Genomic DNA, 109,154 nt, shown 5'->3' on the forward strand with positions numbered 1-109,154 from the left:
GGGCAAACTATCAAATGCAGCATGAAAGTCAGTGTATATTGCATCAAGTTGGGTACCTGCCTCAAAAGATCTGAAAATATTGGTAACAAAAGACATGAGATTAGTAGAAGTAGACCTACCAGGCATAAACCCATGCTGTTTAGGGCTAATAGCGGAACTACAACTATGAAGTATGGTTGGAAAGATACATAGCTCAAAAGTTTTGGCTGTGGCACATGTTTGAGTTATCCCACGATAATTAGAAACCATGCTACGGCATCCCTTTTTGTGTACCGGAAAAAGCCAACAGGATTTCCAAAGAGCAGGAAAGACCCCGAGAGAAAGTGAAAGGTTGAAAATTTTAGCAAGGTGTGGAGCAAGCACGTCCTTACAGTTTATTAAAACTGAGGCAGGAATGCCATCTGGACCAGGAGTAAAAGAACGTTTCAACCCAAATAACACCTGTACAACTGTTTCAGAGCTAACCGAAATATCGGAGAGATTAATTAAGTTCTCTGGCGTGTAGAGTAGCCCACCCTCAATAAGGTTAGGGTCACTAACCGGTGGCTCAAACATTTGGGAAAAATGTGCAGAGAATAGCTCACAGATCTCAACAGGCGTAGAGGCAGTTCGAGAATCAAGTACCATTTCATTAGGTAACGTATTGCACCCTCTTCGAATCCTAACAAATTGCCAGAAGGATGCTGGATCAGAACGGAAACGCGATTGCAGTCTACTCGAATAGGCCTCAAAACGAGCCCTGTTGTATAGTCGATGCGCAGAGGCAGCGTACTTAAATAAACGAAAGTTGTATGCAGATCGGTTCAGACGATACCTACTAAGATATTTCATTCTATCCTTTTTCAGGTTGCGAAGAGTACGATTGGACCAGGGAGGATTAGGAGGGGAACGAAAAATAGGTGTACATGAAAGGAGTGCAGAGGTTAACAAAGCATTAAACGATTGGACAGCCTCGTCGACCGATGTACATTGAAAAAAAAAAGACCAGTCGGCACGAGATAGAATAGAATTAAGTTTACGATAGTCTGTAAGACGAAAATTATAACGAACACTCAATGAATTAGGAGCAGAAGGCAATTCATTCCTAACCCTACTAGCCCTAAATAAAGAAGACGGTAACGCAATTTCCAGAGCAGGATGATGGGCATCCTGGGGCAGGAGCAGTGACGAAGCAGGATACACAGAAGAACAAGCAGCAGCAGCAGAGTTAGAGAGCACTAGGTCCAGATAATGATTTGAATGGTTATACACCCCGTTCAGCTGATAGAGCTCATGCAAATTTAACACATCCAAAAAGCAGGAACTGGATGAATTCAAAGAGATATGAGGCACATAATGTCTCGTAGGTAAAGATGAATCTGACCTTACTGCGGCTGCAGGCGACCACCCTAACGCCGGTTGATTGAAGTCGCCAAGAAGGATAAGATGATCATTCGGTTTCATATGCATGTATGCATCGCTGATGAAAGCAGAAAGGGATTCGAAATAGTTGCGGTCGCTGCTCAAATACGGTGGCACATAAACAATCCCCACATAAAGACGAAACTTAGGAAAAGAAACACGAATACATAAAGCTTCAAGCGTAGGTTGATTCATGTTAAGTGCCACAGACGGATAACGACTGGAACATGCAAGCAGCACACCACCCCCACGCGATCGTTCATTGTTTAACCTGCTGCGATCGCAACGGTATATATTGTAAGAATCACTATCCAGGACCATATTGGATGGAATCGATTCATTTAACCAGGTTTCAGTAAGGGCAAGCATTTCAAACCCTGATTCATTCGCAGAAAGGCGCAATTCATTATATTTGGTGCGAAGGCCTCGAACATTTTGGTAATAGATCACGAAGGGGACTATTAATTGTGAGCTATCCGTTTGGCAAACGGGCTGATCTGTGGTGAGCGATTCGTATTGCTGAGATTGTTCTGTGATTGAAGCCCCACCCCCGGTGATAACTGAGGGGGTGTGGGAGGAAACTCCGGTTGGATAGCCTCTAGGATCTCGGTCATCTGGGATAGTGATTGATTCCCGCGCTGTGGGGATGGCGATCGATGATCCAAAAAATGATCCGGATGAGCGGTGCTTTTTGGCGCAGCTGAAGAGCAATTTGCACTGCTTGAACGATGCGAAGTAAGCGCAGAAGGGTCAAATCGGGCCCTTTCATGTATACGTTGCTTTGGTAGGCCACGATCAACAAACTCACGAACAGTAAGTGAAACTGACCAAATAGTAGATTGAAGCGCCAGATCCTTAAGTGATTTAGGAATACTCACTTTAAACGATATAAAGGACATCAAATCAAGGTTTGCACCCTGTCGTGAGACGGTAAACATCTATGTTGTCGGTTGGCAGCACAGCTTTAAGCCACACACGCATATCATCAGCGGAGACATGCGATTTGATGTTCGTGAAGTATAACCATACTTTTTCTGCTATGCCAGTGTTCGTGGTATCATGGTTCAAAACAGGATCAGAAGATGATTTTGTATTTGTTCGGCAGTGCCCAGCACTAATATCACTAGTCACCTTAGTACGATGAGTGTAATGGTTGCAGCTATCAGAAGTGTAGGGCTTGCGCGATACAATTTATTTTATTCAACGTGACAATTGCGATGAGTGAATTACACGTGAACTGTATTGGTCGGCGGTCGAAAGATAAGAGAGCGACGATCGGCGCATCCGATCGCTCGCAAGCTCGAGGACCACGATCGGCGCATCCGATCGCTCCTATTCGTGTCCTATCCTTCGTGTCCTATCCTTCGTATCCTATACTTCGTGTCCTATACTTCATATTACATCGCTACCTACCTACACTAACTTAATCTTACCACAGTGTGACGCTCGAAAGTGGTGAATTCGGAAACGCAGCCAGGAGCGCAACACCACCAGTGGTGCCGAACACCACACGATCCCCCTCCAGTGACGTAGTCACGCTTTTATATCTGCCGTCAAACGCTTATTGCGGACTAGGCGGTCTTATTCTTAGCGAAAACGAACATGTCTTTTCGTTACGGGGGACCTTTCCAGCGGCTTGGTTGCCTTAGTATGAGCTTCGCACTCAAAAGCGGGTTTGAGTCGATCAATAGAAATTGATTCATTCCTATCCTTCATTTGAATGACAAAAAATTTTCTGAATCTTCGAACAACGGTATATGGACCGTCATAGGGAGCTTGAAGTCCTGTTTTGACCTTATCAACCCTGACAAATACTTGTCTACAATTTTCTAGGGCTTTAGGTATGTAGTTGTTCGTATTATTGTTATCTTTAGGGCTCGATGGCTCTACGGGTTTGAATGCTTTCTTTAAATTAACGATTAAGTCAGATGTATCATCATCGATTTTGTCGCTAGATGGTACAAAAACTTCTGCAGGCAATCGGAGACTTTGACCGTAGACCATTTCTGCTGGGCAACCTCTGATTTCATCTTTATAAGAAAGACGAATGCCGAGAAGTATTAATGGTAACCGAACTGTCCATCGTGGTGAGTTCCCACTAGCTTTTAAGGCTTCCTTTAGCCGACGGTGGAAACGTTCCACCATACCGTTGGCTTGTGGATGATAGGCAGTGGTTGCAATATGGTGTGTGCCCAATAGTTTGGTCAACTCTTCGAATAATCTTGAAGTGAATTGTCTTCCTCTATCTGTCGTAATTCTTAACGGACAACCAAACCTAGACACATACTGTTCCACGAAAGTTTTGGCAACAGTAGCCGCAGAGATGTTAGTTAGAGGATAACACTCTGGCCATCTGGTGAAACGATCTACTACTGTTAATAAATATATTTTGTCCTCAGATGGAGGTAAGGGTCCAACAATGTCCATATGAATATGGTCAAACCTTCCCTTTGGAAGTGAAAAAGATTCCAAAGGTGATTTTGTGTGCCTAACTACTTTAGCTCTTTGGCAAGCAGAACATGCGCGAGTCCAATTAGCTACATCTTTATTTATGGCTGGCCAAAAATATCGATCAGTCATCATTTTCCTAGATGCTTTTATGCCAGGATGGGAGGCATTGTGCACACCATCGTATGTTTCCTTACGTAAGGATTTCGGGACGTACAGTCTATTTTTCCCCGTTGAGACCTCAAAATACAATTCTGTGTTGTTTAGCAAAAGCTTATCAAGTTTATAAGCAGAGTTTTTATTTTTTTATTCTCCAATAATGTTTTCAATTGTTCATCAGTACGTTGACATTCAGAGAAAATTTTGTAATCCAAGTTACTAATTGAATCCGTTTCTGCCACACGCGAGAGAGTATCTGCAACTATGTTGCTGTCTCCTTTGATGTATCGAATGTTGCTTGAGAACTGAGAAATGAAATCTAAATGACGATTTTGTCGAGGTGATTTCTCGGGTTTTGACGTCAGCGCTGTGGTGAGCGGTTTATGGTCAGTATATATAATAAATGACCTGCCTTCTAAAAAATGTCTAAAATGCTTGATGCTCAGCACGATTGCCAATAATTCTCTATCGAACGTAGAGTATCTTTGTTCGGTTGGGGTGATTACTCTAGAGAAGAATGCTAGTGGGTGGCAACTTCCTTCAAAATGCTGTTCCAGCACCGCTCCCACGGCGAAATTAGATGCGTCCGTGGTTAAAGAATAAACTGCATCGGACCTTGGGTGTGACAGTATCGTAGCTTTTGCTAGGTCTGACTTGACCTGAAGGGCCGCTTTGTCGCACTCCTCCGACCAGTCGAATGTCTTTAATTTCTGCTTGGTATGCTGTGCTATCAACTTGTACAAGGGTCTCAACGTATTTGAAACGCTCGGTAAGAAACGGTGATAATAGTAGTTGACCATTCCCACAAATCGCTGTAGTTGTTTAACCGATTTTGGCGTTGGGAATGTTTTTATCGCTTCTACCTTATCTGCGCATGGGATAATTCCATTAGCTGAAATTGTGTGGCTTAAGAAATTAATGGTAGATACACCTAGCACACACTTGGACGGTTTAATTTTTAAATCGTATTCTGCCAGCCGATTGAACACTATGCGCAAGTGCTCAAGGTGCGTTTCCTTCGTCGGACTGGCAATTAGGATATCGTCAATGTAGACGAATACGAAACTGAGGTCATTGAATAAACTGTTCATGAACCTCTGGAATGTTTCACCAGCATTTTTTAAACCAAAAGGCATTCGTAAAAATTCGAACATGCCGAAAGGGGTAGTAATGGCCGTCTTATGTATGTCCTCTTCTGCTACTGGGATCATATGATATGCTCGTACTATGTCAAGCTTTGAAAAAAAATTGCAACCCTGCAGTTGCATGGTAAAGTCCTGGATGTGAGGGATAGGATACCGATCTGGTGTCGTAATGACATTAAGCCTTCGATAATCCCCACATGGTCTCCAGTCGTTGTCACCCTTCGGCACCATATGCAAGGGTGATGACCCTGGTGATGATGATGGGCGACAAATTCCTAAGTTTACCATTTGCTGAAATTCCACATGCGCGATTTTTCGCTTTTGCGGGTCAAGGCGACGTGGCTTCGCAAAAGGCAAAGGGCCTTTGGTTTCAATATAATGAAACACATTATGACATACTGGCTTTCTGTAGTCCGGTGGTTCTACCAAAGATGGAAACTGGTGTAGAACTCGTCCGAAGTCTCCTGCTTCAAGTACAAAATGTTTAGGGGTAGGAGTATCCACAAGTGCCAATGATCCTATGATCGCTAAATTAGTGGTCGAATCAATTATCTTACGCCCTTTGATATCCACTAGTATTCCGGTTTTGTATAAAAAATCCGCTCCTATTATAGGACGATTTACGGATGCTATGATAAAAATATGGGTAAAAACTCTTTTGAAACCTAAACTTACTTGAATCAGCTTCGTGCCATACGTCACTATGGTACTTCCGTTGGCTGCTTGCAAAACTAAGTCTGTAGGTTTATAAGCTTTACCAGCTAAATGAAATGGAATGACGGATACATCAGCCCCTGTGTCCACTAAAAAGGTAAATGATGTCATCATATCATTTACGAACAAACGAGGAGAAGTGCTAAATGCTCTAGGGAGATCCGCCAACTCCCGTGAGCTTCTTAGTTTTTTTCTTCCTCTGAGTGTTTGACTCGTGTTGTGGAAAAATTACAGGGCTTAACACACTTGGTTGCTCCGTTACCGTATCTGTAATGATACCAACAAAATGGTTTCCTATCACGAGATGGACTTTGGAAATTTCTTCGTTCTCTAGAGAAGCTGCGTCTATGATCACGATGTTGTCGTTGGGAAAGATTTGACATCTTCTTGATCATGTCGCGTAGTTCGCTTATTTCACGCCGGATTTCATCAGACGCTGAATCGCATGTAACTCTAGCACGAGTATTCACTTCGGATAGTCCACTAGATTGTGTGCATTCCCACAACCTGTCTGCTATCCGCAATTGCTCAGCGTGATCTTTTGTATCAACTGCAACTAACTCAATCGATTTAGGCAGTCTTGACTTCCACAATTTCCTCACAAGAGTTACGGAAAGATTGGTAGAATCCCCAGCTATCTGTAGCATGTATCGATAGAAATCTGATGGAGTTCTATCTCCTATCTCAACATGATATAACAATTTTGACAGTCGTGTTTCCTCACTACTTGTCAACCGTTTTAAAATTTCTCCCTTTAAGTGAGAGTATGGTTTTACCGGGTCAGGACTTTTCACAATGTCCAGCACCTTAGCTAATACTTCCTTGGACATTGCAGCGATCAAATATGTGTATTGCGTGCGCTCCCGTGAAATTTTTGAAAGCTCAAATTCCGCTTCTGCTTGAGCGAACCAAACCTCTGGAACGTCCTCCCAAAAAGTTGGTAACTTCGTAGATATACGCTCTACCCCCAGGGGAGGATCGCCCGGTGCCGACACCTTTGTCGTTCCTGCCGAACTTGAACTCTCCTCACCTGTTCCTTCGGCACCAGCTTTCAAAGACATCACTCTGTGGTTTACAAAACCAATACAAAGAAATCTTACTTGTTTTCTAATTCACTACACGCACTTAAATTTTTAAACGTACCAAGGATAAAAATGACCTATAATACTGATCGCAAAATTCAGTTCAATAAATACAAGGTTTATAACGAAGAAAATGTGAAAAAAATACTGCGCTAAATTGTATACGATAAAAATGCACTAATGAAATTGCACGTATTTTCTCGTAAAACTCGTAAAACAACGTTGCACTTAATGAAATATTTACTTATAAACGCACCGAAAAAGAAAACAAACACGCGTCGTATAAAACGCATAAAAACACACTGAGTTTCCGGCACAAGTATCACCGAATGAAAAATAATAATAATAATAATAATAAGGAACGGGCTCACCGGTTGTCGATCGATGATCACTGGATACGAGGCCGCTTTCAACACCGCGTGGCTCCGAAAACGCGATGGCGCTACTACTTCCAAAACGCGATGGCGCTACTGCTTCCAAAATGCGATGGCGCTACTGCTTCCAACACCGCGTGGCTCCGAAAACGCGATGGCGCTACTGCTTCCAACACCGCGTGGCTCCAAAAACGCGATGGCGTTACTGCTTCCAAAACCGCGTGGCTCCAAAAACGCGATGGCGTTACTGCTTCCAAAACCGCGTGGCTCCAAATACACGATGGCACTACTGCTTCCGCGGTGGTGTTTCTGGTTACAAACAGCGACAGTGATGCTCCTTACGGGAAATCGAGTGGCTTCCTCTCTACCCCTTGGTCGTGTGGTTTCCGTGCTTACTCGGACACGTTGTCGAACTTGTAGCTCTTGCAGATGAAAAACACGATGACAATGGGCTCTCCGTGATCACAGTATCAAACGTGATATATGTGATCGTTCTGCTTATCTCGTGACCACAACGCACGGTGGTGGCACTTTGTATCTACTGATGTCAAATGCTGTACGGCTCCGGGAACTATGATGCTGGCCGAAAACCCCAGGGTACTCCTTCAACACAGCGATGACGTGGGCCCGAGAAAAAAAGTACTCTTACGGGACGTCGTGGCTCCGAAGACGGAGGGGCTTTAGCAGGGCAATCACGGTGAATAGTAGTCGATCGACCGAACAATCGTGGTTGTGTAATATTATCCTACTGGATACGGCGAAACCACAAATCGCGTCGCACAATTTCTCCTTCACTCCAAAATGCGCTTCAAGCACACGGGATAGCGATGTACCGGGATAATGGATTACGTCGGCGGCAAATACTTAACCGATGACGGCGACGGAGAATGTTCTCCTGGGCGATTGATCACGTCAGCAATTTTTCACGTTCCGCAATTTTGATCACGTCGGGGTCACCAATGTAGGGCTTGCGCGATACAATTTATTTTATTCAACGTGACAATTGCGATGAGTGAATTACACGTGAACTGTATTGGTCGGCGGTCGAAAGATAAGAGAGCGACGATCGGCGCATCCGATCGCTCGCAAGCTCGAGGACCACGATCGGCGCATCCGACCGCTCCTATTCGTGTCCTATCCTTCGTGTCCTATCCTTCGTATCCTATACTTCGTGTCCTATACTTCATATTACATCGCTACCTACCTACACTAACTTAATCTTACCACAGTGTGACGCTCGAAAGTGGTGAATTCGGAAACGCAGCCAGGAGCGCAACACCACCAGTGGTGCCGAACACCACAGAAGCTTCCACAGTGTTGGTATCGTTCGCTGCTTGTTGGATATCTGCAGTGAGCTCCATTGAGTTGGTAAATGTACGGCGAGTGGATGCTGTTTTAGTCGTTCTGGTATTAGTGGCGTTGAGTGACGATGCATTAGTGGACGTGTGCGTTCGCGATGCGTGAGAAACAGACGGCTTAGCTAATATGGGTGTTAGCTTATCAGCGAGAGCGAGGATCTCAGCAAGCAAATCGCTCTCGATAGCCGATCTAAGAGAAGAGAGAGATGAGTCCCGACAGACAAAGAGAACGAAATTTTCAGGCGAGGGGTAGGTAGAAACACGCGGTGGGGGTCCGGCCCAAGCACGGATCCGAAGTCCGTTGTTTTGGGCTGAGAATTAAAAATGGCGGATGGAGCGCTACCACGGAGAGAATGCGCTCTCTTGCTTGCCTTTAAAATACACGAGGCGCTCTCGCTGTAAAGAACGCTCGCTCGCGCTGTTTCATAGTATTTTCCTCATACCCCTTCCTTCCCGTTTCTTTCGGCTTGCGCTGCGCTGAACTGGTACCCCCTCCCACTTAGTCCAGCGCAGCGCAATTCGCTGGAATCGACACCCCCTCCTGCTCGTTTCTTTCGTAGCGCGCTGTGCGCTTTCCTTCATTCGGACTTGGTACACATGAATCAAAACAAAAACTTGAACACATCAAACTTGGTTTATATTTTATCACTTTTATTGCAAATAAAGGGGCATTTTCACACATAGCTTCACACAATCTTGCCACAAAATCACACAAATTCTTAATATAAAAAAATCGTCGTATTTCAAAGAGCCGTCAAACTGCGTGGATCCCGTTGTTGATGTTCGATACAGCAAAAATAAACATTGAAATAAAGCAGCGCATATCACACATTTAAGATAAATGGTGAAAGAAAAGCGCAGCTTCATTTCAATGTGCACAACACTTCAACACTTAGCGAAACTTCGATCGCCCGGGACTTAGGCTAACACGCGCGCAGCCTTTCACGGTGAACGCTTGAGCTGAACTGACGATTTCGTGTGGTGGCAAGAAGGGGAGCGCACAGAGGAACACTCGCTGCACTAGTGCGAGCGAGACACCGATACCCGCATGCCGCTGCGAGAAAACCAAACTGAGCGCGCAGGCTGAAAGTGAACGCACACATTCACACATGTGTAATTGTGTGAGTGCAAAAACTGTGTAGAAACCAAAACACGCTCGCGCCTCCGAGCAATTCCGCGAATTTCCAACCGTCTCCCCATGCTTCTACATGCCCCTCGCCTGAAAGTCGCACACTTTTTCATTCTCATTGCTAGTAGGGGTCAATCGTGGTGAGAATATCTGCTTTCACCAACTCGAGTAGGGCTGCTATCTCACTTGTGAGAAGTGAGTTTGTGCCATTGCGAAACTCGTTACAATTTTTGCACAACCACAACAATTGATTATTCCGCCCAAGCTCACGAGTAGAATCACGGGACAAACCCGTGCAATGGGTATGATGCTTGGAACCACACACACCGGCGCAGGACACCGAATTTGCACTATCGGTGGGTGCATTGCAGGTTGAGCACTGCATAACGAATGACACAGCACAAACTGACGAGTGACAGGAGCAGGAACGAAGCCAAACAATATCTCGGCAAAACTGACGAAATAACAGGAGACTAGGTGCAAGAACTCAAGTGCAACTTGATAACAATCGAAGGCACGCACTAGCCAGTACAAGCAACTCAGCAGCACCAATGTTGCAAATGTTGAAAATCAGGCAGTAACACGGCAAAACAGCATCAAAAATCAGGAGCACAAGGAAGGCACAACCACTCGGTTTGACAGTCGATCTCTCTCTAATATTGCCTTCAATATCTTAATTTATAATGGGAAGGGGTATGAGATGGGACACATTATCATCAGGTGGCTCATTTGCAACTTTAAATATTTAAAAAAATCATTATATCCAATGCCATGTGATTTCGAATCGGTTTGTGTAAACAAAAAGTCTAAGTAACCATTGCCCTCATCATCCGCGGTCTAGCAATGGTGCTTGGAACAAGTCCTTTCGCAGCAACGCGCGTTGCTAAGAGAGCTCTGCTCTCACCGCTTTCTTTCTCTCTCGCTGAATGTTTACTCTCACGTCATTGCGGCGATTTTCGATTTTATATACAGTCTGTTCCTGAGTTACACGGTTCTCGACTTACGCGGATTCGGAGATACGCGGTTTTCTAAATTTGACAGATTAAATGTCAAATCAATACAATTTGCTTCAAGATCGGTATAAATTGCATTTTTGCTAACAAATTGAAACCGCTTAAAAGCCAGAAATGGGGGCCTTCACGATTCTAGTTAGTTTTTGTATGGAGTTTGACAGTTGGAGGCTGAAATCATGTAAACAATCCATACAAAACCACACAAAAAACCAGCCTGCGATTTTCAGTCTAGAAAATTTTAGCCTAAAAGCTAGAATTAGATTCGAGTACCTGCTCGAAAACACGGGTTTGTTTACATTTATCCCAAGGTGCATTAAAGAAATCAGGTGATCGAATCTGGAATCAAAGTGTATGTAGTCCAGGTGGTCTCATAGCATTTTTTATAACCAAATTTGAATATCACTTTTTAACAGAACGAGTGAAAACTTTTGCTCCAACGAGCTTTCTGGAGGCTTGACGAATACTCAAAACACTCTTACAATCTTCATTCAGAAGCAGTAGCGATAAAAATCTGCCTTCTAAATTCATACACCTTGGGATAAACCCACCTGTATATTATACTCACTTAGATAGCTGCTCGAAAACTGCTATACAATGCAAACAGCTGACAGGCTGAAATTTCAGCCTACGAGCTTCAAACGGAAAGGACCCCAATATTATAATTTTCTGCACGAATCATAATAAATAAATGATAAAGTGTATAAAAGTACAACATTAAATCTAAAACTCGGAGTATTCAATAGAATTTTAGTCAAAAAACGTGAAATTCGACTTACGTGGATTCGTTGGGAACGCAGAAACCGCGTAACTCGGGAACAGACTGTATAGTGAGAAGTGATTTGGGAAATGGTTATATGACTTTTTGGTTTGTATTACGAAAAAATCTGTGATTTTCGGTAGGATAAATGAAAAATCGGTAGTTTTAAGGGGCTCATCTGTGAATCGGTAGGCATATCCCTACCAGCATTAAACGGCTTTGAAGGCATTCAGAAGGCATTTAAGGTCTTAGTCGCCTTAGAAGGCGAATAAAGATTTCAACCGAAACTTTCACGGTTGTAACGGGTTCTCTTTGAAATTTTTCAACATTTTGATTCAACGAGAACAGATAGCTTGCCGCCATCTTAGCTTGTTTATATACTGGTTTTGCACCCTTACTATTGTAACTGCCAAATAGAGCAGTGACAATGCTTTTGGCTCCGAACCGAGAAAGTGTGTGTTCAAATCCTGATTTTTATAATCTATTTTCTGTGTTTTTCTTCTTCTTCTTCTTATTAGGTTTGATGGAATAATATTCTCCAATGTTTTCCGTCATACGGAGCCATAATAAGAGTTTTGACCATCTGTTTATAGGAGGGGGATTCAAGGTCCATTCTCCTTTTCTGTGTTCTCTTCTTTGGTTTACAGATTATGGTTGATTTCTTGTGGCTTTTGATTTTTCCGTTAATTATATTTGTATTTTTTCCTTGTATCGGTTTGGTTTATGCATAAATATTATTTGTTTGTTCGTTTATTCATGTATTCATTTTAATTGTTTTGCAGAGTTTTTGTTTTGTAGTTCAGTTTTTTTTTTATTTATTTTTTTTTATTTTTATGATGAAAACATTTTTGTACTTGTGTACAAGAAAAAACGTGGTTTTGTTTTTGTGATTATTATTTTACTTAATCTTTTTTTGTGCTTTTTTGCTTTTTTTATCTACAATTGGGTTGTTATGCCGTTTGGACTGTTTGATCGGAGTTGAATTTGAGCAAGTTTAAAAAATATATCTGTATATATATATATATATATATATATATATATATATATATATATATATATATATATATATATATATATATATATATATATATATATATATATGTAAATATATATATAAAATGTGTTTTGTTTGGAAGAATATTTTCGCGATAGATCGAAACTGGAAGTTGAAATATTTATGGTAATTGATGTGGATTTCCGAGCAGGGTCTTTTTTGCATCTTGTTTCATTAAGCTAGTTAATGGAAGGATGTATTTGGATTTCCCTGGCTTCGTTTGGGTTTTTTTTATTTATTTATAAGATGCCTGATATAAAGTATAGAAGCTGTTTTTTTTGTTTTATTTATTTATTTTGCTTCGGGAGTGATCGTTTTCCTTTTACTATGTTTTTTCTTTAATTGATAATTAACAGTAATTGTATAGGTACGTACATGGATAAATATCTTTTAAATGTTTACGGCGGTATAAATTCCAAAAAAGATATAAAAATATAATATATGAACTTAAAACAACTATGTTGTGCACATATGTGATACCAAAATAAACAAAAAACATGGGGGGGTTCTGTGTTGTTTACTGAATTTTTGGGAAATAAATAATAGATAGATAAAATAATAAATTATGAGTTAAATTAAATAATAGTATGTATAAGTATAATGTTGTAGTGTATTTTTTCCGTTGTTACTATAGTGTTATGTGGTTTTTTGTTATGAATTGTAATATTTGTTTACATGTGTTCCCACTTTTTTCTAACCAATTGTTTTTCAGATTTTGTATGGTTATATCTCTTTCACGTTTGTAATTTTGGCATTCGAAAATTTTATGTCTTCCTGTTTTAGGGGTCTGGCATATTTCGCACGTACCGTCATCTGTTATTTTCATTTTGTGTAGCCAAAATTCAGATAGGTCATGTCCTGCTAAAATCTTGTTTATTATTTTTATCTCATTTCCTTTTAAATTAATTCCTTTGTGCCACAATTCTAGTCTAAATTCTTTTTGGAATTCTAAGATTTTTTTCCCCTTTTCTCTTGATACGTTTATGAACCATTTTTGAGTGTTTTTTCCATTTCGTTTCTAAATGTTTGGATAGCGTCTGAATATCTTATTTTATTCTGTATTGTGCTTGTTGAGAGAGTTCCCTTTTTCGCTAGGTCATCGGCTTTGTCATTTCCATCAATTCCCACATGTGATGGGATCCAAAAAATGTCTGCTTGTATTTTAGCTGCTATTTTTAGTATGTTGTACAAGATTTGTTCTATTTTGTTTTCTATTAGTGCGTTCTGAAGAATGTTACATGATGTTAGACTGTCGGTATATATAATGGGATTTTCTATTTCATTTTCTTCTGCTATTTGTAAGGCTTTCTCTATACCGATTAGTTCAGTTGTAGTTATGGATGTAGTATTTTTTAAGTTGTAGCTGTAGTAGTGTTGATGTTGTTTGTTTTTAATGTAGATACCTATACCCGCTTTTTCTCCTGCAATACTTCCATCTGTGAAAATTTGAGGTCTATTTTTGTCGTTTTTGTTAATGTTTTCTAAAGTGATTTGTTTGATGGTTTGAGCGTTTTTGTTGTTTTTAGATCCTATATCTAGTGTGAGACTTGTGTTTATTTTTATTTGTGTTGTTAAGTCATTATTCTTGGCTGTATACATATTTTTTAGTATATGTATGTCTTTATCGTATGTTTGTTCTTGAAATGTTTTTTTTTTGTATTGTGTTCTGTGTTGTTTGTTTAATTGTTGTCTGATTGGTCTGGAGAATACTATATCTTTGGCTAGTTCTTTCCTTACGATAAAATGGCTTCTGATATGGAACGGAATTTCCGATGCTATGGCGTGTAAGGTGTTGAGTGGGGTAGTTTTTGTGCATCCTGTCGCCTTCCTTATTGCTTGGTTTATTAGGGTGTTAATGGTTTTTATGCTGTTTTTTCCTGCTGTTTGATATGTATGAAGCTCCTGTTTCTAATATATTTCTAATTGTTGCCCGGTATATTTTTAGGATGTTTTCTGGACCTAAGTTGTTTTGCTTAAAGCTTATTATTTTTAAGAAATTTAATATAATATATTGTGAGTGTTATTTCCAAAAATCATGAATTTTGTTTTATTTATGTTTATGACTTGATATAATTTTTCAATTTCCTTAGTGAAGGAGTTTAGGCTTTTTTGTAAGTTATTTTTGAGTTCGTTTTCGTTTTTTCCACTGCTAAGGATTACAAAATCATCTGCATATTGGATTATGATATTTTCCTGGGTGTCGTTTATGATTGTGTGTATGTCTTTGGTGTAGATGTTAAAAAGTGATGGGGACATGACGTCTCCTTGAGGTAATCCGTCAGTCACTAACATGTATTGTATTTTTTTGTTGCTTTCTATTTGTAGATTTCTATTTCTGAGAAATGAGTATACCCATATGGTAATTTGTAGTGGTATGTTTACTGCTATCATTTTTTCAATTAGAATTTTGTTGTTACTTTGTTGTATGCTTTTTCTAAGTCTATAAATATTGCACCGCAATTTCTATCCTGTCTTTGGTTGTGTTTGATATGGTTGTTAAAAAGGTTTATACATTGGTTTATCGTTTTTTTATTTCTGAAGCCCAGGGAGTTTTCAGGTAATATATTTTTGGTTTCTATGATTTTTTTTTAAATTTGAATAATACTGCAGAATTTAAAATTTTTATGAGGGTTGGTAATTGTTGTAACATTACGTGTGTTCAACTTAACTCCTTTATTGCGACTGACCTTACACGTATACTTAATTATAACCTATCCTAAACTAATACTACTACTAGTACGCACTAGTACTAATACTAACGTATTGTCTACTTATTCACTAATACATCCATAATACACTTACAGTAATAATGCTATTGATCTGTAATTATTGGGGTTGTTCACGTCTTTATTCGGTTTAGGTATTGCTATTATTTTAATTGATTTTAAATCTTTGCTTATTTTTCCTTTTTTCCACATGTTATTTCCATCTTGTATTATTTTCTCTTATGCTTCTTCATTTATGTGTTTCAGCATTTGGTATGTAATTTTGTCGTTTCCGGGTGCCGTATTTTTTTTCTGTTTAAGGATTTTTTCCCACAAATCTTTATTGATTAGTTCATTATCCATGGGAAAAGTTGGGTCTATATGTAGTCTAAATTTAGAATTTTTGTTTTTAGTAAAATTAAGGTTCATAAATATTTTTGCTTGTTTTTCTTCATTGTGTATCAAGTTTGATTCCTTATTTTGGGTGTTGTTGTTGCTTATTCTTCCCAGTAAATCCCATAATTCTTTAGTATTTGAGTTAGAGTTAATATTTGCTATGTTTTTTTCTGTTTGTTTTATTTTGGCTCGTTTGATTTTTACTTTGAGTGTTGCTATTTTTTTTCTTAAATCGATTGCGTGTGTAATATTTCTAGTGGTTTTAAAAATTTGTCTGGCTTCATTTCTATCCTGTAGTGCCTGTCTTAGTGTACTGTTCCACCATGATTTTAAACGAAATTTTATTTTTTGTTTGCTGTTTGATATTATTTTGTTGATATTTTTCGTGAGTTGTTTTATGTTCTTAATATCTTTTCCTTTCAACGTTTTGATGTTTCTATTACTTTGTTAATATTGATTATAGTATTTTTGATAGTTCCGAGGTCCGGTTGATAGGATAGGATAGGTTTTGTTTTTGTATTTCTATTGTTATTATTTTGTGGTTGCTGGCTCCGATATGTTTTTCCAATATTTCTTTTTTAGTGGTTGGGTAGATGTCTTTTGAAATAAAGGTCAAGTCTATTGCGGTTTGTCGTTTGTTGTGGTCGGTGGGAGTGCAAGTGTAAGTATTATTTTTAAGAATTATAAGATTTGAATTATCTATTTCGTCTAAGATAACTTGTCCTTTTTGGTCGATTTTATCGTCTCCGCAAAAAGTGTGGTGTGCATTAAAGTCTCCAGTGATTATAATTTTTTTATAGTTTCTAGTGTTATGTATTATTTTTGTTATTGTATGTTGAATTATTTGTTTAGTGGTCTTAGGTGCTATGGAAATTGAGACTATAACCACTGACAAACCGACGTGACACTTCGAACAAAATGAGCTTCAAAAGTTGTCTCCTTATTTCAAATGAAAATACGTTAAACACTAGCGCCATCTCTATAATGATTCGCTTACCACACTGACACAGAGAAGAAACTGCTAAATCCCCTTTTTGTTTTTCTTCGCAAATTCCAATGCGTATTGTTTTATGTACTTCTCACATCTTTTGCATTGATTTGGAAACTTATAAAATGATTTTCCTGGGTGTTTTGTCCAATAATTCTCACAAAATCTTACCTCACACTTCCTTCGCAATTTGTATTTAGAAAAGTTGTTTACATCGAAGCAGCAGTGAACAGAGCTTACTTTGACAGAAGTGATCGCCTCACTGGTAAATGACAGTACTTTCGTGTGGGACACTTTTGTAACGCCAGTGTCACGTCGGTTTGTCGGTGCTATAACTAAGTTTCCTTCATGTAGTAGTATGGCTGTTGTTTGAATTCCGTCTGTTTCGTCTGTTAGGCTTATTTGTTTGTATTTAATTTGTTTTTTGACTAGGATGCAACTCCCACCATATCCGTCATCCCTGTCTGATCGTATTATATTGTATTGTAATATCCTGGAGATTTGACCCCTGATAAGACCATAGTGCTCAATATGCCGGATCAGAATATGACCATCACCGTGACAACTGTGCGATAATCTGAATGTCAAAATAAAGATCATTCGTTTACGGATCGTTGTACTGACAACATCTTCAGCCTTCTGTTAATTCTTCTGCCTTGCTATTTTGTGCCTTTTATAAGTTCAACGTTTAGTTCAAATTAGTACAATTCGAGGTTTTACATCTCAGAAGTGGGATACGTCTTATCGCCTGCACCTGTTTTTCTATCCAATCCAGCACGGCACAAGATTGTGTATCGAAGAGTTTGTTTGTTTGTGTGTGAGATGACGCTACCATCTGCCATTGCAATGCGCAAAAACGAGAAGCTTCTGTGTGTGCTTGCCGGTATAGGCAGCAAATTCGATGTTTAGGCAACTTTGCCTCATGGCTAGACCAGATTACGCCAGATTCACCAGCCGCAACGATCTCGATCCCTGCAACCGCATAAACACCAGCCATCCAGCATTTGCATTTTGTGTGGCCGCCATCTTGTTCATGTTGCACGACAATGGCGGCGCCGCCATTTAGTATGAATACGGCCGCTGGCTATTCTTTCATCATCGCTCATACTTGGAATACTGGAAAAACTTCGCGCATCACTTCTGTTATTGCATGTGCACCGCATGCCGTGTTGTCATCGCCTCCGATTTATCGTGTGTATTGCCTTCCGCCACTTTATGGATTGACCCCGCTACCACCCTCTACCGCCGCGTCATGTTCGAGTGCTGTGGCATCAGTTGTAGCATGCTGAGCTGTTGAACAACAATCATCGTGGTGTCGTTCAGTATTCAGGTTCATTCTGATCGTCATTGTCCTTATGCTTGGCTGTAACTTCTGTAAACGTCAGCAAGACTTCTGGAGGAGATGCCGATCAGCGGCAGCAGTACTTACACCCACTATGAGATTGATTCAACCGCACGCATCACATGACGACATCATTCAGGATCAGTTCTTTTCGATATCAGCATCGTCCTCATGCTTGGCTGTAACTTCCGTAAACTTCAGTAAGACTTCCGGAGGAGATGTTGGTCAGAAAAGCAGTTGTGATTGAAATTGACACCCACCTTGAAATTGACCCAACTTTACGCATCATATGACGACATCATTCCGGATCAACACCTTTCGATATCATCATCGTCCTTATGCTTGGCTGTAACTTCCGTAAACTTCAGCAAGACTTCCGGAGGAGATGTTGGTCAGAAAAGCAGTTGTGATTGAAAGTATGTGAGTTATTCTCATGCCAGCTCTGTTCAATAAGTATTGAAGATTTCTACAGTAAGCCGCTCAAATTGAGGTCAATTTGTTTGTCAGGATAGCCGAGCTGTAATATCCTGGAGATTTGACCCCTGATAAGACCATAGTGCCCAATATGCCGGATCAGAATATGACCATCTCCGTGACAACTGTGCGATAATCTGAATGTCAAAATAAAGATCATTCGTTTACGGATCGTTGTACTGACATCACCTTCAGCCTTCTGTTAATTCTTCTGCCTTGCGATTTTGTGCCTTTTATAAGTTCAACGTTTAGTTCAAATTAGTAAAATTCGAGGTTTTACAGTATCCTGTTATGGTAATTTTTTTATCTCTTTTAAGCCAAGTTTCTTGTAGACATGCTACGTGAAACTTTTCCTCATGTAGTATATGTTTTAGTTCTTCTCTGTTTCTTCTCAGGCTTTGTATGTTGGTTTGGATTATTTTTAAATTATCCATATGAGTAATTATATGTTTTCAGTGTATTGTTTTTGTGGGGATATATCATGTTCACCAATTTCTAGATTTTGTACTTCTGTGTCACTGAAATAAATTTCATTTACACTTAAGTTTGTATTGTTGTTCTGATTTTCGATTGTTTCTAGTTGTTCTGTTTCTTTTTGTTCAATTTCGTTATTAATATTTGTTTCCTGAGTATCTCCGTTGGAGTTTTTATTATTTTCATCTTCTTCGCTTGTCATTTCTAAATTTCTTTTTTGTGTTACGTTTGTGTTTCCTGTTACTATTGTTGAATATTTTTTGTTTGTGTATTTGCGTGGTACTAATGGAATTGTTTCGCGTCTAATTTGTCTTGCTTCCCTCATGGTGATACGTTTCTCTGTCTGTATTTTTTTAATTTCCACTTTATCCTTCCATATAGGACACTCTTTGTCTAAGGCCGAATGGTTTTCTCCGCGTTCACTACATTTAAGTGGGTTATTGCAAATTGCGTGATAATTTTCTCCACATTTTGCGCATTCTCCCTAGAGCAATTATTTTTTGTGTGGCCAAAACGCATACATGTCATGTATCTCATCGGATTGGGTACAAAAAGTTCTACCCTTTCCGTGAAATATCCTATCTCTATATTTCTGGGCAGCACTGTAGTTTTGAAAGTGATGATGGCGGTACGTGTGTTATATGTTTCCCCATTTTGTCCCTTTCGCTTCATGATGTAAACATCGGTGACTTTTTGGGGTCGAAGACCTTCTAAAAGTTTTTAGGGGGTCGATTTAGTTCGGATTAATCTTGTCCCTAATTTTATGTCGCGAACGCGTTGGGTTTTGTGAGTAGGTAATAATGAATTTTATTTTACACTATCTTAGGAGCGGTTGCGCACATTCGTTCGAGAGGGGTTCGCGTTGAGGAATTTTACGATCGCGGAGCGAAGGAAGAAGTCTGTTCGCTTTCGAGGTTGGGTTGCAAGAGAGAGAGAATGTGCTCGCTGACAGCAGGAAGTGTAGCGCTGGACACGCGGCGCACGTCACTTTGACACATTCGTGTGCCTGGTGAGTGCGCTCCACGGAGATCCGTGTCTTTGTCCCTGGATGTCACGATCGCTCACGATTCTAACGCCAGATGGTGGTCTGGTCGCTACAGTACTCCCCTCCTAGAGCGGTGTCACCGGTAACGTAGAGGTATGATGACCTTCCGCTGAGACCTGGTGACGCCGGTCGATACCGTATGGTCGTTGCGGCGTAGGATGGAGGGTGGTGGGGCGTCGACGGTGGCTCGGTCGTTTTGTCTCGATGTCGTCGGGTGCGATGGTGGTGCGGGTGTCATCTGATTACGCACTGGTTGTTCGCGCGACGTCGGTTTGGAGGCTGCGGTGGCGTCTCTGCGGTCCGCATTTGCCTGGGCGTCCGGTAACGGCAGAGTTTCCGAGTGGTCGGTTATTGGCGGCAGCAGGTTTGTCGCTAGCCCTTCCCACGAGCATTGCGGGGCCGGGGTGGTTTCCTCGTCTGCGCCATACGCTGGTTTTAAGCGGTCGATCGAAACCAGCGTTGGCTGTCCACGTAGGAGTATCTGAAAAGACTTAGGATTGCGTGTAAGAACCTTATATGGACCGTGGTAAGGTATAGTTAGTGCAGGTCGGACGGTGTCGTCGCGTATGAACACGTGAGTACACTTGTTCAGATCGGAATGCACGAACGGTGTGCGGTTGGTATGCCAAGCGGTGCTCTGTGGTCGAATGCTGCTCATCGTCTCCTTTAACGTTTTGGCGAAGTCGGATTGGTCAGCGAGGACATTTTTTGGTTTCGCGATGAAGAATTCTGCCGGGATGGTCAACGTCGTTCCGTACACAAGTTCGGCTGGCGAGGCGTTGATGTCATTTTTGAACGTGGTTCGTAGCCCAAGCAGTATTAGCGGTAGGTGTTCGCTCCATCTAGCGGTGTCTTTGCAGGTGATTGCTGCTTTAAGAGTGCGGTGCCACCTCTCGATTATTCCATTTGCCTGCGGGTGATAGGCTGTCGTACGGATGTGTTTCGTTCCTAGGGCTTTCGTCAACTCTTTGAACAAGGAGGATTCGAATTGTCTCCCTTGGTCCGTTGTTACGTGCGCCGGAACTCCGAATACAGAATTCCCGACCCTCTAACTGGTATCGGAAGTATCGTATGGCGAGATAGATGGCGGTAAGTTCTCGGTCATAGGTCGAGTACTTTTGCTGTGCCTTTTCGAGACGTTTCGAGAAGAAGCCTAGCGGTTGCAGGTCTTCGTTGGTGCGTTGGTGAAGTACGGCTCCGGCTGCGAAATCTGAAGCGTCGGTCCATAGAGAAAGTTCGGCGTTCTTCACGGGATGTGCCAATAACGTTGCGCGTTTCAGTTGCTCTTTGCATTGGGCGAATGCTTCGGAAGCTTCTAGCGACCAGGTTAATGGCGTTCTGTCCTTCTTTTTGTTACCTGGAGTCATCTCGAGAAGTACACCTTGCGTTTCCAGGGCGTGCGGCAGAAAACGTCGGTAGTAGTTTATCATGGCGAGGAACTTCTTCAACTCCATAATCGTCGTTGGCTGTGGCAGCTCGCTGATGGCTTGGACTCGATCGGGGAGAGGACGAATACCAGAAGCGTTGACCAGCTGGCTCAGAAAGGAAATCTCGTTCCGGTAGAACTCGCACTTGGCTGGATTGATGGCTAGTTGGTGCTTCTCCAGTCGTTCGAAAAGTTGGCGTAAGTGTTCGTGGTGTTCTGCCTCGGACGTTAATGCTACGATCATATCGTCGATATACGGGAAAACAAACTCGAGCCCTCGTAGTACATCATGGATAAGGCGTTGGAATGTCTGCGCTGCGTTCCTCAATCCGAAAGGCATGGTAGTGAACTCGTAAAGTCCAAAGGGTGTCGTGATGGCTGTCTTCGCTATATCATCTGGATGAATTGGTATCTGGTGGTATGCTTTGTGCAAATCGACCTTGGAAAATATGATCTTGCCTTGCAAATGCATCGTGAAGTCCTGTAAAAACGGTAGTGGATAACGGTCGGGTACGGTTTTTGCATTTAGGGCACGGTAATCACCTCAAGGGCGCCAGGTGTCGTCGGCCTTTTTTGTCATATGTAGCGGGCTGGCCCAGCTGCTATTCGAGGGGCGGCATACTCCGAGCTGGACGAGTGATTCGAACTCTTTGCGGGCAGCTGCGTACTTTTCGGGTGGTAATCGGCGAGGTCTTGCGAATGTTGGTTGCCCCGTCGTTTCGATTCGGTGCGTCACTTCGGACTGCAGTAAGGTGCCAGGAGTGGATAGTGCAGTTAACCCGGGAAATTCCTTTAGGAGAGTGGAGGTGGAATCACATACATTTACGGTTGGTTCCGACGGGGTTTGGCTCGGCACTCCGGTAGAACGTACGTTCGTTAAGGCGTCTACAAGACATTTTTTGCGCAAGTCCACGAGCAGATGGAAATGTTGGAGAAAATCGGCTCCAATAATCGCTGTCCCCACGTCTGCGATGATGAAGTTCCAAAGGAAAGATCGGCGAAGTCCCAAATCGAGAGTATAGAGCGACTCTCCGTAAACCTGGATTGGTGTAGAATTAGCGGCGAACAGCTTCATGGTGGAGGGTTTACTCGGGACGGAACTGTTGTGGTATATCACTTTTAGTGTACAATTGAAAAAGGGGTGTTTTGTTGGAACTATAACTTTTATTTATACTCTCTATAATTTTCTCTATAATTGGACAGAGTTAAGTCTAACCCCTTATGAAGTCTAACTTTTATCTGACTATCCTAAATCCTATCCCGCTATTTATACTAAAATTTCCCTATCTAATCCTAGCTTAATTCATTTACTTCCTATGTATCCTTAATTCCGTCTTATGCCTAATTTCCTATGCTACCTATTCTATCCTTATCTTTTCGTATTAGCTATCCTATTCTAACCTATACTAACACGCTTCTACCAATCACAACTATTCCTATTGTTGGGATGAATTTTCGCTAACCGCCTTTGAAACGGTTCTGAAACTATATTTCAAACATATTATAACACGATCACATTTGATTTCACCTTTTCACTTACTTTTCTCGTCCCTTCACTAATCTGAGTTTTAACGCTTACTTAATATTAATTAATTAATATCCGTGTTACGCTTATGGCTTTGTATTTGCTCCTTACTCCTCGCTGGTTGGATTGCTTCTCCCGTTTCGCTGCGATTCTCTTGACGTTCGCCCTGTATGACTTTCGTCTCGTCAGGGGTGTTCAAACGCCAAGGGTGTCGAACGGTTTCGTCGCAACATCTACAAAGATAGCTTACTATAATTTCTGCTATATAGCTTACTATAATTATATTCATTACGCCTCTGTGTATGCGCCACACCTCCCCCCTTTAGAAATGAAAATCGTATAGCATAGATTTTCATCGTTTGACTAACCTATTTTTATGTACAGTACTTTCCTTTTTGCTGTATTTGCTCACGATTGTACAATTTGGGTTTTGTATTTTAGAAACAATATATGGACCTAAATATAAAGGATCTAGTTTTCTCCTGTTTTCGTTCTTTAAGTACATCTCATCTCCTGGTTCAATTATTAGCGGGTTGATGCTGCAGTATGGAGCGGTCTGTCTTTTTTCTTTTTGCTCAATTAATTTCTTTCGCGCTACTTCGTTTGATTTCTGTAGTTTGTACTTTAATTCATTGTAATAAAGTTCGTGATTATACACAGGTTCTATTTTGCCTGTCACTATGTCTTGTGGGAGATTTGCTTTTCTCCCAAATAATAGTTCAAATGGCGTATAGCCAGTATCTGTATGTGCAGTGGTGTTGTAAGTAAACTCATAGAATTTGACCCAGTTATCCCAATCATCGCCATGCTCGTTGGTAAATGCTCTCAAATATTCGTTTAAAGTTCTATGGTTCCGTTCTAAAGCGCCTATTGTTTGTGGGTGATAAGCAGTCGCAAACGTCTGTTTGATCCCCAGTGCTTCTGCTACTTTTTTCAACATTTCGTTGTTGTATTCTAGACCTTGATCCGACCGCATTTCTGCAAATTTACCGTATGTTAAAATGACATTCTCTATGAGAGCTCTTGCTATTGTGTTGGCCTCTTTATTTCTTGTTGGTATCAAGATTACATATTTTGTGAGGTCACATTGTACAGTAACAGCGTACTTGTTCTGCTTAGCTGTTTTTGGAAGAGGGCCCACTGTATCTATTGAAATTATTTCGAACGGCCTTAAGGGTGTCGTTGTTACTACTGGCTTCTCTATTGTGTGTCGTGTTATTTTGTTTATCTTACACATTTCGCAGTTTTTAACGAAGCCTTTTATATCTTCTTTCATGTTTTTCCATTTATATTTGTCTCTTATTTTTAGATAGAGGCGATATTGCCCAACATGTCCTCCCGAAGGTAGCATGTGATAATTGTGTAGAATTTCTTCTATTTCTTTTCTTGCTGTTATCCACTTAGGTGGTACAAATCCAATAATCTCGCAACCGAAAATGGTTCTATCTACGATTTCCTTAATGGTTTGAGGCGAGTATTGAGTGAAAATTTCGTCTTCCATGGAGATAGCTAATTTGTCTCTATTAAGCTTTTTTGCATAAGTACATAATCTTAGAAGAGCAGCCTCGAATGCCTGACTTCCATTCTGGTTTAATCTGATTATTGTACTTTCTAGTTCCTTGTTGTAGTTGTTGTTAAAAAGTGTTATTTTAATTGAATCTTTATTTATTTTTGACTGAATTTTTAATAATTTATTAACCTCTGATGGGTTCTCTGTGTTCCAAAATGCTGGTTTGCCTATCTTCTCGTTTGTGTCGTTTTGTGTTACAGGATTTGTTTCCTCTCTATTAGCACTAGTCATTGCCCTAGTCTTTACTACTAAAGCTTGATTGTTGTTGGCCTCATTAGTGCATTCTTGCAATGATTTCAGACGATCAGAGGTTGTTACTATTCTTGTCTTGTTGTCGAGGGATTACTGAAACGTCTGCACCGGTATCGATTAAGAATTTGATGTTAGTTTTTGGATCGGTTATTACGAGACGATAGCTATGGGTCGAAAGTACGTGTATCTGTTGAGGTTGGCCTCTGGTTAAGCATCAATCGGAAGCAGTGGCCGAGTTACTACCCTGCCGCCGGTTGTTGAAGGAGCAGGGGGCACGACAGTTCCGCGTCGCTTGCCCGTATTGCGTGTGGTAATAGCAGTGTCCGCTGGGTGTTACCGCATCCTGGTTCAGTTGACGTTGCCGGGTACGTGAGCGTGGTCGCGCGCGTTCTCATTCGTTGAGCTTGCTCAGTACGGCGTCCAAGCGCTGTCCTAATTCCGTTACGTGCCGAGAAAGACGTTCGAAGTCCTCGTTGCGTACTTCGTGGATGGTTTGGTACGGGCCCGTTCGGTGGTATAACGCGAACGAATCCATAACAGAGTCTGCTACTTTAGCTCGATCGTTGGTATCCGTGTTAGTGGCAATAACGGCGGACTGGACGTATGGCGGGAGACGGCCGATCCACAAATCTACCAGCATAGAGTCCGTCATTGCTCCATTTGCGGCGCGGCGCATCTCCGCTAATAGCTGCGATGGTTTTCGGTCCCCGAGGTTCATTTCGGCAAGCAGATGATGCAAGCGGCTTCGTTGCGACTCTTCAAAGTGTTCAATTATTACACGCTTTGCTACCTCGTAACGGTCCGTAGCGTACTGTCGAATGTTCTCCAACAGGGGGCGAAGCTCAGGAAGGACACGAAGCGGTATACGCGTTCTAAGAATGTTAAAACGGCGAATATGTTGGTTCGTGGTGATATTCCACGCATCGAACCAGTTTTCCAATGCGAAGAAAAAGGTTTGAATGTCAGTGGTGTCCATCTCCGGTGGTTTCAGCTGCATGGCATTCAAAGTGTCAATCTGCGATTCGGGCGGCATGATCATGGCGTCGCAGGCGGACGGCCCTGGTACGCGCGGGGTATTCGGGACGGGCGGTGTTGGTACGTGAGGCGATTTGGATCCACTCGCGGCTGGATCGGCATCCGGGGTTACGCCATCGGGAGTCGATACGTTGCGGACCGGCGGACTGTGCAACATCCTTACGACTAAGGTTAGTTAAAAAAGGGTGGATTTTACCTTAGTGGCGGGGCGCAAGTAAGTCCAGCTGAGGTTGGCTAGGTCAATCCTTCGGCGAAGAAAAATCCGAACACGCGGTCGATCGTGTTAGGATTAGTCGCTTGTTGGCTGCGTTCGTCGATGACGCCGGTGGTGCGAGAAACGAGGGGCGATGATCTTCGGTGGCGTTCGGTCGTGTCGGCGAGAAGAGAAGTGTGTCGGCGAGTGTCGGCGATAGCTGCGTGCGTCTTCGGTACACGGTCGAAAAATTTCACGAAAGTAGCTCGAGCAAAATTCTGACGCAATCCGCTCGGCGTGGGCCTGCGCACATTCACACACACACACACACACGGTGCACACACAAAAACCGCGTGGGTGGAGCGCGCTCGGCGGTACGTGTGAGGTTATGATCGGCGGGTGCGCAAACACGTACGGGTACCAAAATGCTCGGCGGGTGTGCGACACGGCGCGGGGTGTGTCAGCAAAATGTTCGGCGGTCGCTCAGCACCGAGAGGAATCTTTTCCGCTAGGATCGGTCGCTCCGTCGGGGAAAAAATGTTTGTGAACAGTGTTCCTCACTGTCGGCCACCTTCGGTGTCGATTTGCACTCACGTCCCGACAGACAAAGAGAGCGAAATTTACAGGCGAGGGGCATGTAGAAACAGGGGGAAGGGGTTCGGTCGAAGTTGTATTGTCCGCCATAGTCGAGCGGAAGCGATTTTTTTCCGAATTGAGAGTGAGCGCGCGCAGCGCTCTCTCGCATGCCTTCAAATTACACGGGGCGCTCTCGCGATACAAAACAGCTGATCAGCTGATACCCCCTCCCTCCCGTTTTTTTCCTCTCGCGCTGCGCTGGATGCGCGGATCAGCTGTTCTTGCTCTCTCGTGTTTCTTTCGGTTTGCGCTGCGCTGTTGCCGCACTTGCGCGCTGCGCTGTTGCCGCACTTTGCAATATTTCTTTTCCGTGGTGTGCGTGAAAGATCGCTGAACTACATTTGTGTGTGTATCATCGCTTACGCCGGTTTATTTCGACTGTCAATTCACATTTGTTTGCATTTCGGTACCGATAACATCGTAAAGTGCGTAGATCCTGAAAAAAATAGTTAAAAGTTTGTGTTAAAATATAAGCAAGTGATTTGTAAGTTAATATGTGAAATACAAAAGTGTGGTCACCTTTTATTATTTGTATTTGTCATTCGTAATTTCAGTCCGCATTCGTTGCAGTTTGTTTGTTTCGACGAGTTAAGCAATCGAGCTTGTGAAGAAAAAGGAACAATGTGAGTTATGTGACATGTAAAAACAACTATTATTAGTAAGCATAAGATGAAGTGGATTTTAATTTACCTTTTCAAATTGCAGATGTCGACGCCGGCTAAACACGCGCGCCTTATGGCAACGGAGACTGAACAAGGTGCGCAAAGTGCAATCCATTTAATGTCGGCCTTGGATATCCTTGCCACGCAAGCAACGCTCAGGTCCCATGTGCCTAATACGGCTATGAATGATCTACCACCGTTGGAACAGGTTGCAGTGCTGCACGTGCAAGATGCGTCCGCGCCTAGTTCGAGTGTTGCTTCGTGTAGCAAAGATCAAATCCACATTCCATCGGCCGCGAAATTGACACATGGCCCCGGTAAAGCAATTCGACTGTTAAACACGTCGGAACATATTCCTACGCATGCTATTACCCGTCGTCCAGGAAAAAAGAACTACCGGGCCGATATTGAGGCAAATAGTGGTACGACGGAACAATATCCGACCTCGACTGGTGAAGCAGAGGGTGCAGTTACAACAGGGCCTACCACATCCTGCCTTTCTGGTCCTGGTTCCTGGATGATGCAATGTGTTGAACCGTTGATGTCTCCAGTATCATACACAGCAGTATCGTCAAACATAGAAGAATATTCTTTCGCAGAAAGTTTTCCTGACGCCACGATGATTTGTGTACAGCCGACCGCGTCGACAGTTTTAAATTGCAATCCACAACCATCCTCGTCCAAAGCACCTGAGCAAAGTTTACCGGATATTGCCACGCTGGCATCTAGCCTTCCTCGTGGCACGATTTTAAGGTGTTTAAATCCGTCCACGTCGACAGCTTCAACATTAGGCGCATCTGTAGGGGATTCCTCGTTGCATCCAACGTCGAGCGGTTCTACAAGTGTGTTGTCAAATCCGTTGAAAAAAACTCCGTGTCCGGTGATGATATTATCGGATGAGATTTTGCCGCCGAATTCCGCATTGTTTTCAAACATAGAGTCCCGAGAAGCCATAGAAACAAATCAAGTTACTTCACATAACCACATGCACCAGATTTATGACAGTGATTCAGTAAACCAGACCTCCAAAGGACATACATGTTGCGAGGAGTGTCGTGTTGAAAAAAAAAAGAAAAAGCCCAAAGTGATCAAGCTTTCGTGATGATAACCGAAATTTTTAATATCGTGAAACCAATGCAAAAAATTCGACTAAATGCATTTTCTCTTCATTTAGAGAAAATAAGAAATTTGGAAATGTTGGAACAAATGGAAGAAAAATTACAATCAGACCCAACATATTTCTATGCAATAGTGCAACGCATTGATGCTGAAATTAATTCTCAATATGCCAGACATAGATTGCACTATGCAATAGACATACTTTTCGATAAAAAGTTTTTTGCGAAATTCAGCTGGTCTGGAAGGATTAATGTTGTTGCTAAGTTACAGTTTAGCAGATATGTAAATATTGTGCGTTTGTTTCAGGCTGTGGCAACAAACCATATTGGTGTCGAAGTAGAATTGGAATATGTTGAGAAAATAATTCAACAAAAACTCAAACATGCTAGTGAAAGAAGCGAATATGAGGAATCAAAATTAACAACACCTCATTACCGTCCTCGCGAATGAACTTTTTTTTTTGATAAAACGAACTGTGATGTATATAGTATATTAGAATTACAATTAGTACAATAAGCTGCAATGAATGAAAAGAACTGTGATGTACATATTGTAATAGAATTACAATTAGTATGATAAGGTGCAACAAATAAAACGAACTGTGATGTATATAGTATATTAGAATTCCAATAAGTACAATAAGCTGCAATGAATGAAAAGAACTGTGATGTACATATTATAATAGAATTACAATTAGTATGATAAGGTGCAACAAATAAAACGAACTGTGATGTAAATAAAAACATATCTTTTTAAAATTTTAATTGTTTTTGTCCGCGCAGGACTTTGCGCCAAAATATAATTTAAATATCTTTTAAATCATTTCATCCAAATGATAAAAAGGCTGTATGCTACATATTTCTTCTTTGAAACGAGAAGGAACATAAGATTTTCCCCGGTAGGATAAGTTTTATTAAAGTGAATTAGCTCTAGAAAGACTGTGCACCTCTGATAGAGGCTGGTTTACTTGATTGACCACATGAATTATAATAAACGGATACATGTTACTTTCTAGAAATAAATTTATCTGAAAACAATATTTTAATACATTTATTCTTATCACAATGCGTTTGAAAAAATTCTTGCATTTTCTTATGAGATACATAGAAAACAAATAAATACAACACAAGTTATGGGTTTATTCACCGTTGCATAATATACCATTTTAATTTATTGATATGTTTTATAATAAAGTATGAAGCATAGGTACTAATACTATTTTGCTATCACTAACATTAATTGCTACCATTTTAAATTTTATATCTGATGTTAAAAATACCATTTCTTCTGTGGAAAGATCGCACACATTCACTTCATATATATCTATCATCCACTTAGAGGAGTGGTATGTGGTAGTTTCATCTATTTCACTAAAAGCTTTTCCGCTTATGTAAATAACTGATCCTTCCACTTTGGCACTGCAATATTGAACAATATAATCATCGTGAGTTAAAAACCAATTTTTTTGTTTACTGGGATATAAAGTAATAATCGAGCTGACGTGCACAACTACCCCATTACTTTTTGATTCAATGTAAGGAAACGGTGAATTCTCACTGCTTGATGAACGTGTTGGAATCTGTTCTGAAATCCTGTTTGCTGTCTGTACTAAAACTTTATGGCCACTTCGTAGGGTTTTACCGATATCCTGTAATTTAGCTTCATAGCGATAAGAAGAAAATTTAACAAGAGGTCCAAATTTTTGCACATCTTCGTAAACATGCAATAAATTATGCACATTGCTGGTGACACGATGTTGCCCGTAAATTGTTGCATACTGTGCAACAAACTGTTTAAGCATCAAATGTGCAGCTGGCCAATGCTCTCTGTAGCATTCGAAAGAGAATAGTCTAATCGCACAAAAGTATAGCATGAAATGTTCATACTGTTCTTTAGTTAACACCTCTTTCAACACTATGAAACTGGCATAGTTCAAAAACATATTAAATTCACTGGCTTTCCAAAAACCAGTATCTTCAATACTTCGCAATTTGCGGTGAAATTCTAAAGGAATTTCCACCTTGTCAAGAATGTTATTGATTCTATTTAATGTATCTTGACTCCATTTAGGGCCTCCACCTAACTTGCCGGATTTCCAACCAGTAATTGACGTTCGTGTTACTCCAAAGTCAATCAGGTGCAACAGATCAGCAATAATTACATTCTTTATGATATCGAAGTGGAGAAGACGTATAAGTGGCGTTGTTTCCCTGTGATGTTCACCGTACTTGGAGTTCTCAAAATCATTGTGCGTTCTCGGCGGTGCGTCTATGTCGAGAAAACACATCACTTTTGCAGTTTTGTCAAATTTACCTTCAACGGTACATTTCTGGCATCCATTTTTGTGATTGAAGTAGGCTACTCCTAATAGTAAAAGAAAAAAAATAGATACAATAAGCACATGTTAATATTTAGTAATACCAAAATTATAAAATAATAAAATGTCATGATTTGTACATGTTTAGCGCAACCTACCTTTTATAAATGCTCGCGCAGGTGAGTCAGCGATGATAGCCCAAACGCGTATTGTTATCAGTTTATTGGCTATTTGAATGCCTTTCTCCATCAATTCGTTGAGTTCATTTACTAAAGGGTCAAGGTATTCCTTTAGGTTTGCAGGTTTTGATTGCCCCAAAAAATTTCCAACCATTAATACTGGAACCTCGGGTAACTCTTCAATGCTCATTAGTATTGGCCAAAACTGCTTACGAGAGCTTTTGTGTAACGGCAGGCCATCCATAGAGAAATTTAATGAAAATTTGTTTACTCTTGGCTGGACATTTCCAAATTGTTTCAACAGAGCTGCTTTTATTCCTGGATACCAAAATTCTCCTCCAGCTATTTGCTGTATTTCTTTTCCACATTGCTTCGTTCTTAGCAGTGTTCGCGCATCTTTGGGTAACTTGTAACTGGTTGTATCCCGTAATATTTCTAACAATCCGTTGAGAGCCGAATGCGTTTGGTATGTTTTCAATGCCCAATTTCGGAGTCGTTCCGCCATCGCCTCACTATTATTTGGTGCCGTTTGCTGTGAATTATCGGAGGCTGTCTCTGCTATGTTTTCGGTGTCATCTATGATTTCATAATTTTCTACATTGTCACACTCGTCAAAATTGATCCAATCACTAATGTATTCTGCTTCGACGATCCGTTCTTCTTCAATTGTCTGTTCTTCTGGGCAGCCGATAAATTCTTGATATTCACTTGATAACGGCATGTTTGAAGCACTAGGGATCTCTTCATCTGAAGATGCCAGATTTATGCTATGTAGGTCAGATGTGCTAGATTCGCCCAAGGATTCGGCATCGTATCGGTTGTTGATTTTTTTTATGATTTTATACATCGAACCTGTTTCCCGCATCTTTTTGTCTGAACTTGTTTCACGCATCCTTTTTTCCGCACTTGTTCCACGTTTTTCACAATTCTCAATTTCACGATTCTCAGTTTCACGATTCTCCATTGTTTTAATATTGGTAACACACAATTTACGTAAGTTCACAAAATGGTGTATTTGTCTGACAAATCACTATTCAACTATATAACAGACTTTTGAAGGAATGCGACTGTTAAAGTCCTTATGAGGTGACTGCCCGAATGCAATTGACAGAATAACAGTATGTGTTTATTTTTATAAGCACGATAAAGGTAACAAAATGACTCGCCAATACTTTGAGTAGTAGGTAATAGGTAGATTTATTTTTAAAGATCAGGTAAGGATACACAAATATCCAACCATCGCAAGGGGCACGGTGTTTTTATTATAGGTAAATATTTTAAAACAATGCTTGTATACTTTTAATAACAGGTATAACCGGGGTACAAGTTACACCATTTTAACAAAAACATGCAATGGTCGAGCCACTAGAAACACACCTGAAATATTTTTTGAAGTTGCAAGGTGCAACAAATAAAAAACAACTATGCACGATTCCACACTTATTTTCTTACCTGTAGTTCACAAACACTGCACATTTACAACGTTTTTGCGCACTCTTTAAAACACTTCACACCTTTCATAATTAATTGGAGAACTTTACAACGTTTTAAAAACAATAATTTCACGCAGACGCTAGTCGATTAAAAGCAGCAAATTTTACAAGTGTCAACTTGCCTGCGTCGCTAAAAATATACTCACGGTAGTTAGAGTGAGAAGCCTACGGGTGCTTTGATCATAAGTTGTAAAAGCGAGACAGGGCAACGCGCAAGCAGCCGGCGAGAAAACCAAACTGAGCGCGCTGGCTGAAAGTGAACGCACACATTCACACATGTGTGATTGTGTGAGTGCAAAAACTGTGTAGCAAGCAAAACACGCTCTCGCCTCCGAGCAATTCCGCGTATTTCCAGCCGTCTCCCCCTGCTTCTACATGCCCCTCGCCTGAAAGACGCACACTTTTACATTCTCTTTGCTAGTAGGGGTGGGTTCGGGGTTTGTGCACGGGGGTTTTTTTCGCTGGCCGAGCTTGCGTGGTGCCTCCTTCGTGGTCGGCCGCTCTTCGATGATGGGGGGAAACGTTGCTGTCGGTCCGGACCGAGGAACAATGGAAACACGTTTTTTCCGGCTGGATACGGTGTTCGTCAGGTTACCACTCACTCACTCGCGCACGCTATCACGTCGGGGTCACCAGTTTTAGGGGGTCGATTTAGTTCGGATTAATCTTGTCCCTAATTTTATGTCGCGAACGCGTTGGGTTTCGTGAGTAGGTAATAATGAATTTTATTTTACACTATCTTAGGAGCGGTTGCGCACATTCGTTCGAGAGGGGTTCGCGTTGAGGAATTTTACGATCGCGGAGCGAAGGAAGAAGTCTGTTCGCTTTCGAGGTTGGGTTGCAAGAGAGAGAGAATGTGCTCGCTGACAGCAGGAAGTGTAGCGCTGGACACGCGGCGCACGTCACTTTGACACATTCGTGTGCCTGGTGAGTGCGCTCCACGGAGATCTGTGTCTTTGTCCCTGGATGTCACGATCGCTCACGATTCTAACGCCAGATGGCGGTCTGGTCGCTACAAGTTCTTCTTCCGATAAAAACTTGCAGGCGTCACATCTGATGATTCCTTTAGTGCTGTTTAGAGTTTTATGTTCATATATGTTCACTTTGATATTATCAGTACCGTGGTTAAGGTTGAGCTTTTTTAATTTATTTGCTTCGGTTTGGTTTTTTAGGCGCATAAGAATTTTACCATCCCGTAGCATTGTTGTTTGTAATGGCTTCCCTCCCAACGCCATCTCGGTTGCTTTCGCAAATAGAAAAGGATTGTATTTTGCCAGGCTTTTACCCTTGGTATCACTTTCAATCATCATAAATACCTCTTCAGTCCTGGACGATTCGTCGAAGTTGAGGTTGATTCGCTCCCCTCTTATTTTCCTTTTTTTCCTCGAGTTCCTATTCGGCGGTTCTCCCAATATTCTGAAGTAGGACCCGAAAGTCCTGCTTCCTCCCGGGTCCACGACCCCCATCTTTTTCTTTGCACTTAACTACTTTTTTTTCTTGTACTAAGCAAAAAAAGTTAAACACTTCGTATTATTTTTCGTAATTTTTATTTTATTGCTCCGATTGAAAAAAACGGTTTGGAAATGTGTATATGCTTTAAATCGTATGCGCTGCTTGACGGTTTGACTTGGAGTGTTCTATGTTTTTAAAATTAATTTTTTCTTGCTATAATCAATATAAATAAAAATTATGTGAAGTAAAATTAAAATAGTACCTTTAAAAAACATAATATTTACAGTATGTTCACCCTTCATTATCAGGATGGGAGAAATATGTATCTCATTTCTCCTTTTATTAGAGTTATCGAAATGAGTTTGATATAATAACACCTTTCAACGGGTTGGTCTTTAACAATGAAATAATGCAGACCATCTTTAATAAAGTGAAATAGCTCAGAGCTTAACGCAAGAGAACATAACACGTAAATCGTGCTATCGAATCTCACGCTCATATCTGGGAACACTACAACAGTGCAGTGCTGAAGACGCTTGTAAGGTTTTCTTTTGACAGTTGCAATTTCAAATTTCAAATTAAAAGCGAAATTTTTCATTGACATATTTCAAAGGCATTTCATTACTGCTAAATGCACTGCTGATCGCCTTCAATTCGCCGGCGATTACAAGGCGATTAGAAGGCATTTAACGGAAATTTGCGGGTAGGGATCAAACATCGGTAGGAATACAGATGAATCGGTATTTCTGGTCACTGGCTGTCACGGTCGCCATGTGGTAGGTTCGGCCGCGCTTCTCAAACCGTTTCGGTGTGTTAATGCGCGGAGCGCAGTGAAAGGGTGTGGAACGAGGAAGGGGATCGTACGGAACGCGACACCAAAATGTATACACATTCGTCACGTATCGGTTACGTCAACCCGTTCACACTTACGCTAAGTTCGAAAAGAAGCACTTGCTACGTCAGCGGAATCGCGGACTGAATCGACCTTGCGCGTCGAGTTGATGACTGAGGCGGAATCGGACACAGTGGGAGAAGTTTGGTGGAACTAGTGCAAATGTGCATTTTACTTCGATGAGGGTAATGCTGATCGGTCAACTGACTGAACTGCTGATAACCGAAAGTGGTTATCAAATTGGGCAGAGCATTCGTTGCTTTTTGTAAGCAACAGTTTTTCTTGGTTCACTAAATGTGGCATTATTTTTTTCTCAGCCTTTATATCCTGTCAATATGATTGATTACTTGTTTCAATTTTCTTCTTCTTTGATTTGATGCTATATTTCCTTTTCTTTGCATTAATCAGCTCAGTTGCATGACTGTCTTTACAATTCATCTCATTATTTCTTTCTATGCTATCTAGCAGTTGGTTTAAGTTTCATGTTTTTAAATGCCCATAGTTCCGAGTGAAATATTTCACTTGCGTTATTTGCATATGCGTTTCACCGATAAACGAAACGATTGACAGGTGCTGTTTTTGTGTGTATTGGTAGGGAATTAGATCGCGGGAATAAGCTTCCATAATGATATTCATCTTGTAACCGACCACGAAGGAGAAACGGCTCTCGACAGCGCGCGTTATAATAAAGATTTGTAAAATTGTGAAAGCGTGTTCTGGTTTTCATAAAAATGTAACACAACATAGGGATTTGCGCGATCATAAATTGGTGCCGTGACCAGGATTGCTGCGGAAATTTAATTACATAACTTTTGTGCCTGTTTGTCCGTTTATTTGGTGCTCCGTCCCTTCTCAATACTGTCTTTCTGTGAACATTTGTGACACTACTTTCTCCTTCGTGATTTGTGAACATTCTTTTCGGTTAAATCGTGGACCTTACACATCGTTATTTCGCTAGTTGCTGATTCGCGTGTTTTGGTTTAAAGTGTTTGTGCGCCCGTGTTTTGTCCTGCTATTTCTGTACGTTTGCTGCGTAGCAATTGCGACAGTTTTTCGGCCACACCTTTTTTGGACACCATTTTCAAAAATCAGGACTAAGATTTTGTGCGTTACGTTTTCCATGAGTGTTTGATTTATTCGTCGTGTAAATCGTCTTCTACGTTAGGATACGATTCTTTGAACATTTACGCGTTCGTGTTGTAACCCCGTCCCGCGTTCCGCGGCTCGCGTCCGATATTTCCGTATTCTACACGTTAGTTTAAGTGTCGAGTGGTTTCGCGCGCAAAATCGTCATCTTAGTTCATCGTCCTCAGCGCATCAAAAATGGCCAACATGGAGCTCCTGCTTTCCCGCCGCTTAACCCTGGAAGAGAAATTGAACCGAGCATTTGTTTTCGTGTCGAACTACGTTCCTGCTAGAGACTGCTCCAAAGTACCGTTTCGGATTGCGGAACTTGAGAATCTGGCGGCCGAATTCGACAATGTTCAGCAGCATATTGAAAACTTGGCAACATCAGAGTTACGTGGAGAAGAAGGCCAAGTTCGAGCTGTCATTGAAGAGAAGCTGTACGTCACGAGAGCATCGTTAAGTGCGCTTTTGCCGCACGCGTCCTCCGCTACTTCATCTGCCAGCAGCGTGGCAGTGTCCGGCATAAAACTGCCTACCATTGCCCTACCGGAGTTTAGTGGAGACGACATGCATTGGGCTGCTTTTCGTGACACGTTCGAAGCGCTTATACACAACAATTCCGAAGTAATGGAAATTCAAAAATTCCATTCTCTTCGCGCTGCATTAAAGGGTGAAGCTGCGAAGCTCATTGAATCGGTTCCATTATGCGCAGGAAATTATCAGATAGCTTGGAAGTCTTTGGTAGATCGCTACGCTAATGACTATCTGCAAAAGAAGAGACACCTGCAGTCAATATTTTGTATGGCTCGTGTAACAAGGGAATCTAATGTGGCCCTGCATAAGCTCGTGGACGATTTTGATCGTCATGTAAAAATGCTGCAGCAACTCGGCGAGAAAACGGAGCATTGGAGTACCATGCTAGAGTATGTGCTGTGCACCAAGCTGCCAGAAGAGACCCTAAAAACGTGGGAAGATCATGCCTCCACATTAGAAACGCCTGACTACAATACTTTGATCGAGTTCCTGCAACGAAAAATGAAAATACTTGAGTCAATCTCCATGAACCATCAATCGAGCAGAGAGCCTACCTACCCACAGATGAGACGAACGCCAACGCATCTTTCTTCTTGCTCGTCTGTTGCGAGTACTACGAGAAAATGCCCACACTGCCAACATGACCATCTGCTGGGAAACTGTTACAAGTTTATCCGCCTTCCGCTGTCTGAACGTATGCAGATAGTCCATACGAAGAGGGTATGTAACAATTGTTTAAAGGTACAGTATCGGACATTAAGATAGGACCCTGGTTTTTTGAACGCACCGAGCACTTGTTTTACCACGTTACTTGTGTTTGTGTGTGTGTATGTGTGTGTGTGTGTGTGTCTGTATGTGTGTGTGTGTGTGTCTGTATGTGTGTGTGTGTGTGTGTGTGTGTGTGTGTCTGTATGTGTGTGTGTGTGTGTGTGTGTGTGTGTGTGTGTGTGTGTGTGTGTGTGTGTGTGTGTGTGTGTGTGTGTGTGTGTGTGTGTATGTGTGTGTGTGTGTGTGTGTGTGTGTGTGTGTGTCTGTATGTGTGTGTGTGTGTGTGTGTGTGTGTGTGTGTGTGTGTGTGTGTGTGTGTGTGTGTGTGTGTGTGTGTGTGTGTGTGTGTGTGTGTGTGTGTGTGTGAGTGTATGTGTGTGTGTATTTGTGTGTGTGTGTGTGTGTGTGTGTGTGTGTGTGTGTGTGTGTGTGTGTGTGTGTGTGTGTGTGTGTGAGTGTGTGTAGTAGAAAGAGAGTGTGCTTTTTAATGTGTATTTGCAAGTGCGCGGGTTTGTGTCTGAAAAACGTAGCTTGCCATTATGTCATATTGCGTTGAAAGAATTCTGATTATGTGTGTTATCATGTGAAACAGCGTGCGTTTGCACTTGGATAAAAGCTAAAGTTTGCATCGACAGCAGCGCTTGTTCCTCGGACGAAAACGCAGGTGTGCTGGTTGATGAATGTGCATGCGCAGCGATGCAAAATGGACACGCGCACAATAGCAATGATCTCGGCATTCCCTCACAGGTGTTTCTCCAGTGCACACCATTGAAAGGCCTGCGTGCATCTCTGCGTTGAACGTTGTGTGCGCATGGAAAACTTGGTGCGTGCATTGAGCTGGTGCGCAGTTGTTCTTTTCAATGGGCGTTTTGTTTCATGAGCGCGGCAGTCTGTTCTCGATTTTGAAGGGAAGACGCTTACTCGCGTACTCGTTGATAGTTTTTATCCATGCGATGTTTTCGCTGCTCGACAACGATGTAATTCATCGCGTATAGAAGTAGAACGCAGGTAGAGCACGGGATCAGCCGTGTCCAACTTTTTAACCAGCGCGTTCTTGACGGTCCAAGCAAGCAATGTTAGTAAAAATGGGTCGAGGTAAACATTGTACCGATTATCAACGCGATATCATTAAGCGAATGGCGGCTGCTGACATTAAGCGCAAAACGATCGAGTTCGTAATGGAACGATCGCGCACTTTTGTGGCATACGCGCTTCGGACAACCGAAACGTGCTTAGACAACCGAAACGCGCTTGGACAACCGAAACGCGCAAGTCAACCGGACGTCCTCAGAAGATCACGGCGAAAGAAGACCGTATAATTGTTAATATATCAAAAACACACTGATCGCGAGGGCGGAGGTCCTGCTTATTACATCAAAAACCTAACCCAAAACACAAAAAAAACTACTAACAAAACTATCCGAAACGACCTACTTGTGAAACAAACACACACACCTATACACATTCAAACATGCATACATACACACACACACATGCACACACACATGTACACACACATACACACACATGCACACACACATACACACACATGCACACACACACAAACACAAACACACAAACCACACATAAACCTGTCCCAACGGGTGCATGCTGCGTTGAAAAAACTAGGGTCCTATCATTCTGTCCGATACTGTAGGACATGTAGTACGTAGCTGCCCTGCGGTACATAATTGTAGACATTGTGGAGAGATGCATCATTCTTTGTAGCATCAAGGTTCGAATAGCGCACCCGAAAGCCGAACGGAATCTAGTATGGCGATGTCAGCCTCTCCCAGTCCTCACAAAGCCATAAATGAAACTGTCGTACACAGCCAAAATGCCGCTGGAGACATCGAGATAAATGAGCATGTTTTTCTTCTCACTGTGCGATTAGTTATTGTTGATGCATTTGGCCAGGAACATCCGGTTCGCGCTCTGCTAGATAGCGCGTCGCAGCCGAACTTAATGACCAAAAGGCTCGCATGTTTACTTCAACTACCACTAGAGAGAGCGAATGTAAAAATCAACGGTGCTGGCAGTTGTACATCTCATGCTCGAGAAGCGGTCGTAGCTGAAGTGGTGTCGAAGAAGCAACCATTTAGTTGCACAATGAAGTTTTTGTTGATGGACAAGTTAACTGCTAACCTTCCTGCTCAAAACGTATCTATCGCTGATTGGAAAATACCAGAAGGAATCGTGTTAGCAGATCCTCAATTCAATAAAGCGCAGCCAGTTGACTTGATCATAGGGGCTAAACACTATTAGTCTTCGTTCCCCTCCTCTGCGCGTTTGCAGTTATCTGATCAACTTCCGTGGCTGATTGAGAGTGTATTTGGTTGGATCGTAGCCGACTCAGCAACTGTGCAATTTCCTCCCCATTCTCCTGTGTCACAAGTATCTGCAGCCGTGTGTATGTTGTCGCTGGAAGAAAGTATGGAGCGGTTTTAGAAGATCGAATCGCTGCAAAATAAAGATGGATACTCTCCCGAAGAAAAGAGGTGTGAAGAGCTGTACCAGAAGACGACGGAGAGAAATGAAGAAGGTCGATATGTTGTACGCATGCCACGACATCCTGACTTTGGACTGAGGCTTGGCGAATCTAAATCAGGTGCACAGCGCCGGTTTCACCTTCTGGAGAAAAGGTTTGAACGCGAAAGAAAAGGTTTGAAAAGTGAAGGAGGAGTATCACGCGTTCATGAGAGAGTATCTGGATCTTGGGCACATGACTGCAGTACGTAAAGGAACGCCGGAACCTACGGAATGTTATTATTTACCACACCACCCAGTATTTAAAGAAACAAGTACCACGACTAAAATACGGGTAGTATTTGATGGCTCGGCGAAAACCACAAGTGGCTTCTCTCTTAATGAATCTCTTTGCGTTGGCCCAGTGGTGCAAGATGATTTGCTGGATCAATTGTTACGTTTTCGCACATACCGTGTTGCATTAGTTGGAGACATTGCCAAGATGTATAGGCAAGTGTTACTGCACCCTGATGATCGGGCTCTTGTACGCATTTTGTATAGATTCTCACCACAACACCCTTTGCAAGAATATGAGCTGAATACCGTAACGTATGGACTGGCTCCTTCTTCGTTTCTTGCGACACGAACGTTATTGCAATTGGCAAAGGATGAAGGTGCTGGATACGCTCTTGCTGGATCCGCGCTGAAGAAGAATTTTTATGTCGACGATTTTATCGGTGGAGCGCAATCCATCGAAGCTGCCATCCAGTTGCGGAAAGAGTTGAGCGTTCTACTAAGCAAAGGAGGTTTCGAGCTGCGAAAATGGACGTCCAATCGTCTAGAGGTGCTTGAGGCTTTGGATGATTCTCAGATCGGTACAAAATCATCGTTGTGTTTCACTACGCATGAGACTGTGAAAACCCTTGGCATCAGCTGGCAGCCTCAAGAAGATGTGTTGCAATTTGATTGCATGATACAACCAGACAGTGCAGTCGCAACAAAACGGTCAGGACTTTCAACTATAGCTAAAATGTATGACCCTTTAGGAATGATGGCTCCAATAATCATTCGCGCCAAAATCATCATGCAGGAGATGTGGGTGTCTTCGTGCGATTGGGACGATCCTTTGCCTGATTGTATTGTTGCTAAATGGAAGCAGTTTCAACGCGAGGTATCTTCTTTGCAAATTGTAGCATGGATCGCTATGTGTTGCTTCCTAATGTAACCAAAATGGAACTGCACACGTTTGCTGATGCGTCCATCGCTGCGTATGGAGCATGTACTTATGTGCGGTCGGAGGAAGCTGGAGTTGTTCGTGTTGTGCTACTGGCATCGAAGAGCAAAGTAGCGCCACTGAAGCGGTTATCCATCGCTCGACTTGAGCTGTGTGCCTGCGTCCTTGCTGCGCACTTACATAACCGCATTAAGCGTGCTATCGGCATGAGGATAGATGGATCGTGGTTTTGGATCGATTCGTCAATTTGTCTAAATTGGTTAAAGCTGCCGCCGAATACATGGAAGACATTTGTTGCGAATAGAATTTCCGAGATACAGCATTTTACCGCCGGATGCAAATGCAAACACGTTGCTGGAATTGAGAACCCAGCTGATTTAGTATCTCGTGGCATGTCAGTTGCTGATTTTAACGAGAGTCGATCGTGGAAACATGGGCCTTTGTGGCTCGTGCTCTCAGAGAAGTTTTGGCCCGTATCCGATCCTTCTGAAGGAGATGCTGAAGAGAGAGCGCTGAAGGTGTTGCAGACATCGATTCATACGGCGCCGAGTTACAATTGGTTTTTCCTGCGTTGGTCATCGTATACTCGCCTTGTAAATGTTGTTGCATATTGTTTACGATTTGCCACGTACCTTCGGCAACTTGTTCAGCAAAAAAGGAGCAACAATTGCTATTGCGGCTATTTCGACGAAAGAAGTGAATGTGGATGCAATCTCTGCAGAAGTGCTCACCGTTCAAGAGCGAGTAGAAGCCGTCAATGTTTTATTCCGTTTTGCGCAGCGTGAAGCATTCGCCGAAGAATTACGGGATCTAAAAGAACGAAAGCAAGTGAGAAAACGTTCGGTTTTAAATCGACTTACCCCGTTCCTTGACGAAAAGGAAATCATGTGAGTAGGCAGTAGGCTAAACTTTGCCCAACTGCCCTTCCAAACCAAGCATCCTGCGGTTCTCCCAAAACATCACCCGCTGGCTCGTTTGATTGCTGAACATGAGCATCGTGTATTGCTGCATGGTGGAGGTCGTGTATTACTGTCACACATCCGTGAGGAGTTTTGGCCGATGAATGGACGAATGCTTGTCAAAAGCGTTGTGAGAAGCTGTTATCGATGCAATCGTTACCAACCTACACTTGTGGAGCAGCAAACTGGTCAGCTGCCATCCGGAAGAGTGCAGCCGAGTCGACCATTTGCAGTTACTGGGATTGATTATGCTAGACCGTTTTACTTGAAACCAGTGCATCGTCGTGCCGCATCGTTGAAGGCGTACCTGTGCGTATTTGTCTGCTTTGCTACAAAGGCAGTCCATTTGGAACTTGTTGGTGATTTGTCCACGCAAGGGTTTTTGGCTGCCCTAAGAAGATTCTAAGCAAGGAGAGGCTTACCAGAGCATTTGCACTCAGACAACGGGAAGAACTTTGAAGGAGCTAGGAACGAATTGAAGGAGTTATTCGAGCGGCTGTCCAATGAGGCCGAGATGGGCGCCATCGCAAAATCATGTGCTGAGCAAGGTATCCGATGGCACATGATACCACCGCGAGCACCACACTTTGGCGGTCTTTGGGAGGCTGCCGTGAAGACAGCAAAACGTCATCTGTTTCGTCACCTTGGGAGCACACGCCTTTCCTTCGAGGGCTACTACACGGTGCTGCATCAGATCGAGGCTGCTATGAATTCTCGTCCTCTATTGCCGGTATCTGATGATCCTAATGATTTAGCTGCACTAGCCCCTTCTCATTTTTTAATAGGCACGTCCATGGTTGCCTTGCCAGACCCCGATTTCCAACACGTACCTGTGTACACTTACGAGCACCTACAGAAGCTTCAACTACTAGTGCAGAAGTTTTGGAAGCACTGGCAGAAGAAGCTTCTCCAGGAAATGCAGAAAGTCCCGCGATCGAACGCACGAGCTGATGACATCCAGCCTGGAAGGATGGTGATTTTGGTCGACAAGTTACTCCCTACCACACGTTGGCCGTTAGCGCGTAAAACTGATACTCACCCCGGACTGGATGGACTTGTACGAGTTGTAACGTTGCGTACCGCCAAGGGAACGATTAAGCGTCCGATTACGAAAATTTGCGTTTTACCCACTAGTAATCACACAGGTGTTATTGACAGGTGAAAGTTTGTTATTGTTTTGCTGTTGATGTCCCATTAAGGCGGGGAGTATGTTTACGTTTCATGTTTTTAAATGCCCATAGTTCCGAGTGAAATATTTCACTTGCGTTATTTGCATATGCGTTTCACCGATAAACGAAACGATTGACAGGTGCTGTTTTTGTGTGTATTGGTAGGGAATTAGATCGCGGGAATAAGCTTCCATAATGATATTCATCTTGTAACCGACCACGAAGGAGAAACGGCTCTCGACAGCGCGAGTTATAATAAAGATTTGTAAAATTGTGAAAGCGTGTTCTGGTTTTCATAAAAATATAACACAACGTAGGGATTTGCGCGATCACAGTTTTATAACCTCTGTTGGCTCTTTCATTGGTTTCTTGACAATATTTCTCTTAACAACGTCATTAGTAAGTATCGTTTGCATACAATTTTCGTATTCATTCTCATACTGATTTTTTATATGTTCTTCACGATCTTCGTTAACTATCTCTTCATTTTCTTTAATAATTCTTTCTGTGTCATTACTTGGTCTTTTTACTTCATAAATTATTTCATCGTTCATAGGTTCATAAGATTTAGTATCATAGCTTGTTCTGCTGTTGAACTCTACATAATCTTGTTCAAGTTGCACTTGATTGTTATTTTCATCAATGTGTATATATTCTTTATCATTTTGATTGTAAATGTGATTTTTATACCGTTGATTAGTATCATTATTGTTTTGTGTTAGTGGGAATAGGGCCACTAAGTTTTCTGTTTCGTCTGAGAGCTGATCATTTGCTTGAGCACAATAAATTGCTCTTCTCGGATCGCGTTGCTTCAAAATATTTTTGCTAGTGGGTTTCCTATTTTGTATATTATTCCCGTTTGTCTCGCTATGATATCTATGTTGAACATTTCATACATTTTTCTTTATCCAGTTACTGTTCTGTGGAGCCTGAGTTCTCCAGTTATTAGTGGTTTGATGAGGTTGAGACCTCCAACTGCTATTGTTTGAACGATGATCGTTGTTTATCGTGTTATTAGCCTGAAGTTGGTATGAGCTATTAAATCGGGTTCCCTGGCTGCTTTGCTTGTTATCATGATTCATATCTTGCGATTGTTGATTTATATTGTCGATATTGACAATTGACTTAATTGCAGCGTCTAGGGTAGGAATCATACCTGACAGAACTATTGCCTGATGGATCTCGTTTTTTAACGCTTTTCCAAAAGCTTTCACTGCTATCCTATTAGTTTTTTCGCTAGCCAACTCTGAGGCGACATTATCGTTTAGGTAAGCCTGCTCTAGTTCTTCTGCTAAATCTTGAATTTCTTCACCAAAATCCTATACTGTGAATTTTTGCTTCAGGGCATAGATCGCTATTGCAATGTCTTCGGGTAATTCAGTTTTCTTAAAATGTACATTGATTCTTATCAAAATGTCGTCAATGCTGTTTAATAATTTCCCTACGATCTTTCTTCCTTGTCCTTTTAATTTCGATTGAACAATTCTCATGATAAGGCGGTGATGTTGTTCATCTACAGCTTCTTTTAGAGTTTCTAATGCTACTAGCATGGCTTCAGCTTCGTCTTCTCCACCATTGAAATATGGTATGAGGCTTGTTGCCGTCTTCAAAATTTCTGGAGGGTTCATTTTGGTATTAGTTTTCCTGACGTTCTAAATTCTAAATTTGAACGATATATTATTTTCGGAATTTCTAATTCATTTTTGTTAACCTTTAAAAAGTATTTCTTGTCATAAATATTGTCTCCCTATTTGTTGTATTATCTGTATTGCACTCATATGGTAAAAGAGAGGTTTGAAAGAGTCATATCTCGAATTCATCTAAACCTTTTTGTCAGTCACGCAATCCATCTAGTTGGATTATTTACAACAATTTGTCGGAAATTATTTCACCACAAAAAATTATTAACTAATTCTTTCATTGTTGGCAATAGATAATTTGATTCTAGTTGTTGATAATTCTCGTTTCTTTTATGTTTATTTTGAAATTTCGCTTATTTAATGCAGCGCAAACTCTAAAGTCTGACTTGCTGTCGTAAGTCGTTTGAGGTTGCATTTAGCGTCTCATTTCTGGTGTAAATGAAATTATGTTGTAAAACATGGAACTTGTGCTAAGTATTATGTTTGATGTTCGTTTTAGGCATTCAGATAGTTTGTCTGTTTCTAACATGCAAAGGTAGTTTACTCCTGATTTGATGTTGATGATTATTTTGATATGAGGATATGGTTTACAATACCTTCTTTGAATACGTAACATGTATTTGTTTTCGTTGCTGCTGACGATGCTGCTCGCTGATCATCTTTCGGCACATGGTGTATACTCGGGGCTTGGTATAAACTCGGAGCTTGAAGTATTTTCTTACGATGTCATCAGTTCATATCACTCGGTGTAACTTCTGGGTTGGGACTCCTGTCCGTTCTCGCCTGTCAATCCAGATCGGGCAGTAAGCTCGCCTTGATCATTTGTCTTCCACGTTGGGAACTACTTTTCCATAAAATCACTCTGGCCACCTCTCGTGGTTCGTGGTTCCGGTCCATCCACTCTATTGTCTTTTATTTTAAACTTGTATCACTTGCAGTAAGACATGTTTTGATTGTCAAAACGCAAACTATTTAGGCAGTTGTAATTTATTCATTGCATCTTCACAGCATACTTTTATGATCTTTTGGATGGGTATGATTGAAAGCGATATCAGCACAATGTTCAGTTTCATTTCGTGGCTTTCGTGTTGTTCTGAGTGAACATTTTGGGTCTGGATAATTGTAAGGTCATTATCACCCTTCGTATGTGCTTTCGGATTTGAAGCGTCGTTACCCATTTTTCTTTAACTTGGTTGCACTTTGTATTTGTTTTGCTAAGTTAGCGTTTTGATGCATCATTTAGAGTTGAAATTCAAGATCTAAAAACTGATTATTTAAGCATTGATTACTTTTGCATTTTGAGATAGATTTTCACAACAATGTTTATTTGCACTTAACTGGCACTGTTACTTTTTAGATTTTTGGGGCATGTGGTAAGTACTCACAACAAGAGTTTTTACGCAGCACTGCAGTTTTGCTTTTTCACTGCACTTTATTGTTCTTGTAGCTTTGTTTTTGCTACGCTGTCACGGTCGTCATGTGGTAGGTTCGGAGACTGTCACGGTCGCCATGTGGTAGATTCGGAGACTGTCACGGTCGCCATGTGGTAGGTTCGGCCGCGCTTCTCAAACCGTTTCGGTGAGTTAATGCGCGGAGCGCAGTGAAAGGGTGTGGAACGAGGAAGGGGATCGTACGGAACGCGACACCAAAATGTATACACATTCGTCGCGTATCGGTTACGTCAACCCGTTCACACTTACGCTAAGTTCGAAAAGAAGCACTTGCTACGTCAGCAGAATCGCGGACTGGATCGACCTTGCGCGTCGAGTTGATGACCGAGGCGGAATCGGACACAGTGGGAGAAGTTGGGTGGAACTAGTGCAAATGTGCATTTTACTTCGATGAGGGTAATGCTGATCGGTCAACTGACTGAACAGCTGATAACCGAAAGTGATTATCAAATTGGGCAGAGCCTTCGGCGGAATCTGCAAATTGGTGAGATGCACCAGAACACGAGTGATCTACGTGTCTATGGAAGGTGAACTGACTTCGCCATCAATTCGAGCTTTATTTATAACAAAGATGGTGTGATGTGAAATGTGAAATGTGAACTTTCGTTTGGTTTTCCGGGTTTGGGTTTTTTACAGGTGTTTCTTAAATTATACCTAGCGTGCCTGTGTTTTATCAACTATCAGTGCTATGTGGATATAGCGAACGTTTTCTTGTTTATGCCTGGGTTTTTACGGAAGTTTAATTGCTTATCTGTGGCGCGTTTTCCTTATTTATGTTCTGGGGTAAAACACGAGAACGTTTACGCTTCTGGTGTTTAACGTTTCTTTACCTGGTTGTTGGCTTTGCTTAGTTAGACCTACTGTTACCTACTGTTAGCAGTAAATCTGCTACAGTGAGTCGCACATTATACACTCGCACTTATTCGCGGGCATTTTCGTAACACGAAACTTTTAAACGAAAAGTTTTTAAAGATTGTTGCGACGATCGCTTACCAAAGTAAACTTTTGAAAGAAAAGGCGCGAGTAGAATTTTTAATAGCGAGGATTGCTTTTATTTTTCTTCACTTTAAAAACGTTTCTTTTGCACCGTTTCTCCTTTGTGGTACTTGGTACTTGGTACACTTGGCATATCATAACATACCGACTGTCAGATATGGCCTCGTGGTGTTTATGTCATCAACGTGTTTACTTATTTACTTACTTATCCGGCGCTACAACCGCTTTGCGGTCTTGACCTGCCTCAGGAGTGTCCGAAACCGCTCACGGTCTCGCGCCTTCGTCTGCCAGTCCGTTATCCCGGCCTTAACGGCGGACGCCTCCACGCCATCTTGCCACCTCAATTTGGGCCTACCACGCCTCCTTTGTCCTTGTGGACTGCCTAAAAAGACTTTACGGGCTGGGTCGTCCGTTTCCATGCGTATAACATGGCCAGCCCACCGGAGCCTGGCGAGCTTGATACGCTGTACGACAGTGAGGTCGCCGTACATCTCGTATAGCTCGTCATTACAGCGGCTCCTCCATTGTCCTTCCACACATACGGGCCAAGTATCCTTCTGAGCATCTTCCTCTCGAACGCGGCTAAGAGGGCTTCGTCAGATTTGGACAGTGTCCATGTCTCAGAGGCTTATGTGAGTACTGGTACTATATAGGTACTATATAGTCCCAGCTTCGTCCGTCGCGACTGGTTCTTTGAGGTGAACTGATTTTTCAGGCTGTAGAATGACCGGTTGGCAGCCAGCATCCTTGCGCGCAACTCAGTTTCCATGATATTGTCGTTGCTGAGCTTTGACCCCAGATAGGTGAATTGTGGGACGACTTCAAACGTGCGTTCACCTATCTATACAACACGCCTACGTAGATTCTGATTATTTATTGGTAGGCCCGCTGATGTTGCCACCATCAGTTTGGTCTTTGCCTCGTTTATCTGCAATCCGAGGTTCTCTGCCGCCTGCTCGATCCCTTGGTAAGCTTCTGCTACATAGGAGATGCAGTATTCTTACGTTCGGTCATTTGTCTGCATTCATCGTCGAACTAGCCAGATTTGGTGTTGCCACGACGTGGTGGGAGTATATTTCTTGCACAGTTTATTATTTTTGTTTATAGAGCGTTCCACCTCTCGCTCGTAGTTTCATAACTGTTTTCCGGTAGTAGAGACTCTTCTCAAGCAGCTTTGAATTCCTGTTGGACAATAATGTCCCTTATAGAGTCCGTGTTGAGCCGAGGCTGCGTGTTTTCTCCGCCCCCATTGGCGCGGGGGCGGGCGATTCTACAACGTATCACTAAGCCAACCAAGTAATGATCGGAATCGATATTGGCTCCTCGATATGTTCTGACATTTAACAAACTCGACTGTCGTCGGCGGCTTACTAACACGTGGTCGATCTGGTTGAGGTTTACTCCATCCGGGTGCGCCCATGTAATCTTGTGGATTTTCTTGCGCGCAAATTTGGTACTTCCAACAACCAGATTGTTCGCTGCGGCGAACTGGACCAATCTACTACCGTAAAACAGGTCCTTCTCCTCTTCCTCTTTCTCTTCGGTAGGGGCGTGAACGTTTATGAGGCTTATATTAAAGAATTTGCTTCGCATGCGCAGGGTGCATAGCCTATCGTTTATAGCCTTGAAATCCATAATTGCGGGTTGCAACCGGGGACCTACGGCGAAACCCGTTCCGAGCACGCGGTGGCGGTCGTGGCAGCTGTAGTATATGTCGTAGCAATGCTTACCACGCCTGTTCTGCACACCGTTCCCTAGCCACCAAATCTCTTGTAGAGCTACGAGGTCCATGCTCAGTGTGGTTAGGGCATCATCAAGTTGTTTCAAGGCTCCGGCTTCGCTTAGAGTGCGTACGTTCCATGAGCCCATTTTAAGTGTAGTCCTGGGGCATTGCGTAAGGTCGGTATCGTTGGTTCCGTTTCGATGATTCCTGGTGCTTTCCGTAGTCTATGAATCGATGGGAATGGGTGACTGACTCCGCGCCCACGCGACCGTTTTGTTTAGCGTCGGGTTGCCCCCTCCCCCCCACCCCGACGTTCAGGTACCCAGTTTCCCAGGATACCCACCCCCCTGCTGGTTTGCTATATGCCACCATCCGCCCAAGGGGTTGAGTCAAGCCCGTGTACCCAAGCTTGGATATGTGATGACACACGTTACCACTCTGCACGACGAGGACGTGTCGGAATAGGAGTTGGATGGGAGAGCCTGCATTATCCCTCGAGGGGGCTTCGGATCCCATCCCATTGCAGAGCAAAATCAATGTGTTTAATGTAATAAAAAATGACCGTGTTTGTGTTTGTTGTTAGAATAAGTGCGTATTTGCGATCGTGTCAATGTCAATGAAAGAAAGCGAGAAACGAAATAAATAACAAGCTTTTGATGTGTTGGTAGCATGACTGGAAAGAACACAAACACATTGAGAACTGCAGAGCGCGCCGTGCGTTACGGGTGGGGAGGGGGAGGGCTCGCGGGAGGGTGAAACTCATTCCTCTAAGACCACGCCACGCAAACAATGAGACCCCAATTTTTAAGTGATTCAGGCCGAGGGGTATGAGGAAGCTTGAGGAAGCAAGGAGAAACGCACTGCGATGAGAGTTCGCATTCTGTTTTACACGCGCGCTTCACTAACACCAATACAAATACCGTGCTTTGACGAGCCGTCTGTGAATATGTGTGTCTTCTTTCAGCGAGCTCAACAACTTGTTGCTGCTCGTCCCATCGTGTTGTTTCGCTTACACTACAGCATCGAACCATCGCTCTGTATGTCCCCCCTCCTATGCGTACAAAACCACCAGTACAGCGCGACGCTTTGTCGGAGATGGCTGTGCGCGTTTTGTTCTAAGTCCCGCGCGCAGTGTTTGTGCGTTGGTGCGCATTTCGTTCAAAGTCTCGAGCGCTGGTGTGTTTTGATGAAGTGTTAAGTGAACAAACAGTTTGTAGTGCGTGGATCGAAAGGTAAGAATTTGCTGAACAAAGGCATCGCAGATTGTCGACAAGTTTCCCGCAGCCTGGCTCGACCAGGTATGACGTCATTCGCGAGTATGAAGGATTCTAAATGTGTACTTTAGTGTGTACTTTATGTTTCAATAAAGTGTTTAATGTAATAAAAATGACCGTGTTTGTGTTTAGTTTTAGAATAAGTGCATGAAAGAAAGCGAAAAACAACAAGCTTTGGATGTGTTGGTAGCATGCCTCGAAAGAACACAAACACACCGTGCTGCAGAGCGCACCGTGCGTTGCGGGTGGGGTGGGGGAGGGCTCGCGTGAGTGGGTAACTCATTGGTCGAAGGGACACTGTATTTCGACAGCGTCACTCAAATCACTCAAAAAATACACTCATTTTGCCGGACGGGGACTGCTAACGACCCCGCGACGCGAAATCGCGTCACACGTTTGCTTAACCTTTGCTTAACGATTGCTTAAAGGAAGACGGCGGTTAAGCAAACGTGCGACATGATTTTGAGTGACGATGAGTGATTTTGAGTGTCTCTGAGTGCCCAGCCCCCCCTTTCCCCGCTTTTTCGTTCGTTTCCTACCCCGGACCATCCGCTCCTAGCCCCAAATGCAAAATGAAACACTCCATCGTTTCAAAAAAGGGATATATTTTAACATTTAACGTAACAATAAGCAATTTACAACGCATTATAATAATAATCTTCACTTCATCGACTAATTTATCACTCTTTCGGGGGCCTTTTTCCTTCTGTACCGGCACTTCTTCGTGTGATGATTTCCTCCGTGTGTTCATGAAGTATTTTACACCATAGTTGAATGGCACAGCGTAGAATAAATGCATTTATTGGTAATGCAGTGAAGCTAGAATAGATAACCCAAACAAATTAGGAAATAAACACAATCGGGAAAGACATTTTCCAACATACCATGGTGCTGTTGATTGCTAGATGTTGAGCAATTTCGAGGATCCTTTTTTCGTCTTGTTATTCACATCACGCTTAGAATTTGCGACACACCTGTTAAAAAATACTTAATGGGACATTATATTACAATTAAACTTACATGAACTAGCTATTTTGCCTTGTAAAGACAACTTTTTTGGCAAACAGATTTCTTTTGCTCGCCATGGCTGCTGCAAACACCAACAATGATTGAACTGTCAAACGCGCTAACATTGCTTTGAGACAGGTCGGTCCAAGGATAATGTATTTAGAAGGTTGATTTTTATCGCTTTTGCTGGGCGACATTGTGGGGGACATCTGTCACTCTCTGCATACAAATTTCATTACCCCGCACCAGCCCTCCCCGATTTTTATACCGTAGCCCCCGGAAGAGAAATGTCAAGTCGAGAAATGTCATTTTGCTCTGAACAACTTCACCTTGTCATTTATAACACCTTGGGTCGGTCAATAATTGTGACAGCAGCCATAATGTCAATATTATTGATGGTGTATGTGTGTTATATTTCTTTTTAAAGCCTAAAACTATTTGAAAAAGGGCATTGTCGTCATTATTTTAAATTATATTTAAATCAGAAATAAATATATGTTCTAAATTATAACTTTACGGCGAAATAATTTAACAATCTCCAAGAAAATATTCACTTGAATTATTTTTAGCCTCTATATGACATAAGGTTGACTGTTTTTCATGCAAAACCTTTTCCATTCTATGTTGAAGATTCAAACGTGAATGCACTTGTTTATGTACGCCGAAACAGATTGTGGACTGCTTAAATTTTGCGATTACAATACGCTTAGTTAAACGATAATTTAGTTCACAAAAGTAAGTAGTTACCACAAATTGTTAAAATATTTCCATTTAATATTTTGGTAATGTTACAGTCAAGAACAAAATGGCGAACAATCCTGGAGAAAACATTTTGCAGGAGTTGCAGCTTATCAAATCTGCTACACAAGCAAATCTTGTGCAAACGGCACGAATGACCACGGTGGTGGCTGGCATTTCTGTTGCAATAAAGGATATTGTAAATACGAATGCATTTAAGGAAAGAAGCAACGAAACTAATCTGGAAACAGAAAGCACTGTCCAGCGACCGATGTTTCATCCTGCGGTCGTTACCAACAAGCAACAACTGGACAGTTTAGAGTCCAGTCTTTCATTAACATCTAATGCAGAAGCGTTAGAAAACTGGTTAAAAGCACAAATGCAATCAACAGATAAATTTCAAAGGATTCACGAATAATTTTACAATGTGTTCTGTCGTAAGTTTGTGGTACAGTGCAATTGGAGAGGTGTTTCGCGAAATGGCTCGGAGAAGGTAGCGTTAGTGGCATACCGAAACATTCTGAATGTCTTCAAACGGGTCGAGCAATTCTTAAGATGTCGAGCAATTCTTAAAAAACAAAATTAGTAATGCAAAAAGTGCAAGCTTAACAAGAGGAATAACTAAAAGCGTAGTGCATAAAGCGCACAAGCGAAACAAAAAACAAACGAACTAGTTAAGTTATTTTAGTATTGTTGACTATTACTTTGTTAGGAACATATTAGTTTTATAAGAGATGGAATAGACCTGGGCTCTATAAATAATGTTTAGTTAAATATACGTGAACTATTAAAACATGTTCGTTCGTTTACTTTTACAGTTGGTACCCATAAGCTCTTTTCTATTTTGAGTTCGATGCGGTGCCGCAAAAACCAAAGTTATTTATTTAACTGAAATTTTAAATTAATAAAAATCATGTCATTTATTAAAGTTAAAATCACGATTAGTAAATAAATAAACGACTTGTTTTTTGTTGAATAATTTTTAATAAACTATTTTACATATTATGCGTTCCTAAACGTGTGTAACAAAGGAAATAAAGCTATTGAATTTGGCTGGGGTGTTGTCCTTACAGGCATTTGCAATAAAGACCGCGATGGTTTAAAAATTGGAACGAGCTTACATAGCACAGATGTACAGGGGACCTCTACCCTTATTGTAGGAACATTAAGCTTAACTTTGTAGATACAAATTTCAGTCGATGATAAATGTATATCTGTTATCACATTGTCCTCATCAGACACTACATTAAAAAGTTCCTCACATGATTCGATTAAATCGCCAACAATTATAAAGGAATCACAAGCATCTTTCTTTGCTTTTACAAATTTAATAATATTCCTTTCTTCAGTTAAAAATCATTGGTTCTGGAACTGTGTGTGAAGGGAAAAATCCTCGGTAATAAAGAAACGGCCGTTTGGTCTAAGTCTCGGGTATATAAGTTTCGCGATGTTTTTGGCTTTTACTACTTGACTGCGTTCGGTTAGACGACCAGCTACTTGTTCAACTATATTAGTGCCTGATTTTACGTCTTGCTTAATAAATCTTAAATCATTTTCATAATCGTATGCGGAATATAAATCCAGAGGCCCAAGCTTTTCAACTTCATGAGCAACATGCTGAAGGTTATGAACATTGCTGGTTATGTTAGACCGTCCATAATATTTCCCAAAGTGTCTAAGGAATTCGTCCAACATTATTTTTGCCAGAGACCAATATTGTTGATGGGCCCTTGAAGAAAATATTGTTATCGCAGAAAATAACATCAAAAAATGGTTAAATGAACCTTCATATTGATAAAAATCTTCTAGTATAACTACGCTTAAATAATGGAAGAAGATGCGGTATTCAGTAGCTTTCCATTGCGCAATTTCATCAAGGGACCGGATTCTACGAGGTATTTCATAGGGAAGCTTAATTTTGATAATATAGGCAGATACTACTTCCTTCTGACGAGGATAAATATGGCCTAATAGTTCGAAAGTGTTGTTCAAAAACCCTACTAGTATTTTTTGAAATATTCCCTCATCCAATAAATGCAACCTGTCGGACACTGGCATTCCTTCGACCATATCAAAGTCATCGATGGCTTCCAAAGGACTGCACCATTCTTTATGATGAGCTTTGTCATCTCTTTGCCTAAATCCAACGTTCGTGCGTGGAGGTGCATCGATGGAATCTAAAATAATTTTTTTTTTATTAGGTCCAACCTGAATAGTTGTCCCAACACATGTGCATTTCAAGCATCCATATCTGGCATTGAAATTCATTGTAGCTGCAAATATACGGATGGAAAAGTTGGTGAAACATATGGTATGGAAGCTATAATTACTTCCTTAGTAAAATCATAAACATACCTTTCAAAGTGGCCCGCATCGGCGAATCTGCAATAAAAGCCCGAAGAACCATTGGCACCAACTTATGCTTAAACTGAAGGCCTCTTTTTTGGAGATCGTTTATTTCCTTCACCAAAGGATTCAAAAATTCTTCAATACTATGGGGTTTCTTCGGGCCTCCATAAGTTCCAATGACAAATGGTGGAACTTTTGGTAATTCGACCACCCTTATTTGTATTGGCCAAAGCTGTTTACGGGAACTTCTAAACAGTGGAAGCCCGTCGATAGAAACATCGATGGTAAATATGTCCGGTTCAGGATCAATATCTCTGTAATATACACACGTCGAATGAGAAATTTCATTTAGTACCAATATGTTTGAAAAATACTTACTCAAAATATTTAAGAAGCACTTTTTCTATGCCACGGTACCATAATTTACCCCCATTAATTGGTGTAATTTCTGATTTAATATCGGCTTCAGTTTTTAGCAAAGTTCTTTTTGTTTTAGGGACTTTAGCTTTAAAGAACTTCCTTAAGATGGCAAGGAAGCATTCTGTTAAAAAACGTGAAGCACGGCCAAGAATGATAAGATGCACAAGTGCATCCTTCAAATTCAAATTTTTCATGAATTCGAAGCGATCATTGGCATCAGTCACAACATCTGCCGAATCATAGATATCTTCAAATTCATGAAAATCGTTCGATGTCGTGGTTGCGTTCGATGTTGTTGTAGTGGTAGATGTTGTTGGCTTTGCCGAACTACATCCTGCAAACAACAATTCCAAATCTTCTGGTGTAACTTCTAGAGATGAAAATAAAAGGGAATATTAAAAATGATGGTTTGTATTAGGCATGGGCAAAACGATTCTTTTCACCGAACGCGAACGAACTAGTTCGCTCACCAAAAAGAACCGAACACGAACGACGATTCTTTCGTTCTTTGTTTCATGAGGTTTTTATTCACAAAGAACGCTCGTTATCTTTTTCATTTACCCACCATAGACGCATACTGTAGCCAAAGAAGTACTCATTCTGCGGTTGTAACCAATCATTTAAAAACATTAAACACTCGGCTGTCTGGTCAACACAATTCATCGCAAAACCGACCAAAAACTAGCATGTAAAAAACTAATACGAGCAAAAATGTCTCCTGCATATATTGTACCCCATGCCTTATACACACTTAAGGATTCTATTTTTAAAAAAACTACTTAAATATGGATCAACATGATGAGCGCAATCAATTCAGTTCAGTTCATTCGCGAACAATGACTAATCCGTTTGAACGGGCTCGATCTATTGAATTGTATAGGTATAATTTCCATGCCTACAGAACACAGATCGAACACCAGTTCGAACGCGTTCGATGAATTTAGTTGTGTACCCGCTGCGCAAAGCGACGCAAGAAATCATGAAGTTCTGAGAATTTTATCATGCCCTCCTTTTCTCTCCAACGGCAAATTTGTCGAGCAGCTCGTCGAGCTGCCCGTCCCTGGCTCCGCCTCATACCCCTCGCCTGAGCGCGCTGCCGAAGGTTTGAATGTGTTGGTGCGTCAGACGGCCAATCGCTGTCAGCCATCGTCCGTGCTTTTTCCCTCCATAGCGCTATCTCTTTCGCGCGTGTGGACAATGCTCGCGAGCTGTTGTGGCGCCTAAAAATGCCGTTAACAAACATTGCGGCGATGAAGTTGCATTTTCACAAATCAAACCAAAAAAGCGCAATGAGTTTAATCGATGCAATGTAAAAATGACTACGGAATCGCTAGCGCACGATGGAGGGTTTGCTGTGTAACAAGCAGAACCCTAATTCGCTCTAACACGTTTCTAACACTAAGCTTTTGCTTTCGTCTGTTGTGGATTACATAGATATGCTAAGCATCCTGCGCATGATTGTGAGTGTGCGTGTGTATGCAAATCTGTCGCCAAATGTAATTTCTTCCGGAATGTTATGATGAAAGGCGGAAAGACGAATTGAGGCCCCTAAGGTGGGGGTACTGACACACAGCTGTTGGAAGATTGAACAGTATACTTAATTTGCCAGCGGATGGGGGGGGGGTGACCATGGGACCCCTACGATCATCGGTCACAGGCCCTAAAATTGTAGTCGCCATGGGGGGAGGGGAGGTGCAAATGGTTCTCCAGCCACGGAGCCCTAAAGACCATCTTTCCGGGGGCCCTTGTCGCTAATAATCTGTCCACTTGTAGACATACGGCATACTACAGACTAGAAATCTTCGGCGACCGCCTAGTCCGCCTACCGTTAGGTCCACCGCTGGTTCATGACGGTGTTTTTTTTTTTACTGTGGAGGTGCATCATTCCCCCTGCCTGCTGCGTATGCACCGGGCAGAAGACAGTGTGGCAGTATGCAAGTTGCACGCTGGATAGGAGCGGGCCCGCGGCACCGCCATCATTCCGCACATCTGCATGCCCGTCGTGGGTTCTAACCGCGTATGAACCGTCCGCCGTAGCAAGAGGTGACTATCCGGCTACGTGGTACTCAAATCCTGAAAAGGCCGGTATGATCGCGTAGGCCATTACGCCAATAATAAGAATAATAATAATAAGAAGAAGAACTTAGCATAGCAGTCCACACTCGGGGAAGGTTTTTGTTTTGACTTTGTTGCTGCCGGGTGTCCCGCGGTGGCGCGACAAATCAACGGAATGCAATCGACCAAAACATGAATCTACCGATCCGAACTCATTCCAAGGCATTGCCGGTCAATCGGCGTCACGATACCGACAACCCGCTGCGCAAAGCGACGCAAGAAATCATGAAGTTCTGAGAATTTTATCATGCCCTCCTTTTCTCTCCAACGGCAAATTTGTCGAGCAGCTCGTCGAGCTGCCCGTCCCTGGCTCCGCCTCATACCCCTCGCCTGAGCGCGCTGCCGAAGGTTTGAATGTGTTGGTGCGTCAGACGGCCAATCGCTGTCAGCCATCGTCCGTGCTTTTTCCCTCCATAGCGCTATCTCTTTCGCGCGTGTGGACAATGCTCGCGAGCTGTTGTGGCGCCTAAAAATGCCGTTAACAAACATTGCGGCGATGAAGTTGCATTTTCACAAATCAAACCAAAAAAGCGCAATGAGTTTAATCGATGCAATGTAAAAATGACTACGGAATCGCTAGCGCACGATGGAGGGTTTGCTGTGTAACAAGCAGAACCCTAATTCGCTCTAACACGTTTCTAACACTAAGCTTTTGCTTTCGTCTGTTGTGGATTACATAGATATGCTAAGCATCCTGCGCATGATTGTGAGTGTGCGTGTGTATGCAAATCTGTCGCCAAATGTAATTTCTTCCGGAATGTTATGATGAAGGGCGGAAAGACGAATTGAGGCCCCTAAGGTGGGGGTACTGACACACAGCTGTTGGAAGATTGAACAGTATACTTAATTTGCCAGCGGATGGGGGGGGGGGGGGTGACCATGGGACCCCTACGATCATCGGTCACAGGCCCTAAAATTGTAGTCGCCATGGGGGGAGGGGAGGTGCAAATGGTTCTCCAGCCACGGAGCCCTAAAGACCATCTTTCCGGGGGCCCTTGTCGCTAATAATCTGTCCACTTGTAGACATACGGCATACTACAGACTAGAAATCTTCGGCGACCGCCTAGTCCGCCTACCGTTAGGTCCACCGCTGGTTCATGACGGTGTTTTTTTTTTTACTGTGGAGGTGCATCATTCCCCCTGCCTGCTGCGTATGCACCGGGCAGGAGACAGTGTGGCAGTATGCAAGTTGCACGCTGGATAGGAGCGGGCCCGCGGCACCGCCATCATTCCGCACATCTGCATGCCCGTCGTGGGTTCTAACCGCGTATGAACCGTCCGCCGTAGCAAGAGGTGACTATCCGGCTACGTGGTACTCAAATCCTGAAAAGACCGGTATGATCGCGTAGGCCATTACGCCAATAATAAGAATAATAATAATAAGAAGAAGAACTTAGCATAGCAGTCCACACTCGGGGAAGGTTTTTGTTTTGACTTTGTTGCTGCCGGGTGTCCCGCGGTGGCGCGACAAATCAACGGAATGCAATCGACCAAAACATGAATCTACCGATCCGAACTCATTCCAAGGCATTGCCGGTCAATCGGCGTCACGATACCGACAAGTCAACAAGCCGCCCGATTCTGGACGGACTGGTGCAGCACCATACGCGCACCGTAATAAACAAATCCAGAATCCTCTTTTGTATGAATTCAATTCAAGTTTTGTTTCCACTTGCGTCCGCTAGCGGAATGGGAAAGAAATTTGCTACATATCACACGCACGTTTGGTTTGATCGTGTGCCTTTTTAACACCCCCAACAGCAGAGCCGATCGCAAAGATGCCAATGCCAATGGTTGTGTTGTCTCTCAAGTAGCGAGATCGAAAATGCATGGACTTTGTAGCCGCAGCGGATGAAAATGTACCCATCAGAATCAAATAGTTCTGGGGTTTCCAAACGCACGCACACATACAAACACGCGCGCAAACTCACACACACACACACACACACAAACAAACGCGCGCGCGCGCACGCGATAAGGTACCTACGAACGCGCGCACGCGAGAACGCACCTACGAAAGCGCGCACGCAAGCACGCACCCCCACCAAACCCCCCTCCCCATCCGCTAACATCAGCTATCATATAGCGCATCCTCATCCCTAGCGCCGGACGGGGTGGGGGATCGCGGCATGATAGAGTGAACGGTCACTTTCCCCGCGCTGTGTGCGTGCGTGTGTGTGTCGAGACCCAAAAACTCGAAACAGATTTCGGCAAATTAAAAAAAAATATAACCACTATACACTGTGCTACATGATGCTTAGAAGGTCGTTGAAGCATCAAACATGTTCAAATTAAAAAATATTAGATTAGTGTTAGACGTTCTCCTACGCTTGTTTTAAATAGGCTTCGTCACCCTCAACTGGCAGGGGCATCGAATGGTCTCATCAGCAGCGGCACGAAATAAAATAATTCATCAATACACCGATAACACTTTAAATCCCAATCCAGCTTCTCCCGCATCGTCCCAAGGTCACACACTAATTAATAAATGCTAACACCCACCAATAACAATACACAACCGCAATGCACATATATGAATCAACGCATACACCACAAACACCCAATCAGCTGGCGGCGGAAGGCACGGGCTGAAGCGCAAGTAGTGCAAGGCAGGGCGAGGGAGGGAGAAGAAGCGGACGAAAAAATGGGCGCCATCCCGCTGCGCAAAGCGACGCAAGAAATCATGAAGTTCTGAGAATTTTATCATGCCCTCCTTTTCTCTCCAACGGCAAATTTGTCGAGCAGCTCGTCGAGCTGCCCGTCCCTGGCTCCGCCTCATACCCCTCGCCTGAGCGCGCTGCCGAAGGTTTGAATGTGTTGGTGCGTCAGACGGCCAATCGCTGTCAGCCATCGTCCGTGCTTTTTCCCTCCATAGCGCTATCTCTTTCGCGCGTGTGGACAATGCTCGCGAGCTGTTGTGGCGCCTAAAAATGCCGTTAACAAACATTGCGGCGATGAAGTTGCATTTTCACAAATCAAACCAAAAAAGCGCAATGAGTTTAATCGATGCAATGTAAAAATGACTACGGAATCGCTAGCGCACGATGGAGGGTTTGCTGTGTAACAAGCAGAACCCTAATTCGCTCTAACACGTTTCTAACACTAAGCTTTTGCTTTCGTCTGTTGTGGATTACATAGATATGCTAAGCATCCTGCGCATGATTGTGAGTGTGCGTGTGTATGCAAATCTGTCGCCAAATGTAATTTCTTCCGGAATGTTATGATGAAAGGCGGAAAGACGAATTGAGGCCCCTAAGGTGGGGGTACTGACACACAGCTGTTGGAAGATTGAACAGTATACTTAATTTGCCAGCGGATGGGGGGGGGGGTGACCATGGGACCCCTACGATCATCGGTCACAGGCCCTAAAATTGTAGTCGCCATGGGGGGAGGGGAGGTGCAAATGGTTCTCCAGCCACGGAGCCCTAAAGACCATCTTTCCGGGGGCCCTTGTCGCTAATAATCTGTCCACTTGTAGACATACGGCATACTACAGACTAGAAATCTTCGGCGACCGCCTAGTCCGCCTACCGTTAGGTCCACCGCTGGTTCATGACGGTGTTTTTTTTTTTTTACTGTGGAGGTGCATCATTCCCCCTGCCTGCTGCGTATGCACCGGGCAGGAGACAGTGTGGCAGTATGCAAGTTGCACGCTGGATAGGAGCGGGCCCGCGGCACCGCCATCATTCCGCACATCTGCATGCCCGTCGTGGGTTCTAACCGCGTATGAACCGTCCGCCGTAGCAAGAGGTGACTATCCGGCTACGTGGTACTCAAATCCTGAAAAGGCCGGTATGATCGCGTAGGCCATTACGCCAATAATAAGAATAATAATAATAAGAAGAAGAACTTAGCATAGCAGTCCACACTCGGGGAAGGTTTTTGTTTTGACTTTGTTGCTGCCGGGTGTCCCGCGGTGGCGCGACAAATCAACGGAATGCAATCGACCAAAACATGAATCTACCGATCCGAACTCATTCCAAGGCATTGCCGGTCAATCGGCGTCACGATACCGACAAGTCAACAAGCCGCCCGATTCTGGACGGACTGGTGCAGCACCATACGCGCACCGTAATAAACAAATCCAGAATCCTCTTTTGTATGAATTCAATTCAAGTTTTGTTTCCACTTGCGTCCGCTAGCGGAATGGGAAAGAAATTTGCTACATATCACACGCACGTTTGGTTTGATCGTGTGCCTTTTTAACACCCCCAACAGCAGAGCCGATCGCAAAGATGCCAATGCCAATGGTTGTGTTGTCTCTCAAGTAGCGAGATCGAAAATGCATGGACTTTGTAGCCGCAGCGGATGAAAATGTACCCATCAGAATCAAATAGTTCTGGGGTTTCCAAACGCACGCACACATACAAACACGCGCGCAAACTCACACACACACACACACACACACACACAAACAAACGCGCGCGCGCGCACGCGATAAGGTACCTACGAACGCGCGCACGCGAGAACGCACCTACGAAAGCGCGCACGCAAGCACGCACCCCCACCAAACCCCCCTCCCCATCCGCTAACATCAGCTATCATATAGCGCATCCTCATCCCTAGCGCCGGACGGGGTGGGGGATCGCGGCATGATAGAGTGAACGGTCACTTTCCCCGCGCTGTGTGCGTGCGTGTGTGTGTCGAGACCCAAAAACTCGAAACAGATTTCGGCAAATTAAAAAAAAATATAACCACTATACACTGTGCTACATGATGCTTAGAAGGTCGTTGAAGCATCAAACATGTTCAAATTAAAAAATATTAGATTAGTGTTAGACGTTCTCCTACGCTTGTTTTAAATAGGCTTCGTCACCCTCAACTGGCAGGGGCATCGAATGGTCTCATCAGCAGCGGCACGAAATAAAATAATTCATCAATACACCGATAACACTTTAAATCCCAATCCAGCTTCTCCCGCATCGTCCCAAGGTCACACACTAATTAATAAATGCTAACACCCACCAATAACAATACACAACCGCAATGCACATATATGAATCAACGCATACACCACAAACACCCAATCAGCTGGCGGCGGAAGGCACGGGCTGAAGCGCAAGTAGTGCAAGGCAGGGCGAGGGAGGGAGAAGAAGCGGACGAAAAAATGGGCGCCATTATTTTTTTAAATTTTTTGACCGTTTTTTTTTTGCTCCGCCGCCGCCCGAACTGTCCGAACTGTCCGAACTGCCCGAACTGCGCGACCCAGCGCAGAAATCGCTGAAGAACAGCGCGGGAGACCAGGCCAAATCTGCGCTGGCCAGCGCAGATTTTGGTGCATTTTCTGCGCTGGAAACTGCTCGAATTTGCGCAGCGGGATTATTTTTTTAAATTTTTTGACCGTTTTTTTTTTGCTCCGCCGCCGCCCGAACTGTCCGAACTGTCCGAACTGCCCGAACTGCGCGACCCAGCGCAGAAATCGCTGAAGAACAGCGCGGGAGACCAGGCCAAATCTGCGCTGGCCAGCGCAGATTTTGGTGCATTTTCTGCGCTGGAAACTGCTCGAATTTGCGCAGCGGGGTAGGTACGATTTATACACCAACAGCCCGCTGCGCAAATTCGAGCAGTTTCCAGCGCAGAAAATGCACCAAAATCTGCGCTGGCCAGCGCAGATTTGGCCTGGTCTCCCGCGCTGTTCTTCAGCGATTTCTGCGCTGGGTCGCGCAGTTCGGGCAGTTCGGACAGTTCGGACAGTTCGGGCGGCGGCGGAGCAAAAAAAAAACGGTCAAAAAATTTAAAAAAATAATGGCGCCCATTTTTTCGTCCGCTTCTTCTCCCTCCCTCGCCCTGCCTTGCACTACTTGCGCTTCAGCCCGTGCCTTCCGCCGCCAGCTGATTGGGTGTTTGTGGTGTATGCGTTGATTCATATATGTGCATTGCGGTTGTGTATTGTTATTGGTGGGTGTTAGCATTTATTAATTAGTGTGTGACCTTGGGACGATGCGGGAGAAGCTGGATTGGGATTTAAAGTGTTATCGGTGTATTGATGAATTATTTTATTTCGTGCCGCTGCTGATGAGACCATTCGATGCCCCTGCCAGTTGAGGGTGACGAAGCCTATTTAAAACAAGCGTAGGAGAACGTCTAACACTAATCTAATATTTTTTAATTTGAACATGTTTGATGCTTCAACGACCTTCTAAGCATCATGTAGCACAGTGTATAGTGGTTATATTTTTTTTTAATTTGCCGAAATCTGTTTCGAGTTTTTGGGTCTCGACACACACACGCACGCACACAGCGCGGGGAAAGTGACCGTTCACTCTATCATGCCGCGATCCCCCACCCCGTCCGGCGCTAGGGATGAGGATGCGCTATATGATAGCTGATGTTAGCGGATGGGGAGGGGGGTTTGGTGGGGGTGCGTGCTTGCGTGCGCGCTTTCGTAGGTGCGTTCTCGCGTGCGCGCGTTCGTAGGTACCTTATCGCGTGCGCGCGCGCGCGTTTGTTTGTGTGTGTGTGTGTGTGTGTGAGTTTGCGCGCGTGTTTGTATGTGTGCGTGCGTTTGGAAACCCCAGAACTATTTGATTCTGATGGGTACATTTTCATCCGCTGCGGCTACAAAGTCCATGCATTTTCGATCTCGCTACTTGAGAGACAACACAACCATTGGCATTGGCATCTTTGCGATCGGCTCTGCTGTTGGGGGTGTTAAAAAGGCACACGATCAAACCAAACGTGCGTGTGATATGTAGCAAATTTCTTTCCCATTCCGCTAGCGGACGCAAGTGGAAACAAAACTTGAATTGAATTCATACAAAAGAGGATTCTGGATTTGTTTATTACGGTGCGCGTATGGTGCTGCACCAGTCCGTCCAGAATCGGGCGGCTTGTTGACTTGTCGGTATCGTGACGCCGATTGACCGGCAATGCCTTGGAATGAGTTCGGATCGGTAGATTCATGTTTTGGTCGATTGCATTCCGTTGATTTGTCGCGCCACCGCGGGACACCCGGCAGCAACAAAGTCAAAACAAAAACCTTCCCCGAGTGTGGACTGCTATGCTAAGTTCTTCTTCTTATTATTATTATTCTTATTATTGGCGTAATGGCCTACGCGATCATACCGGTCTTTTCAGGATTTGAGTACCACGTAGCCGGATAGTCACCTCTTGCTACGGCGGACGGTTCATACGCGGTTAGAACCCACGACGGGCATGCAGATGTGCGGAATGATGGCGGTGCCGCGGGCCCGCTCCTATCCAGCGTGCAACTTGCATACTGCCACACTGTCTCCTGCCCGGTGCATACGCAGCAGGCAGGGGGAATGATGCACCTCCACAGTAAAAAAAAAAACACCGTCATGAACCAGCGGTGGACCTAACGGTAGGCGGACTAGGCGGTCGCCGAAGATTTCTAGTCTGTAGTATGCCGTATGTCTACAAGTGGACAGATTATTAGCGACAAGGGCCCCCGGAAAGATGGTCTTTAGGGCTCCGTGGCTGGAGAACCATTTGCACCTCCCCTCCCCCCATGGCGACTACAATTTTAGGGCCTGTGACCGATGATCGTAGGGGTCCCATGGTCACCCCCCCCCCCCATCCGCTGGCAAATTAAGTATACTGTTCAATCTTCCAACAGCTGTGTGTCAGTACCCCCACCTTAGGGGCCTCAATTCGTCTTTCCGCCTTTCATCATAACATTCCGGAAGAAATTACATTTGGCGACAGATTTGCATACACACGCACACTCACAATCATGCGCAGGATGCTTAGCATATCTATGTAATCCACAACAGACGAAAGCAAAAGCTTAGTGTTAGAAACGTGTTAGAGCGAATTAGGGTTCTGCTTGTTACACAGCAAACCCTCCATCGTGCGCTAGCGATTCCGTAGTCATTTTTACATTGCATCGATTAAACTCATTGCGCTTTTTTGGTTTGATTTGTGAAAATGCAACTTCATCGCCGCAATGTTTGTTAACGGCATTTTTAGGCGCCACAACAGCTCGCGAGCATTGTCCACACGCGCGAAAGAGATAGCGCTATGGAGGGAAAAAGCACGGACGATGGCTGACAGCGATTGGCCGTCTGACGCACCAACACATTCAAACCTTCGGCAGCGCGCTCAGGCGAGGGGTATGAGGCGGAGCCAGGGACGGGCAGCTCGACGAGCTGCTCGACAAATTTGCCGTTGGAGAGAAAAGGAGGGCATGATAAAATTCTCAGAACTTCATGATTTCTTGCGTCGCTTTGCGCAGCGGGTTGTCGGTATCGTGACGCCGATTGACCGGCAATGCCTTGGAATGAGTTCGGATCGGTAGATTCATGTTTTGGTCGATTGCATTCCGTTGATTTGTCGCGCCACCGCGGGACACCCGGCAGCAACAAAGTCAAAACAAAAACCTTCCCCGAGTGTGGACTGCTATGCTAAGTTCTTCTTCTTATTATTATTATTCTTATTATTGGCGTAATGGCCTACGCGATCATACCGGCCTTTTCAGGATTTGAGTACCACGTAGCCGGATAGTCACCTCTTGCTACGGCGGACGGTTCATACGCGGTTAGAACCCACGACGGGCATGCAGATGTGCGGAATGATGGCGGTGCCGCGGGCCCGCTCCTATCCAGCGTGCAACTTGCATACTGCCACACTGTCTTCTGCCCGGTGCATACGCAGCAGGCAGGGGGAATGATGCACCTCCACAGTAAAAAAAAAAACACCGTCATGAACCAGCGGTGGACCTAACGGTAGGCGGACTAGGCGGTCGCCGAAGATTTCTAGTCTGTAGTATGCCGTATGTCTACAAGTGGACAGATTATTAGCGACAAGGGCCCCCGGAAAGATGGTCTTTAGGGCTCCGTGGCTGGAGAACCATTTGCACCTCCCCTCCCCCCATGGCGACTACAATTTTAGGGCCTGTGACCGATGATCGTAGGGGTCCCATGGTCACCCCCCCCCCATCCGCTGGCAAATTAAGTATACTGTTCAATCTTCCAACAGCTGTGTGTCAGTACCCCCACCTTAGGGGCCTCAATTCGTCTTTCCGCCTTTCATCATAACATTCCGGAAGAAATTACATTTGGCGACAGATTTGCATACACACGCACACTCACAATCATGCGCAGGATGCTTAGCATATCTATGTAATCCACAACAGACGAAAGCAAAAGCTTAGTGTTAGAAACGTGTTAGAGCGAATTAGGGTTCTGCTTGTTACACAGCAAACCCTCCATCGTGCGCTAGCGATTCCGTAGTCATTTTTACATTGCATCGATTAAACTCATTGCGCTTTTTTGGTTTGATTTGTGAAAATGCAACTTCATCGCCGCAATGTTTGTTAACGGCATTTTTAGGCGCCACAACAGCTCGCGAGCATTGTCCACACGCGCGAAAGAGATAGCGCTATGGAGGGAAAAAGCACGGACGATGGCTGACAGCGATTGGCCGTCTGACGCACCAACACATTCAAACCTTCGGCAGCGCGCTCAGGCGAGGGGTATGAGGCGGAGCCAGGGACGGGCAGCTCGACGAGCTGCTCGACAAATTTGCCGTTGGAGAGAAAAGGAGGGCATGATAAAATTCTCAGAACTTCATGATTTCTTGCGTCGCTTTGCGCAGCGGGCGATTTCCACACCAACAGCACACGTATCGAACACTGCTGGACAAATTCGACGGCGTTCGAGGAATTGAGTTGTATGGGTACGATTTCAACACCAACAGGGTACATTTTGATCTCTGACGACCCGTTCGCACGGTGCGAGAAAGAGCGAGAAAGCAATATGATTTTGCACGTTTCATTACCACATTTATGTGTGCCGTCGAACACTGAACGGAACGTTCGAACGCGTTCGGTGTAGTCAGTTTCTTCCAAAAGTCCTGGTCGTTCTTTTTGTTAAGAACCTCGTTCGTTCGTGCACTTTACCGAACTGTTCGAACGGTGCGATTCTCGTTCATTTTACACATGCCTAGTTTGTATGTACCAAGGACCTGACTAAACCTCGCCTAACATGGATCCTGAATTCCAGATTATACCCAACAACTAAACGGATATTTTCCTTAAGAAATTAACTCCCCCCTCGCCAGACACACACACGCACACACACACACACACACACACACACACACACACACACACACACACACACACACACACACACACACACACACACACACACTATTTTAATCACTTTCTTTAAGCTAACGGTGGCTAAGCTGATTTGTTCGTAGATTGCTGGAAACATTCAATTTCATTGTTTCTACTTACCCACTCCAAGGTCCGGCCAAACAGAAGTCGAAGCCGTTTCAAGCGTGATGTTTAATGCATCCACATTCCTTTCGACCTCATCCATCAACCGAGCCCTCTTCTTATAAAAATTTCCCGTTTGTTTCGAACGCTTAGACATGATGGTTTATTCTAAAATAGATTTAAGTATACTTTATTAATAAATACGAGAATGCAGCAAACCGAACTTACCGCTTTGAAAAATGGAACAGAATTAAACTGTCAAAACACACGGTGAAAACAACTTCTTCGTGAACAAGAATCAAGCTAAGACTAGAAGAAGCAGCACAAAGTGAGTTCGCACGAGAAAATAACAAAAAACCAAGCAAACCATGGAGTAAGAACAAATGTAATCGCGCGACAAAGCAGAACTTGGACCAAAAGGGTAAAAAATATCGCGGAGGTAGGGAGAAACACTGCAACTTTGAGATCCGTGAGTGGGGTTCTCATATTTTGCACCGCGGGGGAGGGACGGTACTCAAATCACTCAAAAAATACACTCATTTTGCCGGACGGGGTGTCCCTTCGACCAATGAGTTACCCACTCACGCGAGCCCTCCCCCACCCCACCCGCAACGCACGGTGCGCTCTGCAGTTCTCAATGTGTTTGTGTTCTTTCGAGCCATGCTACGAACACATGTAAAGATAGTTGTTTCTTTCGTTTCTCGTTTTCTTTCATGAATAGACACGATCGCAAATGCGCACTTATTCTAAAAGCAAACACAAACACGGTCATTTTTGGTTACATTAAACACTTTATTGAAACTTAATGTAAACTTTCGTCACACATTTAGAACCTGACAAAAACACACATCATGTCGTCGTCCTGCTAAGTACGACCTCCATCCAGCAAACACATATCTGTGAATAAATGGATCCTTACCTGTCGATGCCCGCACTGCATATGCGTCTGTACACACTGTTCACTTCACACTTTATCAAAACACACCGGCGCACGAGACTTTGAACGAAATGCGCACCAACGCACAAACACTGCGCGTGGGACTTAGAACAAAACGCGCACAACCATCTCCGTCAAAGCGTCGCGCTGTACTGGTGGTTTTGTACGCGTAGGAGGGGGGACATAAGGAGCGATGGTTCGATGCTGTAGTGTAAGCGAGACAACACGATGTGACGAGCAGTTCCAAGTTGAGCTCGCTGAAAGAAGACACACACATTCACAGACGGCTCGTCAAAGCACGGTATTTGTATTGGTGTTAGTGAAGCGCGCGTGTAAAACAGAATGCGAACTCTCATCGCAGCGCGTTTCTCCTTGCTTCCTCAAGCTTCCTCAAGCTTCCTCATACCCCTCTGTATGAATCACTCAAATTTTGGAGTCTCATTGTTTGCGTGGAACTGCTAACCCGTCCGGCAAAATGAGTGTATTTTTTGAGTGATTTGAGTGACGCTGTCGAAATACAGTGTCTCTTCGACGAATGAGTTACACCCTCGCGCGAGCCCTCCCCGTCCGGCAAAATGAGTGTATTTTTTGAGTGATTTGAGTGACGCTGTCGAAATACAGTGTCTCTTCGACGAATGAGTTACACCCTCGCGCGAGCCCTCCCCCTCCCCACCCGTAACGCACGGTGCGCTCAGCAGTTCTCAATGTGTTTGTGTTCTTTCGAGCCATGCTACCAACACATGTAAAGATAGTTGTTTCTTTCGTTTTTCGTTTTCTTTCATGCACTTATTCTAAAACTAAACACAAACACTGTCGTTTTTTATTACATTAAACACTTTATTGAAACATAAAGTACACACTAAAGTACACATTTAGAATCCAATGACGTCATACCGGGTCGAGCCAGGCTGCGGGAAACTTGTCGACAATCTGCGTTGACTCTGTTCAGCAAATTCTTACCTGTGGATCCACGCACTGCATGTGCGTCTGTGCACACTGTTTATTCACTGCACACTTCACCAAAACACACCGGCGCACGAGACTTATAACGAAATGCGCATCAATGCACAAACACTGCGCGCGGGACTTTGAACAAAACACGCACAACCATCTCCGGCAAAGCGTCGCGCTGTACTGGTGGTTTTGCACGCGTAGGAGGGGGGGACATACGGAGCGATGGTTCGATGCTGTAGTGTAAGCGAGACAACACGATGTGACGAGCAGCTCCAAGTTGAGCTCGCTGAAAGAAGACACACACACATTCACAGACGGCTCGTCAAAGCACGGTATTTGTATTGGTGTTAGTGAAGCGCGCGTGTAAAACAGAATGCGAACTCTCATCGCAGCGCGCTTCTCCGTGCTTCCTCAAGCTTCCTCATACCCCTCGGCATGAATCACTCAAAATTTGGGGTCTCATTGTTTGCGTGGTCCCCCTCCCCACCCGTAACGCACGGTGCGCTCTGCAGTTCTCAATGTGTTTGTGTTCTTTCGAGCCATGCTTCCAACACATCAAAAGCTTGTTGTTTTTCGCTTTCTTTCATGCACTTATTCTAAAACTAAACACAAACACGGTCATTTTTTATTACATTCAACACTTTATTGAAACATAAAGTACACACTAAAGTACACATTTAGAATCCTTCATACTTACGAATGACGTCATACCGGGTCGAGCCAGGCTGCGGAAAACTTGTCGACAATCTGCGATGCCTCTGTTTAGTAAATTCTTACCTGTCAATCCACGCACTACATGTGCGTCTGTGCATACTGTTTATTCACTGCACACTTCACCAAAACACACCGGCGCACGAGACTTAGACGAAATGCGCATCAACGCACAAACACTGCGCGCGGGACATAGAACAACACACGCACAACCATCTCCGGCAAAGCGTCGCGCTGTACTGGTGGTTTTGTACGCGTAGGAGGGGGGGGGGGACATACGGAGCGATGGTTCGATGCTGTAGTGTAAGCGAGACAACACGATGTGACGAGCAGCTCCAAGTTGAGCTCGGTGAAAGAAGACACACTCACATTCACAGACGGCTCGTCAAAGCACGGTATTTGTATTTGTGTTAGTGAAGCGCGCGTGTAAAACAGAATGCGAACTCTCATCGCAGCGCGGTTTCTCCTTGCTTCCTCAAGCTTCCTCATACCCCTCGGCCTGAATCACTCAAAATTTGGGGTCTCATTGTTTGCGTGGAACGGAGGGCGGTACTCAAATCACTCAAAAAATACACTCATTTTGCCGGACGGGAAATCATACAGGGATTACCTAGCCAATCGGGCGTCGTCAAAGCGTTATCGGTCGCCGTGAATACTTTTTCGGGCGACTTAAATCCTCAATTGGACACTGTCCTTTCTATTCGGGCCTTGAGAAGTATGAATCGGGCATAGTACATAATGAAAGCGTCCTACTCTTGAAGGTGTCAAATCGGTAGCTCTGGTGTGTTTGATCCATTAAAATGTTCAAAAACACGTTGTTTGCATGTTGTTCAACTTATTATGCATTATTTCAAAATGTTAGCCTAATTAAATCACCAAACATATAATATTATTTAAAAAATATAAAACCAAATTACATTGTATGGGCTCGAATTAAAAATTTGAAATAAAGTAATTGAATCATTTTTATTTGCGATTTCACTTAAAAATAGTGAATTTTCTTATACATCAGTTAAACTAATCGCAAAAAAGTATTGTTTTACAAGTAGAAAGCAAGAATATATAGAGTGGGTCGCATTCATTCTGCACTATGCTCGATTCATACTTCACAAGGTTCGAATAAAAATGACAACGCCCAATTGAGGGTTTACGTCGCCCGAAAAAGTATTTACGGCTACTAAAAACGCTTTGACGACGCCCGATTGGCTAGATTAACCCTGTAAAGAATTTAACAATCATTTCCTCATAGAACATTTACCAAACACATATCACTCTCAGCCTCCGACCTGTTCGGACGTGTTTGGTAATAATGCGATACAGTTTATCGTCTGAGAGAGAAAAACACCAAAAGAGAAACATTCCAGTTATATTACGCAAACGCCTAGGCGCTCGGCCACCCGAGATGGCCCCGCGAAAGAGAAACGTCGCTCGTCGTGGAGGCTCAACGTACTCGCTGTCCCGTTTTCATAGTATGAGTCAGCGTGCACAACCAGAGTACGCACCTCAGGTGTCGCTCAATAACTCATACAACATCCTAAGTGAAGACGAAGAGGCCCCGTCATCGCATGTACAACCACTACAACCAAGCACGAAAAAACATCGCGTACCTCCGATCAGAGTGACAGGTACGACAGTAGGAAACGTCCATCGACTGATCGCCGCTACAGGTGTATTGCACTACTACACAAACACCTCTACAAAAGGTATAAACGTTAGCGTATTAGATACGAACGATTTCAAATTAGTGGTAGAATCGTTCAAGAACAACAAAATCAACTTCTTCACGCACCAACTACCAGAAGAACGCACAACAAAAGTGGTCATGTTTGGCCTGCCTGAAATGCCTATAGACTAGTGATGGGAAAAATGAAGTTTTTGTCGGAATCGATTCCGGCTAGCTCCGCAGTTTTCTGGAATCGATTCCGGCTAGTAGGTCCGGAATCAGTTTCCGGAATCGATTCCGGAATCGGCTCCGGAATCGGAATCGACTCCGGAATCGGCTCCAAAGATGATTCCGGAATCGGCTCCGGAATAGGAATCGGTTCCGAAATCGACTCCGGAATCGGCTCCGGAATCGGAATCGGTTCCGGAATCGACTCCGGAATCGGTTCCGGAATAGAAGTCGGCTATCGAATCGGAAATGGCTCATAAATTAGAATCGGCTACCAAACGGAGTCAGTTTTGGCATCGCCATAAAAAAGGCGTTAGGGTCCAATCATACTACGTATTGATAACCGCAAAAATCCAAATTTACTTGTAAAAGATCCATTCGCATGGAGATTCCCGGACTGATTTCGCTCCGGAGACAACACCGGAATCGGCTCCGGAGCCAACTCCGGAATCGGCTCCGAAATCGGCTCCGGAATCGGTTACGGAATCGGCTCCGGAATCGGCTCCGGAATTGGCTCCGGAATTGGCTCCGGAATCGGCTCCGGAATAGGCTCCGGAATCGACTCCGGAATCGGCTCCGGAATCGGAATCGATTCTAGCATCGGAATCGGCTCCGGAATTGATTCCCAACACGGAATCGGAATCGGGTAGGTCCGATTCTGAGCTCCCACCACTACTATAGACGATTTACTCCCAGCTCTAGGAGAATGCAAAACCAACCCCACCACAGTGAAGAAGCTACCAATACGTAAAAAAAACGATACGATGACCAGGCGATGTATTTGTTACATTTTGCCAAGGGCTCAATTACGTTAGGCGAACTAAAACAGGTGCGCTACGTAAATCATCATTGAGTGTATTTTGAATACTACTCACACAAAGCAGACCCAATACAGTGTAGAAATTGTCAGCAATATGGACACGGAGAAGCAAACTGTTTCCGTGTACCGGTATGTGTGAAGTGTGCTGAGCCACATGTGTCTAATAAACTTCGATGTGCAAATTGCGGAGAACATCATACCGCTAGCTTCCACGGATGCCCTGCCCGTAAGGTTAACAAACCCACGACAAGATCAGCTCCCAAACCAAGTTTTCAATTGACTAGTGAAAGTTTCCCATCGCTACCACAGGTTAGTCGCACAAACACGAACTATCGCAACTCTACGACTTACGCAAACCAACTTAATAATAATGAAAACAATAAGTCTAACCTTAACACTTTAAGCGCCGTGTCATATAAATTCGCATGACGGTTTTGCTCACCGTTCAGCTTTGCATCTGACGTTCAGTGATTCTCTTGAGAACGAATGAGGTAGGAAAGAGATGAACGAGAACGACATGTGCTACGCCGCTTATCGCAATGAAACAAAAGAGTGATAACAATGGCACGAGAAACTGTCGCTCTCATCGCCCTCTTGCCATGCGCTACGTGCTCACTCAAAAACTGTGACGTCAGGCCGGCGGTCAAAGTGTTAATGACATTAACCTAGATGAAATAGGACATATTGTGGAGGATGTTTTTGTACATATATCAAAGTGCAAATCTAAGAAAGACCTAATTTCTGTGATAGTCCAAATCACAGCTAAATACTGTTTCAAAAATGTATAGTGTAGATAAACTTCGAATATTATATTGGAATGCCAATAGCATTACTAACAAGCAAACTGAGTTTTTCAACTATCTGTTGAAGGAAAATGTTATGATATCAGCTATCTGTGAAACCTTCCTAAAACCAAATAGTAGATTCTCACATCCCAAATACTCAATATACAGAGTTGATAGAACAGTAGGTGAGAAAGGAGGTGTTGCAATCATAATTTCTAAGCAATTAAATCACGAAGTTTTACAACTGCCTAAACTAAAGAAGATAGAGGCTGTTGGTATTAGTGTATCAACGCAAGCTGATAAATTTAATGTTGTATCTGTCTATAATCCTGGATCCAATTCAGACTGCAATAGTTTTAGACGAGACATTATAGCTCTATGCAATATTCCAGGAAAATTTATTATTTGTGGAGACTTTAACGCGCGGCACCAGCTGTGGAATTGTGTAAAGTCAAATAGGATGGGAAAAACCCTTTTTGAAGAAGTACAAAAAGGCAATTTTTCAATTTATCATCCGCAGAGCCCAATTTATTATCCGAGTGATGCTAAGCGCTCACCATCTACCCTTGATCTTGCTATTACAAACATTCACCATGATTTTTCTGCATTTCTAACTATCACGAATTTTGACTCCGATCATCTTCCAATTGGTTTTGAAGTTAGTACATCAAAAATATATGTCCGTAATCATTAAAGCGTTCCGGATTACCAACACGCAAATTGGAAAGAGTTTAGAACATTCGTTGATAGTAAGTTTAATTTAACTAATACAAATTTGCAAATAATAATAGATCATTCACAAATTGATTTATTAATTGAATACTTTACCAACTTAATATGTAATGTACATGGCTTATCGGTCCCATTAAAAACACCTGACCACTATAAAATAATTCTTCCCGACATAATTTTAAATAAAATTAAACAAAGAAACTTGATCAGAAAACAATGGAAGAGAAATAAAAGGTGTTTATATCTTAAATCTTGGTACAACGCTTTAGCTAATGAAATCAAGAACGACATAAAAAAATCTCGCAACACTGCATGGCAGAGTAATTTATCCAAAATGAACAAAGATAAAAACAATGATAGACTCTGGAAATTCGTAAAAATAATGAAATCCGATTGTAAAATTATCCCTCCCTTAAGATCAGATGATAATGTATATTTAACTGACAAAGAAAAATGTGAAGCTATTAAAACAAATTTAAAAAAAGCGCATAACATGCGCCCATTCACAGAAAAGTTCAATAGAAAATCAAGTGAACCAAACAGTGCATGCTTTTAAAGCCCGGCAACTCTTGGTACCAAATACAGACCCAACTCTATTTTGCAAGTCCAAACAAATTCAAACCATAATCAAAAAACTAAAAACAAAAAATTCTACCGGTTGTGATAAAATCAACAACCGCTGTTTAAAACAGCTTTCCAAGAAGGCAATTATCTACCTATCATTTATATTTAATTGCTGCTACAAATTAAACTATTTTCCTAATGCCTGGAAAACTGCAAAAATAGTCCCAATTAAAAAAACCCCACAAAGATCCTAGTAATCCAGCAAACTATAGGCCGATAAGCTTACTAAGTGGCTTATCAAAAATTTATGAAAAACTTATAGGTAAACGCATCTTATCACATGTTCAAAACAATAACATCATTCCACCATATCAATTTGGATTCCAAAAAGGTCTTTCAACCACAGATCAATTGAACCGATTAACCAAAACAGTTAAAGTGCAACGATGCCTAAAGAAATCAACAGGATTAGTACTTCTCGATCTAGAAAAAGCCTACGACACCGTGTGGCACCAGGGTCTAATTTATAAGCTTATTGCGAGTGCCTACACGAGTAGTCCAAAACAGCCGAAGTCATACAAAATCATGAAAAAGTCTGCGCCCTTTTCCCAACCAGCAAAACCGAAGCTATTGGAAAACTTTCCTGTGTGCCAAAGCGGGAGAGCATGACTTTTTTCTCTAGATTTTGGACGGCACAACGCCGATCGTGTGGCCTATGAACGAAAAACGGGATTAGGGGAAACCGATATTCTTCGAGTGACACACACGCATGCATCTGCATGCGTATTCCGCTGAACCGAGACTACACATCTCTCTCGATCTCCCATGATTTTTCTGCTATCGCGCTCATCCGGGTGTTAGGCATCCTCAGTCTGTCCAGAACTTTCACTGTGGAAGGATGTGTTGGAGTGATGTGTGATTTCTAGTGCCCCGTACTTTGCTCGTTTACGTTTTGTGCCGTGTTCCTTCTTCTTCAATCATGGAATAATTTATCCTTGTAAATTTCTAAGGTAAGTTTCTTATCCTCGTGTGTGCTTCAATGGATACATTAAACTAACGCTTGTCGTCTAAAAAGTTACAGTGCACGCGCATGTTAATCGATGGTTGTCAACATCCCGCAAAACGATCGACGGAAGGAAAACGGTGTCCGGTTTTAAAATATAAAGGTAAGCGTTTCTATAATCCTATGTGCAAGATATTGTTTAGTTTGTTATAAAACACATGGATTAATTATTGGTTAATTTTCATCAACAGATTTCATCACAGCTCTTTCGTAGATGAGCGCACTTCAAGCACGCCTAGGATATGGCTTAACATGCGCAGCACCAGTCCGTGACGTCATTTCCAGACAGGCGCCGGCTGAACACGTGCAGCACCAGTCGAGGATCCAAGAGCAGAGGGTAGAAGGAAGAACGAGAGGAAGGGTAATAGAAAGCAACCGCAGCATTTGGAAGGGGTGAAGCATCCTGCCGTATACAGAGTGTGAGTGTGCCAAAACGCATGTGGAAAGAGTAACACCAATAAATAGCATGCGAAAGTGTGCATAAAGCAAAAAGAAAAAGCGTCACTACTACAACCAGCAATCCGAAAATATAAGGGGAGGGATATATGCAAATGTATGCGTGAGCAGGACCAGCAATCCAAGCATTTAAATGTGTGCGACAGTTTGCGCCGTGCGGAAAGTTTTTACTTTAGCTGCTGCTAGTGTAAAAACTTAAGGAAAGCTTAAAGTAAAAATTTTTTACACGGGGCGCCTTCGGAAATTGTTGGCTGGGTTGTTCCGGCATCCTCGTGAAGTTTACCGAGTCGAACCGAATAGTTGTGTTCGATAAACATGTGTGCGTATCAGGTAGCAGCATTTGTACTGCTTACCTGCCGTATGCCGCTGTGATACCGAGCGAGACGCATAGACAACGCGTCTAGAGGACATGTGTAGCCGTGAGGAATTTTTTCTGTGTCTCTTTTGCCTTGTCCTTGCCTTTAGATCCGGATGAGTGAAGCATGCACACCTTTCGGGTACGTTCGTGGTATAAGCTCTGTTTCTCTCATGTTAATGGTGAAGATAGAATCGTATGCCATCGGCTCTGCATTCGAGCGTGGGCAGGCCCGTGGACGCCGTTTGTACGCACCCATTCAATTAAAATTTCCTCCCAAAGATATTCTCTTGATTGAATCCTTTCTCTTAAACAGAAAGTGTATAATTCAAGTGTCATCAACATACTCAGAGCCATACACCCCCCCCTGCCGGTTTACCACAAGGGAGCGTTTTGTCACCTTGCTTGTTCAACATTTTCATATCGGATATTCCCTCAATGAAATCAGCAAAACGTTTTGCTTTTGCTGACGATTTTGCTATATCGTCCTCAGCCCTTTTCCACAAAATTACAAAACTTAAGTCATGGCATTAAAAAATACGTTGGTTATTGCACTAAATGGAAACTAAAACTAAATGAAAATAAAACAGAGGCTATTTACTTTACCTGTTTCACAAATGCCAGGAAAAAACCTAATACAAACCTAAAAATAAACAACTTGGAAATTGCATGGAGCAACAATGTAAAGTACCTAGGTATAAATCTTGATAAAAGGCTAACCTTCAAATACCACACTAAGCAAAAACAAATAAGTGGTGAAAAAGCAATGAAAGTATTGTACTGTTTTATAAACAGAAAATCAAAACTTAGCAGAAAGAACCAGTTTTTACTCTATAAAACAATCAATAGACCAATTATTGTGTACGCATCCCCAGTGTGGGGAAACTGTGCTAATTCTCATATAAAGAAGCTGCAAATATTGCAGAACAAATGTCTAAAACGGATCCTTAATTTACCACCTTGGCATAAAACAACAGATGTACACAGACTAGCAAATTTACCAAGTTTGTTTGAATACTTAAAAAATACTATGGCTAAATATAATGACAGACAACTAAGACTAAGGGAAACACAATTAACTACTTTAGACGTAAATAAAATAAGTTAGTTTAAGTATTATTTAGAGAATATTTAAATACCTGAGAACATAGAATAATTCGTTAGTTACGTAAGAAGGAAGTTTAAAAATAATAAAAAAATAAACAGGCCCCAGGGTTTTTTTTTTCAATTTTTCTCAAAGGTTGGATCATCCTCCATAATCATCCCATATTCATTAATTTCAAAATGGCATAGCACAAGAAAGGAAATAGCTAGTATTAAGGTGCGAATAATGGAATTAAGCTACCAGAACCAATGTAATGAATTGTGAAGAAAATTAAGTTTATGTATAAATAAATACTACTACTACTACTTACTTACTTACTTATCCGGCGCTACAACCGCTTTGCGGTCTTGACCTGCCTCAGGAGTGTCCGAAACCGCTCACGGTCTCGCGCCTTCGTCTGCCAGTCCGTTATCCCGGCCTTAACGGCGGACGCCTCCACGCCATCTTGCCACCTCAATTTGGGCCTACCACGCCTCCTTTGTCCTTGTGGACTGCCTAAAAAGACTTTACGGGCTGGGTCGTCCGTTTCCATGCGTATAACATGGCCAGCCCACCGGAGCCTGGCGAGCTTTATACGCTGTACGACAGTGAGGTCACCGTACATCTCGTATAGCTCGTCATTATAGCGGCTCCTCCATTGTCCTTCCACACATACGGGGCCAAGTATCCTTCTGCTACTACTACTACATTTGCCAAACTCGGACACAAAACATGTACTTAATATATGGTTTAGGCTTATTAAAATTAATATTGTTATGGTTTTGACCGTATTGTAGGGTTACTTTAGGCCAGTTTAAGCTTAACTGAAGAAAAAATAGTCGCTGGTATGGAATCACATTGACCGATGTTCGACTATTGGCTTTCGAGTTGGCAGAGAAAAATAAAATTGAACACCCTTCAATTTCACGAAAAAAGAAGAAGATTACTGGAAGATAGTGGCTGCAAGGAATCTTAACCATTCATTCAGTAAACCAGATGCTATCTCCGCAGCTTCTACTGTATAGAGTTTGGTCCCATGCTATTTGTAACGAAAATTTTGTTCTTGCCTGTAACTTTATTTTTTGCGCATATTTCAATAATGTTTTGTGTTAATTTTTCTTAAAATTGGTACGATATACTTTGTTGACCTTCAATGAAAAACAACCGGCCATCAGAGTTTGATCAGAGATCACCCCACAAGGTATCCATTTTACCACATCATGGCAATATCAAATATGCGACTTCGCTGTGCACTACTAATACATCATCAATTGAATGTCTTTGGGTGCGTGTAACAGTTTTGGATGTTTCCCTATTCATCGGCTCATTCTACCTCCCTCCTGACCAAGCTGCCGACCCGTGAAATGTGAAGACGCGCAAAGAAGTGTACAGTGCGTAGAAGATGTGCGGCTGTGTGTGAAGACGTACAGAAAAGTATACAGTGCGTGTAAGACGTGCGCCTGTATGTGTTAAGACGTACAAAGCATTACGCAGCCCGTGTGCAACGTGCGCTCTTGTGTGTTAGAGAGGGAAAGAAGCGCAGTGCGTATAAGACGTGCGCCTGTGTGTGTTAAAGAGGATAAAGTTAAGTACAGTGCGTGTAAGAGATACGCCGGTAAGCAAAAAACGACGCGAGTTGCACAAAGGACAACAGAAGTGTGACTTTTGTGTTAGTGTGACGATTAAAGACGAAAAGCATCGCGTAGTGCGTGTAAAACGTGCGTTTAGAGAACGCAATCAACGAGAAAGAGTTTTGTGAAAGTGTGCGTAACTAGTGGAAAGAGGTAGACGTATATACTGCGTGTGGGGCACGCGCTTGTGTTGGTGAAGGCGTAAGGAACTGTCGATAACTGCTGAATTCTCGTGAAATTCGTATAATGGACAACGAAGCGCGGATCCTCGTGTTGCTAAACGATTTAACTCGTCCGGGTTTAGTTAGGAGGTGCGCCGCTAGAAAACTAGCTACCACGGGTACAAAAGAAGAGTTGGCCAGGCGACTAGTCGAAGAAGGAAACGTGGAAATAATGGACGAAACCATGAATACGGACAATTTTGCAGACGCAGAAATGCGTAGCAGTACAAACGATGAAGCGGTCTTGCCAGAACACTCGGATTTGGTGCGCACGCCGTATTCGTTTCGTGATGTTGAAGACGGTTTAGAAACGCTCGGAAGTAATCTATCCCAAGACTTTAGTGTGTGGCTAAACGAATTTGAAGATATTTCAAAGATGGCACTTTGGACGCAAGATCAGATGCTGGTAATGATGCGCAAAAAGTTAGTTGGTTTGGCGAAAAGTTTTGTGATGATCAAACGCGAAACCAATTCGCATACCGCGTTGTGTGCAGCTTTACTGGAAGAGTTCGGTACTGTAGTTCGTGCGAATGACGTACACCGTACGCTGGCAACGCGTAAGAAGAAGACATATGAATCCGTATTGGAGTTTATCTATGCAATGCAACGCATTGCGCAAGGCATCGATTTAGATGAAGTCAGTTTAGTGGAATATATCGTCGATGGTGTTACAATGGACACTCGAAGTCGAGCAATTTTATACGAAGCTGTGACAATAAAAATTTTTGAAATCGAAGCTACTGTTCTGGGAACGTGCGCAATAGAAAGATGAGCCAACAGAAAAGAAGAAAGAACAAGTGCGACGCGCGGTGGAAAAAGTAGAAGAAAACTCAAAATGACGTTGCTACAATTGTGGTGATCTTGGACATGAAACACGTACATGCGCAAACAAACAACGTGGACCCAAGTGTTTTGTTTGCAATGAATACGGACACCGCGCGAAGCAATGTCCGAACAAAGCGCGACATTCGTCGAACATGCCAAGGCAAAACAATGGTGACACCACGAATGTTCTTACAGTGAAAACAGCGGAACAGAACGATGTGTCCGAATTAAAACGAAATGGACTGATCACAAAGCGCATCAAAGTGAACAATATGGATTGTGTGGCTTTTGTCGATCCTGGCAGTGAAGTGTCGTTATTGCGAAAAGATTTTTTCGATGAGTTGCCGTTTAGTGAAATGGTCCCAGTTAAAACAGGTTTTCGACTCCGTGGTTTCGGTGGAAATTGCAACACGCCACGCGGCAAAACAAATATAAGTATGGAAATTGACAAATTGAAGCGATCGGTCGATGTTTTTATAGTATCAGTGAATTCTATGAACTCAAAAGTGTTGTTGGATATGGACTTTTTGCAAACGACGAAGTATACGATAACGAACGATGGTTTGAAAGTGGAGGAAGTTGGATCGGTAAAAAAACGACGAACGATAGATTTACAATATAAAAGCCGCGGATGTGGGAGAGTTTACGGTTCCTTCAGAATATCGCGAACAAATAGAGTGCATGATAATGTGTTATAATCCCAACGAAAACCCACAATCGGTCGAGACCTTAGTATCAAGTTACAAGATGAAAGTGTAGTTCGTGAAAATCCTCGTAGGCTTGCTCCATTAGAAAGGCGTGTGGTTAAAGATCAGGTACAGGAATGGCTAGACAAAGGTGTCGTGAGATCATCGTACAGTCCATACGCAAGTGCTGTGGTTGTGGTTCCTAAAAAGAATGGTACGTACAGAGTGTGCATCGATTGCAGGGAGCTGAACAAGAAGATGATTAGGGATAAATATTCAATTCCTAACATAGAAGATCAAGTAGAGCAATTGGCGGAATCTCGAATTTTCATGACATTGGATCTTGAAAATTCTTATTTTCACGTTCCAATAGACGAAGATAGTCGGAAGTTTACAGCTTTTTTTACTCACGAAGGGCAATATGAGTTTTGTCGGGCTCCATTCGGTTTGTGCACCAGTGGAAATGCATTTTGCAGATGCATTAATTCTGCATTACGAGAGCTCATAAACGAAGGTGTTATTATAACGTTTGTGGATGACATTATAATCCCAGCTAAGTGTGAGCAAGATGGTATCGCATCTTTGAAGCGTGTGTTTGAGATGGCCGAGAAAGCAGGTTTAAGATTCAATTGGAAGAAGTGTGTGTGTTTTGCAAAGGCGTGTGGAATATCTGGGGTATGTTGTGTATGACGGTTGAATCGTACCAGTAGAGCAGCAGATTGAAAAAGTGAAGCGGTATCCCCAACCTAAAACCACAAAGCAGTTGCAATGATTCATAGGTCTTGCAAGTTATTTTCGTAAGTTCATACCGGGATTTGCGAAGAAAGCTCGTCCTTTAACGATGATGTTAAAAAAGGAAAATCAGTTTGATTTTGGTATACGGGAAATTGCTGCGTTCGAAGAGATAAAATCAGTGTTAGTGAATTATCCGGTATTGCGTATTTACCAAAGTGGTGGAGACACTGAAATCCATACAGATGCAAGTAAGGAGGCATTGGCTGGAGTGCTCATGCAACGTGCGGTAGATGACGGGATGTTTCATCCTTGTTATTACTACAGCAGACTAACCAACCAAGCTGAACAGAACTATCACTCTTTTGAGTTAGAAACATTAGCGGTGGTAGAATCTTTAAAGAAATTCCGGTGCTATTTACTGGGACAAAAGTTTAAAGTGGTAACCGATTGCTTTGCCTTCAAGAATATACCGAATGCAAGGGTTAGTCGTTGGATGGTGGTCTTAGTAGAGTTCGAATTTGAAGTCGAACATCGTAGTGCCGAAAGAATGCAGCATGTGGATGCTCTATCCCGTGCCAGTGTAATGTCAGTGTCTACAGCGATTTGTGAGCATATGAGGAAAGAGCAGCAGCGTGATCCAAAATTGGCAGCCATGCTTTCAAAGTTGTGCAGTGGTGAAGAAATCGATGACTATTTTGCAAAAGATGGTGTGTTGTATAAGGGTGATGTCTTTTCATCCAGATTGTGCGTGCCAATCTCAATGGAAGCAGAAGTTATTAAGAATGCTCACGATCAAGGACATTTCGGAATCAGGAAAACCAAGGAACGTTTAGTGAGTGACTATTACATTCCAAGTGTTGACGAGAAGATTTATGTATTTGTTCTTGTGTGAAGTGTATTCTTGGTGACAAAAAGAGGGGTAAAGCGGAGGTATTATTAAACCCTATTCCAAAGGGTGAGGTACCTCTCGATACGTTTCATATCGATCATCATGGGTAAATGCGGGCCGGATGTAACATCAGGAAGGGCCGTGTAGGATGGGTGACGAATGAACCACCCTGTAGTTCGTGACGACAGCTCGGATGAGAGCGGCGTGACTCGATTAACCGGGGGGACTGGAGAACGGACAGCGGATGCGGACAGTCGCACACGGAAATCGAAGTGAAACACACATATGAAGAACTAAAACGATTTTGTTAATTAGAACTGAATAAATCATTCAGCGTTCTGCAGTCGAGTCGATCGGACGTGTTTGATGATAGCTAGCCTTGTGGTCTAATAAAGAGTAAAAGTGAGCACAAACGTAACTGTGATAGTGTGAGTAGATTAGTCGTCGTAGCGGCAAGCTATGCCAGCTACGACACGATCGCAAACAAGAGAACAATGCGTGTCCAGTGATAGCAGTGGATCTACGTCTATCGAGATACCTAACCGGAGCAAGAAAACCGGTTTGAAAAAATCAAAACGTAAACGACCTTCATCCTCATCGTCGTCCAGCACGTGCAGCTTAGTGACGGAATATGAAGTAAGCACAAGTGATCAAAGTGAAATGTCCACTGTAGAGATGGACGTCGACGGGTTTCAACCTGTGTTGAAAAAACGTAGCGCAAAAGGTGCTAAAACCGATATCTCTGCACCAGTGGCACCAGCTTCTGATGCCAACTCTGCTACGGTGACCCCTCGCGTGGCATCCCCCGCTCCATCTTCCTCGCATGATAATCATGCTACCCCAACCACCTCTCGTACGGTGACCCAAACCTCTCAACGGAAGAATGCTCCGGTTCCACATGCAACTAGACCCTTAAAGGAACCTAAACTGCCACCAATAGTGGTTAAAACCATGCATATTGCTACGCTTAAGCCTGCATTGCAATCTCTAAACGTCAATGCCCTGTATCAGCTTTGTGGTATTGGGACAAAGGTTTTCGTACAGTCGAAGGTACAGTATGACGCAGTGATCCAATTCCTGGAAGATTCTCGCGTGGAGTTCTTTTCTCACGAGATAAAACAGGAAAAACCATTCAAAGCAGTAATCCGCGGCCTTCGTTTGATGGAACTGGAAGACATCAAGACGGAATTAGTCGAGCATCACCAGCTGCTAGTGCTGGAAATTTTCCGAATTAAACGGCGTAATGAGGAAGAACAACCGTACCTCAACCAACTGTACCTGGTACACCTGAGACGAGGCTCGTGTACTCTTGCTGGTTTACAGTCAATCAGGAGTGTGCAATCTGTGATTGTTCGATGGGAAGCCTATCGAAATGGATTTAAAGGTACAGTGCGGCCGATGCCAGGGCAACCCCGCTGCGCTATATGTGCTGAAAATCATCTAACGGATACGTGCCCTACTAAGGAACAGCCAACCGTTATGAAATACACAAACTGCCAGGGACCACACCGTGCCAATAATGTTGTGTGCCCGCAACGTACTAAGTATGTTGAAATTTGCCAACAGGCCAGTTCGCGTTCTCGTAATCAGACGCAACGCCCTGTGGCACGACTGACTCCAGCACCGCTGAAATCTATGCAGGATTTCCCACAGCTCCGTACAATCGCGCCGCCCTCTGCTCACCGCAGTACCGCACGAAGTACTACAGCTCCGGTTACACCGCCCGGGTTTCAGTATAATTTAGCCCAGCGCCTGGCTGCTGCTCAACAATCCGAACCCGCTCCTGTAGAGGACGAATCACTGTATGACGCTGGTACACTTATGGCGATATTCAAAGAAATGGCTACGAAACTCAAGGGATGTCGAAGCAAACACGAACAAGTTGCTGTCCTAGGAGAGCTGCTGATTCGCTATGGATAAATTGAGTGTTGTCACATGGAACGCTCACTCAGTAAAGAACAAACTTATCCCGCTATGCGATTTCCTCCATCGTCGTAATATTGACATCGCATTAGTGGTTGAGACACAACTGAAACCTACTGTAAGTTTTTCTATCCCTGACTATGTCACACACAGGCTTGATCGAACCGGCTCTACCTGTTGCGTACGACCTCATTGTGAAGTAAAAGCATATATGCGGATGTAGCGAAGTAAAACACTTCAAGATAAAACACCTCAAGTTAAAACTAAGTTCAAGCAAAACACGCCTCAAGCAATAGCGCGCGCTTCAGAAACGCAACAAACATAAACAGGTAGTCAACCGTTCTCACGGTTCAAACGAGGAAGTAACTTTACGCAATTCATAAACCATAAGTACGTGTCGCATTAAGTATAAATACAACTTGTTATCAAAATAGTCATAGTCACAGTTAGCTGACCTATATGCGGTCAGCAACTAAATAGCATATAAGAGATGAAAACCTAAATAAAGTAAGCGCATTCGAACACAAACCTCAGAATCGCTCGTTTCTTAATAGTCGGAGGCACTCTCCGGTCGACGAAGGAAAAATATACCCGATTCGGTGTAAAGCACCGGCGTTGGGCGCTGCGACGGAGCAACACATCCGCCAGCAGCATTAATGGTGGCTCCAGAGAGGAACTAACGACCTCCTCGTAGTGAATAGCACGTGATTCAGACCAGCATAAGCGCCGAAGCACCGTGAGTGAAATAGAACGGCAACTAAGTGCGTAAAACAGCATGACCGCCAAAAAACCGCGAGTGAAAGTGCGTAAAATAGTGAAAATCACAACCGTGTGTGAAATAGATCGGCTACAAGGTGCGTAAACCAGCACGACCGCCAAAACACCGCGAGTTAAAGTGAGTGAAATAGTAAGGATCACAACCGTGAGTGAAATAGATCGGCTACAAGGTGCGTAAACCAGCACGACCGCCGAAACACCGCGAATGAAAGTGCACAAAGCATTAAAATCAACACCAGGAGTGGAATAGAACGGCAAATAAGTGCGTAACTAAGCACGACCGCCGAAACACCATAAGAATAAGGTGACATCATAAAAAAAAACCCGAGAACCGTTAGCGAACACAAGAGCACGGAGGGTACCGACAACGATATAAACAAACCAACGGCAAAACGTCAAAAAGCCAAATCAGCAAAAGGCTACGCCAACGTAGTGACCATTCGGTGGTTACACAGCAAGGTCGGCGACAACGAAATAAAAACAACGAGTAACAACAAACAGCTTAAGTTTCAATGGAAATAGCTGATTAAAAACATCGAATTAAACAACAACGAGTAGGCTTACTCGGTTTGGAACGGACAGCAAGCAGTGACTCATCGTCAGGTCCGACAAACAAAACGAACAGCGTGCGACAAGCGGCAAGTCCACCGGCGTCGCCAAGCACCAAGCAGCAAGCAGCGACTCATCGCCAGGGCCGGCAAACAAAACAAACAGCGAGCAGATAACGGTCAGTGCACCAGCGACTTCAGGCAGCAGACAGCGATCGCAGACGTTCCAAGCAGCAGAGTGGGGCCGGCAATAACGTGACTGAAGAAAGCATCCAACCTACTAGAGACGACTATACAGCAGTAGCCGGACCAGAGAAGAACCCACCAGATCGACTAGCATCATCAGCAAGCGGACATCCGTGATACGGCATACGAAAGCATCTCAAACGCTGAGTGAGTAACAATGGAATTTATTACTAATCCAAACGGTCATTGTAAACTTTGTACTAACAAAGATGACTGGGGGAAACAGGTCAGTTGCACGGAATGCGACAGGTGGTTTCACCTGAGTTGTTTGGGGGTAAAGAGTACCCCAAAGAATTTCGTATGTTCAAAATGTAAGAGATCTGAAGAAGAAAGGAAGGAGATAAAGAAGGCTCTAGAAGAATCACAAAGACTTTGCGAATTATTAAAGGAAAAAAGAGAGAAAGAATTAGAACAAAGTAATAACAATAAAAAGGATTTGGAGCGGTTACAAGAGGAATTAAACGAAGCCGCAAACGACGGGAAAGAAATGCGAGAAGCATTAATTCAAACAGATAAATTATTGCAGGAAAAGATAGATAATGAAAAACGAAACAGAGAATCACAAATCAGCAAGAAGAAGAAATAGAAAGATTGCAGAAGACTCTTGAAGATCAAATCATAATAGAACCAAAAAAGCAGGAAACAAAACAATTGCTAAGCGATAAGGCTCTGAAACCCGAAACAAGCGAGGAAAATATTTCGCTTACCGAAAATATTAACAGACTTGTAAGCGCACTAACTGCTAGTTCTTCTGCTGGCAAAATTACGCTTATGGAACTCCCTGAATTTGATGGTAGTTATAAACTATGGCCTCGATTTAAAACGGCCTTTGATAAAACAACTAAGAAAGGAAATTTTTCAAAGCTGGAAAATCTGAATAGACTACAGCGATACTTAAAAGGAAATGCATTAAAATCAGTCAGTGGTCTCATGTTAAGTCCTGATAATCTTGATAAAATTATCGACCGATTAGAAAAACTTTATGGTAACCCCGAAAGCGTCTACAAGTCTTTGCTTAACGATCTCACAGCTTGCAGGCACATTTCAATAGAAAATCCAACATCAATAATAGAGTTTTCCAACGCGTTGAATAATATGGTAGATAATATGAATTTACTGGGGAGAACACAATATTTAAATGATCAGAGGCTCCTAAGCGACCTCATAGCACGGCTATCAACAGATCTTAGAAATAAATGGATTGCAAAAACAGTAAATGAAAAAGAGATTTACACATTAAGTGATCTGGCACTATGGATAAAACCAACCGAGGACCTAGCGGCAGTTTTGGTAGCAAATGAAAATGGTCAGAAATTTCGAGGGCACCGTTTAAATGCCCACTTACAGCCAAAGATGTATTCTAAAGACAATCATTGTCTGGTATGTAGAAGGGATCATGAAACAACTCAATGCCAAGAGCTCATAGATAAGCCAGTATGGCAGAGATGGAAACTGTTAACCCAAAAGGGCATTTGTACTAATTGCTGCAAATACAAAAACCATAAGGCAGTTAGCTGCCGCCTTCCTGCTCAATGCAGAGTGGAACGTTGCTCACAAAAACACCATACGTTGCTCCATAGGAAAGAGGAACAATCCCCCTCATACATTCCTCCACAAAGATTAAACTTCCACAAAGAGGACAAAAAGCTTTACTATCAAATCATACCGATCACATTGTATCACCAATGTGCGGAAATAAAAACATTTGCCTTGTTGGATCCAGCATCAGCAACAAGTCTTATTGTTGATGATGTAAGAAAACAGCTGCAACTAACAGGGCCCAATATGCCTCTTAAATTATCGTGGACGAATGGAAACATACAAGACGAACCACATAGTCAAACTGTTTCTTTGAGGGTACGTGGGCCAAATAATAAAATGCTCAACATCAAGAATCTACGCTCGGTGAAAGAACTCGACCTCCCCAAACAAACGGTAGATGCTAAGAAATTAAGCAAAATGTACAAACACTTCAAAAATATCGATTTAGAAAGTTACTATGATGCCATTCCCACAGTTTTATTAGGTCTCCCACATGCTTATTATACTCAAAGCATTGGATATCGCTCCGGAAAACCTAACCAGCCGGTAGCTCAAGAGACTCGTCTGGGATGGACAATATTCGGAGGAGGAAAACATTATTGGAAAAATGATATAAACAAGTGTAGTCCTCTATTTACAATCAAAGATCAAAAAGAAGAAGATGAAAAATTAATGTCATCACTTATGCAGAAATTTTTCTCAACTGAAGAATTTGGAGTTAAATCAAACGAAGCGCCAATGCCAAAATTAGAACAGCAGGCGTTGGAAATTATGAAGTATACCTTGGCATATAAGGAAAACCGATACGAGATAGGATTACTTTGGAAGGAAGACAAACCACAGTTACCAAATAGCTATCCCCAAGCCCTGACAAGATTAAAATCACAAGAAAGAAAATTCGAAAAGGATGTTGAATTAAAAGAATGGTATCACCGAACTATTGCGGAATACCTAAGCAAAGGTTATGCTCGAAAGGCTACCCCTGGGGAGCTGCTCGAACATAACCGGAAGATAAACTACATTCCTCACTTTGCTATAGTAAACAAGAACAAGTTTCCACCTAAGCCTCGTCTAGTATTTGATGCAGCCGCAAAAAATGAAGGAAGGTCACTGAACTTATTCCTCCTATCCGGTCCTGATGCTACCACCTCTTTATTTGGTGTACTCATCAGATTCCGCGAACACGAAATTGCTTGCTCTGGTGATATAAAGGAAATGTTCCACCAGGTAAAGGTTAAGCAAGAAGATCAGTGTGCCCAACGTTTTTTGTACAGAGAATCTCCTAACAAAGACCCTCAGGTCTATGTTATGCAGGTAATGACATTTGGAGCGACATGCTCTCCAGCATGCGCACAATTTGTAAAGAATCAAAACGCTCTAAAATTCGAAAAACAAAACCCAAAGGCGGTGAAGGCAATTATTGATAATCATTACGTAGATGATTATCTGGATAGTTTCACCACTATTGAAGATGCTACCAAAACAGTAAACGAAATCATGACAATTCATGATAAGGCTAATTTTTTTATACGAAACTTTGTGTCAAATTCTCATGAATTGATAAGCTCTCTTCCTGAGAACAGGAGAGCGAATAAAGAGATGCATTTTATCGAAAACAAAGATGATACCTACGAGAAAATTCTTGGCATGCACTGGGACACGAGAAACGATACTTTCAGATATAAACTAAAAATTCCACCACTAGAGGATAAGAAATTGACCAAAAGGAATATACTTTCAAATATAATGAGAATCTACGACCCATTGGGCCTGGTCATCAATCTCACTACGGAATCAAAGGTCCTCATGCAAGAACTATGGAAGGAGAAAGTTGACTGGGATGATGTATTGCCAATTAACCTCCAAAGAAAATGGCAGGAATGGCTCGACGCTATAAAAACTGTTGAAAATATTAAGATCGTCAGATCCTATTCAAACATTAAGGGAAACTGTCGCAGAGAGCTGCATACATTTGTAGATGCCTCAGAAAGGGCTTTCGCAGCCGTGGTATATCTAAAAACAATACAGGGAGACACAGTAAATGTCAATATTTTGGCAGCTAAGTCAAGAGTAGCTCCCACAAAACCACTTACAATACCAAAGTTAGAACTTCAAGGGGCAATACTTGGTGTAAGACTTGCCGATACCATTAAAAAGGAATTGAGACTGAATATAGATGAAGAATTCTATTGGACGGATTCAAAGACAGTACTAGAATGGATCAATTCAGAAGCTCGCAATTACAAACAATTTGTGGCATGTCGAATAGGAGAAATTATCCATCGAACATCAAGAATTCAGTGGCACTGGGTAGCTTCAAAAGACAATCCAGCAGACGAAGCTACGAAACCTAAACAGGGACACTCGATATGGCTAGAGGGTCCGGATTTCTTGAAACAAAAAACATTAGCAACCCCCAAATCAGAACAATTTGCTACAAAAATAGAAATCCGACAGGTACACATGATTAGAGAAAAAACGGTGCAAATTAAGGATAGGAAAACGCGTTCAATCGACTGGTGCTCTAGTTGGACACGCTCCAAAAAGAGCCATCGCACTAGGTTTAAAGTTCATAGAAAAATCAGAAAAAGTAGTAAAGCAAAAGTACTCCTCAACAATAGATAAAACAATCCTACCCGAATAACAACTCTCGCGCTCATACCATTAACTACACTAGCGATTTTTACGATTAAAAGATGTAATAGAAGACGTCAACGTCCTCCGCCGTTTAAGGCACCAACAGAAGCGTAACCTCTCACGAGAAGTTACGGGGGCCGGGATGTTGTGAAGTAAAAGCATATATGCGGATGTAGCGAAGTAAAACACTTCAAGATAAAACACCTCAAGTTAAAACTAAGTTCAAGCAAAACACGCCTCAAGCAATAGCGCGCGCTTCAGAAACGCAACAAACATAAACAGGTAGTCAACCGTTCTCACGGTTCAAACGAGGAAGTAACTTTACGCAATTCATAAACCATAAGTACGTGTCGCATTAAGTATAAATACAACTTGTTATCAAAATAGTCATAGTCACAGTTAGCTGACCTATATGCGGTCAGCAACTAAATAGCATATAAGAGATGAAAACCTAAATAAAGTAAGCGCATTCGAACACAAACCTCAGAATCGCTCGTTTCTTAATAGTCGGAGGCACTCTCCGGTCGACGAAGGAAAAATATACCCGATTCGGTGTAAAGCACCGGCGTTGGGCGCTGCGACGGAGCAACACATCCGCCAGCAGCATTACTACCGGTGGAGGAGTGGCCATCATCATTCGTCGTGACATTAGTCACACACTCCTTCCTCACTTTAACACAACAACAATAGAGGCAATCGGTGTACAACTTTCTACTAACAACGGACCACTTCGAATAATTGCTGCTTACTGTCCTCAACAGTGAAACAGTGTGCTAGCCACAGCATTTCAAAAAGATCTGAAAAGCATCAACTGCGCCACCACGAAGAGTATCGTGGGAGGCGATTTCAATGCGAGACATGGTTTGTGGGGCAACCCGCGGAGCAACCGTAATGGAAACCTTCTAGTCGAAGTTGCTCAGCTAGGATTTTTCACCGTTGAGCACCCTGACCAGGCTACACACATACCGACCCGTGGGAATTCCAGTATCATTGATATCTTTCTGTCAAATATCACTATCACAAAACCAAAGGTGATTGACGCACTAAACTCGGACCACTTCCCCGTCGCAACGGAAGTGGACGTAGACTGTCCCAAAATCTCTCCTTATAGGAGGAGGAACTACCAACGAGCTAATTGGGATCAGTTCGGCACAATAGTCGACAGGAACATAGATTCTACTGAAGTGGCCTCCACAAGTGACATTGAAACAGCGATAACAAATCTGGAGGCGACTATCAGGATGGCGGAGCGGATAGCAGTGCCAGAAGTGCAGGTTAGAGAATCCATTATTCAGCTGGACAATCACACCAGCCTCCTCATCAAGACGCGCAATCAACTTCGTCGACAGCACCAGCGAACGGGCGATCTGGCGAAAAAATACCATGCAGCCGTTCTGTCAAGGGTCATCTCAGCTCGAATCGAAGAAATACGCAACAACAACTTCGGGAATAAACTAGCTGCTCTCAGTGACAACTCCAAAGACCTGTGGAAGGTGCAGAAGATCCTTAAAAAGAAACCAAGGCCGATTCCTCCCTTGGTTTCCAACACAGGTACGACACTGATAACCGCCGAGCAAAAAGCAAATGCAATTTCGCTCCAGTTTGCCAGCGCACATTCTCTTGGTGACCGTATTAGCAGTCCAATGGAATCGGAAGTAGGCAGCAGTATTGGTCAACTACAGCAAACATTACCAACAGCCGTGGATATGTCGCCTGTAACGGTGAGTGAAATTTCATGTACTCTTAAAAGGCTAAAGAATTTTAAGGCACCAGGGTTCGATGGGCTTTTTAACATCGTGCTAAAACACCTCAAAGCCAAAGCTCTCACCTTAGTAAGTAACATTCTTACTAGATGTCTTAATCTAGCTTATTTCCCTGACGCATGGAAGCACGCTAAAGTAATCCCCATACTGAAGCCAGGGAAGGATCCAACGTCTCCGGCCAACTACAGAGCAATTAGTCTTCTTTCAGCGTTGGGGAAGCTGTTCGAAAAGATTGTGTACAGGAGGCTCAGGATAGTAGTCGATGAACTTAATATCCTACCAGCGGAGCAATTTGGATTCCGAGAGAGTCACTCTACCACTCACCAGCTGTTACGGTTTCACAACACGCTACAATGTAACAAACGAGCGTCCAAATCCACAGCCATTGTTGTTCTCGATGTCGAAAAGGCCTTCGATAATGTGTGGCACGATGGTCTGCTGCATAAAATGATGCGGTTTGGCATCCCACTCCATCTCACAAAGCTGATGCAGAGCTACCTTAGCGGAAGGTCGTATCAAGTTTCACTTGGTTTGATCAATTCGCTTACCAAAGACATCCCGGCTGGCGTCCCGCAAGGCAGCATACTAGGCCCTCTGCTGTATACATTGTATATAGCTGACCTGCCAGAGCTGCCAAGATCCTGCCAACTGTATCTATATGCTGACGACACTGCAGTGACAGTTAAGGGGAGGTGTTTATCACAAATCCGCAACACCACCCAGCGTTGCCTGGATATCATTCATAAGTGGATGACAACCTGGAAAATTGCACTCAATGAAGGTAAAACTCAAGCGATGATTGTCCCACATAGGTGGAAAGAAAAACTGCTAAACCCTAGCATAACTGTAAATATGAACGGTATCCCACTTACATGGGAGAACGAACTTAAGTATCTAGGATTAATTATAGATAAAAAATTACTTACAAAGAATCTCTACAGCCTTATAAATAGAAAATCCAAACTTTCAATTAAAAATAGATTGCTAATTTATAAACAAGTATTCGTCCCAACAGCTACTTATGGGATATGTATTTGGGAAAAGTGTGCCATGATGCATAAAAAAAGAGTACAAGTAACCCTAAACAATGTTCTAAGAATGATAACTAATGCACCACCAAGGACTAAGCTAACTTATCTCCACGAAATTACAAAAACCCTAACTTTAGAAGATATTAGCATAGCTAATAGAGAAAAAATGCGAACATCTTGTATGAACTCATCAAATAATATTATCAGAAACATTTCTTTGTAAGATTAGGTTAAGTTGTACAGTTAGAAATAATCTTTAGCATAAAAAAATAAAAAAAACATTAGTATAAGTTAGGATTAGATAAAACAGATCATACCATATTGAATTCATACCATTCCCACTTGCAAAAACTGAACGGTCTCAGGACTAATTGTAATAGATTAGGCGTTGAAAAGCAAAACTGCTGTAACTCGCGGACCCCCCAATATCAGCAATGTAAACATAAAAATAAAATGAACTTTAAGAAGAAGAAGAAGAAGAACTGAATAAAGCACCTCTTTTCTCTTTTTTCCCACATAAATACTTTTTGTACTACGCTGCATGAAACTAGGGAAAAATATAAAGACGATCATTTGATTATTCTCGGATATTTCAATCAACCCAATCTTAAATGGATTACTCGGAACGACTTTCCTTCGCTTGACTTCAGCAACTCCCGAATACATCCTACCTGCCAAATTCTCCTCGATGAAATTAATTTGGCCGGCCTTCAGCAAGTTAATTCAATCACCAGCTGTAACAATACTATACTTGATTTAATTTTTGCGGCTGACCAGATCGTTGAACGATTGAGCCCATTAGAACTCGGTTTAGAATCTATAGTTGAACCTGATCCACATCACCCTGCTCTACTTACCAGCTTCATGGTTCCGCAACAAAATTTGTCGTCTTCTGAGTCCCCAAAACGGAGAGATTTGAACTTTAGACGCATGAAATTTGATGAATTAACAATAGCGCTAACTCAAACCAATTTTGAATTCTCAAAGTCTAACCACGATATCAACGATAGCGTGTTAAGCTTCACAAATCATCTAAATGGCTTATTCGAACAGTTTGTTCCCTGCTTTAATCCTCCATCGAAACCACCGTGGGCTAGTAATGCACTACGCGTCGCCAAACGACGGAGATCTAATGCCCAACAAAAACTGCGCAGTCTTCGAAACAGCACCAACCAAGCAAACTTTGCTCGCGCTGCTCGGATTTACAAACAGTTAAATCGTTTTGCGTATGCTGACTGCTGTATCATTTCGGGAGAAGATGACCTCTGCAAAGGTTTTGCAGAACATTTTGCTTCCGTGTACACCTGCAATTCTTCGAAACCTCTCAACCTATCTTCAGCACTTTCCGCAATCAACGACGCAGTTGACTTATCCACATCTATTATCAGTGAAGATGAGGTCGATGCTGCCATATCGCAACTGAAGCTTTCGTATGCCTCTGAGCCGGACAACATTCCCAGTGCAATTCTTATTCACTGTAAGGCTGCTTTTTTGCCTATTCTGACTCAACTTTTCAACAAATCCTTACAGTCGAAATGCTTCACGCAAATATGGAAATCTTCTTACATGTTTCCTGTCTTTAAAAAAGGAGACAAATCTGATACATGTAATTATCGCGGAATCTTTATGTTATGTGCTTGTAGTAGTTTGTAGGGTATCCCGGGAAACTGGGTGCCTGAACGTCGGGGGGGCAACCCGACGCTAAACAAAACGGTCACGTGGGCGCGGGGCCAGTCACCCAGTCCCATGAATCAACGACTACGGAAAGCACCAGGAATCATCGAAACGGAACCAACGATACCGACCCTACGCAATGCCCCAGGACTACTCTGAAAATGGGCTCATGGAACGTACGCACTCTAAGCGAAGCCGGAGCCTTGAAAAAACTTGATGATGCCCTAGCCACACTGAGCATGGACCTCGTAGCTTTACAAGAGATTCGGTGGCTAGGGAACGGTGTGCACAACAGGCGTGGTAAGCATTGCTACGACATATATTTCAGCTGCCACGACCGCCACCGCGTGCTCGGAACGGGTTTCGCCGTAGGTCCCCGGTTGAAACCCGCAATCATGGATTTCAAGGCTATAAATGATAGGCTATGCACCCTGCGCATGCGAGGCAAATTCTTTAATATAAGCCTCATAAACGTTCACGCCCCTACCGAAGACAAAGAGGAAGAGGAGAAGGACCTTTTTTACGGCCGCCTCGCTAGAATTGTAGATGCTTGCCCCAGGCATGACCTCATAATCATCCTGGGGGACTTCAACGCAAAAGTCGGTAGGGAGCCAATGTACCGCCAATACACTGGCTGTCACAGTCTGCATGAGCACAGTAATGATAATGGTAGTAGATTGGTCCAGTTCGCCGCAGCGAACAATCTGGTTGTAGGAAGTACCAAATTTGCGCGCAAAAAAATCCACAAGATTACGTGGGCGCACCCGGGTGGAGAATCCTTCAACCAGATCGACCACGTGTTAATAAGCCGCCGACGACAGTCGAGTCTGTTAAATGTCAGAACATATCGAGGAGCCAATATCGATTCCGATCACTACTTGGTTGGCTTAGTGATACGTTGTAGAATCGCCCGCCCCCGCGCCAATGGGGGCGGAGAAAACACGCAGGCTCGGCTCAACACGGACTCTCTAAGGGACATTGCTGTCCAACAGGAATTCAAAACCGCTTTAGAAGAGTCTCTACTACCAGAAGACAGATACGAAACTACGAGCGAGAGGTGGAACGCTCTAAAAACAAAAATAATAAACTGTGCAAGAAATATACTCCCACCACGTCGTGGCAACACCAAATCTGGCTGGTTCGACGATGAATGCAGACAAGTGACCGAACGTAAGAATACTGCATACCGAGCAATGCAGCAACGGCATAGAACGCGGGCATGCGCAGAGGAATATTCACGGCTTAGACGCGAAGAGAAACGAGTTCACCGCTCCAAGAAGCATGCTTTGGAAGAGCAAAACATGCGGGAACTCGAGCAAACCAGAGAGGCGTACGGACCGACACGAAAGTTTTACCAAGCGATAGCAGGTCACCGAAACAACGTTGTACCTAAGGTAACCTGCTGTCGCAACAAGGATGGAGATCTGGTCAGTAACCAGCCAGAGGTCCTCTCGCGGTGGGCTCAGTACTTTGATGAATTACTCAATGACCAGTTTAGCGAACAGCTAGAAGCGCCACTAGCAGATAATGTCATGCTACTGCCACCTAGCATAGATGAAACACGAAAGGCTATCCGTCGGCTGAAAAATAACAAGGCACCCGGAACCGACGGAATTGCAGCCGAACTGGTCAAGAATGGAGGTGCACGACTAGAAAACGAGATTCATCAAATTGTTACTGAGGTGTGGGATAGCGAATCGATGCCTTGTGATTGGAATCTCGGCATCATCTACCCCATATACAAGAAGGGAGATAGGTTGGACTGCAACAACTACAGGGGTATTACGGTGTTGAATACCGCCTATAAAATATTCTCCCTGATCCTCCAGGATCGCCTTGTCCCGCACGTCGAAGAGATAGTAGGAAACTATCAAAGAGGATTCCGAAACGGAAAATCAACCACTGATCAGATCTTCACCATGCGGCAGATCTTGGAGAAGATGGCTGAATACAAAAACGACACATACCATCTCTTCATAGACTTCAAAGCCGCATACGATAGCATAGCCAGGGTAAAACTGTACGACGCTATGAGCTCATTTGGAATCCCGGCCAAACTGATAAGGCTAGTTAGAATGACTATGACCAACGTCACATGCCAGGTGAGGGTGGATGGAAAACTCTCAGGACCTTTTGCTACCACCAAGGGTCTGCGCCAGGGGGACGGGCTTGCCTGTCTCCTATTCAACTTGGCGCTAGAGAGGGCCATCCGCGACTCGAGGGTGGAGACTACGGGAACCATCTTCTATAAGTCAACCCAGATCCTGGCATACGCTGATGATATAGACATCATTGGTCTGCGGCTCTCCTATGTAGCAGAAGCCTACCAAGGGATTGAGCAGGCGGCAGAGAACCTCGGATTGCAGATAAACGAGGCAAAGACCAAACTGATGGTGGCAACATCAGCGGACCTACCAATAAATAATCCAAATCTACGTAGGCGTGATGTACAGATAGGTGAACGCACTTTTGAAGTCGTCCCAGAATTCACCTATCTTGGGTCAAAGGTCAGCAACGACAACAGTATGGAAGTTGAGTTGCGCGCAAGGATGCTGGCTGCCAACCGGTCATTCTACAGCCTGAAAAAGCAGTTCACCTCAAAGAACCTGTCGCGACGGACGAAGCTGGGACTATATAGTACCTATATAGTACCAGTACTCACATACGCCTCTGAGACATGGACACTGTCCAAATCTGACGAAGCCCTCTTAGCCGCGTTCGAGAGGAAGATGATCAGAAGGATACTTGGCCCCGTATGTGTGGAAGGACAATGGAGGAGCCGCTATAATGACGAGCTATACGAGATGTACGGCGACCTCACTGTCGTACAGCGTATTAAGCTCGCCAGGCTCCGGTGGGCTGGCCATGTTGTACGCATGGAAACGGACGACCCAGCCCGTAAAGTCTTTTTAGGCCGTCCACAAGGACAGAGGAGGCGTGGTAGGCCCAAATTGAGGTGGCAAGATGGCGTGGAGGCGTCCGCCATTAAGGCCGGGATAACGGACTGGCAGACGAAGGCGCGAGACCGTGAGCGGTTTCGGACACTCCTGAGGCAGGCCAAGACCGCAAAGCGGTTGTAGCGCCGGATAAGTAAGGTGTACACTCAAATTTTTTAGCATGGTTAGAAAGCTACCTAATGAACCGTAAAAACTTTTTCTGGCCCTTTCTGTAACTTTTCTGGTGTTCCACAAGGAAGCATATTAGGGCCATTATTATTTATTATATTTATTAACGATATTGTGATTGCTGTTCCCCACGTCAATGTTTTACTATATGCAGACGATCTTAAGATGTTCCTTGCTGTTGAAAATTCAAATCACTGCGAAATACTTCAAGATTGCGTAAACCGTTTTTCGACGTGGTGCCATGATAACGAAATGTTTGTGAATGTACAAAAATGTAACTGCATTACTTTCTCTAAGAAAAGGATTCCAATAACTTTTAATCACAAAATTGGTCAAGACAGTGTGCCGCGGTCATCTGTAGTTCGTGATTTAGGAATAATGTTAGACAGTAAACTTATATTATCGTGCCATTTCCACACTGTTATATACACCTCGTACACACCGTGCGTATCCAACCACGATGTGTAAACCGCTGTGACAGTTGACGCGCGGCGGTAGATATGGAAGTGAAGGAAGAAGAAAATACAAAGAGGAATTTGGCGGCACGCTCTCTCGCGTACGAACAACCAAACAGAGTGGTCGTGTTTCATTAGGTATATCCGAAAGATATAACAAAGTGGCGACGAGGGACGGAGTAAAAACCCGCAGTATGGCGAACGACGAGGAACCTCCACCGACTACAAGTGCTGCAAATGCTGCAAATGCTACAAATAACAACAATACTGCTGAGGCCCCCCGCACCATCACTCATGCAAATTTCGCATTCGACGCCTTTGATAAGGCAACATGCAAATGGAGTCGATGGGTGGAAAGAATCGAAACAGCGTTTGAGATATACGCTATAAAGGATGTAAGGGTCAAGCGAAATCTTCTTCTTCACCACATGGGAGGTGAAGCATACGATGTGCTGTGCGACAAAATAGCTCCGAAACGACCACGGGAATGCGAGTACAAAGAGGTGATTGCTACGCTGGAAGAATATTTCCATCCAGAACCATTGGAAATTAGCGAAAATTTCAGGTTCAAGTGCCGACGTCAAGGTGACAAAGATGCCCATTCAGCAGAAGAAAGTGTGGACGAATATTTAGTGGCATTGTGAAAAATTGCCACAACATGCAATTTCGGGCAGTATTTGTCAACCGCATTGCGAAACCAATTAGTATTTGGTTTGAAGAGGAACGATATCCGTAATCGTTTGCTTGAAAAGCGGAACCTTACGTTAGATGAAGCGAGAGACATAGCTGTTGGCATGGAGCTATAAAAAAACAGTGCTGAAATAGAAAATGATGGTTCATCACAAGATGTACATGCAGTTCAGAAACGTAATGAAAAACATAACCACAAAGAAGCAAAAGCAAACAAAAGCTTGCCAAAGAACGTAACCTGTTATCGATGCGGTGATGCAAAACATGTGGCAAACAAATGCAAGCATATCAATACGATTTGCAACTTCTGTCGGAAGAAAGGGCATTTAGCAAAAGTTTGCATGAAAAAGCAAAGCCAAAATGAAGTGTGCACGGTAATTTCGTTAAACAACATCGTTCCGAAATGGTGGATAGATCTTACCGTAGATAACATTACAATGCGTTTCGAAGTGGATACAGGATCACCGCTAACCATTATTGGAAAACAATGCTACGAGAAATATTTCAAAAACAAACCTCTTCAAAAATGCAATGTCGAACTCGTGAGCTATACAAACAATGCAATCGAAGTGCTTGGCACAATAAAAGTAAAAGTGGATAATGAAATGCTTCCGCTCTATGTGGTGAATCTCATGAAACGACCATTACTTGGTAGAGAATGGTTAAATGCGGTGCCCGATTGGAATAATCGGTTACAGGTAAACGAGGTAAATGAAATGGCAATAAATACAAACAGCCTTAATACTATTTTGCAGAAGTACGCCGACGTTTTCGATCCAAATTTAGGCAAAATATCGGGAGTACAAGCACACCTGACCCTCAAAGAAAACGCACAGCCAATCTTCTTGAAAGCACGACGTGTGCCGTTCAATTTGATCGATGCTGTAGATCAAGAGCTTGACAAGCTTGTTGCAGAGGACGTGCTAGAAGAAGTACCAACCAGCAAATGGGCAACGCCGATTGTACCGGTGCGGAAGGCAGAAGGTAAAGTACGAATTTGCGGAGATTACAAGCAAACTGTTAATCAAAAGTTGCAGGTAGATCAACACCCATTACCAACTGTAGAAGAGTTGTTTGCGTCCCTAGCTGGTGGTAAACGGTTTTCAAAAATCGATTTAGTACAAGCTTATTTGCAAATGGAGGTAGCACCCGAAGATCGTGAGATGCTGACTCTTAATACTCATCGAGGACTGTTTCGTCCAAAGCGTTTGATGTATGGTATTGCATCAGCCCCGGCGATTTGGCAACGGCAAATGGAAGGAATCCTGCATGGAATTTCAGGGGTAAGCGTTTTTCTCGATGATATTAAAATTACTGGTCCTAATGATCAAATTCATTTGCAAAGGCTAGAAGAAGTCGCATACATACGCCTTAACAAAGAAAAATGCCTGTTTTTTGCTAAACAAATAGATTATTGTGGTTACACCATAGATGAACATGGTATACACAAAATGCGTGACAAGATCGAAGCAATCGCTAATATGCGTAGGCCAAGTAACAAAGACGAAGTACGTTCGTTTGTGGGTCTGGTCAATTACTATGGAAGGTTTATGCGAGATCTGAGCACAATTCTCTATCCTTTAAATAACTTGCTAAAGAATGACACTTCATTTAAATGGAACAAAGAACAAGAGAAATCATTTCAAAAAGTGAAAGAGCATATCCAATCTAATGAATGCTTAGTGCACTATTCACCAGAACTACCACTTTTGTTGGCAACAGATGCTTCTCCGTACGGAGTTGGTGCAGTATTGAGCCATGTATATCCCGACGGCACAGAACGACCTATTCAGTTCGCGTCACAAACTCTGAATAAGGTACAACAAAAGTATATGCATGTAGATAAAGAGGCATACGCTATCATGTTTGCGGTGAAGAAATTTTTCCAATATTTATACGGACGTCAATTTACACTGGTTACCGATAATCAAGCGATTGCTAAAATTCTAGGAGAGCACAAAGGTATACCAGTAATGTCAGCTTTACGAATGCAACACTACGCAACTTACTTACAAGCATTTGATTACAAAACACGATTCAGAAAAGCCGCCGATAATGCCAATGCAGATACCCTTTCACGTTTGCCATTAAGCTGCCAAGATACCACTACATTGTTTGAAGAAACTGATGGCATTGAAATTAACCAGATTGAAACACTTCCACTTACAGTAAAAGAACTAAGCCAAGCAACAGCAGAAGATCTAACAGTAAAAACACTCATACAAGGTATCACACATGGGAAGCAAGTACCAACTGAAAACAGATTCGGAATTAAACAACAAGGATTTACGGTACAACAAGGTTGCTTGCTTCGGGGAGTAAGAGTTTACGTTCCTGCTAAATTGAGAGCGCGAATACTAGAGGAACTGCATTCGACACATTTTGGCGTAACAAGAACAAAATCTCTAGCAAGAGGCTATTGCTGGTGGCCCGGTATCGACATCGCTATTGAGACAATGATAAAGAACTGCGCTGAGTGCCAATCTACAAGATCGGAACCATCAAAAGTTCCCTTACACTGTTGGGAGAAACCAACGGCTCCGTTCGAAATAATTCATGTAGACTTTGCGGGACCTTTCATGGATACCTATTTCTTTATCATGGTCGACGCCTACAGTAAATGGCCGGAAATACGAATTTGCAAATCTACTACAGCAGAAAAAACGGTACAAATGTGTCGCGAGATATTTAGTAGTCATGGATTACCATCGGTATTGGTCACCGATCACGGAAGACAGTTCACTTCCGATGTGTTTCAGCGATTTTTGAAGATGAACGGAATTGTCCATAAGATGGGAGCACCATACCATCCAGCTACTAACGAGCAAGCGGAACGTTATGTGCAAACGTTCAAGCAAAAGCTGAAGGCTTTGAAATGTTCAAAGTCTGAATTGCATCTTAGTCTATGCAACATACTAATCACTTACCGCAAAATGATTCATCCTTCCACAGGTAAAACACCATCACAACTGATTTACGGTCGTCAAATAAGGTCACGTTTTGATCTTATGCTACCTTCGAATGAAGTACATCATGGAGGAAATTTGCATACGAAGCAATTTTCGGATGGCGACCGTGTAAGAGTGCGAGACTACCTATCGTCGGACAAATGGAAATTTGGACGAGTGATGGAAAAGTTAGGAAAACTGCGGTACGTCTCGACGATGGCAGAGTATGGGAACGGCACACTAATCAAATGATGGGTGTGGGGGAGGACCTACCAGATTCGAACAACAATCTGCCAGATGCACAACCTACAAGTAGTCAGGATGCAGTGAACCTGAGACGTTCGAGCAGATTGCAAGGAAGATGATTTCAATGCAATCATCCGGATCCTTGTTTTCAGTCGTCAAGGGGAGAGATGTTATATACACCTCGTACACACCGTGCGTATCCAACCACGATGTGTAAACCGCTGTGACAGTTGACGCGCGGCGGTAGATATGGAAGTGAAGGAAGAAGAAAATACAAAGAGGAATTTGGCGGCACGCTCTCTCGCGTACGAACAACCAAACAGAGTGGTCGTGTTTCATTAGGTATATCCGAAAGATATAACAAAGTGGCGACGAGGGACGGAGTAAAAACCCGCAGTATGGCGAACGACGAGGAACCTCCACCGACTACAAGTGCTGCAAATGCTGCAAATGCTACAAATAACAACAATACTGCTGAGGCCCCCCGCACCATCACTCATGCAAATTTCGCATTCGACGCCTTTGATAAGGCAACATGCAAATGGAGTCGATGGGTGGAAAGAATCGAAACAGCGTTTGAGATATACGCTATAAAGGATGTAAGGGTCAAGCGAAATCTTCTTCTTCACCACATGGGAGGTGAAGCATACGATGTGCTGTGCGACAAAATAGCTCCGAAACGACCACGGGAATGCGAGTACAAAGAGGTGATTGCTACGCTGGAAGAATATTTCCATCCAGAACCATTGGAAATTAGCGAAAATTTCAGGTTCAAGTGCCGACGTCAAGGTGACAAAGATGCCCATTCAGCAGAAGAAAGTGTGGACGAATATTTAGTGGCATTGTGAAAAATTGCCACAACATGCAATTTCGGGCAGTATTTGTCAACCGCATTGCGAAACCAATTAGTATTTGGTTTGAAGAGGAACGATATCCGTAATCGTTTGCTTGAAAAGCGGAACCTTACGTTAGATGAAGCGAGAGACATAGCTGTTGGCATGGAGCTATAAAAAAACAGTGCTGAAATAGAAAATGATGGTTCATCACAAGATGTACATGCAGTTCAGAAACGTAATGAAAAACATAACCACAAAGAAGCAAAAGCAAACAAAAGCTTGCCAAAGAACGTAACCTGTTATCGATGCGGTGATGCAAAACATGTGGCAAACAAATGCAAGCATATCAATACGATTTGCAACTTCTGTCGGAAGAAAGGGCATTTAGCAAAAGTTTGCATGAAAAAGCAAAGCCAAAATGAAGTGTGCACGGTAATTTCGTTAAACAACATCGTTCCGAAATGGTGGATAGATCTTACCGTAGATAACATTACAATGCGTTTCGAAGTGGATACAGGATCACCGCTAACCATTATTGGAAAACAATGCTACGAGAAATATTTCAAAAACAAACCTCTTCAAAAATGCAATGTCGAACTCGTGAGCTATACAAACAATGCAATCGAAGTGCTTGGCACAATAAAAGTAAAAGTGGATAATGAAATGCTTCCGCTCTATGTGGTGAATCTCATGAAACGACCATTACTTGGTAGAGAATGGTTAAATGCGGTGCCCGATTGGAATAATCGGTTACAGGTAAACGAGGTAAATGAAATGGCAATAAATACAAACAGCCTTAATACTATTTTGCAGAAGTACGCCGACGTTTTCGATCCAAATTTAGGCAAAATATCGGGAGTACAAGCACACCTGACCCTCAAAGAAAACGCACAGCCAATCTTCTTGAAAGCACGACGTGTGCCGTTCAATTTGATCGATGCTGTAGATCAAGAGCTTGACAAGCTTGTTGCAGAGGACGTGCTAGAAGAAGTACCAACCAGCAAATGGGCAACGCCGATTGTACCGGTGCGGAAGGCAGAAGGTAAAGTACGAATTTGCGGAGATTACAAGCAAACTGTTAATCAAAAGTTGCAGGTAGATCAACACCCATTACCAACTGTAGAAGAGTTGTTTGCGTCCCTAGCTGGTGGTAAACGGTTTTCAAAAATCGATTTAGTACAAGCTTATTTGCAAATGGAGGTAGCACCCGAAGATCGTGAGATGCTGACTCTTAATACTCATCGAGGACTGTTTCGTCCAAAGCGTTTGATGTATGGTATTGCATCAGCCCCGGCGATTTGGCAACGGCAAATGGAAGGAATCCTGCATGGAATTTCAGGGGTAAGCGTTTTTCTCGATGATATTAAAATTACTGGTCCTAATGATCAAATTCATTTGCAAAGGCTAGAAGAAGTCGCATACATACGCCTTAACAAAGAAAAATGCCTGTTTTTTGCTAAACAAATAGATTATTGTGGTTACACCATAGATGAACATGGTATACACAAAATGCGTGACAAGATCGAAGCAATCGCTAATATGCGTAGGCCAAGTAACAAAGACGAAGTACGTTCGTTTGTGGGTCTGGTCAATTACTATGGAAGGTTTATGCGAGATCTGAGCACAATTCTCTATCCTTTAAATAACTTGCTAAAGAATGACACTTCATTTAAATGGAACAAAGAACAAGAGAAATCATTTCAAAAAGTGAAAGAGCATATCCAATCTAATGAATGCTTAGTGCACTATTCACCAGAACTACCACTTTTGTTGGCAACAGATGCTTCTCCGTACGGAGTTGGTGCAGTATTGAGCCATGTATATCCCGACGGCACAGAACGACCTATTCAGTTCGCGTCACAAACTCTGAATAAGGTACAACAAAAGTATATGCATGTAGATAAAGAGGCATACGCTATCATGTTTGCGGTGAAGAAATTTTTCCAATATTTATACGGACGTCAATTTACACTGGTTACCGATAATCAAGCGATTGCTAAAATTCTAGGAGAGCACAAAGGTATACCAGTAATGTCAGCTTTACGAATGCAACACTACGCAACTTACTTACAAGCATTTGATTACAAAACACGATTCAGAAAAGCCGCCGATAATGCCAATGCAGATACCCTTTCACGTTTGCCATTAAGCTGCCAAGATACCACTACATTGTTTGAAGAAACTGATGGCATTGAAATTAACCAGATTGAAACACTTCCACTTACAGTAAAAGAACTAAGCCAAGCAACAGCAGAAGATCTAACAGTAAAAACACTCATACAAGGTATCACACATGGGAAGCAAGTACCAACTGAAAACAGATTCGGAATTAAACAACAAGAGTTTACGGTACAACAAGGTTGCTTGCTTCGGGGAGTAAGAGTTTACGTTCCTGCTAAATTGAGAGCGCGAATACTAGAGGAACTGCATTCGACACATTTTGGCGTAACAAGAACAAAATCTCTAGCAAGAGGCTATTGCTGGTGGCCCGGTATCGACATCGCTATTGAGACAATGATAAAGAACTGCGCTGAGTGCCAATCTACAAGATCGGAACCATCAAAAGTTCCCTTACACTGTTGGGAGAAACCAACGGCTCCGTTCGAAATAATTCATGTAGACTTTGCGGGACCTTTCATGGATACCTATTTCTTTATCATGGTCGACGCCTACAGTAAATGGCCGGAAATACGAATTTGCAAATCTACTACAGCAGAAAAAACGGTACAAATGTGTCGCGAGATATTTAGTAGTCATGGATTACCATCGGTATTGGTCACCGATCACGGAAGACAGTTCACTTCCGATGTGTTTCAGCGATTTTTGAAGATGAACGGAATTGTCCATAAGATGGGAGCACCATACCATCCAGCTACTAACGAGCAAGCGGAACGTTATGTGCAAACGTTCAAGCAAAAGCTGAAGGCTTTGAAATGTTCAAAGTCTGAATTGCATCTTAGTCTATGCAACATACTAATCACTTACCGCAAAATGATTCATCCTTCCACAGGTAAAACACCATCACAACTGATTTACGGTCGTCAAATAAGGTCACGTTTTGATCTTATGCTACCTTCGAATGAAGTACATCATGGAGGAAATTTGCATACGAAGCAATTTTCGGATGGCGACCGTGTAAGAGTGCGAGACTACCTATCGTCGGACAAATGGAAATTTGGACGAGTGATGGAAAAGTTAGGAAAACTGCGGTACGTCTCGACGATGGCAGAGTATGGGAACGGCACACTAATCAAATGATGGGTGTGGGGGAGGACCTACCAGATTCGAACAACAATCTGCCAGATGCACAACCTACAAGTAGTCAGGATGCAGTGAACCTGAGACGTTCGAGCAGATTGCAAGGAAGATGATTTCAATGCAATCATTCGGATCCTTGTTTTCAGTCGTCAAGGGGAGAGATGTTATATACACCTCTTACACACCGTGCGTATCCAACCACGATGTGTAAACCGCTGTGACAGTTGACGCGCGGCGGTAGATATGGAAGTGAAGGAAGAAGAAAATACAAAGAGGAATTTGGCGGCACGCTCTCTCGCGTACGAACAACCAAACAGAGTGGTCGTGTTTCATTAGGTATATCCGAAAGATATAACACACACAATCGTCTCAAAAGCATTAAATATGTTAGGTTTTATTCTACGTGCTTCTTCCGACTTTAAAGATCATTTCTGTCTTAAATCGTTATACTATGCCCTAGTCCGTCCTATACTAGAATTTGCTTGCGTTGTTTGGTGTCCAAACCAAGTGACCTATATAGACATGACAGAAAAAGTTCAGAAAAAGGCTACACGCGCTATGTTTTATCGTCTTCCTTGGTCAAACCAAATGCCACGCCCCCCGTACCATGTCAGGTGTCAGTTATTTGGTCTCGAAACTTTAGAACACAGGAGAAAGAATGCTCAATGTATTTTCATGCATAAATTATTAAATGGGCTTATTGATGCATCTGAAATTTTAAATCTGATCAGCTTTTCTGCACCTACTAGGGATCTTAGAAGCAGGTCTTTAATCAGGATCCCATTTCGATCTTCTTCATTTGGCGCTAACGACCCTTTTAATAAAATGTGTGTCAGCTACAATAGACTTGAATCATCTGCAGATTTTCATATCCCTGTTTCTCGCCTTCGTCAGATGTAAAGGGCTAGTGTTATTTATGTTTAAGTTGTTTACTAATTAAGAATTTGTTTCGGTTATTTAGGCCTATTGCCCGATAACGTAAATAATAAATAAATAAATAAATAAATAAATGATTAAATAAATAAATAAATAAATAAATAAATAAATAAATAAATAAATAAATAAATAAATAAATAAATAAATAAATAAATAAATAAATAAATAAATAAATAAATAAATAAATAAATAAATGCTGTCGATGTTACTCGCACAGCAGTCTTGATGCAACAAAACACACCCTTTTTATTTTTATCTAAATGTTATCAAAATCAATCCAGGAACCGTAGTTTCTCGTAAGATGGTACATAATGAATCAAAAAAGCTTTTTCAATGTCTACTAGTAAGTTTACATTGGCTAAAGTATTGCAATCAGGAGAAAACCTTGAGGTGTCGAAACTACCCCCAGTTCCCCTACTTCGTCTTCGTGGCATTGATTCTCAATTCCAATTCTTCCTCCTTCGCATTTGTCCTGCCGATGATGTCGTTGTCATCCGCGAAGCCACAAAATTAGAGAGACTGGTAGAGGATTGTGCCACGGATGGTGTTGTCTAGCCCCGCGCCTCAAATGACACCTTCCAGAGCGATGTTAAACAGCAGACTGGAGAGTCCATCACCTTGCATCAGACTCCTTTCGAACAGATTCGAACGATTCCAATATCAAGTTCGATATTCTCACCTTGCACTGCACCCCGTTCATGGTGGCTTCTAACAGCCGGATCAACTTCCCAGGAAAATGGTACCGCTGCATGATGTTCCCTAGTTCATTCCGGTCTATGGTGTCGATGAACAGGTGGTGCGTAGATATCTGACGCTCTCGGCACTTCTGGAGGATCTGCCGCAGAGAGAAAATTTGGTAGGTAGTGGATTTACCTCCAATAAACCCAGCTTGGTAGCTGCCGACAAAATTTGTAGCAAGGGATGCAAGCCTGCAGAATAGGATCTGGGATAGGATCTAATAGACGGCATTAAGGACCGTGATGGTTCGAAAGTTCGAGCAATCCAGCCAGTCACCCTTTTTGTAGACTGGGTGAATGACACCCAGTTTCCACTCCTCCGGTAGTTCCTCCTGCTCCCAGATTTTCATGATCAGCACTTCGACGGTAAGCCTCTCCGGCCCCATCTTGAAGAGCTCGGCCGCCAGTCCATCACTGCCGACAGATTTATTGCTCTTAAGCTGCTTGATGGCGCTGGCAATCTCATCGAGAGATGGCGGGGGCACCTTGACGTCTGCGTCGATGCTGTCGCTGTTGTTATTGCTGTGCTGCTGGTGTGGTGGTTGCCTTGTTCTGCCACTTGCGCCAGCCTCTCCTGCCTCTGCTCCATTCTGATGTCATTCGTAGTAGCACCTCCACCTTTCGATCACCTCCCGCTCGTCCGTCAGAAGATTTCCTTCCGCATCCCGGCACATTGCTGTTTTAGGAGCAAACCCGTTCCGTGTCTCCTAGAATCTCCTGTAAAACAAGCGGGTGTCCCCCGACTGAGAAAGCTGCTCCAGCAGCTGTTCGTCTGAGTCTTCAAAACGGCGCTGCTTGGCCTGAAAGAGCAGGGTTTACTGTTACCTCAGTCGTCTGTAGATCTTCACGTTCTGACGGGTTTCATGCCGTAGCATGCGGGAAAGCGTTGCATTCTTCTCGGAGAGTGCTAGTCTGCACTCTTCGTCGAACCATTCATTTTTCTCTCTTCGTGGTAAGCGGCCGATCTTGTGTTCGGTTGCAGTGCTGATGGCTCGTTCACTATACGCCAGTGGGCTGCGAGGGGCATCGCGGCGATGTTGTTGTCGGCCGGAAGCGCTTCCCCGAGCGCTGTCGCGTACAGTATCGGACAGAATGATAGGACCCTAGTTTTTTCAACGCAGCATGCACCCGTTGGGACAGGTTTATGTGTGGTTTGTGTGTTTGTGTTTGTGTGTGTGTGTATGTGTGTGTATGTGTGTGTATGTGTGTGTGTACATGTGTGTGTGTGCATATGTGTGTATGTATGTATGTTTGAATGTGTATAGGTGTGTGTGTTTGTTTCACAAGTAGGTCGTTTCGGATAGATTTGTTAGTAGTTTTTTTTGTTTTTTGGGTTAGGTTTTTGATGTAATAAGCAGGCCCACCGCCCTCGCGATCAGTGTGTTTTTGATATATTAACAATTATACGGTCTTCTTTCGCCGTGGTCTTCTGAAGACGTCCGGTTGCGCGTTTCGGTTGTCTAAGCAAGTTTCGGT

The 109,154-nt window shown here is 43.1% G+C and overlaps 2 protein-coding genes and 1 long non-coding RNA gene across 6 annotated transcripts; 1 reads left to right on the forward strand and 2 right to left on the reverse strand.

The window, feature by feature from the left end:
- Positions 1 to 28,082: 28,082 nt before the first annotated feature.
- LOC120948055 (uncharacterized) lies at positions 28,083 to 33,950 on the reverse strand. Its single transcript, XM_040364028.2, has 3 exons — positions 30,952 to 33,950; positions 30,086 to 30,840; positions 28,083 to 28,193 (listed from the first exon to the last, which is right to left on the reverse strand). Exons 1-3 carry the CDS (start codon positions 31,934 to 31,936, stop codon positions 28,083 to 28,085), a joined length of 1,851 nt encoding a protein of 616 aa, XP_040219962.2. The 5' UTR covers positions 31,937 to 33,950.
- Positions 33,951 to 50,736: 16,786 nt separating this feature from the next.
- Positions 50,737 to 70,406, reverse strand: LOC120951516 (uncharacterized). 4 transcript variants are annotated; one of them, XR_007452030.1, is made up of 4 exons: positions 54,625 to 54,860; positions 54,253 to 54,560; positions 51,036 to 54,170; positions 50,737 to 50,970 (listed from the first exon to the last, which is right to left on the reverse strand). XR_007452030.1 is itself a non-coding variant. In XM_049606529.1 (4 exons), the coding sequence occupies exons 3-4, from the start codon at positions 54,302 to 54,304 to the stop codon at positions 53,254 to 53,256; spliced, it is 969 nt and encodes a 322-aa protein (XP_049462486.1). In that variant the 5' UTR covers positions 54,305 to 54,560; positions 66,986 to 67,135; positions 67,196 to 70,405; the 3' UTR covers positions 50,737 to 53,253. The 4 variants fall into 4 exon arrangements, 3 of the variants coding, with proteins under 3 accessions (XP_049462486.1, XP_040226220.2, XP_049462485.1); XM_049606529.1 differs by lacking the exon at positions 54,625 to 54,860 and adding exons at positions 66,986 to 67,135; positions 67,196 to 70,405 and having other exon boundaries at positions 50,737 to 54,170; XM_040370286.2 differs by lacking the exon at positions 54,625 to 54,860 and adding an exon at positions 66,986 to 70,406 and having other exon boundaries at positions 50,737 to 54,170.
- On the forward strand, positions 56,488 to 66,240 carry LOC125906692 (uncharacterized). Its single transcript, XR_007452062.1, has 2 exons — positions 56,488 to 56,542; positions 60,365 to 66,240. It is a non-coding gene; the product is annotated as an uncharacterized LOC125906692 (long non-coding RNA).
- Positions 70,407 to 109,154: the final 38,748 nt, after the last annotated feature.

The sequence above is a fragment of the Anopheles coluzzii genome, chromosome 2 (assembly GCF_943734685.1).
Source record: "Anopheles coluzzii chromosome 2, AcolN3, whole genome shotgun sequence".
Taxonomy (NCBI): domain Eukaryota; kingdom Metazoa; phylum Arthropoda; class Insecta; order Diptera; family Culicidae; genus Anopheles; species Anopheles coluzzii.

Bases quoted from the DNA above. Each gene is read 5' to 3' on its own strand.
- LOC120951516 (XM_049606528.1), bottom strand. From the start codon at position 54,860: ATGAAAAATTTGAATTTGAAGGATGCACTTGTGCATCTTATCATTCTT. The intron at 54,561-54,624 runs GTAAGTATTTTT...TGTATATTACAG, and splicing joins GTGCTTCTTAAATATTTTGA to AGATATTGATCCTGAACCGG. The intron at 54,171-54,252 runs GTATGTTTATGA...GTATATTTGCAG, and splicing joins GATGCGGGCCACTTTGAAAG to CTACAATGAATTTCAATGCC.
- LOC120948055 (XM_040364028.2), bottom strand. From the start codon at position 31,936: ATGGAGAATCGTGAAACTGAGAATCGTGAAATTGAGAATTGTGAAAAA. The intron at 30,841-30,951 runs GTAGGTTGCGCT...TTTTACTATTAG, and splicing joins TGCGCGAGCATTTATAAAAG to GAGTAGCCTACTTCAATCAC. The intron at 28,194-30,085 runs GTACAGACAGCA...ACACACTTGTAG, and splicing joins GAAGTGGCCATAAAGTTTTA to AACCGCTCGACGTTGGATGC.